The sequence below is a fragment of the Macrotis lagotis genome, chromosome X, assembly GCF_037893015.1.
Source record: "Macrotis lagotis isolate mMagLag1 chromosome X, bilby.v1.9.chrom.fasta, whole genome shotgun sequence".
NCBI classification, from domain to species: domain Eukaryota; kingdom Metazoa; phylum Chordata; class Mammalia; order Peramelemorphia; family Peramelidae; genus Macrotis; species Macrotis lagotis.
The window spans coordinates 623,722,977-623,867,155 of record NC_133666.1 but is presented as its reverse complement, the minus strand read 5'-3'; the positions used below and the strand labels follow the sequence as shown (position 1 = coordinate 623,867,155).

General features: G+C 38.0%; 3 protein-coding genes and 1 gene segment (V, D, J or C); all 4 read left to right on the top strand.

The window, feature by feature from the left end:
* The first annotated feature begins 27,668 nt into the window (after positions 1 to 27,668).
* Positions 27,669 to 35,491, top strand: LOC141500220 (immunoglobulin heavy variable 3-23-like). The segment is given in 2 exon segments: positions 27,669 to 27,970; positions 28,212 to 35,491. Coding segments are annotated over 2 exon segments (432 nt in total).
* Positions 35,492 to 61,879: 26,388 nt separating this feature from the next.
* Positions 61,880 to 74,481, top strand: LOC141499454 (immunoglobulin alpha-2 heavy chain-like). The gene is made up of 6 exons (XM_074202162.1): positions 61,880 to 61,922; positions 63,898 to 63,945; positions 64,560 to 64,913; positions 65,506 to 65,769; positions 66,075 to 66,119; positions 70,741 to 74,481. The coding sequence occupies exons 1-6, from the start codon at positions 61,880 to 61,882 to the stop codon at positions 70,755 to 70,757; spliced, it is 771 nt and encodes a 256-aa protein (XP_074058263.1). The 3' UTR covers positions 70,758 to 74,481.
* Positions 71,080 to 111,675, top strand: LOC141499453 (uncharacterized). The gene is made up of 9 exons (XM_074202161.1): positions 71,080 to 71,123; positions 74,057 to 74,185; positions 74,417 to 74,782; positions 92,507 to 92,535; positions 104,297 to 104,344; positions 104,981 to 105,334; positions 105,985 to 106,248; positions 106,637 to 106,690; positions 110,348 to 111,675. The coding sequence occupies exons 1-9, from the start codon at positions 71,080 to 71,082 to the stop codon at positions 110,467 to 110,469; spliced, it is 1,410 nt and encodes a 469-aa protein (XP_074058262.1). The 3' UTR covers positions 110,470 to 111,675.
* A 10,475-nt stretch (positions 111,676 to 122,150) lies between these two features.
* LOC141500219 (uncharacterized) overlaps positions 122,151 to 144,179 on the top strand; it is a 75,648-nt gene continuing 53,619 nt past the window's right edge. The window contains 2 exon segments of the mRNA XM_074203208.1: positions 122,151 to 122,604; positions 122,857 to 123,223. Coding sequence (XP_074059309.1) covers positions 122,535 to 122,604; positions 122,857 to 123,223 — 437 coding nt within the window. The 5' untranslated portion in view covers positions 122,151 to 122,534.

The following is a 144,179-nucleotide window of genomic DNA, read 5'->3' as shown; positions in this document are numbered from 1 at the left end:
GAGTCACTAGTGAAAATTGGGTGACAGGTGGACAACAAAAGTGATGAGAAGTCCTGAAAAGCATTTCACAAGCTCTGTAACCAAGGGTACTAGTCCTCCCTGAACATCCCATACCTTGAACTTAGGTAGTAGCTGTGTGATTACAGAGGAATAGACAGATGTGAGAGATGTGTAGGTAGAAAAGACAAGATTCCAAAAAATGATGATTAGAATAAGGAGTCTAGCTGAAAAATCTCATCTCTTTTTATGCCTACCATAAATCATCCTCTGGGTCTCTCTAACAGATCTCTAGCAATGATGTGAATTCCCCTGATTCACTGATTTGATTCTGAGTAAACTCCTTCCTCTTGTCAAGTACTTGGAACAGATCAAGTCAAGAACATTCTATTAAGTTTGTCCATGATCTTTCCTGATGTTTCTCAGATTTATTAAGGAGTGAACAAACCTTACCCTGAGTCTGCCTTAATGCCACCAATTCCAATGGCCTTTCAGTTTGTATAGGAATATAGGGGATGCTCAAATTCTGCATAGAATGCTTTCTAGAACAAGATGGAGCCCTGGTGAAACATAGTTACTTTACATGGATTTAAAGGACTATGGGAAGATTTGTGTATCTTAGTAATGAACTACTGCAGCATGAAGTGAGCAGAAATGAGAAAGCTATGCATACAGTGGTTACAATAATTTAAATGAAAAGATAAGTAAAAATGAAGTCAAGCCCTTTGCAATTATAATAAATAATGCTGACTGGAGAACATGTGAAGAAACATACCTCCATCCTTTCCTTGGATAGAAATGGAGAATATTGTCAGGACTAATAGATGTGATCATCATGTCAGGTGCTTTTCTTTGTTACAAAGGAGCAGTAGTACAACTAGAAGTTACTGTGATATAAAAACAAAATCATTAATAAAACTTAGAGAGATAAATTCATTCAAAATGATGAATGAACATTCTTTTATGCTTCTTCTGGAAGAATGCTTCCAAAATTCACAATCCCTCTTGCTTACTATTCTTTAATCTCTTCCTACTTATTAACTCTTGCTCTGAGACCCATAAAAAGCCCTTATATCACTATCCTAAAAGATTTCTCTTCATTTTACCAATTCCTCAAACTAATCATGCTTATCTCTTTTCCCATTCCCAGCCAACCTCTTTGAAAAAATTATGTATATTCTGTGGGGGTCCAGCCTCCACGGGGTTCTTGGAACCTGACGGGAGGGATAGAGTTGGTGAATTGAGTTGAGTCAACAAGTGGGTATAGGCAGGAGCAGTGTGACTGACTGTCAGCTGCTTGGATTTATTTTTATAGTCTCAGAATCATGTGTGTTTCAAGCAAGCAAGCTGAGATCATTTCCTTGGTTACAAAAGTGTACAATTTTCGTCAACAATCATATAGTTCATATGGTTACAAGTTTTAATCATGTGATTACAAGTTTAAGTAATAAATATATAGTTAATTAATTTCTTATCCCTACTCAGACCATGATGACCTTAACCTGTCTGTTACCTTATTTATTACTACATTGTATAATTGTTAATTCATTTAAAGTTATTAATTAAGCAATTCTTTTAATGGAAAGTTTTTTTATATTTTTTGTGTAGGTAATGTTTTTCGATACACTTCCTTAACAGTCTGTAGTGAGGGTCTTTATGCTTGTCCACCCGTCCGTTAACTCTTACAATAACCAATTTTTCTTTCTGGCCTTGTTGGTAGAAGCCACAGTTTCTGTGACTTTTTTTTAATTCTTTCCCATGAAACTAAGGCTGCTGGAGTTCACATATCGGTCACCTGTACTAACTATTTTCTCACCATCTTTTTCATATATTCCTGTGTATGGTAAGGGGGGGAAAACTACTAATTTCCCTGGAATTCTATCTGACCCATCTTGTATCTGTTTTCCCTGTATATATTCTGACATCTCCTTGGAATTCCCAGTGTTGGGTTTTCCAGAGATTTCATGATGTTGAAGCCTTTTGTATGCCTCAGGGAGAGGCAGTCCTGTTAAATTTGGACAGAGTTTACAATCTGTTTTATTCAAGGAATTTTTCTGAAATCTTTCCTTTATAGTCATTCCAGTATTAGGGTGAGTAAATATTGTAATCAATAATAAACCTATAAATATTGGTATGCATGAAATCCCTATATATATTGAAGAAGGAAATGTTGTTCCATCAGGCAGTGTGACTGCCTTGAGTCTTCTTGCTGCAACTGTGTCAAACATCTTAAGAGACCCTGGCTCCCAACAATATTCATTGCCTCAATTTGCTTCACTTCTATTCACTTTGCAACTCTTTGAAATATGTTTTCTAGGATCTGCATGAACTGATGCTGAGCAACATGAGCAGAACCAGAAAAACATTTACACCATAACAGCAACATCGGGTTGATCATCAATCTTAATGGACTTACTCATTTCATCAGTGAAACAATCAGGGACAATTTTAGGGTATCTGTGATGGAGAATACCATCTGTAGCCAAAGAAAGAATTGTGGAGTTTAAATAGAGACCAAGGATTATTACCCTTAATTTATAAAAAAGTGATGTTATTATGTCATTTTGCTGTCTCTTATATTTTATTTTTTCCTTAAGGATATGATTTCTCTCTCAACACATTCAATTTTGATCAATGTATAGCATGGAAACAATATAAAGACTATCAGACTGCCTTCTGTGTGCGGTGGGGGAGGGAAGCAAGATTAGGAGAAAAGTGATAGAATTTAAAAAAAAATAAATATGGCTTCCAATATCCTCACACTTAAACTGATATTCCCCTCTTCAAAGTTACATATGATCTTTTAATTTCTAAATCCAATGACCTCTCAATATTCATCTTGGTTGACTTCTAAGTGGCATCTTACAACCCCCATTGGTGACAACCCTCTTCTCCTGGACATTCTATTCTCCATGGATATTTATGATACTACTCTCTTGACTCTTTCTTCATTTTGAGCATTCCTCTATTCTCTTGAAGGAATGTCATTTTTTTTCTTCAAACCGTTAGCATTAATATCCCTTTAAGACTGTGCTGGACTCCATTCTTTTCCATTTCTTTTTTATTTCTTCTTTTTTAAATTTTCATCCATTTGTACTTGCATATTTCCAAGTTACAAAATTTCCTTCCACTCTTCATTTCCTCCTCCCCTCAGTAGGGAACAGTCAGTTTGTAACATGTTGCAAACATATTTTGTTAAATGTATTTACAAATTAGTCATTTTGGGCATGAGGAATTAGGATTAAGAGAAAGAGATACATAAGAAACAACTTTTTATAAAGTGTTAAGCAGATTCGGAAGGGGTGTTTTTTTTCTGTGTGCTTTGTTTTGTTTTGTTTTTCTTCCTCGGGTTGGGGATAATATAGTCCATATCCAGTATAATATAGTTGTCCTAGCTCTCTGGACTGTTGAGAGGAGTTACTTCCATCAAGGTTGTTCACATCATAATGTTGATGTCCCATAAGTCATTCCATGCTTCTCTAGAGTTCAACCATTTATGGTTTCTTATAGAACAATAATATTCCATAGTATTTATATACCATAACTTGTTTAGCCATTCCCCAATTGATGGGCATCCTTTCAATTTCCAATTCTATGCCACTACAAAAAGAACTGCTATGAATATTTTGGAACATGTAGAACTTTCCCCATGTTTTACAATTTCTTCTGGATATAGTCCTAGAATTGGAATTGCTGGGTTGAAGGGTATGAATAGTTTTATTGCTCTTTGAGCATAGTTCCATATTTCTCTCCAGAAAGGTTGGATTCATTTACAATTCCACCAGCAATGCATCAATGCATCTTCCTTTTTTCTCATCTGGGCCAATCTAATAGGTGTGAGATTATTCCTTATTGTTGGTTTAATTTGCATTTTTCTAATTAATAGTGATTTGAAACATTTTTTATATGATTAGATATAGCTTGAATTTCTTCATTTCAAATCTGTCTGTTCATATCCTTTGACCATTCATTAATTGGGGAATGGCTAAACAAGTTATGGTATAAATTTGATGCAATTATATATATATATATATGTATATATATATATATATATGTATATATTAGAAATGAGATCTTTAACAGAACTCCTAGTTGTGAAGATTGTTTCACAGCTTTCTGCTTGTCTTCTAATTTTGGCAGCATTGATTTTATTTGTGTAAAACTTTTGTAATTTAATATAGTCAAAATCATTCATTTTTGCAGTTTATAATGTGCTCTAATTCTTGTTTGGTTATAAACTTATCCCTTTTCCATAGATCAGATAGATAGAGTATTTTTTGGTCTATTAATTTATCTATGGTATCACTCTTTATGTCTAAATCCTGTCCCCATTTTGACCTTATTTTGGTATAGGATGTGAGATGTGAATCTATGCCTAATTTTTGCTATACTATTTTTCCAGTTTTCCCAACAATTTTTGTCAAATAGTGAGTTCTTATCCCAGAGGCTGATGTCTTTGGGTTTGTCAAATAGTAGAGTGCTTGTAGTCCTTTACTGCAGTTTCTTTTGAACCTTTCCTAATCCACTGATCCATTATTCTATTTCTTAACCAGTACCAGGCAGTTTTGATGGCTGCTGCTTTATAGTATAGCTTTAGATCTGGTAGAACTAGGCCACCTTCCTTTTCAATTTTTTTCATCAGTTCCCTTGCTATTCTTGCCCTTTGTTGTTCCAGATGAATTTTGTTACTATTTTTTTCTAGCTCAGTAAAGTAGTTATTTGGTAGTTTGATTGGTATGGCACTGAATAAGCAATTTAACTTGGGTAGAATTTTCATTTTATTGTATTAGTTTGACCTAACAATGAGCATTTGACATTTTTTCAATTATTTAGACCTGACTTTATTTAGGTGAGGAGAGCTTTTTAATTGTGTTCATACGGGGGGCAGAGCCAAGATGGCAACAAGAAGGGATCGAGTCTTAGGAGCTCTCTGATAAAACTCATCAGCTAAGGACTCTAACTAAACTTTCGAGAGACAGAACCCACAAAGGGACCCAGTGAGGCAGTTCTCCTACTCAAGGTAACCTGGAAAAGAGCAGAAAGGCTCTGCTTCCCGGGATTGGAGAGGCAGCTGCTAGAGGGGTGGCCCGCCAGAGCCAAAGAACTTCAGCCTCCCGGAGGCAGCCCCAGGGCGCTGGGAGTCTCAGCTCACAGCAGTGGGGGAATCTCCTGAGCTGCACCCCGGGGAGCACCGGGCACAAAGTGAGGGAACAGCGGGGGACCTCTGCCAGAGCGAGCACGTGGAGCCCAGCCCTCCGGGCACACAGCGAGCAGCATGGTCTTTCTGCAGCTCAGACCCGGAAACAGAAGCGGGCAGAGTGGGTAAGCAGGAGCCCCCAGGGCATGAGCCCATTGAGCTGAGGGAGGGGAGTGAAGAGAAACTGATAGCTCGTCCTCTGCCCCTGGAACAGGACTCTGGGGCTCTGACCACATTCAGATCCTGATCGCAGTCTAGGCCCCCCCATAGAACAGCAGCCCCCCCCCCCCCCCCCCGCCTGAGCCCCGTGGCAGAGGGAGGTGCTTATGGCCATTCACAGACCAGGAGGGAGGACAGAGCCTCACACACTGAAATCCTTGTGGGAGTGTCCCAAAAGCTCAGGAAGCACCCCAAAAAACAGGCCCAGACTGGGAAAATGAGCAAGCAGAGAAACAAAAGGAAGACTATTGAGAAATATTTTGTGAATGAGCCCAAGAAGGATCAAAATACTCAGTCTGAAGATGAGGAAGCACAAACTCCTGCATCTAAAGACTCCGAGAAAAACAGAAATTGGGCTCAGGCTATGACAGAGCTCAAAAAAGACTTTGAAAATCAAATGAGGGAGTTGGAAGAAAAACTGGGAAAAGAAAGGAGAGAGATGCAGGAAAAACATGAAAATGAAGTCAGCAGCTTAGTCAAGGAAATCCAAAAAAATGCTGAAGAAAATAGCATGCTAAACACCAGCTTAGATCAAATGGATAAAACAGTTCAAAAAGTTATTGAGGGACTTCTGGCCAAGATGGTGGAGAGAAGACAGGCACAGTTCTAAAGTCTCCTTATCTCTTCCCCATCTATCACATGAAACAAACCTCTTAAAAGAATTCTGAACCAGGAAACCCAGAAAGAAAAGCCAGGAGAGGAAAATCTACCTCAGGATTTGTCTCCCGCAGCAGCCTTGGCTGAGTACCGACAGGTGAGTCTGGGCTCCGAGGGAAGATCAGATCAGCCTGGGATCAGCCAGATTAGCAGCTGAATTGGAACCAGGAGTATGAGGGCCCAAGAGCCGGACCTGCTGGATCAGCGGTAGGGCTGTACGAAGGGGGCTTGGGTCTGTGGGGAAGCAGAGGCGCTGGTGTTGGTGCTGTCCCCCTGGAGCTTGGGGAAGGGGCTGCGGGGAGAGGTCTGGTGCAGGAGAGCTGCGGACAGCAACCCTGGGCTCCTCAGGTCTGAGAAACTCGGAGTCCATGCCTCCATTGCACAGAGGCCTCCTCCCAAACAAATGCAAACTAATTCTGCCTCAGGCCCAGGTGTGTGAGCAGAAGAACCAGCCCAGCTGAGGAATGACCTCAGGCCAGGGTAAAGCCCACCATTGATTGAAGGCAAAAGAATTCAATAGTTCCAACTCCTCTCTTTGGGCAGAGGGAGAAGGCCTCCCAACCAAGGTCACAGACACTCCAGAGAGGGCAACCAGCACCTCCTACTGGCCAGCCAGAGAAACTGCAATCAGTAGAGCCTTTAGCGATCTCAAGCACAGGTGAACCAGCCCCCCCCCCCACCAACTCAAGGTCTTAGCATAATGAAGAAAGGTCAGCGGAAAGGTGGATCCATAGAAAAATTCCTGGAAGGGAAAGACTCCAACTCAGAGAGACCTGGAACCTCTGAGGAGAATACAATCTAGTCTCCAGCACAGAAAGACTTCCTTGAAGAAATAAGGAAGGAGCTTAACAATTTGGGAGAGACAATTAATACCTTGCAACAAGAAAAAAAAACTTTAGAAAGTACAATTGGACAAACACAAAAGGAGAATAAATCTCTCAGATCCTCAAATGAGCAAATGCAAAAAAGAAATTAATTCTCTCAAAAACCTCAATTGGTCAAATGGAAAGCTCTTTCAAAAGTAGAATGGATCAATTGGAAAAGGAGTTGCAAAAGGTTAATGAAGAAAACTCCTCCCCCCAAAAAAGAACGGAGTCTACAGAAACTAATGACTCCATTAGACAGCAAGAGTCAGTTAAACAAAATCAAAACATAGAAAAAATAGAAGCAAATGTAAAATACCTCATCAACAAAACTACTGACCTTGAGAATAGATCGAGGAGGGGAAACCTGAAAATTATAGGACTTCCTGAAAACATTGTTGAGAAAAAAAGCCTGGATTTAATATTACAGGATCTAGTGATGGAAAACTGACCTGATATCATGGAATCAGAGGGCAAAGTAGTTATTGAAAGAGTACATTGATCCCCACCAGAAAAAGATCCTAAAATGAAAACACCAAGGAATGTTGTGGCCAAACTGCAGAACTATCAGATAAAAGAGAAAATCCAGCAAGCAGCCAGAAAGAAGCAATTTAAATATCAAGGAGCCACAGTAAGGATCACGCAGGACCTGGCTGCATCAACTTTAAGGGATCAAAGGGCCTGGAATGAGATATTTCGAAGAGCATGGGAGCTTGGAATGCAGCCAAGAATCTACTTTCCTGCAAAACTGAGCCTTCTCTCCCAGGGAAAAAGATGGACATTTAATGAAATGGAAGAGTTCCAAAAATTTCTGATGAAAAGACTAAACAGAAGCTAAACAGAAAATTTGGATATCAAACAGGAGGTTCAAGAGACACATGAAAAGGTAAAAAAAGGGGGGGGGGCACTAAAAGGAAAAAAATGCAATCCAGTAAGTTGAAACTGGCTATATTCCAGCATGTGCGGGGGGAAGAGACTCTCATAAATCCTGAGAAATGTAACTCTAACAGAGAGAATACACCTAGCCAGAAATGATGGACATCCATGACCTATCCACGAGACTGCTATCTAATGGGATGTAACTGGCTTTAACCCCACTTGGGAGAAAGACTCTAATAACTCTCAGGAATTTTGACTCTATCCAATAGAATATACTGAACTAGAAGGGACAGACACTCAGAATTTTCTATGACTTAGATAGAGAGATCTAAAAAAATCCCTGAAAAGGGGGACAGGAAAGAGACGGAGGAGGGAGGGGATTGAATGGGACAAATTTCATTACACTAAGAGGTACAAAAAACCTATGGTAATAGAAGGGAAGAAGGGAGCAGAGGAGAAACACCTGAATCTTCTTCTCATCAGACTTGGCTTAAAGTCAACCTACACATACTCAGTTAACTTATAAAACATCTAACCTTTCAAGTATTAAAAGGGGAAAAGGGGAGGGGGATGGAGAAAGGGAAGGGGAGTGGGGGAAATAAGGGGAAATAACAAAAGGAAGGGAAGGGAAAAGGGAAAAAGGGAAAGGGGAACGAAAGGGGAGGGTGTGATACAGGAGGACAAACATACTGAAGGGGGTGGTATTCAAAACCAAAATACTGGGGAATATGGATAAAAGGGGGGGGAAAGGGGGGAAAATACAAATAGAGGGAAGATAGCACAGAGGGCAATAAAGAATTAGTAATCATAACCTTGAATGTGAATGGGATGAACTCTCCCTTCAAACGTAAGCAAATAGCAGAGTGGATTAAAAACCAGAATCCTACAATATGCTGCTTACAAGAAACTCATTTGAAACAGAGAGATACATATAGAGTAAAGGTAAAAGGTTGGAGCAAAATATATTTTGCTTCAGCTGAAGTAAAAAAAGCAGGGGTAGCAATCCTTATCTCAGACAAAGCAGCAGCAAAAATAGATAACGTTAAAAGAGATAAGGAAGGCAACTTTATCTTCCTAAAAGGTACCATAGACAATAAAGTCATTTCAATATTGAATGTATATGCACCCAGTGGGACAGCACCCAAATTCTTAGAGGAGAAGCTGAAAGAATTACAGGAAGACATAGACAGCAAAACTCTACTAGTAGGAGACCTCAACCTCCTGCTATCAGATCTAGATAAATCAAATCATAAAACAAACAAGAAAAAGTTAGGGAGGTAAATAGATTGTTAGAAAAATTAGATATGGTAGACTTATGGAGGAAACTGAATGGGGATAGAAAGGAATATACCTTTTTCTCAGAAGTACATGGAACTTATACAAAAATTGACCATGTACTAGGACATAAAAACCTAATGATCAACTGCAGAAAGGCAGAAATAGTGAATACATCTTTCTCAGATCACAATGCAATAAAAGTCATATGCAATACTGGGCCAAGGAGATATAGACCCAGAGCAAATTGGAAACTGAATAATCTCATTTTAAAAAATGAGTGGGCCAAAAACAAATTATAGAAAGAATTAACCATTTTATCTTAGATAATGATAATAATGAAACAACATACCAAAACCTATGGGATTCATTCAAAACAACTCTCAGGGGATATATTGTAGCTCTAAATGCTTATATGAATAAACTGGAGAAAGAGGAAATCAATGAACTAAACATGCAACTAAAAAAATTAGAGAAAGAACAAATCCAAAATCCCCAAATACCAAATTAGAAATTTTAAAAATTAAAGGAGAAATTAATAAAATCGAAAGCAAAAAACTATTGAATTAATAAATAAAACCAAAAGTTGGTATTATGAAAAAACCAATAAAATTGATAAACCTCTGGTCAATTTGATTAAAAAAAGAAAGAAGAAAACCAAATTGCTAGTATTATAAATGAAAAAGGTGAACTCACCACAAATGAGGAGGAAATTAAAGTAATAATTCAAAATTATTTTGCCCAACTCTATGCCAATAAATTTGATAATCTAAGTGAAATGGATGAGTATTTACAAAAATATAAGTTGCCTAGGTTAAATGAAGAAGAGATTAAAGACCTAAACAAGCCTATTTCAGAAAAAGAAATTCAACAAGCCATTATTGAACTCCCTAAAAAAAATCTCCAGGGCCTTATGGATTCACAAGTGAATTCTACCAAACATTTAAGAAACAATTGGTTCCAATCCTATATAAAATCTTTGGAAAAAGAGAGAAAGATGGAACTCTGCCTAACTATTTCTATGAGACCAACATGGTACTGTTACCTAAACCAGGAAGAGTTAAAACAGAGAAAGAAAATTATAGACCTATTTCCCTGATGAATATAGATGCAAAAATCCTAAATAAAATCTTAGCAAAATGACTACAACAAGTCTTCACTAGGATAATACATTATGATCAAGTAGGATTTATTCCAGGAATGCAGGGTTGGTTCAATATTAGGAAAACTGTTAGTATACTCAATTATATCAACAACAAACCTATCAGAAATCATATGATCATATCAATAGATGCTGAATAAGCTTTTGACAAAATACAGCAGCCATTCCTATTAAAAACACTAGAGAGTGTAGGAATAAATGGACTGTTCATTAAAATAATTAGCAGTATCTATCTGAAACCATCAACAAGCATTATATTCAATGGGGAGAGGCTAGAGGCATTCCCAATAAGAGCAGGGGTCAAACAAGGGTGCCCATTATCACCACTACTATTCAATATTGTATTAGAAATGTTAGCATCAGCAATTAGAGAAGAAAAAGAAATTGAAGGAATTAGAATTGGGAAGGAAGAGACAAAACTCTCACTCTTTGCAGATGACATGATGGTCTACCTAGAGAATCCCAAGAAATCATCTAAAAAACTACTGGAAACAATTATCAATTTTAGCAAAGTTGCAGGTTATAAAATGAACCCCCATAAATCCTCAACTTTTCTATATATGTTTAGCAAGAAACAGCAGGAAGAGCTAGAAAGAGAAATCCCATTCAAAGTAACCTCAGACAGTGTAAAATTTTTGGGAGTCTATTTGCCAAGACAGACTCAGAATCTTTTTGAAAACAATGATAAAACACTTCTCACACAAATTAAATCAGATTTAAATAACTGGGGAAATATCAACTGCTCATGGATAGGGAGAGATAATATAATAAAAATGATAATTCTCCCAAAACTAAACTATCTGTTTAGTGCCCTACCAATCAAAATTCCAAAAAATTACTTTAATGAGTTAGAAAAAATTGTAAGTAAATTCATATGGAGAAATAAAAAGTCAAGAATTGCCAGGACCTTAATGAAAAAAATGCAAACGAAGGTGGCTTAGCACTACCTGATCTAAAATTATATTATAAAGCATCAGTCATCAAAACTGTTTGATATTGGCTAAGAAATAGAGGGGTGGACCAGTGTAATAGACTAGGTGTAAAAGCAGGAGAGGAGTATAGTAATCTGCTGTTTGATAAATCCAAAGAGTCCAGCCATTGGGATAAAAACTCCCTCTTTGATAAAAACTGCTTGGATAATTGGAAGTTAGTATGGAAGAAACTTAGATTAGACCAACACCTCACACCCTTTACCATGATAAGATCCAAATGGTTACAGGACATAGACATAAAAAACAATACTATAAGCAAATTAGAAGATCAAGGACTAGTCTACCTGTCAGATCTATGGAAAGGGGAACAGTTTATGACTAAGGAAGGGTTGGAGAACATCACTAAAAACCAATTAGATGATTTTGATTACATTAAATTAAAAAGCTTTTGCACAGATAAAACCAATGTAATCAAGATCAAAAGAAATGTAGTAAATTGGGAAACAATCTTTACAATTAATGATTCTGACAAAGGACTGATTTCCAAAATATACAGAGAACTGAGTCATATTTTTAAAACAAAAAGCCATTCCCCAATTGACAAATGGTCAAAGGATATGCAAAGGCAATTTACAGATGAGGAGATCAAAGCAATCCATAGTCATATGAAAAAAATGCTCTAAATCATTAATTATTAGAGAAATGCAAATTAAAGCTTCTCTGAGGTACCACCTTACATCTCTCAGATTGGCCAGTATGACCAGGAAGGATTATGATCATTGTTGGAAGGGATGTGGGAAATCTGGGACACTATTACACTGTTGGTGGAGCTGTGAACTCATCCAACCCTTCTGGAGAGCTATTTGGAACTATGCCCAAAGGGCAACAAAAATGTGCATACCCTTTGACCCAGCAATACCACTACTGGGTCTATGCCCTGAAGAGATGAGGAAAAAGGGTAAAAACATTACTTGTACAAAAATGTTTCTAGCAACCCTGTTTGTGGTGGCAAAGAATTGGAAATCCAATAAATGTCCTTCAATTGGGGAATGGCTTAGCAAACTGTGGTATATGTATGTCATGGAACACTATTGTTCTATTAGAAAACAGAAGGGATGGGATTTCAGGGAAACCTGGAGGGATTTGCATGAACTGATGCTGAGTGAGATGAGCAGAACCAGAAAAACACTGTACACCCTAACAGCAACATGGGAGTGATGTTCAACCTTGAAGGACTTGCTCATTCCATCAGTGCAACAATTGAGAACAGTTTTGGGCTGTCTACAAAGGAGAGTGCCATCTGTATCCAGATAAGGAGCTGTGGAGTTTGAACAAAGTACAAGGACTATTCCCTTTAATTTGGAAAAAAAACCAGGTATCTTATTTTCTGATCTGGTTACCTCTGAGAATTCTGTTCTCTTTAAGGATATAATTTCTCTCTCATCACACCCAATTTGGATCAAGGTACAACATGGAAACAAAGTAAAGACTGACAGAGTGCTATCTGTGGGGTGGGGGTGGGGAGAGGTAAGCAAGATTGGGAGAAAATTGTAAAACTCAAATAATATCTTTAATAAAAAAAGAAAGAAAAATAAAAAAAAGTTATTGAGGAGAAGAATGCTTTAAAAAGCAAAATTGGCCAGATGGAAAAAGAGATAAGAAAACTCTCTGAGGAGAACAAATCCTTCAGACAAAGAATAGAATTCAGGGAGGTTGATGAATTTACCAGAAATTAGGAATCAATACTTCAAAAGAAAAAAAATGAAAAATTAGAAGAAAATGTGAAATATCTCATTGAAAAAACAACTGATATGGAAAACAGACTTAGGAAAGATAATTTAAAAATTATTGGAATACCTGAAAGTCATGATCAGGAAAAGAGCCTTGACATCATTTTCAAAGAATTACTACAGGAAAATTGCCCTAATATTCTAGAAGCAGAGGACAAAATAGAAATGGAGAGAATCCACCGATCCCCCAGAGAACAAGATCCCAAAAAACCAACCCCTAAGAATATTATAGCCAAGTTCCAGAACTCCCAAGTCAAAGAGAAAATATTACAAGCAGCCAGGACACAGTTCAAATATCATGGAGCTACAATCAGGATCACACAGGACTTAGCAGCAGCTACATTGGAAGCTCGTAGGGCTTGGAATACAATATACTGGAAGGCAAAAGTGCTTAGAATGCAGCCAAGAATGAACTACCCAGCAAGGCTGAATGTCCTCTTCCAGGGAAAAAGATGGACTTTCAATGAACCAGGGGAATTTCAAATGTTCCTTTTGGAATGGCCAGAGCTGAACAGAAGGTTTGATCTTCAGATACAGGACTGAGGTGAAGCATGGAGATTGGAGGGGAGGGGAGAAATATGAGGGACTTAATGATGATGAACTGCATGTATTCCTGCATAGAAAAATGGCACTGATAATACTCATATGCACCTTCTCAGTTAATAGAGCAGGTAGAGAGAGCTTTTATAGTTGAAGCACAGGAGAAAGCTGAATTCGAAGATAAAATATGGTGTAAAAATGGAGTCAATAGAAAAAAAGGGAAATGGAATGGGAGAAAGAAAAAGGAGAGGGGGAATAGTCCAAGATATTTCACATAATAAGATTTTTTTTTATTACAATGAGCTATTGCAATGATATGGAAGGTGGAGGGAAGGGGGAATGAGGGAACCTTTGCTCTCATCAGAGAGGGCTAGGAGAGGAAACAGAATATATACTCAATGGGGTATAGACATCTGGAGTAAGAAGGAGGGGGGAGCAGGGGGAAGGGGTGGGGATGTGAATAAAGGAGGAGAGGATGGACCATGGTAGGAGAGTGGTCAGATATAACACATTTTCTTTCTTACTTCTTGCAAGGGGCTGGGATTAGAAGGCCTGCCCAGGACCATAGGGCCAGGTGGATTCTGGGCCTAAGGGGTGGTATGGGGTCTCAGGGCTTCTTGGCCCCAGGACCAGGGAACTGTCTGCTGTGCCACTCAGTGACCCTACAGCAGAGTCAGAGTGAAAGGAGAGAGAAAATATAATACATGGTAGTGGAGAAATAAGAAAGGAGGGAGTTGTGATCAGCAATGGCAACAGTGGAAAAATATGGAAGTAACTTTTGTGATGGACTTATTATAAAGAATGAGATCCACCCAGGACAGAGTTGTTGGTGTTGGAAGAAAGACTCAAGCACAGTTTTTGTTATTATTATTTGGGGGAGGATGCAGAACAAGTGGGGCTGGATGGCCTGCCTGGGGCCACATAGCAGGGTGATCTTTGGGTGTCTGGGGCTGGATTTGGACCCAGGTGCTCCTAGCTCAAGGGCCAATGCTCTGTCTGCCACCCAGCCATCCCTACTATCATTACTATTTTATTTTATTTTGGGTCTTTTTTTCTTCTTTTTGGTTTTTGCAGGGCAGTGGGGATTGGGTGGCTTGCATGTCACATGGCTGGGTGATGGTTGGGTTTACGAGGCTGGATATGGGCTTGGGTGCTCGTGGCTCCAGGGCTGGTGCTTCATCCATTGTGCCACCTGGCCATACCTACAATTATTAGTATTATTTTTTTTAATTTAAATTTTTTCTCTCCCCTTTACTTTTTTCTCCCAAGCAAGTCTATCTATATTCATGGGGGAGGAGGGGTATTTTGTTTACTTGTAAACAAGAATATTTTATTAATGTAAAAAAACCTTTGTACAAAATGAGAATAAAAATAAATTTAAATTTAATTGTGTTCATACAGTTTCTGGGTTTGTCTTGGGAGGTAGATTCCCAATTATTTAATATTATCTACAGTTATTTTAAGTTGAATTTCTCTTTCTAGTTCTTGCTCTTGGGCTTTGTCGTTCATTTATAGAAATGATGATGATTTATGTGCGCTTATTTTATATCCTGCTAACTTTGCTGAATTTGTTAATTGTTTCAAGGAGTTTTTTAGATGATTTTCTCGGGTGCTCTAGGTATACCATCATATCATCTTCAAAGAGTGAAAGTTTTGCTTCCTCATTGGCAATTCTGATTCCTTCAATTTTTTCTTCTTCTTTTATTGCTGCTGCTAGCATTTCCAATACTATATTGAATAGTAATAGTGATAATGGGCATCCTTGTTTCACCCCTGAATTTATTGGAAATAAAGTTTATTACCATTAAATATAATATTTGCTGATGTTTTAGATAGTAGTTATTATTTTAAGGAAGACTTCATTTACCCCTAAACTTTCTAGTGTTTTTAATAGGAATGGATATATTTTATGAAAGGCTTTTTCAGCATCTATTGAGATAATCATATGATTTCTGTTGGTTTTACTATTGATATGTTTAATTATGTTGAGTGCTTTCCTAATGTCTCCCCATGAGACACTTGTGTCTAGTGCTGTGCTGAATGGTTGGGATTAGGGATGGCTGGTACTGCTGGAAGTAATGGGGTCTGGAGTTTATTGGTTCTAAACTGAGGTCCTAGTGGTGGTATTTGGAATAGACTAAGAACAATGGATTATTTCTTCATTTCCTCAGGGAGACACAGAAGCACAGGGAAGTTTAGTTGCTGAAGGTTGCTTAATTGCCTGGGGCTATCCTGAAGCTCATGGTAAGGACCCAGCTCTGCTAGCTACCTGCTTTCTTAGGCACTCATTGGATTGGCAAACTATTGTTGGTATTTACCTGTTTCCTGGGAACTATACTTAAGCACATGGAGTTTGGTCACTTTAAGATTGCCTCTTTGCCAATACATACTGAAGTATGTATTGATTCTCAGAGCTGGAGTCTGCTCATTCCTGTGGCTATGTGGAGGCACATAAGGGGTCCTGGTGTTTTGTTTTGTTTTTCATTATATAAAGCATAATCAATTCCTCTACACTCCTTTATTTTTCCTCTATATGTCTTACATTTTAAAAATGTTTCTTGTACACAACATATTGTCAGATTCTGATTTTTACCCATTCTGCTATCCATTTCCATTACATGTGTAAGTTCATCTCCCATTCAACATTACTATTTCTAGTTTTATATTTCCCTCCATCTGGGGCGGCTAGGTGGTGCAGTGGATAGAGCACCATCCTGGAGTTCAGCTCCAGCCTCAGACAGTTAATAATTACCTAGCTCTATAATATTGGGCAAGTTACTCTTAAACTTCATTGCCTTAAATAAATTTAAAAAATTTCCCTCCATCCTATTTTTCTTCATGGTTTTTCCTTCTGTCTTTTTACCCTATTCCTCCTCAAAAGTCTCATTTCCTTTTGACCACTGACACTTTCTAATACTCCCACTCTTTTAATAATCCTCCCTTATCATTGCCCCTTACTCTTCTATTTCTTTGCAAGTTAAGATTTTTTATAATATGTATTTGTTGTTTCTTCTTAATTCAGTTCTGATGAAAATTAGTTTCCCATACTGCCTACACTGTACTCCATCCTCCTCTTCACTATAGAAATTCTTCCATTCATATGTCTTTGGCATGAGATAATTTGGTCCAGTTTCTTTCTCTATTCAATTTTAATTTGGGGGATCATTCCAATATAGTAAACTCCAACCTAAGCCCTCTGTGTATATTATTTCTAACTACCCTAGGAATGGTAACATTCTTTAGATATTTTTCCCATGTAAGTTAATGAACAGTTTAATCTTATTAAGGATTTTATGTTTACTCTTTCATATTTATCTTCTTATATTTCTCCTATACTTATAAGAACATCCAGATTTCTCTTCATTTCTGGTCTTTTCCTTCAAAATGCCTGAAAGTCCTTTAATTAACTATATTTCCATTTTTTTCCCTTGCAGGATTACACTCAGCTTTGCTAGGCAGGTTATTCTTGATTGCAAACTCAGCTCCTTTGCTCTTTGGAATATAATTTTCCAAGCCCAGTGATCTTTTAATATAGAAGCTACTAAATATTGTGCTATCCTGACTGAATTTCCACAATATTTGAATTGTTTCTTTCTAATTGCTTGTAATATTTTTTCCTTGATCTGGGAGCTTTGAAAGTTAGCTATAATCTTCCTGTGAGTTTACATTTTGTGAACTCTTCATTAACTTTCTCTTGCCCAACTCCAATTATTAAGGAGTTATTTCTGTGCCTCAGTTTCATTATCTGTAATACAATAATAATAGTAGCACCTACCTCCCAAGATAGTGAGAATAAAATGAGATAATTTTTGTAAAGTGGTTTACAAACCTTAAAATGATATATAAATTCAAGCTATTAACCTAATCTATACTTTGAAGACTGTATAAAAAACATCAGGATAATCTTTGCCCTTCTTTGGTTCTATTATACTTCTTCCAGTCTCCATGGTTTTTTCAAATATCAATGACAATAGCTCAGTAACCACATCTTCCAGTTCTTTCAGTACCTGAATGTGTAGTTCATCTGGGTGGCAACTTGAAGATTTCATTTGGGTTCCTCATAGGATTGAAATTGCCTTTCATTGATGTGTCTAGTTTATCCTTGGCCCTGGGTGCAAATATAGATGATAACTGCTGCTGTCCATGGGACACTGCTAGGACTTCAATGACAAATCTAACACTCTAAAGTTCACAAAGTTGTCCTGTAGTCAAGAGAGTTAGGAAGAAGACAGATAGAAGAAGACTCCCTGAACAGAGTCCTCTCTGAGGCTTGGCTAGACTACTTTTTCCTTTAGTATGCCAGCTGCTTGAAATGTTTTTGCTGAATTACACAAAATTTTGCTATTTTATACAAAATTCCATAGAAATATATATATATATATATATATATATATGCATATATATATATATATATATATATATATATACATGCACACACACAAAATAATTTTGAGGGAAACAGTAGCAAGTTGGGGATAATAGAAAAGGCCTCAAATAGGCAATGGCACTTGAGATGAAATTAAAGGGATGAAGGGAATTTAAGAGGGGAGGGAAGAAAGCACATTCTGATCTTGTGCAAAGGTTCTCAGAAAGAAGATTATTACACTTGAGGAAAAATTTCATTTAAACATGAAACTGCATAAACTTTATGTTTAGAAAGGTAGACAGATTGGAGGGATCTAAATTCTATGATGTAGAATTTGTATTCTATAGACAGTAAGGAGCTCAAGAAGCTTCTTGAGCAAAGGAATCAATTGGTAAATCCTAATCCAGTGATTATTTTGTCAGCTGTTGGAGGTATAATTGGACAGGGGAGAACCTGGAGGTAGCAAGACCAGTGAAACTTATAATGGTCCAGGTGAAGGGTAATGAGGGCCTAAACCAAGGTTGCAGCTAGGAAAATGAAGAGAAAAGGACAGATTTGAAAAATATTGTTGTTTAGGGGGCTTCTTTAGTTTTTTTTTTTTTTTGCAAGGCAAATGGAGTTAAGTGGCTTGCCTGAGGCCACACAGCTAGGTAATTATTAAGTGTCTGAGACCAGATTTGAACCCAGGTACTCCTGACTCCAAGGCTGGTGCTTTATTCACTATGCCACCTAGCCGCCCCTGATATTATTGTTTAGATAGAATCAAGATTTGGTAACTAATTTGATGTAAGGGGTGAGAAAGAATGAAGATATAGAAATGGATTGAAGTATAAAGTAGGGGAGATGAGAGAAAAGTCCACAACTTTCTTAGGAAGAAGTAAAGTGAATATAATGTAAGCTCCAGGAGGACAGGGGCATTTTTTTGCCTTTCTTTGTATCCCTAATGATTAGTATAATGCCTGATATATTGTAAGCACTTAATAAATGCTTCATGACTGACAGATCATCTACTGAAAGAAGGGATTCTTGGAATAGCATAGAGGGAAGGATGAAATAGGTATCAAATTTAGTTTTTTTGATGAATTGTTATTCTTTGTTATAAAGAAGAGAGTTCATTGATGGTGTTGAGATAGAATACAAAAAGAAAAGGTATGAATATAATTTAAAATTACCCATTATTTTTCTTCTTCAATTTAATCATTGGTTAATAAGTGGAATTTAAAAATTTATATGTAGTTTATTAATTTTTCTAATATTATTGTTGTTTAATTCTAATTTTATGTCATGATCTGAAAATATACTATGTTTAATTTCTGCCTTTTGGGGTGAAAATGAGCTGTTCTAGGTACTGAGGATAAAGAAAATAACAAAAAATAAATGATCTTTGCCCTCAAGGAGCTTGAATTCTACTTGGAGTGTGAGGGACAGCATTAAAGGTCTTATACTGGGATGGGCCCTGTCCCCCAGGTCTGTAGCCAAAGTTTTTGGTCTTGGTTGCATGGGCTGCTATATCTGTGAAAACCACCAAGTGGCAGTCAAAGCTTGTTGTATCTGTTTACAAATTAATCTACAATTACAAACTGGCTGCTATGGTGCCAGACATTATACTAAGCTTTTGGGGAAAAAAGAAAAAAAAAACCCCAAAAATAACTGATTTCAAGGAAAGTCAAAAGACTGAAAAAAGAAGGAAAATATAAGATAACTCAGCAAAAACAACTGATCTGGAAAACAGATTGAGAAGAAAGTATCTAAATGCCCTGATTAAAAAAAAGAGCCTAGATCCAAGAAATCTTAAATCAAAATAAATTCAAATTTCTTTCAATCAGAGGATAAAATGAAATAGAATCATTGTTCACTTCTTGTAAGAAATCCCCAAATAAAAATTCCCAAGAAAATCATAGCCAAAATTTGATTTCCAGGTCAAAGAAAATTTTGCAAGTATCCAGAAAGAATTCAAGTTTCAAGGAGTCACAGTTAAACTCATACATAATTTAACCACAAATGTAAAGGAATAGAGAACAAAGGCAAACATTATCGGCTTTTAACCAAGAATAATTTACCAGGGCTGGCTAGGTAGTGCAGTGGATAGAGGACTGGCCCTGCAGTCAGGCAGGAGTACCAAATCTGGCCTCAGACACTTAATAATTACCTAGCCGTGTGGCCTTGAGTGAGGCACTTAATCCCATTACCTTGCAAAAAAAAAAGAATTAAAATGAAATTAAATTTAAATTTAAATTAAATTTTAAAAAAATTAAACTTACCAGCAAAACTTGGTATAATGCTGCAGGGAGAGGGGAGGAAGACCACTAATGAAATAGAAGTATTTCAAGAATTCTTTTTTTTTTTAATTAAATTTTTTTTTTGCAAGGCAATGGGGTTAAGTGGCTTGCCCAAGGCCACACGGCTAGGTAATTATTAAGTATCTGAGACCAGATTTGAACCCAGGTACTCCTGACACCAGGGCCGGTGCTTTATCTACTACGCCACCTAGCTGCCCCTTCCAAGAATTCTTTGATGAAAAAACCTTGAAATTCAAAATAAAACATAAAGCATTAACAGGAAACATAAAAAGATAACAATGAATGAATAATGAAGAGGACTAGAAAAGGATTAAACTGCTCTATGAAGCCTTTCATCATCTGGAGTTATAGAGAAAGTTTAATTAAACAAGGCCTGGGAATGATTTTGTTACGAGTTGATGATTTTAAGAGAAGAATAGAAGTAGAGGCGGAAGAGGAATATGCTATAGGGGTAGAGAAGGAAGAGAAAATTAGGTCATATAATCAGGATTTATAAATTAAGATCTATACAAACAAGGATAAGGAGAGAAAAGAGAGAGAAAAGGGAAGCTGGCGCTTAAATTCCACTTTCATCTTATTTATTTATTTTAGATTTTTCAAGGCAGTGGGGTTAAGTGGCTTGCCCAAGGCCACACGGATAGGTAATTATTAAGTGTCTGAGGTCGGATTTGAACCCAGGTACTCCTGACTCCAAGGCTGGTGCTCTATTCACTGCACCACCCAGCTGCCCCATTCACTGCATCACCTAGCCGCCCCAATCCCACTTTCATCTGAACTGGACAAAGGAAGAAGAATACACACACACACACACACACACACACACACACACACACACACAGTTGCGTACAAAGATATATTTTGCTCAAAATGGAAGTAGGAAGGAAGAAAGAAAAGAGGAAAGGTAGATTAGAAGAAAGGTTAGTATTAAGCAAAAAATAGTCTAACTAAGGAAGCACAAAAAATTTTGTGCCTTTTTTTTGACATATCAAAGATTGAGAATCTGAGGAGGTGCTGACCATAAACTGGAGAAAGACTAGACAAGTTTTAATATATAAATATAATAAGATATTTTTGTGCTATAAGTAATGGAGACACTGGCCCTGGAGTCAGAAGTACCTGAGTTCAAATCTGACCTCAGACACTTAATAATTACCTAGCTGTGTGGCCTTGGGCAAGCCACTTAACCCCATTTGCCTTGCAAAATCCTAAAAAAAAATAAAATGGAGAGGGTTTCAGAGAAATCAGAGACTTGTATGAACAATTGATATAATTAATATAATATAAAGACAGTTTTGCCAGATAGCTTTCCAACTTTCTCAGCAAAAGGAAGTTTATTTAGCCACAGCATGGAAAGTTTCTCAACAAGTCTACAAAATTAATTCACTTCAATATAGCTTCCCTGACTCTAGGTTGATTATGTTGTTAAATCCTGAGGAAGAACAATTCCTGCTTCTCAGTGGGCTTACTTTTGTAATTAGGCTACCAGGAAGTTGTGTCAACAGTAGTAATATTAGTCTCTAGTCAAAAAAGGTGTGGAGGATGACTGCATGAATTTCTTTTTTTTTTTTTTTTTTGGCAAGGCAATGGGGTTAAGTGACTTGCCCAAGATCACATAATTAGTATCTGATGTTGGATTTGAACTCAGGTCCTTCTGACTCCAGGGTCAGTGATCTATCCTCTGCAGTACCTAGCTGCCCCACCTATCTTAACTTTACTGTATAATACTATTCTCTCTCTCTCTCTCTCTCTCTCTCTCTGTCATTCAAGTGAAAGCAGAATAATGGACTCCTGGAGGCCTAGACATTGTGCAGGCATTGGAGACTTGGTGTGAGACATTCAGTGATGAGAGAGAAGTGTCCTGCTCTGCCCACCCAACAACTTTCCAGTTCCCTCTTGTCGATCTTCTCTCCATCCATGCTCAGGTACTCTGTTTCTGTTGCCAACCCCAGAGTGTGGCCTATCCTTTCCTGTCTATGTCTATCTAGTCCTAAGTAATCTTCCTTTTGGTTCTGGCCAACCCCACATGTGGCTAACCCTGTCCTCATGTTTCTTCTCTTGCTTTCACATTACATAAAAATCCCTTTACATTGATAAATTTACATAAAGTGGGAACTGTCTGTATTAAGCTCCTATTCTACATTCTAACTAGGTGGCATAGTAGATAAATGTGGGGCCTAGAGCCAAGAAGACTCATCTTCTTAGCTATGTGACCCTGGACAAAGCACTTAACCCTGAATGCCTCATTTCTTCATCTATAACATGAACTGGAGAAAGAAATGGCAAACCATTCCCATATCTTCTCTCCTCCACCCCAGAACCCTGAAACTCAAATGGAGTCACTGAGAGTCAGACACAACTGAAACAACTCAACAACAAAATGCATTAGGAACTCTAGGTGCAGAAAATGCAAATATTAAAGAGTAAGATAGTTCCTACCTGCCCTAAAGGAGTTTACCTTCTATTAGGTGTATAGTATATGGAACTCTGGGCAATCTATGTAATATTTTTTGAACCTAGTTTCCTCATTTTTAAAATGAGAGAGTTGAATAAGAAGACCCCTATGGTCTCTTTCAGTCTAAATCTATGATCCTATCAACCTGTGGTCTTTGAATAGGCACACTAAACTATATCAACCCTGGAAAGGAGGGCTACAGAATCATGACTTTAGGTGGTGAGTGGTCAGAAGCAGGATTAATATCTAGTTTTTCTGATGCCTTATCCATTATATGTGAATTATGGCAGAGAACATTAAATCTTTGAATACAAATAAGAAGGGCCACAACACACAAAAGGGGCCTGAAAAACAGAAAGTGTGACCAGAGTACCCTTTACATCATGTTCCTTGGGGCTGCAAAAAAGAAAGTTAGATGGAGAGTTTAGATCCTGTTCTCTCTAAAGGAAAGCTTTGGAAGTTCCATACTTCAGCCCTCCAATCAGAGGGAAGAGGAGACTGGGGGTATGGGAAGGTATCTTGATATTCCTCATACCTTCATATACTCCTCTTTTCTATTCTTTTAGTCTCTGCTGAGAGAGGTTTCATATTTTATACTGTTTTAAAATAGTCTTAAGTTCATAACTGAATGTAGCATTGCTGTTGGACAGGAACTACCTCTGATCTGAGATACTGGGTTCCAAAGGCTGCTTCTCACACTAAGGCATTGATGCTGAATGGGCTACAAAACTGGATTTGGGCTTTACTTTTAGACTTCTGTCTCTGGTCTCTTTTATTTACAATGAAAATATAAATGGTAAGGTAAAGAACTGAGGTCCATATGCATGGGTCATACATAGGTCTCAGATAGGAAAGGACTGAAGCATCTACTTTACACTATTATATCTCTTTTCTCTTTGGAAGGCCATTAGAAAGGAAGAAGTCAAACTGAGAGAAGAGACAGATTATGGTCAAACAATACCTTCTAAGTTCACTCTATCCAGTTATGTAGGTAATAAGCATGCTCCTCCACCAAATGGTTAGCTTAATGAAACTAATTACCCCCAGCCACCCCCTTTTTCTTTTAGGAGATCTCTAGTTTCACAAAAATTTTCAATAGTGGTTTATGTCTTTGCTTAAGTTATCTCTAGATTTAGTACCTGATCTGGTAAAAAGCCAAGGCCAACTCTACTTCCTTTCTTCTGCCCTCAACTTCTCTTCTGCACTTTTGGGTGGGGTTGTTAGTTCTGCTTGGCCTCACCTTTGTTCAACTGGGTTTCTGCACTAACCTCCTCCAATGGCTAGGCATGACTTGCCAGCAATCTTTGAGGTTCAGAGAGCTAGATACTCATCTTAGAACAAGGTGCTCAGAATTCTGGTATGTCTGGGTCTGGGTTGCACTTTCACTAGTCTCAGCTACTTTTTAGGGCTACAAAGAGGTTTTTTTTTTTTTTTTGGTGGATTTACAACTCCCCTGGGGATTTCTTATGTGAACCTTTATTTTTGATGCCTCTGAATAGAAAGCTATCACCAATAATTTTTTTCTTAAAGTTTTAAAATGTTATTTTACATACTAATCTATGCCTTCCCTCCTCCCTTTCTTTCTCCCTACAATTCTGTATGCTAGTTGTGTAGCCCAGGTACCTCTGTATACTGCACATAGTGCATGTGGCAGACCCATTGGGCAGCATTTCTGTCAATTATTGTTGACTTCACTGGAAAATTAAAATAGACTACAAGTGTCTCTGGCTCTTCTCTGATAAGTACTATTGTGAAACTGTAGTCTTGTTTGCTTGCACCAGGGTTGGATATAAGAGGGGCCCCCTTTCCTATTGCCCAGGAGCTATTGGCTTTTTGTGTACTTTTGAGTGGAAGAAGTCACTTACTGTAGTTTCTCATTGAGTTCCTTGTTCATCATTTGGTCTGGTATGAAATTGAAGTGTGTGTATGTGTGTGTGTGTGTGTAATAAATATAGAGGGGAGATAGGCAACCTGTCTTCATTCAAGCAGCCCTATTGAACAGAAGTTTATCATCCATTACATTTGCATTATCTTCATTGCTTCTACTTAAACCAACGCCAGTGGACATTTACTCAATCTCAAGATAGTTTTGAGGTTCATGGTTTACCAGTTTTTATTTCTAAAGTTCTCTTGTGAGCATTATGCAGCCATACATATACTGAAAAGTCTTAAAAGTCTTAAATATGAAGCAGGAACTTATAACTCCTACTATATGCTTCCAAGGGGATGAAATGTAAAACAGTAAGTCATGAAACATTTTTCCTCAGCTCTTTAGAGTACAAACCAGTCTTGCAAGGTTCATCTCTTACAGTGAAGCAGTCTAGAAGATAGGCATATCCCTCTGTTGGAGATCATCTCCAAGAAGAATGTAGTTGCAGGTACCTCCTACAACTTCTAGTCAACTCCAACTGAAGGAAAGGATCAAGTGCTCCTACTCTTGCAAACTGATAAGGTTGCCTCTAAGGCTGGAAATATCAATCAGATAATCAATGTTTGATTGCCTATGTTAGGAGAAAGATAAAAACAGAAGAAGAAGCCAGAGGTAAAAGACCCAGACTAAAATGGTCAACATATATTCAAAGCCCCCATAACTTACGGAAATTGGAGGGTAAAGAGGTAGAGAAGAGGAAGGAGAGAATTCCAGTGATAACCAAAGAAAATTCCTGGAGTGTGAAGATGGAATATCACTAGATCATAAAATACATGGGTGGGGGCATGTAAAGTGTAAGGATTAGAAAAGTAGGGTTTATCTTAAGTTATGAAAGGCTTTGAATATCAAACAGAAGAGTCAATATTTGATTTTGGAGGTGACAGGATGCCACTGAAGTCTATTGATTAGGGAAGATGACTGATCAGATCTGTGTTTTAAGAAGATCACTTTGACAACTGAATGAAGGATAGACTGGAGTGGAAAGGTCTTGTGGCAGGGAGACACACCAGCAGGCTTCTTCAGTAGTTCAGGCATGAGGTGATGAGGACCTATATCAAGGAAGTGGCAACATAAGAGGAGAGAAGAGCACATAAACAAGAGATATTATGAAGTCAGAGTAAGGAGGAAGAAAGGTGTCACATAAACCCTAATTAGAAACTTCTGGTTGAAGTGTCATTTTTTTTTGTTTTTTGTAATGCACTGGGGTTAAGTGACTTACCTAACATTACATGGCTAGGTAATTATTGAGTGTCTGAAACCAGATTTGAACCCAGGTCCTCCTGAATCCAGGGCCAGTGCTCTATCCACTGTGCCACCTAGCTGCCCCATAAGTGTTATTTATTAAGAAGTTTTCTGCATTACATGTGTCATATCTATCTATATTTATGCATCTACATGTATATCTATCTCCATATATCTATCTCCATATATATATATATATATATATATATATATATATATATATATATGTAAAACTGATGCAGAATAAAGTGTACATAACCAGGAGAATAATTTATATAATGACATTATGGTAAAAACAATTTTGAGGGAATTAGCTTAATGATGAATAAGAATTCCAAAGGATTAATAATAAAGTAAGCTATCCACCTCCTGCTGGAGAGATAAATGACTCAAAGAGTGAAGAATGAGACAAATTTCTCATTCAAAGGGATAGGAAGATAGGAGTAGGGATTGGAGATCATATTTTCTTTTGTGAAACTGAAAATCAGATCTACTTTGTCAAAATGAGTACTTATTAATATCCCTTTTCTTTTCATTGTGTTTTTTGGTTTGTTGGTTTTGAGGGGTTGCAAGGGAGTGGGAAGAGAATCACATAATAATAACTCCTTTATTTAGAATTTATATTTCATTTTCCCTTGGGTAGGTCTCTATACTTGGATCAGGCTCTGGAGCAATTTCCATTGGTTTATTTTCTCAGCTGGACTCCAGTAATCCAATTACCAATGCTTTGCTCTGAATACGTGGCCTTGCTCTGAAAAGTTCTTAAGCAAAATTGATAAGTTCTCCTTACAGAGGAATTGTGTCATGGGTAAAATGAAACTCAATGAACATGAGCAGCAGTATTTGCTGGCTGTGGAATTCATACTCTGCAGCAGCTTTTCTCTGTTGTCATTCTGGAGAGTTGGGTAGCTGCATAGAACTTGACCAAACACCTCATGGAAATGTTGTGATGAGATGTTTTATAGGACATAATTGATGATGGAGCTGAAGGTATCTTCAAAGAGGACAGTCACATATATCCTGAAGTAGAACAGACCAGTCTTCCTGTGTTATGCTGTAGACACCAGTCTTTGAATCTGCTTTAGTATTCAGCATATTGCAGGAGTCACAGTTATCAGTCCTGAGTATATAAAGGGGAAGAGAGCGAGAGCGAGAGCGAGAGAGAGAGAGAGAGAGAGAGAGAGAGAGAGACAGAGAGACAGAGAGACAGAGACAGAGACAGAGAGACAGAGACAGAGAGAGAGAGACAGAGACAGAAACAGAGACATATAGATACAGACAGATAGACAGAGAGAAACACATAGAGACATACATTCAGAGAGACTGAGATACACACAGAGACTGACAGAGAGACAGAGAAAGAGAGAAGGGCATGTAAAAAATATCATAAAATAGTGTCTCTTAGTTCTGTGCTTACCAGTTTGGAAATGATATCAATATTTCTTTGTTCTGTTTGACAGTTTTTTGGGTTTTTTTGCCACTAGAAAAAAGAAATTAATGTTGTTTCAAGATCAGTGTAGTTGACTATATTAAAAAAGACTCATTAAATAGATAAGTGTCTTTTTTTAAATGATCCCAATAGAACTTCTTTGTTCCTGTTTTGTTTCATGATTTCTACTTGAGATTTTTGACTTTTTGTTCCTCCAGATGAATCTCATTTTTATTTTGTCACTTTAAAATGATACTTTCACAGTTTAATTGATTCAATACTGAAGATGCAAATTAGGTATAGGTAGACTCTCCAGACTTACCCGCTAAGACTTGTAGATGTTGATTTGTGCCTTGAACATCCCCCAACTATAGAAAGGATGCTCCAGATTCTATGATGGTAAGTGAAGGAAGTTATTCAAATACCACTGGAACTGAGAATCAGCCACACAATCACAAGTTATGTTATGTTGGGGCAAGTTCCTTCTCTCCAAACTCACTTGTCTTCCTCTCATGCTCCTCCCCAAGGTGGGGGGATGGGCTACTTTTTAAAAGACTGCCCTGTCTGGGTGGAATTCATGTCCATGCAGACATAATCAGCCCTGAATCAGAGCTACTTGGATCTAACTATACCTCTTGAAACTTATTCCACACCTGCTATGGCCTGCAAAATGTTTACCAGGAGCCTTAATACTCTTTCCAGGGCCTACCTTTTTGGACTACTGGTCTGTAATTTCTCAGGTATCTCTGTCCTCATTCCTTTCCTTCCCTCTTCCTGGATTTGTGTGTATGACCTTCAATTAGTTTCCAGATATTTCTGTTCCTCTCTGTTCCCATTTTTCCTTATCTAATGGATTGAGCAGCCTGGATATGAGACCCAGTCTTTCATTAGCTTTCTGGTATCTTTGTCCTAGTCCTTCATCTTTCCTTTCCAAAGGGTTCAGTGTGGGGTTGACCTTCTCCTTCTGTGTGTCCTCTGCAGGGTCCTGGACCCAGGTGCAGCTGGTGGAGACAGGAGGCAAAATGATTTATGAGGGTCAGAACTTGACCCTGACCTGTAAAGCCTCAGGACTCCGCTTTAAGGATTTTTCCTTTTCGTGGCACTGGAGACCAGCTGGACGCTCCAGAGAGTTTGTGGCCAGTATCACTGCTGCGGCAGGTGAAAAGCAGGTCTATGGGAAAGGCATTCGGAATAGAGCCTTCATTTTCAGAAACAATGAGGCCAGCACTGTCTCACTGACTCTGCACAATCTGCAGAAGGAGGACTCAGGCATTTACTATTGTGCAAGACTCACCATATGGAAGCCCAGGCTGACCCTGACACAAAACTGAGACAGAACCAGTCTTGCCCAACAGCTGTGAATCTGCTGATCTGACCAGGCAACTATTGCCTAACCTATGAACCCAGGCATGGGAAACCTCTTAGAAACAAACCTACTGCGTGTGTGTGTGTGTGTGTGTGTGTGTGTGTGTGTGTGTGTGTGTGTGTCTGTGTGTCTGTGTGTCTGTGTGTGTGTGTGTCTGTGTTTATAGATTGGGGCAGAGACCAACTGTGGTCATTTGTCTTTCAAGTAGGAAAAAAACTTCTCTCCACCACTTTCTTCTTTACCACCTTTCCATATCCCTAGTGGCTTTGTTCTCATTTGATGCCCTCTCATCTATCAATCTCAGGGTGAATGCCAGGTTGATTAGTCTTGACCAAAATGACTTCTACAGAGGAAGTTCCTTTGCCTTTTCCAAGGGTTTACAAATTCATTTCATAATGTGCTGAATTAGTGACAGGTTCCTTGTTTCTGAAGAATCTACCATAGTTAGACTCTATGAGGAGCTTGGAAGGTAGCATAGTGGATAGAATGTCAGGCCTGAAGTCAGGAAGACTACTATTCCTGAATTCAAATCTGGAGGGCTCAGATACTTACTACCTGTGTGACTCTGGGGAAGTCACTTAATCCTGTTTGCCTCAGTTCCTTGTTTGTAAAATGACCCAAATTGGGTCTCAGAGTCAAAAACAAATAGGAAGCCAGTGAACCAGGAAGGCAATTTGTTTTATTAAAGATTTTGTTTATTTTGAGTTTTACATTTCCCCCCCCCAATCTTACTTCCCTCCCCCATCCCCCCACAGAAATCAATTTTTCAGTCTTTACTTTGTTTCCATGTTGTACATTGATCTGAACTGAGTGTGATGAGAGAGAAATCATATCCTTAAGGAAGAAACAAAAAGTATAAGACATAACAAGATCAGATAATAAGATTATCTGGGTTTTTTTTTTCTAAATTAAAGGAAATAGTCCTTGAACTTTGTTCAAACTCCACAGTTCTTTATCTGGATACAGATGGTATTCTCCATTGCAGACAGCCCAAAATTGTCCCTGATTGTTGTACTGATGGAATGAGCAAGTCCATCAAGGTTGATCATTGCCCCATGTTGCTGTTAGGGTGTACAGTGTTTTTCTGGTTCTGCTCATCTTGCTCAGCATCAGTTCATGCAAATGCCTCCAGGCTTCCCTGACTTCCTGTCCCTCCTGGTTTCCTAATAGAACAATAGTGTTCCATGATACAGATAGACCACAGTTTGCTAAGCCATTCCCCAAATGAAGGACATTTATTTGATTTCCAATTCTTTGCCACCACAAACAGGGCTGCTATGAATATTTTTGTACAAGTAATGTTTTTACTATTTTCATCATCTCTTCAGGGTATAGACCCAGTAGTGGTATTGCAGGATCAAAGGGTATGCACATTTTGTTGCCCTTTGGATGTAGTCAGGAAGGCAAATTTGCAATACATTCATCTCATTGGATTTGTAACATGAGCTAGTTGTGAATTCTAGCACAATCATTTTCAAGTATCAATTTTAAAGAGAATTTGCAAAGAGAATATGCAAAACTTCTAGATATTTAAGGTAGTCTTAAATTCTCTTGGCCTGGGGTGTTAAGCATTTGCTTAACCCTCTCAATGTTAATTATAGGGGGCCTCAGAGAACATTAGAGATCCCTTTTCTAGGAGCCATGAGAAAGCTCATGTGCTTAATGTAAATACAGTATAGAAATCAAACATGCTTCTAGTTAGCTTACTAGTTTCTGAAATTTTAATAAGAATAAGTCAGGGACCAGACCTACCTGAATGAGTACAGTTAGGGACCTGACCTTCAGTTTTCACTAGCTTTCAAGAAGGATGCCTCTGTCCTTCAGTATTTCAACTATAACAAAGAATGTAGGGAATTAAGATTGGTCACATTCTTCTAGGAAGAGTATTGGTTACCTAAAAGTTCCTAGGGAGGAAATATCTCAGAGTTCCAATTCAGAGCACAAGGTGGTTACCAATAATCAGGTAACTTCATTGACCTTATAAGCCTTGATGAATCAGAGATGTGAAAGTGTAATAGGCATAGACTGGGGGAAGGAAGAGTAAGGGAAGATTTGGTGCTCAATGAAAAGCAACTAAGAGACCAAAAGATTGGCTCTGTGTGTATGTATGAATATATATGTATTCATGGAGACATTAAAAATATTGGGGCAGCATGCTAAAGTTTTACTAGAATTATGTTTATAATATTCATCCAGGGAAGAAGATTATCAATCAGTCAGCTTATTCAACATCTACTATGTTCCAGGTACAGTGCCGAGTACTAGAGATATAAAAACAGACAAAACCCTTCCTTCAAGTAGTTCATAGTCTAAAGAGGATGAAAACAATATACATAAACTAGCTATATGCAGGATAAATAGGAAATAAAAGAAGGAATGCATTAGAATTAAGAGGCATTGGAAGAGGCTTTCTGTAAAAGAGGGGATTTAGGTTGGGACTTAAAAGAAGTCAGGGGAGCCAGCAGCTGGAAATGATGAAGGACATCCTTCTAGGCACAGGGGAACAGTCAGAGAAAATACTTGAAGCCAAAAGAGGGAGTCTCTTACTCAAAGAGAACCAAGGAGGCCAGTGGATTGAAGAGCATCATTCCTGTGCATCTCTTTTAGAACCTGAGTATTGTGTTCATGAACTTTTGCATCCTCTCTAAAGAGTTTGTGCAGTTGCAGTAGGCTAAATATTCTCTCTAGGTACCCATAATGTATAGAACCTGTACACCAGCTGCATGGATCTCTGGTATCATTTTCAAGCAATCTTTGAATCCTCTTTAATGATGTGGATGAAGTTTTAAGTTATACTTTTTGAATGGGTGATAGAAGGCCAGTGCGAATTTTAATTGCTTATTAGCTTATAGGGCTATGCTGTGGAAAACAATGTAGAAGAACATGAAAGAAGCCATTGAACTGTTCATATGCTTTGGCAGTGTCTCACTAATAGCCACATACCCCCAAAGGGGTCTATGACAAAAAGAAAGATCCTGTACAAAGCAAAATATTCCTAGTAGCACTCTTTTTGGCAACCAAAAAAGAACATCCATTCAAAAATGGAATGGATTGTTCTTTTTTTGCAAGGCAAGGACGCACAACTAGGTAATTATTAAGTATCTGAGGTCGGAGTTGAACTTAGTTCTTCCTGGCTCCAGGTTCAGTACTTTCTCCACTGTACTATCTGCTGCCTTTTCAGTTGTTGTTATGTATCTCACTATCATCATGCTCTACATTTCAGCCCCTTTGTCTCATGGGCTTTGTATATTGTAGAGAGTGTGCCTGGGATCTATATAGGGAAAACTATGTGAGAACTGTTCATACTATATCATCTTACTATTCACCTTTGGTAAAAGCTAATATCTTTCTTGCCCAAAATTCTTGAGAAAGCCATATATATAAAGTAGCTTCACTTTTTCTCCTTTCATATGCTTGCAAATCCTCTATAATCAGGCTTCTGATATCATCCAGCTAAAACTGCTCTTTCTAAAATTAGCAGTGATCTCTTAATTGCCAAATTTAGTCATTCTTTCTTAGGCTTCATCTTTTATTTATTTATTTTTTATTTTTTGCAAGGCAATGGGGTTAAGTAGCTTGCCCAAGGCCACACAGCTAAGTAATTATCAAGTGTCTCCCAGGTACTCCTGACTCCAGGGCTGGTGCTCTATGCACTGTGCCACCTAGCTGCCCCTGGCTTCATCCTTCTTGACCTGCTGGCAGTCTTTGATACCTCTCTTCATATTTCTTCCCCTCTATATTTTTACTCTTTTCTGAGTCTTCCCCTACTTGTCTCATCACTCTTTTTTCAGTCTACTTTGCTGAATCTTCATCCAGGTTGTACCCTCTAACTGTGAGTCTGTTCTGGTCTCTCTTCTTCCTGTTGTCATCTTATTTGGTGATCTTATCTCATAGATTCAATTATTATATCTATGAGAATGACTCCCAGAGCTGTATATGCAGTTTTGACCTCTCCTGGGCTCTAGTCCCATATCACCAACTGCCTTTTGCATGTCTCAACCTGGAAGTCTTATAAGGAATCTCAAACTCGATATATTCAAGGCAGAATTCATTATCCTTTCCCCTAAAACCTTCCTTCTTTCTTTATTTAGTATTTTATTTTTCCCAATTAAATATAAAAAACAATTTTAAACATCCTTTTTAAAAAATTTGAGTCCCAAATACTCTCCTTATATCCTCCTCATTGAGAAGACAAGCAATTTGATATAAGTTCTACATATGCAAAAATGCAAAATATTTCCATATTAGTCATACTGTAAAAGAACAGAGACCAAAAAACCCCAAGAAAAATAGGACTTTTTGAAAAGTATGCTTTAAACTACATTTGGACTCCACCAGTTCTTTCTTTGGAGATGAATAGCATTTTTCTTTGTATATCTTTTGGAATTTTTTTGAATCATTATATTACTGAAAACAGCCAAGTCTATTCATAGTTGATCCATTATACAATATGTGCTGTTACTGTGTACATTATTCTCCTGGTTCTGCTCACTTCACTTTGCAGCAGTTCATAAAAGTCTTTCTAGGTTTTTCCTTTCCTCTTTTTAACTTCCCTAATACTGTTGAAGGCACCATCCATATCTTAACCACTCAATTTGACAATCTTAGTGTCCTTCACTCATAATCACCCCCCCATCCAATCTCATCCAAATCTTATTTTTACATTCACAACATATCTTGCATTTACCTCCTTCTCTCTATTAACACTGTAACTGCCCTGATACAGGCCCTCAAGCCTGGACTTATGTTATAACCTTCTGGTTCATGTTCTTGTCTTGTCTCTCCTCAAATTCCAGTTCATCTTTCACTTGGCTGCCAAAATTCACAAAGTTCTATGTTGCTTTTTTGCTTAGTGAGTTCTAGAAATTCTCTATTAGTTTTAGAATGAAATAAGAAATTGTTTGCTTGACATGTAAAGTCCTTCCCAGCTTGAACTCTCCCTATCTTGCATTCACTGAGATCTAGTCCCCTCCTGATGACACAGTTTTCCTGTCCCCAGCATTGCCTTCACTTTTACTTATTCCATAGATCCCCTAGTTGAGGTGAGGGACATTGCCACTTTCAATCTGTCCCTCTACTACCATCAATCAGCGAGTTCTCCTTTTTGAAGTTCACTCTACTAATACACTTCAGGGTCCTGTCAATCATCTGAGAACAACTTCCACAGACCCTACCACACCTAGGGTTTAAGGTAAGGCATGTATCACTGTGTAGACTAAGTTCAAGCTCACAATGATGAAACCTCAGGAACACCTGGGGCAGAAACCAGTCAGTCACTCGGTTGGAGTGGGGTGAGGAGAATATGTATAGGAAGCACACCTATATTTCACTTCTACTTAGACACACCCTAGGTACTTTCTTCTCCTATTGAATCAGGTCGTAGAGTTGATGGAACTTTCTTGACTATGGGTTCATTATCCCTGGCCTGAGATCATTTGATCCAAACAGTAATGTTGCCTAGAAATGACCTTGAGGCCTGGCTATGGTGGTTCTCTTACTAAACTTAAATGGCTATTGTTAGGTACAATTGAGGGTAGCTAATCAGAGGGATCCTAGTTCTTTCATGTTTGCTAGAATGGCAAGCAGGGGAGAAATTAGACTTTGTTTTAAACCTTGACCTAGAAGGCAGAACTGGGAGTGATGAGGGATAGTTTTAGGCAGGAAGGTTTGGGTTTCATGTGGGGAAGAACTTTTTAAATTATTAGAATTGTCTCAAAGTGGAATGGAATGGCTTGAGAGGGAATGAAGAATCCCTTACCCCTAGAAGTTTTAAAGCAGACTGGAGATGTTTAAGGAGATTCCTATTTAGTGACATTTTCCATGTTTCTTCCTCATTCCTTCTTCTTTCTTTCTACTTCCTCCACCCTACTCTCACAGTTAATTAGAATCTGCCTTGATCATTCTAATAATCTCCTTCTACTAGATCCTGCTGCATTTCCTCTTCAGTCACATTTTGCCTTTACTCCAATGCTAGATTAAACTTCCTTGTGAAAGGATATGCAAAGGCAAATTACAGATGAGGAGATCAAAGCAATCTATAGTCATATGAAAAATTGCTCTAAATCATTACTTATTAGAGAAATGCAAATTAAAGCTTCTCTGAGGTACCATCTCACACCTCTCAGACTGGCCAATATGACCAGAAAGGATAATGATCATTGTTGGCAGGGTTGTGGGAAATCTGGGACACTATTACATTGTTGGTGGAGCTGTGAACTCATCCAACCTTTCTGGAGAGAAATTTGGAACTATGCCCAAAGGTTAACAAAATATGCATACCCTTTGATCCAGCAATGCCACTACTGGGTCTATACCCTGAAGAGATGATGAAAAAGGGTAAAAACATGTACAAAACTTGTACAAAAACTTGTACAAAAATATTTGTAGCAGCCCTGTTTGTGGTGGCAAAGAATTGGAAATTAAGTAAATGTCCTTCAATTGGGGAATGGCTTAGCAAACTGTGGTATATGTATGTCATGGAACACTATTGTTCTATTAGAAACCAGGAGGGATGGGAATTCAGGGAAGCCTGGAAGAATTTGCATGAACTGATGATGAGTGAGATGAACAGAACCAGAAAAACACTGTACACCCTAACAGCAACATGGGGTGATGACCAACCTCCATCAGTGCAACAATTAGGGACAATTTTGGGCTGTCTGCAATGGAGAATACCATCTATATACAGAGAAACAACTGTGGAGTTTGAACAAAGACCAAGGAGTATTACCTTAAATTTAGGAAAAAAACCTGTCATCTTATTATCTGATCCTGCTATCTCTTATACTTTATGTTTCTTCCTTAAGGATGTGATTTCTCTCTCTTCAAACTCAATTTGGATCAATGTATACTATAGAAACAATGTAAAAGACTGACAAATTGCCTTCCTTGTGGGGTGGGGGGAGGGAGGTAAGATTAGGGGGAAAATTTTAAAACTCAAAATAAATAAAATCTTTATAAAAAAACTTCCTTGTGAGTGAGTCATATATTAAAAACTTACTGGTTCTGCTCACTTCACTTTGCAGCAGTTCATAAAAGTCTTTCTAGGTTTTTCCTTTCCTTTGCTTAGTGAGTTCTAGAAATTGTCTATTAGTTTCAGAATGAAATAAGAAAGGCACAAGGAAACCCTAGGCAAAGAAAGGCTTTAAAAAAAGTCCTTGCTCTTAGAGCTTCATACCTTGGTATTACCACTCACTTGGATTATTATAGGAGTCACACCTCAGATCTTGCTCCCATGTTATGTAAATTCAAAATAATTTCCCAGGGAGTACAAGGAGGACACTAGCAACTAGGGGAATCATTATCTTTAACAAAGAGGCATATTTTCTCAGAGGTAATGATCTTCTAAGACATCAAATCCCTGTAAATTTTATCCCTTGAAAGATCTCTATCTCCAATTACAGAATATATCTCTTCCCTCATAGAATTATTGATTGAAGAATATATTTCTTCTCTCATGGAATTAATCTTCAGTAGGATCCCCCCCATCAATAAATTGAGATTTCCATAGATGCCCTTCCTTTCCAGAAGGGACCTGATCCCAGAGTTTCAGTAATGGGCCGTGATTTGTACAAAGAAGGGATACTGGAAGAAGTCTGCAACTAAATGTGAACTGAGCTCTCTGTGATATATGCTTTGATACAGTTAGGTGCTATAATGGAGAGAGTACTTGATTTAGAGTGAGGAAGACCTGAGTTAAAATTTTGCCTCAGATACAAACTAGCTGTGTTACCTTGAGTTAGTCATTTGACCTCTATTTACTTCAATTTTCTTATATGTAAAAATGATATAATAGCGCCTACTTCCCAGTTCTGTTGTGAGGCTCAAATGAGACATGTTAACCACAATTTCCCTTTGACAAAAATGAAACAACAAAATTAGTTTTATAAATGCAGTTTAATTCTTTAGGTTCTTACCAAAACCCATGGGTATCCTTACAAACGCCAACAACAACAGAAAATTTTTGGGACAATTTATACAGAATGAACACAGAATCATACAACTTTTGGTGGCTAACCAATCGGGTTATATATTTGTCATTAATTACTTTGATGATTATCTAAACTCATTCAGAGGTCTGTTTCTTGTCAAACTGGTAAGATCTGATTTTTCTCCAGGACTACTGTTTCTTCTAACCAAAGAGTCAACCTGAGTAGTTCTCCTGTCTTCCCAGGGTGACTCTCCATCTATTACACAACTTGAAAGCCATTCTTTGAGATGAACATTTGAAAAGGTCTGCACATAGAAAACATTTTCCATTAGATCTATCAAAAGGACAGACCCTGTGTGTTTGTGTGTGTGTAAGGGGGAGGGGCAGAGATAAACATCTTGAGCCCTACAGTCCTCAGTTAAAGGAAACAGAACATTATAATTTTTTTGAATTGGAACCATAGAGATCAAGAAATGTTAATAAACTATTAAAGGATATTAGATTAGACAGACAATATTTGTAAAGTGCTTTCCCAACATTTAAATGCTATATTTGTTAGCTATTGGGGTAGGGGTAGTATGTTTCATTATATTTGACAATGGGGACAGAAAGAAATCAATAAACAAATTGTTCCAGAGTCTTACCTTCTGAAGGGACTATAAAGGTCAGCTGCTACGGATAAAGGCCAGTGAAGAAGAGGAGTAGACCTCAGGGAATTGAATCCTCATTATCTTAGGGGAGGGAGACATTCTACAAATTGTAAGGAAGGTTCCCTGATCCTTCATCTGAGATGCCCAGAATTGTATGGGAAAGAATAAGAGGGACTAAAAGTAAATTATTAGAGATTGGATCCCAAACTATAGAAGTGATTTGTCAAAGGTTTTCTGACCTCTCTAATCTGCCCCATATTGGGCTCTCTATTATCCCTTTTTTCACTGTTCATCATAATTTTGGAAAGAGGGCTGCACAAGACAATTCACACTCTCATGGCAGAACTCAGTTGTATGTACTAATTCCCCTCTCCCCTTCTTTCCAGTTCTATGGAAATCCAAACCACAGAAATTTTCTTGGAATTCTATAGCAATGTGGCAACATTTTTGTGTTGCAACTGAACTAGATCAGAGAATGGAGGAATAATGACAATAAGGCAGGCCACATGTATGCAGCTATGTGGCATTCTACTAAGTCTTAGGGAAAGAGCACAATATCCAGCTGGAGCCAGTTCCCCTTGAAGTTATTTGGGGCACAGACCACAGCTAGTGAACTATGAATTGCCAAACATGGGAGAATTCTAAGACACTTTGAGATCCAGAACCCAGGGACACTGCAATTAAAGGAGATGAAGTCAGAAAGTGAGCAATAGAGGAATAAAAGGAGAAAAAAAACTAAAATTATCAAAGATCTCACTAGCAAGAAAATTCAATTAAGTAAATAGATAAAGCATCAGAGAAGATATTAATACCAAAAGGGAACTGGACTCTGGATCAAGTAAAAGAGTTTAGTCATCTATTAATAAATATGGAAAGGCAAAGAAAAGCCAAGCAAAATCTGAAGAGGCAAAGAACCTTATGAAATCCCCAAAGAGCATAGAACAACAGTGAGACATTCCTCAATGGTTGAAAACAGAAATAAGAATTGTGAACAAAGAATTTATGATCTGCACAGAAAAAGTAATTAGCAGAATAGAAAAACTTGAATTCATAGTGGCAAATCTAACCAATGGAAAAAAGAGAGAATAAATGAATGGAAACACAAATACAAGGAAGTGAAGGATAAACCAGAAGAAGAGAAGCAAAAAGTAATAACATGAAGAGGGAGCATATTTCCATATAAGCAAAGCACATTCCTCTGAAAGACTGGATGTACAGAGACAATTTAAGGATTAAGGATATTGAACTGCCAAAAGAATATGACAAAAAATTTAAATATAATAATGCAAGAAATAATAAAAGAAAATTGATCAAAATCTTCTCTGTAAAGAATGTTAAATCCTTTGAAATATGATATTTGATCTTTACAACAATGCTGAGAGATAGGTGTTTTTATTATCTCCATTTTATAGTTGAGGAAATTGAGACAAAAAGAGGTGTTGGAGCTTTCTCTGGGTTACACAGCTAATAAATGAACAAATCATATTTCTTAAATTCCAGGCCCAGAACTCTATTCCACTGTACCACCTAGGTTCCATGGAAAAGAAAGTGTCAAATGAAAGAATCTACATATTGCCTCCAGTAAAAAACAAAACAAAAACAAAAACAAAACAACCAAACCACACCCTTATAGTTCAAATTGTATGACATATAAATTTTGCAATTCAACTGACAAACTGTTGTTTGTTAATTGTTCAAAGATCAGGAAAAAATACCTTCAAATATAAAAGAAAGGAAATTCAAATAACATATCTATTCCTCACCCTTTAGAAACTGCAAGAGGGAATAGAATAATGTGTTCTGAAGAGCAATCGAGCTCAGAAAGCAGCCCAAGATAACCTACTTTTCAAATCTAAGTTTAACTATGAAAGTGGAAAAAAAGAGATTAGTATTCACCAAAAAGGCCTTTGAAAGGTCTTTTTTTAAAAAATTTTTATTAAAGATATTATTTGAGTTTTACAGTTTTCCCCCAATCTTGCTTCCCTCCCCCACCCCCACCCCACAGATAGCACTCCTCAGTCTTTACTTTGTTTCCATGTTGTACCTTGATCCAAATTGGGTGTGTTGAGAGAGAAATCATATCCTTAAAGAGAACAGAATTCTCAGAGGTAACCAGATCAAACCATAAGACATCTGGGTTTTTTTTCCGAATTAAAGGGAATAGTCCTTGTACTTTGTTCAAACTCCACAGCTCCTTATCTGGATACAGATGGTACTCTCCTTTGCAGACAGCCAAAAATTGTTCCCAATTGTTGAGCTGATGGAATGAGCGAGTCCTTCAAGGTTGAACATCACTCCCATGTTGCTGTTAGGATGTACAGTGTTTTTCTGGTTCTGCTCATCTCACTCAGCATCAGTTCATGCAAATCCCTCCAGGTTTCCCTGAAATCCTGTCCCTCCTGATTTCTAATAGAACAATAGTATTCCATGACATACATATACCACAGTTTGCTAAACCATTCCCCAATTGAAGGGCATTTACTGGATTTCCAATTCTTTGCCACCACAAACAGGGCTGCTAGAAATATTTTTGTACAAGTAATGTTTTTACCCTTTTTCCTCATCTCTTCAGGGTATAGACCCAGTAGTGGTATTGCTGGGTCAAAGGGTATGCACATTTTTGTTGCCCTTTGGGCATAGTTCCAAATAGCTCTCCAGAAGGGTTGGATGAGTTCACAGCTCCACCAACAGTGTAATAGTGTCCCAGATTTCCCACATCCCTTCCAACAATGATCATTATCCTTCCTGGTCATACTGGCCAATCTGAGAGGTGTGAGGTGGTACCTCAGAGAAGCTTTAATTTGCATTTCTCTAATAATTAATGATTTAGAGCATTTTTTCATATGGCTATGGATAGCTTTGATCTCCTCATCTGTAAATTGCCTTTGCATATCCTTTGACCATTTGTCAATTGGGGAATGGCTTTTTGTTTTAAAAATATGACTCAGTTCTCTGTATATTTTAGAAATGAGTCCTTTGTCAGAATCATTAGTTGTAAAGATTGTTTGCCAATTTACTACTTTTCTTTTGATTTTGATTACATTGGTTTTACCTGTGCAAAAAGAAAGGTCTTTTTTTTTAAGGCTTTTTTTGGCAAGGCAAATGGGGTTAAGTGGCTTGCCCAAGGCCACACAGCTAGGTAATTATTAAGTGTCTGAGACCAGATTTGAACCCAGGTACTCCTGACTCCGGGGCCGGTGCTTTGTCCACTGCGCCACCTAGCTGCCCCGAAAGGTCTTTTTAGAAAGAAAACTAGACCTGAATTTTTTTTTTTTTTTGCTTTTCAAGGACCCCAAATAATAGAAATAGAAGAAGAATAAATAAACAACAGCCAAAAACAACAAATAAGAACAGAGAAATTATTGAATTTTTAAAAAAATGTATATAGGGAAACAAATGTTAAAACATAAATCAAATAGAAGTGATCGTAAAGAAATAGGCCTAAAACTAAACCTCCATCCTATTTATAGATTAATCAGTGGTTTTTGTGGGACTAGATTACAGAATGGGGATGGAGGGAGGAGGGAGGAGGAAAAATAGAGGAAACTATGCACTGTATCCTAATCAAGTTAAAGGCTAATAATGAAGGGAATATAACTCCTCCACTCTCAAGAAGAAAAGAAGCCTACAGGTGAATGGGAGGAGGAGGTAAATGGAGGAACTGAAAATAAGGGAAGTAATGTTGAAAATCTTGTTTCAATGGTGGAAGAGTGTACTACTGATGAAAGTTCCTATGGGAAAAGAGAGATAGTTTATGAAGGGAGATGGAGACCTTACAATGGTTATGATCTACAGAGATTTGATGCTGAGAGATCTCATATCCTATATTAAGAGAGGGAAATAAGATATCCTGGTGGCAATTGGCATTCAGAAGAATCAACAAATCACTCAATCAACAAGCTATTAAGCATGCCTGATACTGTGCTAAAAGATAGATACATAAAGAGACAAAAAACACTCCCAGATCTCAAGAAGTTTACAATCTAATCAAGGAGACAATATACAAACAAATATATAGAAATGTAAGGATTGTAGGGTGTCAGTCTTCACTGGGTGTGGAGGGGAGCCCTTAGGGAATCCATTACAAAGGGGGAATGGCCCAGCCAGTCACAAGACTGGGAGAGTTTTCCTAATCCCATTCCAGAGATAGCAAACCCCAAAACTGTTCTTCTAGAGATCTTGACCTAATGCAACTGAGTTTGCCCAATTAGGTAACTGAATATTAACCCACACATCCCCTGTGACAATTGGGGTTCATTAGCATATCATGAATTGTATGATGTGGGGGGAACATATTAGGAGCATGTCATGGAATGGGTAGACCTCTTAGATTGTAACTCAAACTCTGAGAGCCTATAAACATCCAAGAGGGAGGGGAAACAGTTTCTGAAGACCATAAATTACCTGAAGTTCCAAGACTAATTTGTGCCTCATGCCTAGGTGAGGTACTTGTACCTTGTAAGGTGTATCTTGCAAGGTTCATGAATAAAATGTACAATTTTCTCTCACTCTAACAGGTTTTTTCTTTTCATTCATTTATAACAAGAAATAATGCTAATATACCTATAAGTAGGAAACAATTAGCAAAGGGAAGGCACTAGAATTAAGGGGAGGGGCAGGGAAAACTTTCAGTAAAAGATGGGATTTTTACTTTAAGTCAGAGAAGTCAGTAATTAGAGTAGAGAAGGGAGAACATTCTAGGCATAGGAGAATAACTAGAGGGACAGCTAGGTGACACAGTGGATAGAGCACTGGCCCTGGAGTCAGGAGTACCTGAGTTAAAATCCAGTCTCAGACATTTACTACTTCTGTGACCCTAGGGAAATCATTTAACCCTGTTTGCCTCAGTTTCTTCACGGCAAAACATATCAGTATCCTTGCCAAGAAAACCCCCAAAAAGGTGATGAAAAGAAATAAGCATAAATAATAATTAATTTTAACATTAAAGATCAAAATATTGAAAATTTAGATGAGATGGCAGGGGATATATATATATATCTCACATCTCTGGCAAGAGGAAACAATATTGATCAAGCAAAGGAGAGGCAATTACAAAGGACAAAACAAATATGATTACATGAAAATGAAAGCCTTCTTTATAAAGAAAATTAATACACCTAATTCAAGAAGGAAGTGGTCAAATGGGGAAAAAATCTTTTTATCAGATTTTTTGATAAGGGTTTGGTATCCAAGATAAATAATCAAGATATTGAATATCAACCAATAAATGATTTCAAACAATAAACAATTATTAATCACTTTCCATGTTCAAGGCCATGAAATAAGCATTTGGGGACACAAAAAGGGATGGATAGATAATCTCTGCTCTCAAGGAGTTTATAATCTACTATATACCATATACAAATATGTACAAGTCAGATTCTATGCAGGATGAAAAGGAAATTTTTAAGCAAGGCAAAGCAATGGAATTTAGAGGGGTTAAGGAAAGTTTTCTATAAAAAGTGATATTTTAATTGGACTTAAAGGGATCCAGGGAGTCCAATGGTTGGAGTGGAGTTGGGAGATTGATTCAGGCATAAAGGACAACCAGAGAAAATGCCTAGAGATGTGAGATGGAGTATTTTGTGGAACAGTCAAAAGTCAATGACACTGGAAAGAATAAATGTTGGTAGGGGAGGCTAGGTGGCACAGTAGATAAAGCACCGGCCCTGGAGTCAGGAGTACCTGGGTTCAAATCCAGTCTCAGACACTTAATAATTACCTAGACACGTGGCTTTGGGCAATCCACTTAACCCCATTTGCCTTGCAAAAAAAACCAAACCTAAAAATAAAAAAGAATAAATGTTGGAAAGTAAGGTATAAGAAGACTGAAAAGGTAGAAAGGGGTAGGTTGTACAGGGCTTTGAATGAATTTTATATTTGATCCTGGATGTAATAGAAAGTCACTGAGTTTACTGAGTTGAAGGGTGGTGGTGGCCTGATCAGACATAGATAGCTAAACATTGTTTCTTGGTAGATAAGTGAACAAAAGATATTGGTTGGTTGTTGTCTTTCATTCTTGAAGAGGAGTAAAATGACATCATTATGTTAGAGTCAAGTTACTGGGCTTGACTTTGGCTGAATATTCTACCACAGATTGGACACAAATAGGTCATGTAATCATTTGAGGTGGTTTCTCTGAATTTGCATGTCTTTCATTTCTTTTGAGTTACTTTAATTCTGCTTTGCTCATAGAACACAGCATCTTCTCTGATGAGGTCTGCCATGATGGACAGTCCTATACCAGTATCTCCTATGCCACATATGCCATCAATTCCCAAATTCTTAAGAGAGATCTTGAGAGTAGCTTTATATTGCTTTTTCTGACCACTATATGAGCATTTGCCCTATGTGAGATCTCCATAAAATAGTCTTTTTGGCAAGCATGTAATGTACCCAGTCCATTGGAGTTGAACACTACCATAGAGTTTGAATGCTTGGCAGTTTGTTTCAAGAAAAGGCCTCAGTGTCTTGCATTTCATCCTGCCACCTGAACAGCAGACTCTTCATAAAACAAGTGATTCAGTTTCCAATTTCACAAGCATACAATGAGGTCAGCACAATAGCTCTAGCGCTTTTGTTTGGTCATCAGTCTTTCTCCCACACTTTCCTTCAGAGACTCCCAGATATTGAACTAGTTCTGGCAATGTATAAATCAACCTCATTATCAATGTGTATATTCCTGGAAAGTCTACTGCCAAGGTAAATGAACTGATCTACATTAAAAAATTCATTTGCTGTAATTTCCATATCTGGATGTTATGGTGCTGGCTGAAGGAGCACCTGAGTTTTCTTGATGCTCATTGTTAGGCCAAATTTAGCACAAGCAGGAGAGAATTGATTCACTTTTTTGTTGCATCTCCACTTCAGAGGCTGCACTGAGTGCACAACTATCTGTAAACAGAAGATCATGTACCAACACTTTGGTCTTGTCTTGTAACCTTTTCAAGAAGAAGAATTTACCATCAAGGCAGGAGCTGACTTTGATGCTATGTTTGTGATTACTGAAGGATTTTGTCAAGAGGGGTGAAAATATCATGCTAAAAAACACAGGAGCAAGCGTACAACCTTGTTTCACTCCATTGGTGATGGGAAAAGCATTAGAGCATCATCTATTACCCAGGTCCTAGGCAACATGCCATCATGAAATTTACATTTAAAGCTGTTTAACTTTTCTGGGCAACCAAACTTTGACTTAATTTTCCATAAATCCTCAAGACTGATGGTATCAAAAGCCTTGGTCAGCTCTACAAATGTGGTATACAGACTTTGTTCCATTTTTGGCATTTTTCCTGCAGTTATTGAATAGCAAATGCCATATTGACCATTGCTTGATCTTTTCTAAAGTCATACTGGTTTCAAGGAGATGACCATTTTTCAGGTAAAAGATTAGTCTATTAAGGAGGACTCTGGTAAGAATCTTTCCAGTGATGACTAAGAGACAATTGTCACAGGGCAATCTATCTCTTTTCCTTTACAAAGATGAACAATGGAGTTATCCTTTAACTCCTGGGGGATAATCTCCTCATGCCACATAACCTGAAAAATTAGTCATCTTTTGTATGAGCAATGGCCCCCCTGCTTTGTAAATCTTAGCAGAAATAGGATCAGCACCAGAAGCTTTGCCACATGAAAGGGATTTAATGGCATTCAAAACCTCTTCTTCAATTGGAGCTCTTATTTGATTGTGATATTTGGTTCTTTGACAGTTCTTCCTTTGTCTTCCCATAAGGGATAGAAGGGATTTTTTAATTCCTTTCCTCACTCCTTGTCTTAGTGAGCTTGAGATTGGATCTCAAAGCCTAAGCTGGCTTTTCTTCTTAGTTATTTATTTTTCAAGCACAAAGGTTAGCAATCCTAAAATATGGACTTTTCAGGGGTGGTGCCCTTGGAGTTCAGGAGTTCTTGGTTTCACAGTCAGGGTCAGCTGTCCTGCAGTAGGTGCTCATTGAAGCTCTTACAGTGCTTCTCAGAGGAGATGACCACAGATAAATGGATGAACATAAACCATGTTTTGATTTTCCAGAAGATAGGGACTTCAGAGAATTGTTTGAATAGTGTAGAGCTGAAGTCTAAAAGAATTGTCTGTTCATCAGTTTAACAAGGAATTACATGTATCAGTGAGTTCAAACATCCAGGAGAGTATCATAGGATTCATAGTTAACGGTTTCATGTCTTTACCAATGAATATCCATAGGTCTTTTTTTTGAGGGGGGATATTTTCTTTTTTCTTTTAATTTTAATTTTCCCAATTATATAGTTTTCTACATTCAATTTCTACAAGATTTTGAGTTCAGCATTTTTCTCCCTCCCTCTCCTCCCTCCCCTCCCTGCCATGGCAGGGTAAGTAATCTTATATAGGTTATATATGTACAATCGTGTTAAGCATATGAAAGAAGAATCAAACAAAAGGGAAAAAGTGAGCAGGAAAAAGTATACAACAAATTTTTGAAAAGTGAAAATATTATTCTTTGGTATGTGATTAGATACCATAGTTCTTTTTCTGAATATAGATGACATTTTCCATCACAAGTCTTTAAGTTATCTTTGATCACTGTACTGATGAGAAGAGCTAAGTCTATCATAATTGGTTATCACATAATGTTGCTGTTAAGGTGTTCAATGATCTCCTGGTTCTCCTGATGTCACTCAGCATCAGCTCATGTAAATCTTTCCATGGTTTTTTGAAATCTGCCTGCTTCATGAATCTTTTTTTTTAATATGAATCTTTTTTTTAATCTTTTAAGCATTTTTTTGTGATGGAGGAAATAAATATAATTCCTACCTGATTTATCTCATACATTGAATACTTTTCTAGAAGGGAACCTGTTAATATCTTTTGAGAAGATATGGGCCAAATCTAAGATTTATGTAATGATTGTCCCCAGAATTCTGCCACTGGTTGAGATGTAATATGTTGGAAACGAGAAAATGCCTGACTTTATTCTCCATTGACTAAGCTTCCCCAGGACTGAACCTTATCCTCCTGAATGCAGGACTGGGACTAGTGGGAGATAATTTCCAGCCCCTCATTCATCAATTCTGTTGCACAAAGTAATATCCTGAAGGACAATAACAGCTGGTGGTTGAGTTAGGGAGAATCAGAATAAACTTCCTGGAGGAAGTGATACTTGAACTGAACTTTTTTTTAATTTAAATTTATTTTTTATTAAAGATATTATTTGAGTTGTACATTTTTCCCCCAATCTTGCTTCCCTCCCCCCCCCCCCCCCCACAGAATACACTCCGTCAGTCTTTACTTTGTTTCCATGTTGTACCTTGATCCAAATTGGGTGTGTTGAGAGAGAAATCATATCCTTAAAGAGAACAGAATTCTCAGAGGTAACAAGATCAGACAATAAGGTATCTTTTTTTTTTTTTTCCAAATTAAAGGGAATAGTCCTTGTACTTTGTTCAAACTCCACAGCTCCTTATCTGGATGCAGATGGCACTCTCCTTTGCAGACAGCCCCAAATTGTTCCCAATTGTTGCACTGATGGAATGAGCAAGTCCTTCAAGGTTGAACATCACTCCCATGTTGCTGTTAGGGTATACAGTATTTTTCTGGTTCTGCTCATCTCACTCAGCATCAGTTCATGCAAATCCGTCCAGGTTTCCCTGAAATCCCATCCCTCCTGGTTTCTAATAGAACAATAGTGTTCCATGACATACATATACCAGAGTTGGCTAAGCCATTCCCCAATTGAAGGACATTTACTAGATTTCCAATTCTTTGCCACCACAAACAGGGCTGCTATAAACATTTTTGTACAAGTAATGTTTTTACCCTTTTTCTCATCTCTTCAGGGTATAGATCCAGTAGTGGTATTGCTGGGTCAAAGGGTATGTACATTTTTGTTGCCCTTTGGGCATTGTTCCAAATAGCTCTCCAGAAGGGTTGGATGAGTTCACAGATCCACCAACAGTGTAATAGTGTCCCAGATTTCCCACATCCCTTCCAACAATGATCATTAATCCTTCCTGGTCATACTGGCCAATCTGAGAGGTGTGAGGTGGTACCTCAGGGAAGCTTTAATTTGCATTTCTCTAATAATTAATGATTTAGAGCATTTTTTCATATGGCTATGGATTACTTTGATCTCCTCATCTGTAAATTGCCTTTGCATATCCTTTGACCATTTGTCAACTGGGGAATGGCTTTTTGTTTTAAAAATATGACTCAGTTCTCTGTATATTTTAGAAATGAGTCCTTTGTCAGAATCATTAGTTGTAAAGATCATTTCCCAATTTACTACATTTCTTTTGATCTTGGTTACATTGGTTTTATCTGTGCAAAAGCTTTTTAATTTAATGTAATTGAAATCATCTAATTGGTTTTTGGTGATGTTCTCCAACTCTTCCTTAGTCATAAACTGTTCCCCTTTCCATAGATCTGACAGGTAGACTAGTCCTTGATCTTCTAATTTGCTTATAGTATTGTTTTTTATGTCTATGTCCTGTAACCATTTGGATCTTATCATGGTAAAGGGTGTGAGGTGTTGGTCTAATCTAAGTTTCTTCCATACTAACCTCCAATTTTCCCAGCAATTTTTATCAAAGAGGGAGTTTTTATCCCAATGGCCAGACTCTTTGGGTTTATCAAACAGCAGATTACTATAATCCTCTCCTGCTTTTACACCTCGTCTATTCCATTGGTCCACCACTCTATTAGCCAATACCAAACAGTTTTGATGACTGATGCTTTATAATATAATTTTAGATCTGGTAGGGCTAAGCCACCTTCTTTTTCACTTTTTTTCATTAAGCTCCTGGCAATTCTTGACTTTTTATTTCTCCATATGAATTTACTTACAATTTTTTTCTAACTTGTTAAAGTAATTTTTTGGATTGAACTGAACTTTGAAGGAAGCTAGAGATTCTATGAGGGAGCATTGCAAGCATAGCAGACAAACTAGCGGCACAGAGATGGTTAATTGAATGTTGTGTACGTTCAATGCAAGAAGGTCAATTTGATTGTATAGGAAGGAGATTATATGAAATAGACATGGAATGGTGGACTGGAATCAGATCATGAAGTGTTTCATATGCCAGAGGAATTTGTGTTTATCCTATAAGCAAAAGAAAACTATTGAATTTTCTTCTTGAGTAGAGGAGTGATATGATTAGAACTGTATTTAAAGGCTAAAGCCTTGGCAACTGTATGAAAGAAGGATGATAGGATGATATGGGAGATGATTTGGAAAGAAGAGAAACTAGACACAGGAAGGCCAATAAGGAGTCTATTTAAAACACTTCAGGTGAGATGTGATGAGGACCTGAAATGGGGTTTTGGAATTATGAGCAGAGAGAGAAGAGGATAGATGTAAATGATTAAGGAGTTTGAATTGACAAGACTTGGCAACATTCCACTAAACTATGCTATCTCTAATGATGATAGTATTCAAGAGATTTAATTTGGTTGGGAAGGTGGGAGATGTGGAATAGCAATTGAATTGGGTGGAAGGGAAAAGTGAAAAGCTTCCCCCACCCCAACCCAGTATTGTGGAAACCTACACTTCTTTGTAGGGGCAGAGAACAGGAGAAAGGGGAGAAAGTCTGAAGATTTGGAAGGCAGAAGGGAGGGTAAGAGTGAAATTTGGGGATTTAAGATACCCAGGACTTTTTTATTATAAAACTTCTGAATTTCCCTTAATCACAATGGTCCAACTTGACTGGAAAAGGTCCATAGTAGGAGATTATGGTTATATAATTAGGCTGTATTTCAGTCCTTATTTGGGCATAGAATCTGGGCACAGCCAGTTACATCTTATTTATACCTGATGATACTTACTTAAGTCCCAGACTTGTCATGATACTGGCTTTGTTCTCTGCTACTATAACTATTCAGATTAGGGGGCAAACCATGTAGTGAGACAGTCAGACATTGTATTGTTTGTGGATATGAGATAGACAGGATAGGAGCTTGTGGTTAGAACTTGCTTGCAGGACAAGGGAGGCCAGTGGACAGGTAGACATGGAGCATACCAGACCAGAGGGAGAGTCAGAGTAGGAACTTGGGAAACTGATAAGGAAACCTGGGCTATGCAAATTGGAATATGTGTGAACTTGACCTTGCAGCCTTCCACTGACAAGTCTGTACATTAAAAAGATATAAATCTCTTCCAGCTTTCTCAGCATTCCTTTGGTCTTTATGAATAAAGGACCTAGCAAAGCAGATACCAGGTAACAGAAAGAGAAAAACCTCCAGTTTCTACCTTAAAATTAATATACCTGGCAGGATTTGTCTGAGGCTAAAACCTTTTGGACTTGTACCATGCATGATTGATTTGATTGGATTTGATTCACAAGTAGTGTCATGAACAGGATTGGTGTTTGACTTACATTGACTAACAAGAAACAAATGATTTTTTATCAGAGACACTTCAGTGGAAGAATAGTAGAAGGGCTTTCTCTACAAGTGAAGTGGTTTATATGTTCTAAAGGTGAAACACAGGTGTCCCTTCTAAACTCTTCCCTCCTCTACCTAAGGATCCCACATCAATGGACTACAAAACACTGATTAGCACTGAGAGGAGAGTAAAGAAAGAACAGAGTTGAGGAGGACAGGGTTTTAGTTAGAACATCAATCATGGTGTAACTGGGATACACAATGTTGTATCTGAGGGAGATCATGCTACAAAAACCCTGATGAAGAGGTGAAGCTGGGGAGTGTGAGGCTAATTGGATACCCACTCACTCAAGGATGGTTGACCACTGGAAAGGTGGGTTGTAAGAGGGAATTAGAATCCGTTCCTTCCAAAGTAAAGTAATAAAAATACTGGTAAAGTATTCCCATCAAGTACTCTTTGAGAAAGCCAAATTGGTGGACACACTAGCTACCTTGAGATTGATGACTCCTGGCTGAAAATTTTGATCCTTCCATTTGTTGAATTGATAAAAACAATAGAGTGGCTTGCTATATTCTCCAAGGGCATGTATTGAGGCTCTGATATGGAATCTTCTAAGACTTGTGAAACCAACAACTAATCTACATTCTTGGAGACATTTGTGGGGACAACTGATAGAAATGAGAGATACCTAGAATGTATTGCTAATAATGATAGCTAGTTGGGGTGGCTAGGTGGCATAGTGGATAAAGCACCAGCCCTGGAGTCAGGAGTACCTGGGTTCAAATCTGGTCTCAGACACTTAATAATTACCTAGCTGTGTGGCCTTGGGCAAGCCACTTAACTCTGTTTGCTTTGCAAAAACTTAAAAAAAATAATAATAATAGCTAGCATTTATATAGTGTCTACTATGTTTCAACTTTTATGCTAAACATTTAACAAATATGATCTTAATCCTCATAATAACCTGGAAGGCAAGTGCTATTATTATTATCTCTATTTTACAATTGAGGAAATTGAGGCAAATAGAGGTTGAATGACTTGCCTTGAGTCACACAGCTAATAAATGTCTGAGGTCAAATTTTTTGCTCAGGCCTTCCTGACTCCTGGGTTATTACTCTATCCACAGTACCACCTAAGCTACTAAATAATGTAAAGTGAATATTTTTGATGTGGGTGCTTTCATTACTTCAGTTGATAGAAGGCAGGGTTCTTTAGAAGATAAAGAGGATTTGTGAAGTGAACAGATGGTTAAAAGAAAGTGCCTAAGAATGGGATCTGGAATTGTGTATTGTGAGAAAATATATACAGATATATTTTTCATAAGTGTGCATATGTGTCTATATACACACACACACATACAAACATATATGTTCACAAATATGTATTTGTGTGCATAAGCTAAGCCCTAATGCCCATTGACAGGTAACTCTCCTTTCTCTAGTGGGGATCAATGCCCCACACTTGTGAAAAGGACAAGGTAGAATTAGGGAGTTGGTGAGAGCAGGAGAGAAAAGAGATTAACTTTCTTTTTTGTACCAGAATTTCTTCTTTAAATCTCTTCTATCTCTTTAGATTCTTCAGGTTTTGAAGTTACTTGAAGCACTTCTGGCTTCTAGCTCCATGCAACAAGATGGTTTATTAGAGGGGGGAAAAAAACTGTGGGAAGAAGCAGAAATGAGAGGAGTTTGTAGTCTCCATCATGTCCCTATCTCCAGCTTACTTCATGAGAGCCTTACATTTCATCCACCACTCAATAGTCAAATTGACCTTCAAATACAGATCTGACCAACCTTCTTCTCTTCCATTCAATCAACTCTAGGGACTATCTGTTGCCCAAGCTTAAGATATAATCCTCTGTTTGACTTTTAAAGCTCAAGCAGTTAGCAGCTCCTATCCAAAATTCAGCTATTACCAGAAGCCAGTTTGAGAATCAAGTAACAAGGATTTGTCTTATTGCAAGGAACCAGACCATTGGAAGAAACAATGCAAAATTTTGAAGAGCAACAACAACAAAAAAGAAATTAAAAAGTCCTTCCCCACAACCTTTATGAGTTTTTAAAACCACTCTTTCTGTTGCTCTTGGAAAGAATCATTTTCATCTAATGTCCTGCCTGGCTCCTGTGTGGTACCCAACCCCCACACCCTGTTATCTTTCATTCCTCCTTCTGCCACCTTATATACTGTGATTGATGTATGCAGTGTCTGTTTTTCCATTCCTGTTCATCCAAGTAGTCTATGTCTTTTTACTTTTACATGGGAAGGACAATCTTGATTTTAAAACTGGCTTTGGAATAAGATGAGGCTATAACTTTTTCAACTCAATTGTTTATTTGGAAATTAAATAGTCTTATGTCTCTGTTCTTATTGACCAACTTTCCTCTCTGGTCTCTCTTTTCAAATTAGTCTTGAACTATTGCCCCTCATCTACAAGTCTTTAATAACATTATCCCTGAACTGAGATTTTGGGGTTACTTTGTTTTACATGGGGAATGTAATAGAAAATATAAACCTGTTGCAAGAGTATCTGTGTTGTAGAGTTCTGGCAAAATCCTTGCAGTAAATGGGGGTGTGATTCTGTAAATATAATTGTCAAGCTTGCTTCAACTATTTATAAATTAAGGTTAAGGTATACAAATTAGTCAGGGCCATTCAAATGAACTATCTATGTAGGATTATTTAACATTGTGATAAAAATGTGTAAAAGGGGGCGGCTAGGTGGCTAGTGGATAAAGCACCAGCCCTGGAGTCAGGAGTACCTGGGTTCAAATCTGGTCTCAGACACTTAATAATTACCTAGCTGTGTGGCCTTGGGCAAGCCACTTAATCCTGTTTGTCTTGCAAAAGCCTTAAAAAAAAAGAAACAAAAAAAAATAAAAATGTGTAAAAGTCCCTTTCTGTGAAAAAAATTTTCATCTGTAAGTTAATTCATTGTAATATTAATCTGATATTGATAACAGTTGTGTCTAACTTTGATAAATGAAATCAGGGACAAGGATCCTTGTATGCTTTCTTTGTGTTGCTGCTTTGATCTAAATTTGCTGCCATTCCATGGCCTAAGTAAAAGTTGGAGTAATAATTTTGAAATTATAATGTATAAGATTAAATTCCAAAAGAATTCTCTTTTGAGAATGATGATCATATTTGAGTAGAAGTAAATTTATAAAGTAACATATATAAAGTCATAAGGCTAAAATTAAGAAAACTTTGATGCTGTTTTGACTTTTCTAAGAAATAAGCTTTGAGGATGAAAACGTGTTTAGTGAAATACAATAATTTATGCCCTACTTGGAAATCTGATTGTTGTTATGGCTATTTTGTTTGAAATTAGTTTCTAATTGTTTAAAGGGATTCTAAAAGCTATGACCTATATTTATGTCTATTTTTAAACATGGGTAATAACTAAACAGTCTATTATAAAAACTGTTTTTGTAAAACATGTTTCAAGAGGCAACTGGGGATTACTGATTTTTTAAAATTGAATTGTGAGGTTCTTCTGTTATATTATTTTTGCCATTGAAAGATTATAATCTCCATGTAGTATATTCTGATTCTTTAGACTATAGGAAATTGCTATTGAAGATATCATGAGACTGAAAATTGGCTTCCTGAGTCTGAAATCCAGGCTTAAAGAAAATTTGGGTTGGAACAGTGACTATGAAACCAGCAACCCTATGGGTTCATGGATATTTGTGGGTGATAGGTTCATTGAGAAAGGTTGGGGAAGCAATTGTTCAACAAGTTCTGAGATTAGACTTTTCTAACTCATTTCTTAAATATGACCTTTGGAAATGTCTCACCTGACAGATTTAAAATCTGGCTCAAGGAATTTGGTCATCCACCTTTCCTGGAAACTGATATTTAAATGAAAAAGGATAACTGTTCTTTCTTAATGTCTTTGGTACTTGTGGTATATTCCTGTAAATGTGCTTGCAACTATCTAATTCTAATAGCAAGATAGGCTAAACTTGGTATTTGTTGTCAGCTACACGCTCCTCTGAGAATTAAGATCCTTTAGCTTTTCAAAATGCTAAGGGGAGATTTGAGCAAGTCAATTAAAATATATACAAAGAAGGATGACCTGTAGTCTAAAATTTTTTTCATTTTTCATTTCTTTCTTTTTTTGATTCTTTTAAACATGGGCAAAAGGTTAAAACTGATTTATAAATCAACTACCAGATACACATTGTTCCAAAAATGATTGTTCTTATGGAACTTATTTTGATAGTGGAACAGCATCTTCCAAATGGGAGAAATAAAATAGTGCCAAGTACTTTAAAATGAGTCTTTTGAGACTGGACTGCGAAGTTAATTTAGTTTAAAAATTTTTTTATTTGTAGACCAATGTCTCTGTGTGACAAATGGTAAATCAAAGAGGTTCTAAAATCATAGGTTTTAATCTAAAATTTGGAATTGAGACATTTCTTTTATCAGAAAGGAATACAAGTAACCTGACTGTACTTGGAAAAAGTCTGGTCATTGAAAGACTCTGGAGATACAAAAGACATCAGATGTATCCAGAAGAAAGAAGAAATGGACCAAAAATTTATATTATTTACTTTCTCCTACTTGGGCTTCTTGATTGTGTGGGTTATTCAGTCAAAGGGGACTGGTCTTTGTAACTTGCCCTTGACTCTGTAAATGCATCCTCCATCCTTATGTTCCCCACTTATGGATGGACCTTATGTATGTTGCTTGATCATTTTTCTAGCAGCCCTAGATCTCCTACTAGTTTCTGCTCCAGTAGACTCTTCATATTTTTCTTTAGTTGATCTACAACTGATGTAATGACATCATCTTTAATCAATGTGGGGGAAAATGTCAAAGTATGTTAATTACTATAAGTTTTAAAAATTTTTTTATTTATTTAAGGCAATGGGGTTAAGTGACTTGCCCAAGGTCACACAGCTAGGTAATTAATGAGTGTCTGAGGTCAGATTTGAACTCAGGTCCTCCTGACTCCAGTGCTCTATCCACTGTACCATCTAGCTGCCCTAAAGTAAGTTTTTTACAACTATTCCTGATCAAAGGTGGATGTTTCTTACCTATGGTGAGGAATGGAATGTGACCTCCTCAGACTTTGAAAGGAATACTTGTCCTGCCCTACTTAATCCAGAAAAGAATTGCATCCTTTATAGTTTGAAAAGAGTATTTGCCCAGCCCTCCTTGTACTTAGACACACACACACACACACACAAAAGAAATGTTATCTCCCTCAGGCAGAATAGCATTGAAGGATGGTTCTCTTTGATATCAAATAATAGAATGGTCTCTAGGCAAGTCTAAGGGTTTGTCAATTTTATTATATATATATTCTGTTCCCCTCCCCTTGTTACTGTACAAATTTTCTGATCTTTTTTAATTTGGGGTGGTCATTATTTAACAGTAGTGGTAAATCCCAGAGAATAAAACTTCATGTCTAATCCATTTTTATATTGCTATTGTTATGTTTATTTTAACTCTTTTTTTTAAGGTTCTTATAGTTTTTGTCCTTTATTTTCAAAGAAGACCATACATCAGAGAGGTGATACTGTGACAAGCACATGAATTGGATTTGAATGAGGGGGTGCTGTGCCAAGTCACCAGCCTTACTTTCTCCTCCAGAATCATCTGGGTCCAATGACCAGGTATGAATCAGGATGACTGGAAATGGCCCTGGATACAAGGCAATCAGGGTTAAGTGACTTGCCCAAGATCACACAGCTAGTAAGTGGCAAGTGCCTGAGGCTGGACTCAAACTCCAAAGCCAGTGCTCTATCCACTGCACCACCAAATTATAGTGTAAGCAACTGTGGCTGATCAGACCAATACAAGCTTGGAATGCTCTACCACAGGTTGGGCACAAATAGTTTATGTGAACATGTAGGTTGCTTACTCTAAATTTATGTATGTTATGTTTCCTTTGAGTTCTTCCATTTATATTTCCTTGAGTTATTTCCTCATAGAGTACAGCACCCTCACTGATGAGGACATGCCATACTGGGCAGTCCTTGTGCCAGTGTCTCCCATGATGAACAATTAATTCTAAAGTTCTTGAGACTTTCAAGGTGGCCTGATATTTTTATGGAGGAAAACAAAAGACTACTTTTCTCTATCTCTGAGAGAGCAGGTTCATTCTTTTTTGTTTTTTGTTTTTTTTTAGATTTTTGCAAGGCAAATGGAGTTAAGTGGCTTGCCCAAGGCCACCCAGCTAGGTAATTATTAAATGTCTGAGACTGGATTTGAACCCAGGTATTCCTGACTCCAAGGCCGGTGCTTTATCCACTACGCCACCTAGCTGCCCCAGGTTCATTCTTTTTTTTAATTTGTTTTACCTTTTTCTTTTCTTTTTTTAATTTTTTTAAATTTATTTTTATTCTCATTTTGTACAAATGTTTTTTATATTAATAAAATATTCTTGTTTACAAGTAAACAAAATACCCCTCCCCCATGAATATAGATAGACTTGCTTGGGCGAAAAAAGTAAAGGGGAGAGAAAAAAAATTTAAATTAAAAAAAATAATAGTAATAATTGTAGGTATGGCCAGGTGGCGCAATGGACGAAGCACCAGCCCTGGAGCCATGAGAGCCCGATTTCATATCCAGCCTCGGAAACCCAACAATCACCCAGCCATGTGATATGCAAGCCACCCGATCCCCACTTCCCTGCAAAAACCAAAAAGAAGGAAAAAAAAAGACCCAAAATAAAATAAAATAGTAATAATAGTAGGGATGGCTGGGTGGTGGACAGAGCATTGGCCCTTGAGCTAGGAGCACCCGGGTCCAAATCTGGCCCCAGACACCCAAAGATCACCCTGCTATGTGGTCCCAGGCAGGCCACCCAGCCCCACTTGCCCTGCACCCTCCCCCAAATAATAATAACAAAAAATGTGCTTCAGTCTTTGTTCCAAAACCAACAACTCTGTCCCCGGTGGATCTCATTCTTTATGATAAATCCATCACAAAAGTTACTTCCATATTTTTCCAACGTTGCCATTGCTGATCTCAACTCTCTCCTTTCTTATTTCTCCACTACCATGTTCTATATTTTCTCTCTCCTTTCACTCTGACTCTGCTGTAGGGTCACTGAGTGGCACAGCAGACAGATCCCTGGTACTGGGGTCAAGAAGCCTGAGCCTCCATACCACCCCTTAGGCCCAGAATCCACCTGGCCCTATGGTCCTGGGCAGGCCATCCAATCCCAGCCCCTTGCAAGAAGTAAAAAAGAAAATGTGTTATATCTGACCACTCTCCTACCATGGTCCATCCTCTCCTCCTTTATTCACATCCCCACCCCTTCCCCCTGCTCCCCCCTCCTTCTTACTCCAGATGTCTATACCCCATTGAGTATATATGCTGTTTCCTCTCCTAGCCATCTCTGATGAGAGCCCCTTGCCTCCCCCCTTCCATATCATTGCAATAGCTCATTGTAATAAAAAAAATCTTATTATGTGAAATATCTTGGACTATTCCCCCTCTCCTTTTTCTTTCTCCCATTCCATTTCCCTTTTTTTCTATTGACTCCATTTTTACACCATATTTTATCTTCAAATTCAGCTTTCTCCTGTGCTTCAATTATAAAAGCTCCCTCTACCTGCCCTATTAACTGAGAAGGTTCATATGAATATTATCAGTATCATTTTTCTATACATGCAGTTCAGCCTCATTAAGTCCCTCATATTTTCCCCCTCTCCTCCAATCTCCATGCTTCACCTTAGTCCTGTATCTGAAGATCAAACCTTCTGTTCAGCTCTGGCCATTCCAAAAGGAACATTTGAAATTCCCCTGGTTCATTGAAAGTCCATCTTTTTCCCTGGAAGAGGACATTCAGCCTTGCTGGGTAGTTCATTTTTGGCTGCATTCTAAGCTCTTTTGCCTTCTGGTATATTGCATTCCAAGCCCTAGGAGCTTCCAATGTAGTTGCTGCTAAGTCCTGTGTGATCCTGACTGCACCTCCATGATATTTGAACTGTGTCCTTCTGGCTGCTTGTAATATTTTCTCTTTGACTTGGGAGTTCTGGAACTTGGCTATAATATTCCTGGGGGTTGGTTTTTTGGGATCTCTTTCTCTGGGGGATCGGTGGATTCTCTCCATTTCTATTTTGCCCTCTGCTTCTAGAATATCAGGGCAATTTTCCTGTAGTAATTCTTTGAAAATGATGTCAAGACTCTTTTCCTGATCATGACTTTCAGGTATTTCAATAATTTTCAAATTATCTTTCCTAAGTCTGTTTTCCATATCAGTTGTTTTTTCAATGAGATATTTCACATTTTCCTTCTAATTTTTCATTTTTTTGGTTTTGAAGTATTGATTCCTGATTTCTGGTAAATTCATCAATCTCCCTGAATCCTATTCTTTGTCTGAAGGATTTGTTCTCCTCAGAGAGGTTTCTTATCTCTTTTTCCATCTGGCCAATTTTGCTTTTTAAGGCATTCTTCTCCTCAATACCTTTTTGAACTGTTTTATCCATTTGACCTAAGCTGTTTTTTAGCATGCTATTTTCTTCAGCATTTTTTTGGATTTCCTTGACTAAGCTGCTGACTTCATTTTCATGTTTTTCCTGCATCTCTCTCCTTTCTTTTTCCAGTTTTTCTTCCAACTCCCTCATTTGATTTTCAAAGTCTTTTTTGAGCTCCGTCATAGACTGAACCCAATTTCTGTTTTTCTTGGAGTCTTTAGATGCAGGACCTTGTGCTTCCTCATCTTCAAACTGAGTATTTTGATCCTTCTTGGGCTCATTTGCAAAATATTTCTCAATAGTCTTCCTCTTATTTCTCTGCTTGCTCATTTTCCCAGCCTGGTCCTGGTTTTGGGGTGCTTCCTGAGCTTTTGAGACACTCCCACAAGGGTCTCAGTATGTGAGGCTCTGTCCTCCCTCCTGGTCTGTGAATGATCATAAGAGCCCCCCTCTGCCACGGGGCTGAGGTGGGGGTGCCCTGTTGTTCTATGGGGGGCCTAGACTGCGATCAGGATCTGAATGTGGTCAGAGCCCCAGAGTCCTGTTCCAGAGGCAGAGGACAGAGCTGGGCAGTCTCTCTCTTCACTCCACTCCCTCAGCTCAATAGGCTTATGCCCTGGGGGCTCCTGCTTACCAGCTCTGCCCACTTTGGTTTCCGGGTCTGGGCTGCAGAAAGACCAAGCTGCTGGCTGTGTGTCCTGAGGGCTGGGCTCCACGTGCTCCCTCTGGCAGAGGTCCCCCGCTGTTCCCCCACTTTGTGCTGGGTGCTCCCTGTGGTGCAGCTCAGGAGACTCCCCCACTGCTGGGAGCAGCTCCCAGTGCCCTGGGGCTGCCTCCGGGAGGCTGAAGTTCTTTGGCTCTGGCGGGCCACCCCTCTGGCGGGCTGCCCCTCCGACCCCAGGGAGCAGAGCCTTTCTGTTCTTTTCTAGGTTACCTTGAGTAGGAGAACTGCCTCTCTGGGTCCCTTTGTGGGTTCTGTCTCTCGCAAGTTTAGTTAGAGTCTTTAACTTATGAGTTTTATTAGAGAGCTCCTAAGACTGGATCCCTTCTTGTCACCATCTTGGCTCCGCCCCCTGTTTTACCTTTTTCAAAATTTATTTTCTCTTCTTCCTGCATCTTTCTCTGGTTTCAGGCCAGCTCTGAATGAAAGGGGTCGGTTACCCATTTCATATATAAACTTACATTTAAATTCATAGAGATGTAATTTTTCACTTACTGTTCTATTTTGGGACTTGTACTGATTTGTCAACCATATCTTAGTGTTATAAATGGCTCCTAATTATAAATATTTAGTCCAGAATAATTAAAATAACTATTTATTAATTAACTTTCTGTAAAGAAGGACCAATTTCCCTACTGGAAAAAGGCCATGAATTGCAACAATGTCTAGTCTTATATGTAGTTTGAAAGGCTTGGTCTTCCCTATCATGGTCAGGGTTATAATCTAAATGATACCCTCACCCCATACCATTCTCTAATAATGTTTTCCTCACCCTGGTCATTATACTAATGAACACAGGAAACTGTATAGTATTATAGACCTTATATCTAGACTAACAATCTCCTCTTACATTCTGTGGAAGCCAAACATCCTACATTCCTCACACTAGGAAGCTCATTATTGTGATAATCTTATCATGTAATATCTCATCATTGCATCACTACCTTCTGCCCCCTCTGATTATAAGGTAGGGCCATATACTCCAAGTTTCCATTTAAAGAAAAAATTCAACTCAGATATCTCCTCATCATCACTATTTTGGGACTTCTCTGAGAGACTTGTTCTTCATGTGCCTGTGTCAGGTATTTCTTCCTGATGGCCATCCCTTTCTTTTCCTCCTCTTTTCAGTTTTCTTTTGTATGTTTTCTTCCCCCATTAGAGTGTTAGCTCCTTGAGGGCAGGGACTGTTTTTTTTTTTAATATTGGTTTAACAAAATGTCTGGCATGTAGTAGTCATTTAATAAATGTTTATCGATTGATTAGTTGATGAAGTCTGATGTTTTCCCAAAGCAGTTTGCTAGGCTTTTATTAGCTGAAAATGTTGGCTATAATTAAAGATCTGTCAGCATGACTTTATCATGGAGAGGTTGTAATCAATATAACAGCATACTGGAGCTGAAAGAGTGTCTCTTAAGAGATGAGCTCAAAAGTTGGTAGCAGGGAGCAAAACTGAGAAGAAATGACAGGTTCAACAGCTACCACAAGGTGTTTGGTAACAAACCTTTGGAAGAGCAAAGCAAAAAGAGATGTGATGAGACCAGTGAGAATTCTTTTGAGAATAAGAACCATTGTCCAATTCATAAATGGTAAAAGGATAAGCAGTTTTCAAAGGAAGATATCTAATAATTATATAAAAAAATGCTTCAGATCACTACTAATTAGTTGCAAATTAAAGCAACTGAGAGGTTTCACTTTATACTCATCAGAATATCAAAGTTGGCATTTCAAGTTATTTATTATGAAATCAGATTTTTCACTCTTCTTTGGTTTTAATATTGAACTGTGATTTCAATAGTGTGAGGTCATCCCAGGATGCAAACTTCTTCCGCTAATGAAGGCTAACAATACTACACTTGTTGTTTAGTTGAGTTTAGTTAACTACTTTAGTTGATTTAGTTACTTGTTTTTAAACTAAGAGGTTTAGTTACTTGCTCATGGTCACACACTACTTGTCAAGGTAAGATAAGATTGCTGCTTAGATTATCTGAATCAGAAACCAAACCTCTACCTAAGTGTAACAAACTTATCTTTTTTTTTTCCTATCATAGGCACCCCAAACTCAGCATATCCAGACTCTTATTTCCCTCCAAACATCCCTTCTCCAGATTTTCTAATTTTTGTTTAGGACATCAGCATACTTTCTAATCACAAGATTCTCATCCTTGACTTTTCTCTTTTCCTCAACCCTTATATCTAATCAGTTATCAAGTTGCTTATTCTATGTCCATCTCTCATTTCCATTCTCTTTCTTCCATTGACAACCTCCATCTAAAATCAGGCCTTATCACCTTTAGACTATTGGAAAAGTCTTGTAATTGGTCTCTATCCCTCCTCTTTCTATTTTATGGTCCATCCATCATTCAACTATCAAGTTGATATTCTTAAAACATAGATCAGATGCTGTCATTGCTATCCCTCTCTCCTAAAATACACTCAAAAATATCTTCCATGTAAGGAATTGATTCAAATGCATAAGTAAAAAGTAATTACCCAAATGAAAAATCATCAAGGGACAGTTTTCAAAGGACAAAATTCAAGCTATCAATAGCCATATTAAAAAAATTGCTTCAGCTCACTAATTAAAGAAGTTAATAATTAGAGAAATGTAAATTAAAGAATTCTGAATTTATACCACACACAAATCAGATCAGTAAAGATGATCAAAAAAATGAAAATGACAAATTAGACCTTATTAGAGAGGCTTTGGAAAAACAGGCATGCTAAATGCACTGTTGGTGGAGCTATGAATTAATTAGTCCAGAGATTACAAGTTACAACTATTTCCAAAAGCTTACTAAGTCGTTTATATTCTTTGATTCACAATAACACTTCTAAGTCTATATCTTAAAAATCTTAAAGAAAGAAGAAAAGAATATATACATACAAAACCATAGCAGCTCTTTTTTTAAAAAAAATAGGGACACAGAATTGGAAACTTAGGGAGTGCCCATGAATTAGAGAATGACTGAAAAAAAATAATGGTGTATAAATATAATGGAATACTATTGTGCTACTAGAAATGAGAAAGGAACAGTTTCAGAGGATATCAGGAAGACATATGAGTTGTGTAGAATGAAATGAGTGGAACCAAAAGTCAACAAACATTTATTAAATACTTTACTATGTACCAGAAGCTGTGCAAGGTATTAAGAATATAAATTCAAGCAAAAAAGACATTCTTTCCCCTCAGGGAACTTATGGGAGAAGATGAGGTAGGCAACTATAAAAGAAAACTAAAAGGTATGTATGTGAATGTGTGTCTCTCTGTCTCTGTGTGTATCTGTGTGTATATGTACAGGGAAGGGATGGAATGAATTCCCAAGGTGAAGAAGAACAGGAAGATAATGGAAAATACTTAAGAGGGTCAAGAGTAAAACTGAGAAAGAAATGAAGATAGAGATGGTCTGGACACTGAGATTGGGGGAGGAACTGCTCAATCAGAGAAAGGGTCTCCAAGGACACAGGTGAGAAGGTGAGAAGGGTGAGAAGGTCGTGGGTAAAGTGAGCTTCCAGTGTAAAGAGGACAAAGAAGAGAATGATTTAAGCAATAACAGTGACATTGTAAAGACAGCCAACTTTGAAAGACTTAAGAATTACAATGAAAGAAGACTGATGATAAGGAATGTCACCTATCTCTTGGCAGAGAGTTGATGGACTCAGAGGGCAGAATGAGACTTTTTCTTTTTGGTAAATGGCCAATGTAGGGATTTGTTTTATTTGACTGTGCCTTTTTGTTACAGGTTTTGTTTTTATTTTATTACATATTATAATATTTAAATATATTATTTATTATATTATATATTATATTGCATATATAATATGTTATATATAAGGAAGGCAAGGTAGGAGGGAAAGAAAATAGATTAATTTAAAAAACTGTATTGAGAAATCCCATTTGATCAATTCTCTTGGCTCTGTCAATATTTACTTTCCCCCTTAAACCATGTTTCACTGAACACGTAAAGAACATAGCTTATGACAAGGAATATCATTGTTACTGAGGTCCCACTACAACCAAATCTCTTTGAGAAATAGCACTATCAGATATGTCAGAGAAGAACTTCTACAACTTTTTATAATTGATCAGCTCAAGTCTCATGAAACATTTCAGGAGAATTTATCAGCTCAAAAATTCCCAAACTTCCTGGGAGAATTGGTAACCTCAAATAACACCAATAGGATCACTAATATAAATATTCCTCAAGGATCTAGAAAGATTGCTCTACCAGCTGAGGTTCAAAGACATAGCTGGGTGCTCTTTGGGGGCACTACAGTTGGATTTCAGGGACCCCAAATCCTACTCCTGACTATTACTTGGTTTGCCACAAGATACTAGGATGTATCCTTCTGTATTTCCCTTCCCTTTATGCATCCTTCATTGATGATTCCATATAGGTAGGCAGTTAGATGGTACAATGAATAGAGTGCAGGTTATGGAGTCAAGAAGACCTGAGTCCAAATCCTGCTTTAAGCTCTTACTAACTGTGCAATTTAACCTTTTTGGACTCAGTTACCTCAACTGTAAAATGGGATTAATAATAAACTTCTTGCTAAGATTGTCCTGAGAATGAAATGAAATATTTGTAAAGTGCTCTGCAAGCACTTTATATTAATAATTAGTCATTAATTGATTATTATTACTTTATCATATCCCAGAGATAGAACATTCTCTCTCTCACTGTTGAATTGGTAAGGTGCAAAGAACAGGAATTCAGGTAGACATTCCTAGAATCAAGTGGAGAGCTGTTCTAATTTATAGCAAAGACTCATTCTTTCACAATGTCTGACTTGTTGGGGCATCTAGGTGGCACAGTGCATAGAGTACTGGCTCTATTGGAGTCAGATGCTGGAGTCTGACCTCAGACACTTAATAATTGCCTGACTGTATGACCTTGGGCAAATCACTTAACCCTGTTGCCTTGCAAAAAACTTAAGTCTGACTTGCTTATAATAAGTCTTTTCAAGAGGATGATCTTAGAAAAGCTTTTGAGACTTAGTTAGATCTGGCTTTGGTCAGAATCCCCTATGGAATTCCCCATTTTTTAAGGGTCTGATGAGCTTCTTGAGTACCCATAAATCTGACCCTATATGTCCTTGTCACTAATTTCCTTTATTCTTCCCCTCCCCCTACTCTAGCCCACTTCCTGCCATCTCCTGGTTCCCTCCCTACCACCCAAGACTGAAGAGTTTAGGTTCCTTCTTGTGTCACAGTGAGATACGTGGGATGACTTTGGGCCAGGAACAGCAGTGAAGGTGCTTTCATGTAAGTTTCCATATTCCCAGTCATATGTGTAGAGGGGTGGGGGGAACTGCTCAAGGGAATCTCACTCATTGAAACTTCAGAGGGCAATTAACTAGGCTGTTACTTTTGGGATGATCCCCTTGGTGGCAGGGTTGTGGGGGAAACCTGAAACTAGGCTGATAGTTCCAGTCATTTTGTGCTCAACTCATTAAGTGGACCAGTTCCCATCTTCAGCCTTTTCCCCTAATACCCCCTTTCTCTGAGAATTGTCCAGTTCTACAAACACAAAGGTCCTGGAATTTATTACCCTCATGATACTCTTCCAATCCTGAGGATCTCTGAGACTCTGGGAGACCAAAAGAACATCCCTACTCCTACCCCTCAAATCCAGGATCTTTGACCCTCTGGGATTTCCTAAATCTTGCCACTTTTCAAGTGTGACCTTTTTTTGAAGAGCTGGGAGCCATGTAAATGACTAAAGAGAAATGGATCCTAAACTAGATATCTAAAGTTGAATGGGAGGATTTGTCCAGGGAAGAGTGAGGTTCAAGAGGTTTAAGGAATCAAGATCCATTTCTAGGGAGCAGAATGGTTAAATTGCCCCTAGTTACTCCTATAATTTCTTCTCTGTGCAGCGGAAAACATTGGGTTGAAAGAGTTAGGAGGAGGACTCTATTCACACAACCGGACTCTAAACCTCAAGTGCCAAACCTCTGGCTTCCAATTCAAGACAAGTATATTAGGTTGGTACCTTTGGGATTCTGGACATGCTCCTCAGTGGCTGTCCAGTCTTGACAATACCTCTGCAGAAACCAATGAAAGTCGCATCATCTCCTCCAGGGAAGACAATGAAAGTCAGATTTCCCTTCAGATTAAGCATCTGGGCCTTGGGGACTCTGGCAATTATCACTGTGCAAAGAGAGTGGGTGACAGAAGTGACACGGACAAACTGGTCTTTGGTCCTGGGACAGCTGTGACAGTAGAATTGGGTGAGTGCCTCATGTGTCTTAACCCTAAGGAATAGGCTATGTTAAGTCTGGGTACCCAATGGGCTATGCTAAGTCCATGCTGGTGCCCAGGTCAGAAACAGGTTCCCCCTTTTCTCGGACTTCTCTTTCCACTGCAGTGGGTTGTGTAACCGTATAGAACTAGTAAACCAACTCTGAATAGTTATTCTGGAGGTGGATTGTAGTAAGTCACTGAAGGAATTTGAGTCACATCCCAATAAGGTCCATGGACTCAAAATAGCCACATGTGAAATCTTAAGACCCCTGTCAGTCCCAGTGACAGAAGATAAAAAGGATTTGTGGTCTGGGATCAGCACAGCATGTAAACTGGGACATCAAAGCCAAGCTGAGGCAAGGGCTTGGGTCTGGTTGTCACAATTATTTGATCTCATAAGTTTTTACTCTACACAAGGGGACAGACCAGGGCTGATAAGGGGCCAGGAAGTGGCTGAGGGTTGTTTTTCACAGTTATTTGGTCACATACGTGCCATCTCACAACCGAGTCTGTGGTGCAGGCTTGTATGATACCTTTTATGGGCCAGCTGAATGACACAAAGCTATGGTTTGATTTTAGGTCTTCAGACCCTCCTGTCACCCAGTGTATTCCTGGTGAGGAGTCAGGATGTTGTGGCCTGCCTGGTCAATGATTTCTATCCCAAGGAGCTCCAAGTGTACCTGGCCTCCCCTTGGACCTCAGTCTCAGACCAGTCCCTTGTTGTGGTTCCCACAGTCCATGGCACCTATAGTGCTGTCCATATTGGCAGGGTTGGTGAGAATAACCCAGTAACCTGTTCAGTGCAGCAGCACCTTAGGAATACCTCTGTATCCCACCAGCCAGGTATGCCTGGGAAAAGGGATGGTACAAGAAGAGATATCTGGTGACTTCTGGATTACTGAGGGATAGAAGCAGGGAGAAGGGAGGAGTACTGTAGAGTGAGGAGGGGTCCCTATTAGTCCTGGACTGGACAAGGAGTTCTCGGGTAGAAAATTTCATTACAGACGAGTGTTTCCTTATTGAGAGAGGGGAATCCATAACTTAGAGATGGGGATTCTAGATTAGATAATGGGGGGAACCTGGCTAATGAGGAGACCTGGGCTCACTGGACTTCAAGACTGTGTCTGATACTTTCATTCTGCCTTCAGATTCTATGAAGCTGGAAATATCCAATCCTGATGAGGAGTTCTCAGGTGAGTTAAAGGCAAAAGGTGAAAAGGCAGAAATAATGAAATTAATCCTGAACAATTTGATCAGAAGTGAGACTATCCAACCCAGTCTGACAATCTCTGTGTCACCCAATGTGATAATGTGATATCACAGGGTTCCTCATGACCCTAGCCCAGCACAGAGAACATGGTACAAATTGTAGGGCACAGTTTGAGTAATGGCTTAGAGACTGTAGGGAGTGATGACCCAGACCTTCAGACTGTGTGAAGATCCAAAATTCAAGGAACATGCCAGCCCAAAGCTCAGAGTGGAGAAAAGCTGATTCCTAGCCTCACTGGTCTTTTTAGCTACTCTGGTAACCCTATATCTACCCTGCACCAAATGACCCCTTGATGTTTCCCTGCCATATTGGTTCTTTGATCCTCCCCCATTCTTGAACTATAGGTCTTCAGCATATGTGATCCCTACCTTTTCCCTTCTCTTTCCTAGTCCTGGGATGCTAAATTTCAATGAAGAAAATCAGCAAATGTGTACCTGTGCCATTAGTATTATTTCTTCCTACCTTCTCCAGGACCATGCTTTATGGGTTATCCTCCCCTTTTTCTCACTTATCTTCAAGGTCTCCTTCAGTATTGCCTCATTTCTTCTGGTTATAAGCAAACACAAGTCTTCCTCATGCTCTTTTCCTTTATTGTCCATCTAGCTTCCATCCCATCTCTCTTCTCCTCTTTTTTTTTAGTTTTTTTTTTTTTTTTTTTGCAATGCAATGGGGTTAAGTGGCTTGCCCAAGGCCACACAGCTAGGTAATTATTAAGTGTCTGAGACCGGATTGAACCCAGGTACTCCTGACTCCAAGGCCGGTGCTTTATCCACTACGCCACCTAGCCACTCCCTTCTCCTCTTTTCTTAACAAATTTTATCAGAAGTAATCTGGAGTGCCTTCACTAACTCACCACTCATTATCTCCTCCAACTTGGACTTCTGGCTTCCAGTTCTGATCCCTCTACTCCAGGCCTGTTCTAAGTAACTTCCTTACCCACCAAATCCAGTAGCCCTTTTCAGTCTTCATTCTCCTTGACTTTTGTGAAGCTTTGATACAGTTTATTACCTTTAATTGAATGCCCTCTCCTCTACTGTCCTATCATTCTGTTCCTCCTTTCTAACATTTGTCCTTATTCATTCATTCTTCCACTAATTATCATGATAACTCAGGTCCTTATTACCACCCTTCATGACCATTGTGATATTTTCATTGGTCTTCCCATCTCTACTCTCTCTTCTACTTTAACTCAATCATCCAAATAATTTTTCTTCTTAGTCTATTACTTCTTCACCCCAAAATCTTCAGTGGTTGTTTTCTCCAAGATAATGTTCAAAATCATTTTTTGTTTGGTCCAGTGTTCATGGTTATCCACCATCTGATACTACCTTTACTAATTCTAATTTCTATGTGCACTATGCTCTAGCCAAATTAGTCCCAAATGCTCCACTGATCACACCATATATCTATCCACTTCTTTGCATTTTCTCAAGTTGTTGCCTATAGGACCAATAACTGCTCAGCATCTTCCCTTTTTCTTGCTGAATTCTTAACTTAAATTTTTTTTAAGGCAATGGGGTTAATGTGACTTACCCAAAGTCACATAGCTAGGCAATTATTAAGTGTCTGAGGTTGGATTTGAACTCCTGACTCCAGGGCTGGTGCTTTATCCACTGCACCACCTAGTTGCTCCCTTTACTTAACTTTTTGTTAAAAAAAATTCTATTCAAATGCTACTTCAGCATAACCCTTGCTTGATTTCCTTGTGTGGTAATGAATTTCTCCCTATGAACTCACACAGTACCTTTCTAATGTACTGGTCAAGTTAAAAAATAAATTATAGTTATCTCTTTTAGTGACTTAGATACCCTTCAAGATTAAAAGTTCTCTAAAGGATCTCTTAGAGAAATATTTTTTCTCCCCTATTGCTTAATGTAGCTCTTTTAAAAAATAGTTTTTAAAAATTTTTATTTATTTTAAGGCAATGAGGTTAAGAGTCACTTACTCAAAGTCACACAGCTAGGCAATCATTAAGTGTCTGAGGTTGGATTTGACTTCAGGACTAGTGCTCTATACACTGTGCCACCTAGCTGCCCCCCTTAATGTAATTCTTGAGTTAAAGTTTAGGAAATTTTTTTAGTTTAATGAGTCAATGAAGAATCTGAGGGCAGGGGTGGCTAGGTGGTACAGTGGATAAAGCACCAGCCCTGGAGTCAGGAGTACCTGGGTTCAAATCCGGTCAGACACTTAATAATTACCTAGCTGTGGGGCCTTGGGCAAGCCACTTAACCCTATTTGCCTTGCAAAAACCTAAAAAAAAGAATCTGAGGGCCTCTGATAATTTAAGGATTGAGAAATATAACAACCCAAATTTTAGATTGTTAAGACAGTCTAGAGCTCAAGGTACATGGTTTATTGTTTCAAATTTTCTAGAGCAAAAGAGTAGGTTATGTCCAAGACTGAATGGGGGAATAATGTGATTAGAGCATGATTTACCATAGTTCAGATTTGACAAAAATTCAGAGATCAGTGTGTTGATAGCTTAGAAGTAAAGGTATATAAGAATACAGTTCTCAGAGCATGTAACATATTAGGGAAAAATGTGTCTGGGATCCCAATGTGTAATTTTCCATTCTCTAAAGGCAACCAACAATGAAGATTTGCTTTGCTTGGTCCTATCATCAACTCTTCATTAGCCAAGATGATTAATGATGAAGCAAATAGGAATAATATTTCTGTTGCTTTTGTAGGCCCAGAGAATACGTGGATTAATTAAAAAAGCATTTGTCTTTCTATGATCAAAACACTGGGAATAAAAGTAGAAAAATGGAGAGAGTTTGTGTTCTCAAGGAATTCACATTCTAATAGATAGAGATGGGAGGTTTCAGCTGAAAATCAGTTGACTAGATACCTGATACTCAAGGAGCTGTGGCAAAACAAATGGCAATGCATCTTTAATGTTCTGGTGCTGTACTATTTGACAGTAATAGGGACTCTGGTGTCAAGAACTTTCTCTTCTGGATCTTCTATAGCTGTAACTGCTTAAGGAACTAAGGGCTGCAGCACTTGCCCAGTTGGTCAGTAGTTAGCGGTGGTGGTTGAGGTGGTGACAGTGATTCAAATTACCTGTCACATCTGCCTTCTCTCCCTCAGGATGCCCTACTGCTTCAGCTGGGCTAACTTATCTGCATTTTAGATGTGATAGCTGGCCTCTTCTCCAAAAGTCTTGTTTTCCTAACTGAAGGCTCCAGTGGCTAGGCTAGAAACAAGACCAGTGATATGAAAGGTCCTACCATTCCTAGAGTCTTTGGTCTTATCTGTTATTGTTGGCACCTGGTTTCACACCTGGTGGTGTGAAAGGTGGCAATCTCCATCTGCACAGGGATTAGTCCCTTAAATGATGGTATTAGGGGCAGGGTTGAAAGCAAGATTAGGGGTGACACACTATTCCCAGGGTTTTGGGGATTAGGGTACTGGGATGATTTTCATCAGGATTGAAGTGGAAGTGGTGGCCCATATGGTGGTGTATTTTGACCTGATGTATTTTGACCTATTGTCTTGTCTTTGATCCTTACTTTTGTCTTTTAAAGTAGAATTCAAGCGGAGGAATAAACTACTTCTTGGTGTGCTGAGTCTGAGACTGCTATTTATGAAGACTGTAGCCATTAATGTTCTGTTCACAGTGATAGCTTTGATCTTCTGAGGTGATTGTTTAACCTCACTCTTTCCTCTCCTACAGTTGGACTTCTCTTTTTTATCCCATTAAGTCTTCTCTTCTGTTCTTATCCTTTGTAGATCTGTGGATAAATTTCAGGAGGTATATGTATTTATTTTAAAAAATATTTTGCTAATTACAGTCCACTATAAGTGATTTCCTCTGTAATCCTAATTATTTTATGTTATGTATTTAAAATATTGTTCTGACAATGGATCCTAGGTTTTACCAAACTGTCAATTGGGTTTATGATACAAAAATGTTAAGAACCCTTGTAGCAAGTTGTACATAATAAATCTGTAGTTGTATGTAGTTTCTTTCCTCTCCCCCCTTTCACCTTGTTATAAAATGCTTATTTTATTTCTTAAGTTCAGAATAAAAAAAAATCAACACTGTCTTGGACTCTTCTTTGCTTCCCCTGACCTGCTTCCCTTTATGTTCCAATAACATCTTCCATACCCTGGGATTTCTACTAGTCTCCTTTGCTTTTTTTTCTGACCTCTCAAACTTTGTTTTGTTAAAATTTTCCTACCCCCACCTGCCATTCTCTATCATCTCTCATCCTTTATTTTGCTCTTGTATTTTTTATCCCTTTGGTTTCCTTCTGTTCTCAAGGTCTTTTAGGGGACTTATGTTGAACAGACTGACTGACCCAAAAGGCAAGTAGATAATTTTGACTTCTGATTTCCTGACCATTATCTTTTTTTTCTTTTTTCTTTTTGCAAGGCAATGGGGTTAAGTGGCTTGCCCAAGGCCACACAACTAGGTAATTATTAAATGTCTGAGGCCGGATTTGAACTCAGGTACTCCTGAAACCAGGGCTGGTGCTCTATCCACTGTGCCCCCTAACCGTTTCCTGACCATTATCTTCCAACTTCTGTTTTTCCAGAAAAATCCTTGGAATAAAGTCTTGGGAGTCAACACTTTGTCCTTGATAATACCCTTGGAAATTCCAGAATGATCTCAATGACTTCAGTTGCATTTATTTCCCCAGCTATAGAATAACTAATTCTGGGTCTATGCTCTCTATGATCTGTTCCCCAGATCCCTGTTCTGAAATAAAGATGGAAGAGCCTCATCTGCTCTCCTTTGGATTTGTTTGGGGGTGGGGGAGGTGGAGGTTGAGGACTGGCCAATAACAGCCAGCACTACCTGGGTCCCTATAGTTTGGATAGTTGTGACAGCAACTCATCCTTCTCCCTTCCTAACTGAGGCTTATTTAGGGGGCATGCATCAGATAGCAACCTCATATTCATGGGAGCCTGATCATGGGTACAGATAAAGTCCATGAACTAACAAGAACTAATCTGTGGAATGGGTGTGTAGGAACAATTGTTTCACCCCTGTTGCCATGTGGGTTTTTCCTTAAAAGGTATTGAAATCATTCTTGAAACTTAATTGGCTAAAGGGACTAAATGATCAAGCTATTGAAATCACTTCCTGATTATCTGAGAACAAAACAGTCACCCACATAGAGTTCTAGGAATGATTCCTTGTTGTTTGACTATAGTAGGTTACTTAATCAGAGGAGTTTCCTTCACCAGAATCAGTAAAGAATGTTCTCAATGAAAATCCTTACTGAATATTTTTATTTTGCTAAGGTCAAGTAAATTTTTTGATATCATATAAATTTAAGTCCCCAAGAATAAAGGTCAGGATTGAAATAGAGAGTAAGACTGTGAGTTATACTGAATTTCTTGAAAAAGGGAGATCTGGACATGGGTTGAGAATAGCCACCAGGATTTGTATAGGGTGATATATCTGGTTGAAGTGAATCTCAAAGGAGAAGCTTTTGAGTGATGGTATAAGCTGGAGAGTCTAAAAATGTCACTGAGATGAAAGAAGCATTCCTTCTCCCTCTCTGTCCCTTCTCTTTGTCTTGGTGAAGGTGCTTTTACTATTGGAGAAAGTGGTCTCTGATGCTGTATCTTCTGTGGAAAGAGAAGGATTGAGATATAGGTTACCAGGATTGCAAGTAGTTAGAAGCCTGAGAAGTACAGATCTAATATAAAGGGTGATAGTTAAAATATGAATTTCATTTCATAAGTCTTTCCCACAGAAGCTATAGTTACTGTTAGTTACTATAGTTTTGTTAGAATGGAATATTTAGAACTTAACACTTGAGGGTGGCAGTATTTGAGAAATTGAGAAAAGAGAATTAATGGAGTTGCTTTGGGGAAAACTCCTCAGAGGACAGAGGGAGAGAGCATGAGAAAAAATATTTTTCTTGAAGGAATTGTCTTAAATGTTATATGAAAAATATTAGAAATAAAATTTAATGAGGAGTTAAGATTGTTAAGCATGATGGATTGAAAGACCTGAAGATGCTGCTTTCCTTTTATGTCTGGAAAGATGCTGGAGAAGAGAGAGAAAAAGAAGATGAAGAAACATTTTCTGATGGAGTGATTTAAACCTTTATCTTGTTAAGAAGATGAAGAAAATTCTTGATAAGAGATGTTGCTTTGGTATCTAGAGTAAACTGAATGATGGAATTGTGTTTCCAGAAGTATGAAGAAGTCATTTGCAGTTATAGTGATGGTCAAAGGTGACTCTGTGACCATTTTTGGAGCTAAAAAAATGTAGTCATTTATTTCTTTATGTCAACATTGATTACAATGTTAATAAATGGAATAGCCAGTATATTTATTTAATCCTAGGAGAACAGCTATATAATTAAGTATATAATAATTAATTAATGAGAGATATGGTACAACTCAGTGATTAATGAAGAAATACCCAACCATACCCCTGGATTATCTGAGAATTTGTGATGATGAAGCTAATGAGATTAGGTGGCCAATAATCCCTTACTATAAATAGAACAGGGTTCCATATATCAGTCAATCAACAAACATTTATTAAGCTACTCTGTCCCAGATATTGTGTTAAGCATTGAGGATATGGAGTCAAAAGAGAAACAATCTGAGTCTTTAGAGAGTTTATAATTAAATGAGGGAGAAAGCATGCATATTTATCAATGTAGAAAAAACACACACAAAGCAGTTAAATACATCTGTCCAAGTCCTTCATACTAACCTTGTGTTCAAGAGGAAGAGATGCAATAACCTGGAATTCAACCTAGTTGAATGCCCCAACCAAGAGTGATTACCATGGAATTAATTTGTTTGACTCTGGGTCAATTTTAAAGGATAATTTGGAAAACATGAGTATCATTCTTAGGAAATATGCATATCACACAGAAAATTAGGAGGGATAATTAACATCCTGATGATAGGATCCCCAAAAGATCTCAATAGATTAAATGAAAAATGTAAAATACATTTTAATAGGACATACAAAAGTCCTAGACAAAAGGATTAAAAATGATAAATTGTTCAAATATGAGATGGAAGAGATAGATGTGGTCAGAGAACAACTTAAACCAAAAAAGTCTAGTGGTTTTTAGAAGACCAAAGCTCAATAGGGTTCAATAGAGTGATCACCCATCAAAGTTGTATTGAAAGAGGGTCAGTTTCCACCAACAAAAAAAGGGAGACAGTTTTCAAAGAACAGACATTTATTTAATCCTCCTCTTGTCACCCTTCTCTCTTCCCAGACAATAAGGGGAAAAAACCTCCCAACAATCTTGTAACTAATATGCATAGTTAAAGCAAGTTCCCACATGGGTCACATCCAAAAAATATGACCTCTTCTGTGCCTGAGGTCATCACTTTTCTATCAGGTGGGTAGCATGTTTCATTATGGGCCATACTTTCCTAATCAGTTCCATTGATTGACTTTTCTACTTGTTAATCATAACCAAAAAGTGTTTTTTTAAAATGATTATTGCCTTTGAATATGGGTTGAAATCTGATCCTGTTATGGCCCCCTAATTCTTATTTTTATTTCATGATTTCCCTTGAGATTCTTACCATTTTCTTTCTTCAAATGACTTTTGCTCATAGTTTGCTTAATTCTCCAAATTAAAGCGAGAAATTAGATTAGGTAGTTTTAACTCCTCAATAGTGGTAAACTCTGTGTGCCTCAGCCCTGAACAGCTCCATACTTTGAGAAGGGTGAGCCAGGATCTGCAATGACAGTTGTGAGAGGCTGGGAGTAAGCCCTAAAGCTGGAGTTATGCTGTGGCCTCCTTCAACTCACTTTTTTCTTCCCCTCTTGCTAGCCCCACTCCTTACCTCATTGAAGAGGATGGGTAGACGCTACTGCTTTCAGTCTTCTTAGAAATGATCAACCTTGGGTTACAGCTGCGTAGACCTCACTGCATCTCCTGGAACCTTTTCCTTACTCTACGAGAGTAGGCAGGATGTTAATCACGCTCCCCAACACTCTCGCCAAGATTTATCTTTTGAAATTACTTCTCTTCATTCTACCAGGTATTTCTGTCCTTATCCTCCTCTTTTCCTCTTTCTGGACCTCTGGTGTGGAGCTAAGTTTCTAATTAGTGCCCAGATAGTTCTTTTTCCTTTTGTTTTTCTTTCTTCCCTAGTGATATTGGTATGCAGCTTAGGCTCTCCCTTCTCTCAGTTGTGTTCCTCTGCTGGACATCCTGTTCCTAGGGATCTCTGTCCTGGTCTGGCAATTTTCCTCCTAAGTTGACTCAATAGAGAATTGACCTTACCCTTCTATTTATCCTTTGCAGGATTCTGGGCCCAAGTGCGGCTGGTAGAGAAAGGTGGTAAAATGATCTATGAAGGTCAGTCTGTGACCCTGAGCTGTACAGCTTCAGGGCTCCAGTTTAAGAACTTTGCCATGTCTTGGCACCGGAGTTCTGGCATTCAAGACTCAAAGGAGTTTGTGGCTAGCATCACTGCTGGAAGAGGCAGCACCAAGGAGTACAGAGAGGAACTGAAAGGGAGAATTTTCATTTTCAGGAAAAATGAGGACAATATAGTCTCATTGATCTTGCGCCAGGTGCAGAAGAAGGACTCTGGCATCTACTATTGTGCTAGCCTCACCATGATGGAGCCAAAGTAGAGGCAATCACATAAACCTACTAGACTGGGACTGAAACTGAGTCTATAGTTACCTGCTGCTTTACCCAACCAGTTAACTCACATGAAGGATCTTGGGATCTTGTACCAGTCCTCCTAGTAGTGCATGTGCTTTTGAGAGAGATGGGAGAGAGAGAGAGAGAGAGAGAGAGAGAGAGAGAGAGAGAGAGAGAGAGAGACAGAGAGAGAGACAGAGACAGACAGACAGAGACAGAGACAGACAGGGAGACAGAGAGACAGACAGACAGACAGAGGGAGACAGAGACAGAGAGAGACAGAGACACACACACATACACACAGACAGAGACAGAGAGACAGAGACAGAGACGGAGAGGGAGAGGGAGAGGGAGAGGGAGAGATAGAGGGGATATTGGGTGAGAGACAGGTTGTATTCTATGTCTTATAAGAAGAAAAAGTTCTCTTCCAACTTTTACTGACTTTTCATACTTTCAGTCACTTTAGTTATTACCTTGAACTTATTTCATGTCTTGCTCATCTACCATCACCATCCTAAAGGTGAGTGGAAGGAGGAGACCTTTGCCAAAGCAAGGTTCTGAGAGCCAAATACTGACAACCTGGGGTAAATAATTCTACATTCAGCTTGGATACAGACCTAAATCCTGTCCTGATTCAAAGATTTCTCCTCTACTCCATTTTTTAGTCTAGCCCTGCAACTGGCAGAGGAACAAGCCCAGGCCCTGCTCTACTGGAGTTATATAAAAAAGCAGAACTGAAATCTAGTAAAGAGAAGAAATTTATTTGGTGTTATAGATCCAGTAAGGGGCAGACTGGCCTCTCTAAATTGCTACTGAATGTCCTGAGTAGTGGCCCCATGTTGGGTCAATAATTCCTCCCTCCCCACCAACTCCAACCCATATAGGTTAGTATATTACTATTTGCTGGTCTACATGACCTCAGGGAAGTTTTGACCCACTAAATAATGGGTCTCTGTCTCTGTCTCTCTGTCTCTCTCTCTCTCTCCCTTTCACCCTGACATACCCTGAGGGAGGAGGGGATATCCTGTTACTTACATCACTAAGTTTCTTTACTACTCTTTCTACTCAGGATCATGAGCAGCTCCACAGACCAGCAAGTTGTACAAAACTCACTCAGGGAGTACACAAAGCAACAAATATGAGGAGCTCACTCTCAGACCTGGAAGGAGGGACACTCAGGGTCATCTGTTCCCTGCAACTGTGTGGTTCTAGTGCACTTAAATCCCATTTGGATCCTATTCTCTTACCTCCCAAAGACTCCCCATTCTGTGTTCTTATGTGAAGGCTCAGTCTCATGGGTAACTTTTGGCAGCTATATAATATGTGAAAGAGAGTCCTTATTGGGTAATTCACTTGGGAAAAGATATATTAACACTCAACATAATATATTAATATCAATAGCATAACATATCAATAGCAAAATGACTAGAAATCATATGATTATCTCAATAGATGCTGAAGAAACTTTTGATAAAACACAATATCCATTCCTATTAAAAACCACTAGAAAGTTTTGGAATAAATGGAGTTTTCCTTGAAATAATAAAGAGTATCTATCTAAAACCATCAATAAATATTATATGTAATGGGAATAAACATGGAGCATTTCCAATAGAATCAGGGGTGAAACAAGGATGCTTATTATCACCATTACTATTCAATATAGTATTAGAAATTCTAACTGCAGCAATTAGAGAAAAAAAATTGAAGGAATTAGAATTGGCAATGAGGAAGCAAAGCTTTCACTCTCTGCAGATGATATGATGGTATATTTAGAGAACCTGAGAAAATCATCTAAAAAAACCTCTTTAACAAATTCAGCAAAGTAGCAGGATATAAAATAAACCCACATAAATCACCAGCATTTCTAGATATGAACAACAAAGCCCATGAGCAAGAGATAGAATGATAAATTCCATTTAAAATCACTGTAGAATAATTGGGAATCTACCTCCTCAAGACAAACCCAGAAACTGTATGAACACAATTATAAAGCACTTCTCATCCAAGTATAATCAGATCTAAAAAATTGGAAAAATGTCAATTGCTCATGGTTAGGTCAAGCTAATATAATAAAAATGACAATTCTACCCAAATTAAATTACTTATTCAGTGCCATATCAATCAAACTCCCAAATAACTGTTTTAGCAAGCTAGAAAAAACAGTAACAAAATTCATCTGGAGTAACAAAAGGTCAAGAATAGCATGGGAACTGATGAAAAAAAAGTAAAGCTCTACCATATCTAAAATTGTACTATAAAACTTCAGTCATCAAAGCTGCCTGGTACTGGTTAAGAAATAGAGTAATGAATCAGTGGATTATGATAGGTTAAAAAGAAGCTGCAATTAGTGACTATAACAATCTACTGCTTGACAGACCCAAAGACATAAGTTTCTGGGATCAGAACTCATTATTTCCCAACAAAAATTGTTGGGAAAAGTGTAAAATAGTTTGGTAAAAACTAGGCATGGACCCACATCTCACACCCTATACCAAAATAAAGTCAAAATGAGTACTGAATTTAGACATACAGGGGACAAATTTATGACCAGACAAGAATTAGGGTACATTATAAATGGCAAAATGATTCTGATTATATTAAATTAAAAAGTTTTTGCACTAATAAAATCAATGCTGCCAAAATGAGAAGAAAAGCAGAAAGCTTGGAAACAATCTTCACAACTAGGAGTTCTGATAAAGGTTCCATTTCTAAAATATGTAGAGAATTGCATCAAATTTATAAGGTCACAAGTCATTTCCCAGTTGATGAATGGTTAAAGGATATGAATAGACAGTTTTCAAATGCAGAAATTAAACCTATATATAATCATATGAAAAAATGTTCCAAATCATTATTAGAAAAATGCAAATTAAAACAACTATGAGGTATCACCTTATACCTCTCAAATTGACCAAGATAAGAAAAAGGGAAAATGATTAATGTTGGAGAGATTGGGGGAGGATTGGATCATTAATATATTTGATAGAGTTGTGAATAGATCCAACCATTCTGGAGAGCAATATGGAACTATGCCCAAAGAGCAATAAAGATATTCATTCCCTTTTGATCCAGCAAAAATCATAAAAAATGGGAAAAAGTTCCATGTGTTCCAAAATATTCATAGGAGCTCTTTCTGTAGTGGCAAAGAATTGGAAATCTAGGGGACACCCATCATTTGGGGAATGGCTAAAAATGTTATGATGCATGGATACTATGGAATATTATTGTTCTATAAGAAATAATAAATGGTCACACTCTAGAGAGGCATGGAATGACTTACAGAAACCATGAATGGTTGGATGAATTATAGGAATTGATGCTGAACAAATGGAGAACATTCTGCATATTAACTACATTATGAAATGATCAACCTTGATGGAAGCAGTTCTCTCTCATCAGTTCAGAGAGCTAGGACAATTGCAGTAGACCAGCTATGGACAATGTCATCCCCATCTAGGGGAAGAAAAACAAAACAAAACAAAAAAAAGCAAAAAAACCCCCAACCTTTAAGAATCTGGTTAACACTATAAAAATTATTGCTTATACATTTCTTTCCATTAATCCTAATTCCTCATACCAAAATGACTAATCTGTAAACATGTTTATAAAAAATATGTATGTACAATGTTAGCCTGACTGTTCACTGCTGAGGGACTGGGGTGGGAAGGGAGGGTGGAAAGAAATTTTGTAACTTAAAAATATACATATGCATGTGGATGAATGTTAAAAAAATAAAATAGATGAACTTTAAAATAAAAGGAAAAGTTAGATTAATGAAGAAAGATTGTAGTAGGAGGGTGTCAAAATAAGGGAGTTGTAAACAAAGAATGGAACGTACTCATTCTGCTCAGTCCTCAGACTAAAAAATTACTAAACCCAAGTATAATAAACCTCTGCCAAATTGAAAGAAAATGAGTGTGATTTTATTGCTTTCAGAAACAATGCTGGTCATTGTGGTTCCCTTAAATTTGATTGTCTTTAGGGCTATGTTTATTTATATCATTGTAGTTATTAGATATATTTTTTGATCTGCTTTCTTCATTCTGTAAGAATTCATATAATTTTTATGAGTTTTATGAATTCTTCATATTCATTTTCCTTGTGATACAATAGTATTTCAGTGCATTCATATAACATTTGTTCAGTCATTTTCAATTCAATAGGTATGTTTTTTGTCTCCAGCTTTTTTACTACTTCTAAAATAGAATTTCTTTGAATATTTTGTCATGGATGGGACTATTCTACCCTTGAATTCTTATAGTAGAGTGTCAGAAGTGAATCTGTTTGATGAAAACAACTTTTCCTGCTTGATTTCCCTACTAGGATTTATTTAAACAATTCACATCTCTATGGGAGTGAATTATTCTTTTTATCTTCTCGTGGCCTCTTCAACATGAACTATTTCTATCCCTATTTATTTTTTCAAATTTTGTGTGTGTAAAAGTGATACTTTAGAGTTCTTTTAATTTGAATTTATTGTATTAATTGGAATATTTTAATATGGTTGTTTATTATTAGACTTATGAATGCTCACTAATTCTCTAGATTTTGAACATTAGATTTTTATCCAAAAAATTTGATAAAATATTTTTTCAATTCATACCTTCTTCCCTTTTCTTAGATAAGTCAGTATGATATAAACAGACAAATGACATACAAAATGATATACATAGACATTGAAATCAGGGACTGGTAATAGAGGAAGTTTACAAAAGTGTGGCATACCATTTTACATTTGTAGGACCAGTTCTAATAAGTGATCAGGATCTCCTGCCCACTTTCCAATATTTATCAACAAATGTTTCCTAAATGAATATTTCTATGGTCATCATTACTTCCTTACCATTATAAGATGAAAACAAAATCCAATATACATATAACTCATTTCTGTAGTGAAATTTGTTGAAGGATAAAAGTTATTACGGAGGATTACAGACCATTGGATTTCAAGTAACTAGAGTCAGTGCTTCTGAACCACCTAAGATTTTCTTTCAGGTCTATAGAGTTTCTTTGGGTCAAGCATCAGGCTTCTTTTTAGTGTTGTTGCTGTTGAATCATTCAGTTACGTTTGACTCTTTGCCATGCTATGGACTTGTCCATGGGCTTTTCTTAGCAAAGATACTGGGATGCTTTCTCATTTTCTTTTCTACAGTGTTTCCATTCTACAGATGAGGAAATGAGATGAAAAGCTTTTCTTAGATGAGCATTGCAAAAGAAAGGAAAAAATTTGGGAAAGACAATAAAATCTTTCCAGAATTCCATAGTATCCATGAAAATAGAACATCTGGGCTCTTTTTTAGTTATGGTGTTCTGAGAATTTAATTTTTCCTAATTCTTTTCTCCTTGATCTCCATTTCTCCATGATAAATGACAAAAGCTGTAAAGACCTAATAGAAATAAAAGAGATTAAGAAGAAGTATCAAGAATATTACAGAAAAAAGATCTTAACATCAACAATAACCGTGACTGATATTGGGATTACTGATCAAGAATTAAAGTCAAGTGAATCTTTTTTTTTTTTTTTAGGTTTTTTGCAAGGTAAATGGGGTTAAGTGGCTTGCCCAAGGCCACACAGCTAGGTAATTATTAAGTGTTTGAGGTCAGATTTGAACTCAGGGCCAGTGCTCTATTCACTGTGCCACCTAGCCGCCCCGTCAAGTGAATCTTAAGAAGCATTGCCAACAATAAGGCTAGTGGAAATGATGGAATTCCAACTGGGCTTTGTAAACCTAAAAGATGATGCTATAAAGGTGCAGACCTCAATGTACCAGAAAATTTGTAAAACTCAGTATAGGAAAAGATCAGTTTATGTCCCAGTTTTAAACAATAACAATGCCAAAGCATATTTAAATGATCAAACAATTGAGTTCAATTCATATGCCAACAAGGTTATGCTTGAGATTTTGCAAGCTAGGTTGAGAATCACCAGAAGTGCAAGTTGATTTTTGAAGAGATAGAAGAAGTAGAAACCAAATTGTCTACATTTTCTGGATTATAGAGAAAGCAAGGGAGTTCCAGAAAGACAATTACATTTTATTCATTGACTACACAAAACCTTTGACTGGGTGAATCACAGCCAAATGTGACAAGTCCTCAAAAATACGGGAGTGCCAAATTTCCTCACTTTTCTCCTGAGGAACCTGTATGAAGTGCAACAACAAAGAGTTGGAACTGAATATGGAACAACTGATTGATTGAAGATTGGAAAAGGAGTAAGACAAGGTTGTATATTGTAACCTTTTTCATTTAACTTATATTCAGAGTACATAATGTGAAATACAAGACTGGACAAACCAGAATTAAAGTTAATTCCGATATGCAGATGATACCACTCTAATGGCATAAAGTGAAGAAGAATCAGAAGTCTTTTGATGAGAGCAAAAGGGAAGGGTGTAATAGCTGACTTGAAATTTAACATAAAAAAAGACCCAAGATTATGGCCAGTGATCCCATCAGTTCCTGGCAAATAGAGGGAGAAGAAATGGAAAAAAATGCCATATTTTTATATTCACGGGTTCAAAGATCACTGTAGACAACAACTACAGCCCTGAAATGAAAAGATGCTTGTTCCTTGGAAGGAAAGCTATGGTAAATTTGAACATACAAAAAACAGAGGCACCATCTTGCCCACAAAGGTTCATATAATCAAAGTTATGTTTTTTTTTTAATTTTTTTTCCCAGTATGACTGTGCGAGTTGGATTACAAGGAGAGCTTAGTACTACAGAACTGATGCTTTTGAATTGCAGTGCTGGAGAAGACTCTTGAGAGTCTGTTAGTCAGCAACAAAAATTAATCCAGACTATTCATGGGAAGGTCAAATATTGAAACTGAAGCTTAAATACTTTGTCTACATAATGAGATGAGAGGACTCCTTGAAGAAAACCAAGATGCTGAGAAAGATTGAAGGCAAAAGGAGAAGGGGACAGCAGAGGATGAGAAGGATGGGTAGTATAACAAGAATAAACATGAGTTTGGACAGACTTCAAGAGAGAGTGGAAGACAGAAGGCCTGACATTCAATGGCTCGTTGGGGTCACAAAGAGTTAGACAGGACTGAATGACTGAACAATCATGACAAAAGAGTTTTGTTTTGCTTGGGACTAATCTCCTCCTTAATCTACCCACTCTTTGATTCTTTCCCTTCTCTTTTCCTCTTTCTGTACTATTTTTCCTGTTGGTGAAATGGATTTTTGTATTCAACTCTCTTTAGACATTTATAGATTCTTCCATTCTTTGATCAATTCAGATGAGAACAAACTTATATAGAGAGATTTACTTATATCTTTGATTATGTGAGATTCATTTTCCTAACCTCCTCTTTCACTCTCCCATTAGCATATCCCTCTTTCCCTTTCTAATTTTTTCTTAAATAGAATTTTAAGATTCTACTCCCAGGCCTTGTCAAATTGGAATTCCTGTACTAACACTGATAATGAAAGGGTTTGGAGGGGACATATTTCATTTCCCCATATTTGAAAGTAAGCAGTTTACCCTTATTTATTCCTTTATAATTCCTTTTTTACTTTTTTTTCCTGTTCCTCAAACCTGTGTTTGAATTTCAAGGTTTCTCCCAACTCCAGTCTTTTCCTCAGGAATATTAGGAAATCTTTTGGTTCATTAATGATGCCCTTTAATATTACTCTCAGTTTAGTTATTGTTATCCTTTTTTTTAGGTTTTTGCAAGGCAAATGGGGTTAAGTGGCTTGCCCAAGGCCACACAGCTAGGTAATTATTAAGTGTCTGAGGCTGGATTTGAACTCAGGTACTCCTGACTCCAGGGTCAGTGCTCTATTCCCTGCACCACCTAGCTGCCCCATTATTGTTATTCTTGACTGAAAGTCTCTCTCTCTCTCTCTATTTGTGTGTATGTGTGTGTGTGTGTGTGTGTGTGTGTGTGTGTGTATTTGCCTTCTGGAATTTTATATTTCAAGTTTTTTCCTCCTTATATTAGTAACTACTAAAATCATATATCAGCCTTACTATGGCTCCTTAATACTTGAATTCTTTCTTTCTGGATACTTACAATATTTTTATTTGACCTGAAAAGTCTAGATTTTGGCTATGGTATTCCTGGTCATTTTCACTTTAGAGTTTCTTTTAGGAAGTGACCACTGTATTCTTTCCATTTCCATTCTATCCTCTGAAGCTAAAAGATGTCTGCAGTTTTTTTGAGGTTACTAAAAATAGAATGTCTAGGCTCTTTTTTTTTTAGTTATGGTGTTCTGAGAATTTAATTTTTCCTAATTCTTTTCTCCTTGATCTTTTTGCTATATCAGCTATTTTTGCTGTGAGATACCTTACATTTTACTCCATTTTTTTCAGTTTTTTGAGTTTGTTTTAAAATTTCTTGTTGCTTCATGAAGACATTGGATTCTATTTTGTTCATTCTAATTTTCAGAGTTAATTCCTTTGGCAAGATTTATCACCTTTTGAGCCGTGCTGTTGTTTCTCTTTCTTTTTCTTTCTCTCATAGCTCTCATTTGTTTTCCAATTTTTTCCTTAGCACTCTAATCCTATTAAAGACATTTCTACCCTCCTTTAAAAAAACCCCAAAACTATTGCTTCATCTTTATCCTAGTATTTCATATAGAGCATATAGTAGATGTTTATTAATTTTTTATTGACTAACTGGCTCACTCCTCCTCACTTCAGTCCAAATTGTGGGAGAAATTCATTTCTTCCTGACTGGGAAGATTTCTCCTTGAGACATTAAGTAACAAATTCTAGAGGTATGCACAAGCTATTTTCTGGAGATTCCCAACTCTAGTGTGTGTTGTAAAGTATCTTTATGGTATGCTATAACCTTCTTTGTTATAACATGAATAAGGAGGGATAATCAAGGTTGTAAAAACTATCTACTATCAAACAGGGAGATTGTTACTTCTTTATTTAATTTTTTAATTTTTTTGGTATCACATTTCTCAATCTATCCCCTCCATCTCTCCTACCCAGTGAATCATCTTTGTAACAAAAATTTTAAAAGAAAGTGAACAAAAAATCCCCCTAAATCTAGCAAAACAAACTAGAGACTGTCAAAGACTGAATTTTTCAATTGTGGAGAAAGTATGACTACTATATATCTTGACTATATCCAGAGGCAAATGATCATCTCTGGGGCTGTGAGATAAGCTCTCACCCTATAGTTTTGTTTCTCTGAACTTTCAGTCTTCCTCTTGGCTGATGTATTGGAGCACCTAGCTACTGGAGTTCTTCTTGTGGACATGCCTATAATTGTGCTGTTTAGATGTAAAGTGCAGGTCTGGAACTTGAAAAGTTCAGACCAGAAGTGCAGGGATCAAACTGTACCCTAGATCAGATTAGTTAGGTCCTCCTGAAAATTTGCAACTCCCTGACCTGAATCATTCCTGACTAACTAAGAAGAACAAAGAATTTAATACCCCTAAAATGCAACAGGACCTCAGATAAAAAAAACAAACAGACTTGGTAATTCTCTGGAAGTATACACAGTTTGGCCACAATACAGTAGTCCAGAGTTCAGAAGGGAAGCTGGAAGAATGAATGAATAGACAAACAGACCAAAAGGACACCCATGAAACCAGGAAATTCTAAGACACACTCCAAAACATTTACAAAAAATCTTTCAAAGAAAAATTCTCAGAAAAAATTAATCGAGTTTTTTTAGAGTTTAAAATGATATAAATAAAATGAGAGTGGTAGAGAAGAGAATTGGGAAAGGAATGAGATATTTGAAGGGAAGAGCTGGAAGAATATTTATTAATAGAATGTAAATAGGACAGAAATTTTCTCAAGTAACAAAAATCACCAATACATGTAGTTATCCTCCTATTTATATTATAAAGGGAAGTGTATTTTCTTAATTTCTTTACAAGGACAAGTTTGGTCATTATAATTATGTAGTATCCAACTTCCTTTATTTCTTTTTTAATTGATATTTTATTTTTCCAATTACATGTTATTAAAGTTTTCCAACATTCATCCATATGAATATGAATATTTTTAAGTTACATAATTTCCTTCTACCCTCCCTTCCCACTCCTCTCCCCTCAGTGGTGAACAGGCTGGTGAATATTGTGTTTAACGTGTTTACAGATTAGTCATTTTCTGTATGAGGAATTAAGATTTAGGGAAAAGAAAGAAAAACATAAGATAGGAAGGAAATACATAAGAGAAAATTTTAAAAGTGAATGTAGTGTTCACTCATGTTTTTGTTTCATTTTGTTTTGTTTTCTTTTTCCTCTGGATGGGTATAGCATTGTCCATTGCTAGTTTCCTAGGCCAACATCTTTTTTTTCCCCTTTTTTCTTTCCTCTGACACTTATATTGCTGTAGTTATCATGTATCTTGTTTTCTGGTTCTCCTTATTTCACCCTGCAGTAGTTCATATCATTCAATCCTTCTTTCATCTTTATAGTCCTCATTTCATATAATCCCTTATAATTAGCTAAGTCATTTCTCAACCTATTTCTAGTTCTTCAGCATTTCAAAAAAGTGTTTCTATTTTTGGAGTCTATGGGACCTTTTTTTGGTCAATAAAGATTCATTAAATGTCTGCTTAATAAAGTGAGGGTGTGTGGTGTCCAAATATGAAAAATAAAGACAATTTTTATTCTCAAGGAGCTTGTATCTTAAGGGGGGAAAGAAAACTAAGAAGCTGAGGCAAGGAAGAGGGAAGGTACCTAGCATGCCAGTATAATGGAAAAGTCAAAGAAATCCAAAATGAGTGATGCTGAATGAGAAATGGGATTTTTTCTTTGCCTTTGACTTCCTTACAATATATGCATAGCAGTGACGTCTCTGGTTCCAAAGACATGAAGATTTGTCGTTTTTGCTGTTGCAGTTGCTATTTGGTCTTCAGTCATGTCTGACTCTCTTTGATCCTATTTGAGATTTTCTTGACAAAGATCCTGGAATGGTGTGTCATTTCCTTCTCCAGCTCATTTTAGGGATGAAAAAACTGAGGCAAACAGGGTTAAATGACTTGGCAAAGGGTTACACAGTTAGTAGGGTGTCTGAAGTAAGACTTGAACTTAGGAAAGTGAGTCTTTCTGACTCCAGGCCTGGCACTCTATCCATTGTGTCACCTACTTTTCATCTCCCTGCTCCCCCTCTCCCCCTGCCCCTACCCCTCTGGCCTCCATGAACATTTTAGTCATTAAAAATACCAAAACATTATTCCAACTCACTTTCCAGTATGGTTGGATGATTCATAGCTCCACCAACAGTTTCTTAGTGTGCTTGCCATTTAGAAATCATTAACTCTTTTTAAGTCTTGTCACCTTTGCTAGTTTTCTGTGTGAGGAATAAAACCTCAGAGTTATTTGATTTTTATGTCTGTTAGTAGTACTTTGAAGCCTTCTTTCATATTATTATTAGTAGCTTGTCAATAGATGAATTGCTGGATCTATGTATCCTTTGAAAGGACCTAGGCATCTTCAGTTATGGGCTTCTATTTTTCCCAAAAGGGACTTGCTTGTCCTCTTTGAAGTCTATACATCCTCTGTATGGACCTGAGCATTCTTTGTGGGGATCTAGTATTTATTGTGAGGGGACTATGCTTCATTTAGAATGTTAGATATATTCTCTACAGTGTTTATGCATCTACTCTGAAGACCTGTGCACCCTTTGTAAGGGTCTCTATTTATTTCCAGGTCAGTATATGTTCTGTTTAGCCTGTGGGGCTTGCGTGTCTTCAGAATTCATTATTTTTTATTTTATTTTTGCAAGATGATGGGGTTAAGTGATTTGCCCAAGGTCACACAGCTAGGGGCTAGATTTGAACTTAGGTCCTTCTGACTCCAGGGCCAGTGCTCTATCTGCTGCACCTGCATGTCTTCAGTAACTACTTCTGAAGACTCTACAGGTGCCTCTGAAGCTTTTAGTACATCCCCTTGGTTCTGTCACTACTGGGGTTTAGGGTGAGCTATTTCTCACTGTGCTGATATCAGTGGAAGCCACAGTGACACAACCCTAGAAACAACTGGGGCAAAACTAGCCAGCCTGATGGAGGGGGTAAAAAGTGTGTGTTTGTGTGTGTGTGTGTGTGTGTGTGTGTGTGTGTGTGTGTGTACATGGATATGAGTGAGTGATCCCTGTCCTTCATTATGACTTGGACCTGAGCCCTTTCTGATCCTTTGTCCAAGTCACAAGATTGGTGGGACCTTCTTGACTTTAGGTTCATTATCTCAAACCTCAGACATCTGGGCTAGACTTGAGGGGATGATATTGCAACTGGAGGAGGGGGGTTTTTGAGCATGTCCTAGGGAACTTCGGTGAATAATGTCAGTCATGAGTTGTTAACTAGGGCATTCTTGAGTCTAACTCCCAGATGGTATTTTCCATCGCAGATATCCCAAAGTTGTGCCTGATTGTTGCACTGATGGAATGAGCAAATCCATTAAGGTTGATCATCATCCCCATGTTGCTGTTAGGTTGCACAATATTTTTCTGGTTCGACTCATCTCACTCAGCATAAGTTCATGCAAGTCCTTCCAGGCTTCCCTGAATTCCTATCCCTCTTTGTTTCTAATAGAACAATAGTGTTCCATGACATACATATACCACAGTTTGTTAAGCCATTCCTCAATTGAAGGACTTAATTTCCAATTCTTTGCCACCACAAACAGAGTTGGCTATGATTTTTTTTGTACAAGTGATGTTTTTACCCTTTTTCATAATCTCTTCAGGGGATATACCCAGTAGTGGTATTTCTGGATCAAAGGGTATGCACATTTTTTTTGCCCTTTGGGTGGGCATATTTCCAAATTGCTCTCCAGAAAGGTTGGATGAGTTCACAGATCCACCAACAATGCATTAATGTCCCAGAGTTCTCACATCCCTTCCAACATTGATCATTGTTCTTTATGGTCATAATGGCCAGTCTGAGAGGTGTGAGGTGGTACCTCAGAGATGCTTTAATTTACATTTCTCTAATAAGTAATTATTTAGAGCAATTTTTCATATGACTATGGAATCGCTTTGATTTCCTCAATCTGTGCATATCTTTTGACCACATAATCTCTCTTGAGAAGTGAGGAAGGAAAGAAGCATCACAGGATCATTTCCTTTGTTCTAGCTGCAGGGATGAAAAATCTCAAATGAGGTTTGGAATTTTTTCCCCAGAAAAGTCCACAAAAATGATATGCATATGTGTGTGTGGAAGCCTCAATCCTTCCTTCCCTTCTCCCTCATTGCATGGACTGAATAAAGAGAGAGTAGTTCATGTAAATTGCTCATTACATTAGGTTTACATGCTTCAAATTCAAACACCATACCTAGTATTCAAGTCTTTCCACAATCCAGTGAAACTTGACATCAATGATTATTTCCTCTCAATCCCAGTAATTCTGAATTCTAGCTGTTGTTGTAATCTATTCTCTGTTCCCCCTATGACTTCCTTATTCCAGTCTCCCTCAGTCCTTCCCTCACATCATCCCACTCTAAAGTACTCTCTAAAATGCCTGCTCTATAAGTAACAAACTAGCTTTTATCTTTATCCTTTCCCTTTCTCATTCCTTCCATCTTCTTGTACTCACTGAGACCTGGCTCCTTTCTGATGACATAACCTCCTTGCCTACACTTCTTTATTTTTTTGTATTTCCACTCATGCTTTGGAACTCTGATTGTAACTATTGTTATTCTACTTCTCCCTTTGTCTTGTAATTCCAAACCAGTTCTTCATTCTCACCCTAACCTTCAATCTTTCAATTCCTCCATTCTTTAACCAGACTATAACTTCTGGATTGACTATATTCTGTTCTCTTCTTCACCTGATTTCTTAGGGAACCAATTCAATTTCTCACTGTCCTCTTTCAAGTCGCTTGCTCCCTTATCCTATTGAAGATCTTGTTCCTATGCTGTTGAACAGTTACAGAAAACTGTGAAACTGTTACCTGGGTTCACTGCAAATTTATATTTCATATTCTTAATTGAATCCTCACTGTTGCAAGGAAATCCTTTTATATTTTCTTATATTCCTCTCTTCACAATAGTTTCTCCAAACTTTTCCAACCCTCCTAAAATCTCCCATAGCTCCTCACTCTATCATCCTCTCAACTGAGAACCTTATGTTTCACTAAAAAGTCAAGGCCATCTGTAGAGATCTCTCTCTCTTCTCCTATTTATCAGTAAGCAATCCCTCTTTAATGACTGATTTTCTACTGCTTGCAAATATGACCATATCTTTCCTATCTTCAAAGATCTCTCACTTTATCTCATTTCATCCGTAATAGCTATTGTCCTATCACTCTTCCCTTTTGTGGCTATATTCCTTGAGAAGACCACCTACAATTAGTGCCTCTACTTCCTTTCCTCTCCCTCTCTTCTGATATTTTAGCTGTCTGACTTTTGACCTCATCATTCAACAGAAACTGTTTTCTCCAAAGTTATCAATGATCCCTTAATTTTCAAATCTAATGACTTTTTCTCACTTCTCATCTTTCTTGACTTTTCTGTAGTCTTTGGTCCTGTTGATGACTCTTTTCTCCTTGGCACTTCCTTCTCTCTAGGTTTTCATGACAATGCTCTTTACTGGTTCACCTATCTACCTGACCATTCATCAATCTTTACTGAATCTTTTTTTTTTTTTTAGATTTTTCAAGGCAATGGTGTTAAGTGGCTTGCCCAAGGCCACACGTCTAGGTAATTTCTAAGTGTCTGAGGTCGGATTTGAACCCAGGTACTCCTGACTCCAAGGTGCTCTATATACTGCACCACCTAGTCACCCCTCTTTGCTGAATCTTTATGCAGGTCATGCCTAATAGGTTCCATTTCTCAATCTTGGCTATATATATATATGCTCTTTTTTAAAGCAAAGCAGATAAAATATCAAACTTGGATGCAGAAACTCAGAAAGAGTTTAATTCAAATTCTGCCTTAGACACTTAGCAGTTGTGTGATCCTAAGCAAATCACTTAACTTCTCTGTCTTAGCTTCCTATCTGTATAATAGGGATAATTTTAGCACTTACCTCTCAGAGTTGTTATAAAGATTAAATGTGTTAACAAATATAAACTATTTTGCAAATTTTATTGTTACTTCCCTTGAATATAGTTATCTCTATTCAATTGATTTTCATATCTATTTGTCTATCTCTAGCTTCCCTCCTTTCCTGTAGTCTTGAATTTGCAATTGCCTATTGGAAATCTCCTACTGAATGTCCTGTAGTCTTCTCAAACTCAATATATCCAAAACAGAACTCATCAATCCCCCCCCCCCCTCCAGTCTTCCCTTTTTCTAAATTCTCTTTTTGTGTTGAGAGTATCATCATCCTTCTAGTCCCCCAGGTTCAAAACTTAGTTGTCATCCTTGAGCCATCATTTCTTTCTCTCCTCCATATCCAATCAGCTGCAAAGTTTTGCCATTTCAAAATTTATAACAACTTTTATACACTATACCCTTTCTCCTTTGACACTTGTACAGGCCCTCATCACATCATACCTGAACTATTGGTTGGTTTGCTTATCTCAAATCTCTCCCCATTCCTATCTATACCCCACTCAGCTGTCAAATTGATCTTACAAAAGTGTAGGTCTGATCATATCACTCCCTTATTCAACGAACTCCATTAATTCCTCATTACTTCTAGGAACAAAGGCAAAGTCTTCCAGTGACTTTTAAGGCCTTCATTACCTGGCCTTTCCCTACCTTTCCAGTGCTCTTATGCCCTATTTCCCTCCATATATTCTGCAATCCAGTGACCCTTACCTCCTTGTTATTCCTGGAACAAGACATTCCATCTCCAAGACAATTTTCACTTACTGTTTCCCTTGCCTGGAACATTCTCCTTATCTCTATTTTCTTGCTTCACTGAAGTCTCAGTTAAATTCTACCTTTCTTACTTCTCCTTAACCTTAATGCCTTCCTCCTGAGACCATCCTCAATGTAGCTTGTATTTATCTTGATCCATACATAATCATTTATATATTGCTGTCTCCCCCATTTAGAATGTAAATTGCTTGAGGGCAGGGGCTATCTTTTGCCTTTTTTTTTTTTAATCCCCAGTGTCTAGTATAGTGCCTGGCACAAAGTTGGCACTTCAGAAATATTTCTGGATTAACTGATTTATCATGACTCCCTTCCATGATCTCTATGCTTCAGTCAAAATTACAAGTCTTTTGTTGATTGCTGTGCAGCTGAGAAAGGCAATCCCATTTTGGAAAGCTTTGTGGCTACTGTGATGAGATTAGCTCCATCTTTTCTTCTAGCCACATGAATTCTCTGCTCTGGGTAGAAAAGAAATACTGCTTCTCAGGGGATCAGTAGAATTTTTTTCAAGTAAAATACTTTGATCAATCAATTTTTCCTTTAGAAGTTTACATTCTATTGGAAGACTCTCCCCAGACTAAAAAATGTGAACTATTAATCCCAATCACTTGATAGGTGTACCAGCTACTTGAGTCCTTTGGCCAGTAGAGGACCCTTCTCAGCTTGCATTGAATGAGATGGGAGGCAGAGATGGTAAAGCACTCCAAATTTTATTAGGGTCACACAGAAGTTTATATGCTAGTCTACTTCTGTACTCAGGGACAACTTCTGCTACCAGTTTAAGCACCAATCATATTAAAGATTACACATTGGTTAGATCATTACACATTGGTTAAACAGTTACACATTCTTATGCATACTTCATTGCTCTAGCTATAATGCGATTCTTGATCAATGTCAGGAGATACAAAGGACCTGGGTCAAGCTGATCTTATGGAAAAGCAAAGGGGTTTGGGTCATGCTGGTCTCCTGAGAAACCGGGGCCAGTATGTTTGCAAAACAAGAAGCCAAGAGGGTCTTTAAACCATTACCTTTGACATTTCACAACTGTGGTCCTGAAGGATCCCTAACAATCACTTACTTTCTTAGCTGCCCGTTCTGATTTTTTAAAGTAATTTACAAAGAAATTCTTATTAATGAGGTTATGGAGTCACTATCCTTAGGGTCACCATTAGTCATTGTCTCGTGGAGCGTTAGGGACCTTTGAAAATATATTTTGACTATTATTTTTTTTTGCCAGTTCAGTGATCTAGTATTACTTTGTTCTTAAGAAGCATCTAGTGGGTGGCTAGGTGGCACAGTGGATAGAGCACCAGCCTTGGAGTCAGGAGGACCTGGTTCAAATCCGACCTCAGACACTTAATAATTACCTAGCCGTGTGGCCTTGGGCAAGCCACTTAACCCCCATTGCCTTGAAACATCTAAAAAAAAAAGAAGCATCTAGTGCCTTAACTTTAAATAATGTGTCTGTTATGATACTGTTATGTCATAGCTTGGAAATTTTCTGTTGGAAGTTCCTGTTTTGTATCTGAAATTTGTTAATATAAGAGTTCCTAGGGAAATTTTTATCTCTGGTCCTACTGATTGTTGCCAATTGCATTCCATTTTCCTCTGGGAAGAATCACACTCTGACCCAGGAAGGCAGGTGGGGAAAGAAAATACAGATTTATTAAAAGAAGTTACAACACAAAAAGAAAGTGATAGGAAAGATAGGAAAGTAGAGATTAAGGAAAGGCAGTGGATTGCTAATTGATCTTGGCAGGTCAGCTGCCAGGCTCAGCAGAAGTCTGGAAAGGTAAAAGAGTGAGCCTCTCCCAAAATCTCCTTAAATTCCCCCTCAGGGTCCATAGGAAGGGGTGGTGACCTGGGAGTGGCCCAAGTCCCACATTGGAGATTTTGCCTTTTGGGGAGGAGGTCTCTTATGGGTGGTCTTAGATGTGTTTCCAGTGCCTGCCTACAGGGCTATGGCTGCTCTGACCCAAAGAGAATGCAATCTAGATCAGATTGAAGGTCAGGCCTTCAGGCCATGGCCTAAATTAGAATGATAAAGAAAGAAGATTCCCTTAGCAATGCAAACAAAAGATTTATAAAATTTGTTTCCAACTGATCTCAATACTCCCTATGTCCATGGTTCCCTTCATCAAAACCACAAATCTGTCACGCACAGCTTGTTATTCCTTCCAAACATACCCTTAGAGATGGTTATTATTAGACACAAATAGGTGTATATATATATATATGTGTGTGTGTGTGTGTGTATACATATATTGTATATATAATGTGTAAAATTATTCTGTGCATACTTTTTCTATTTGTCAGTTCTCTGCAGATAGTATCTTTCTTCATATATCCTTTATTTTTTAATTTCTTTATTCATAATAGTTAAAATGATTTGATAGTTCAAAGTTATTTTTTGGGGGGACATTTGCAAGGCAATGGGATTAGGTGACTTGCTCAAGGTCACACAACTAGATAATTATTAAGTGTCTGAGGTCAAATTTGAACTCAGGTCCTCCAGGGCCAGTGCTTTATCCACTGCACCACCTAGCTGCCTCCAAAATCATTCTTAAAACAATATTTTGATGCTATTCATCATTTCATGCAAGTCTTTGGATCACTGAGCTCATTATTTCTTATAGCAAAGGAATATTACATCACAATTACACTCCACAATTTGTTTTACAATTCCCCTAAATTAATGGGGATTCCTGCAGTTTCCAGTTCTTTGCCACCACCAAAGATCTGCTATAAACATTTCATCCCCATTCAAAGTTATAATTACTATTTATGAATTTCCTTCCATCTTATTTTTGCTATTTTCTTTCTTACCTTCTCTTTTTATCCTTGTTATCTTCTCCTTACCCCTTCCTGACACCCATCTCAATCCATGTACCACTCTAAAAGTTCCTCATCTTTTTCCCACCCTGCCAAATCCCTATCTACAAATTCCACTAAAAATCCCTCCCCTACTCTGTCCCCTAGTTTTCTCACTTCTCTACATTTTCAGAAGATTTCTATTTCTTCCAGAAGTATTTGTTATTTCCTCTTCAAGACAGATGAGCATAAGGTTCCAACATTACCAGCCTTCCAAATCCACTTGCTTCTTCTGTATTGGTTCTTCCTTTTGATGAAGGAGAAATATTAGAGAAATATTTGTCTAGCCTTTCTTTTAATATTGTAATATTAAGGAACTATTTTCTGTTTGTCTGGCATTTTTTATGGGCCTTTGATTTCCTCTCCCTAGTCCAGTCTAACCTACTTCTCAAACGTAAATTCACTAAGATAATAGGTAACAACCTCAACTCCACTCCCTTATCCCTCTTCCAACCGAATGGCTCTTAGCTTTCCAAGGTGTATGTCTGACTGCAGTCATGCATGTACAGATGGGTCACTCCTTGATCCCCTCCCCGCAACTCCTCCTTGCATAGGAGCTGGACTAGGATTTCTATAAATGCTCGGGTCACCATCTTCTCCAGGTTGGATACATGTTGATCTAAGTTCAATAACTGCCTCTTGGCTATTTCTCTTTTCTCCCTCTTAACTGTCCTTGATGTTCTCACCATCCCAGGTTGTAGCTATTTCTTCTTTGTTCAACTTCACTAATTACACTGGAATTCACTGTCTTGCTGCTTCTCCAAAGAACCTAACCTGTGAAATTTTTTTTTTTAAGGTTTTTGCAAGGTAAATGGGGTTAAGTGGCTTGCCCAAGGCCACAGAGCTAGGTAATTATTAAGTGTCTGAGGCCAGATTTGAACCCAGGTACTCCTGACTCCAGGGTTGGTGCTTTATCCACTGGGCCACCCAGCTGCCCCTACCTGTGAACTTTCTGTAGTAACCTGTGAACTTTTACAATAATCTTTGAATTAAAATTTAAGCCTTTTCTTACCCTCCTGAGTCAGAGAGCTTGGTGATTTCTTTACCCATAAGGGACCCATTTTGATCTTTAATCTTCTTCCCCAAATGATTTTCCCAGCATCACTTTCAGGACCATTTTGTAGTATAATTGCTCCCTTTTACCTTTTTTCTAATTTTATTTTTAAGAATTGTCTCATCATTAGCAACAGCCTCAATCTTTCTTTCAAACTACTTTAATAATGATAGTTTTATGAATACTGATAACATTTTCACATATACAATAAGTAAACAGTAACCTTAATGAATGCCTTATAATTAATCTTTGATGTTTTTCTTATATTTCTTCTGAATCTTTTATATTTAATTTTCCATTGAGTTCTAGTCTTTTTGTTACAAATATCTGAAAGTTTTTAAGTCAGCAAATGACTATTTTTTTCCATTCAGTCTTCTATTTAACTTTTCTGGGTAAATTATTCTTTGCTCTTTGAAATATAATATTCCAAGACCTATATTCTTTTAAGAGTAGAAATTGCTAGATCTTGTAAAATCCAGACTGAATTTCTACAGCATTTAAATTGTTTTTCTCATAGCTTGCAATATTTTTTCCTTAACTTAGGAGTTTTGAAACTTTTTTTCCTGGAATCTTTTTCTGGTAGTAAAGGGTAAAATTTTTCAATTTCTACTTTGCCCTATTGTTTTAGAACTTCATGGCTATCTATTTTCCTCAATAATTACTTATAATATTGCTTCTTCAGAAACACTCCAGATCTGACAGCTATGAGAAGAGAGGAGCCCATGTCAGAGACCTGGTGAGTCCTATTGGACTGATGTTCTGGAAGGAGATTTGTGCTAGTGTCTGCTCTCCTTCTTTCCTCAGATATTTTATCAAATCAGTTCCAGTCACACACCTGTGCACCCTCTTTTTTTTTTTATACTCCTTTTTCTGAATTGCAGATATAAGTAATTTGGTAATTTCTGGAGTTGTTTGTACTCTAGAAAATAAGCAGAAAGAGGTATTGGAGATGGCTACACGTGAATGAGTCTTTATAGGATTGGACATTTCCTTTAATTTTTGCTGTTTTTAATGAACTATATGAATATTTTATTCTAACTATTTGAGTCCAGTGGACATCAAGACTTCATCCAGTCTTCAGTGGATGAATAGGTAGTTTTTTTAATTAATCAATTTATTTTCATTTCCTAATCTTCTTCCTCCCTCCACCTTTCTCTTACCCATTGAGAAGGCAAGTGATGTAATACTCATTATATATATGAATTCATGCAAAACATATTTCTGCATTAGTCATGTTCTGAGTGTGTGGGCAAACTATAAAAAAAAGGAAAAATATGTTTCAATCTAGTCTATCAGTTCCTTATTAATGTGAATGGATAAGATTTTTCTTTTTGAATCCTTTGGAGTTCTAGTAGATTATTGTATTTATCAGTTACCAAGTCTTTCACAAATGATTACTTCTACATTATTGCTATTACTGATACTTTTTTGGTCTAGTTCTGCTTTCTATACTTAGTATCAGCTCATCTAAGTCTTACTCATATAAGAAAATCATCCTTTTCATCATTTTCTAATAGCACAACAGTATTTCATCATATTCACATACCATAACTTGTTTAGCCAATTCTCAATTCATGAGTATCCCTTTAGTTTCCAATCCTCTGTCAACACAGAAAGAGCTGTTGTAATATGACCAGTGCAGATACTTCAGCCCTTTAGGAAGGTTACCCCAGAGAGACTGAAAAGACCATTTGAGTGATGGCTCAGGCAGAGTAAAACTTGATGGGACAACTCAAATATAACACTCTGTAATTGATATTATGACTCACTGTCTTTTATATAGGCTTAAGAGAGACAAAATTCAAGTCATATTACCTGGGAGGGAGGAAAAAGATTTGCCGTGTCAAATGAAATGGAATAAATGAATAAAATGAATAAATGCAATGAATGAAATCAAATGAATGAATAGAATGGATGAATGAATGAAAAATAGGAAGGACAAAAGGTACACTTAGAAAAATGGGGAAATGATTATCAAGGAATGAATGTTTCCCAGAGTCTATAGACTGGAGAGCAAATATTAAGGGGAGAGTGAACAAATCTCTAGAATAAGGGTCCAGGCTAAATAATCTACATAAAGTAGAAACATGTACAAGACTACTAAAGGATCCCTACAGTGAGATTCCATGCTAAGATGTTTTTTGTGCCAGTGTAGAGATGGAGGGATTTTTTAGGGATTGATTTATATGTCCATGTGGTCTGTCATTTCTAGTTTGTTCTGCATAAAGAAATAACTATGGTCCCAGGTTAAGCCACCTAGGAGAAAGAAGGGAGCTTAGAGGGAACCCAGAGATTCACATAGTACTCTATTAGCCAAAAGTGACTGCTGTATTTCCTGGAGCATTGAGATGATAGAAGACTTTCTGAGACTGATATAAGTGAAGAAACTGATATAAGTGAAGAAACTTCAGAACAGACAGTAGGAAATCTGGAAAATTATAACCTTCTGTTTTAAAAAATTTCTCTGTCACTCCTGGAGTCACTCCTGACTCCAGGGCTGGTGCTTTATCCACCACGCCACCTAGCCTCCCCTAGATATATAAAATTAAGAAAGGCCAAGGTCACCAACTGTATCTTGACCTTTGCCTTGCTACTGGACTTTGATGCCCCTGGAGGAGAGAGTTCAGCTGATGACTTTGCGCCACTCATATGCAATTCATGCACAAGACATTACCCTTGTGATGTCACTAGTCCTCTTTGAAAACAAAGGACAAAGAACAACAACAATTTATTCATAATATTTTATAATTCTACCGCAAATTAGCCTGCAATTTGAACTCACTCTAACTCAAGAGAAATCTCCAAATATTGTTTCTACCTCATTTGCCATTAAGGCTCTTTCTTTTTTCCCAACTTCACCAGATGACAAATGGAAAACATGCTCACATTACAGTTCAGAATACCATTACTGCAAGAAATAATATTTTAAAATACTCAGTATTAAAACTCTCAAGGCATTGATTCAAGTTAAACATTAGCTATCTTAAATCTCAACAGCAACTGCTGCCCCTTTTAAGGGATGGGTTCATCACTTCACTATTTTTAAGGGAACTACCACACCCTTGAGGACTTGGTAGCTGACCACTTGCCCTGTGTACTGAACAGTATGATTTTAACTCCTCCCTTCTCCACTCCTTGTCTTCAACACCTATAGTCAGATAAACACTTCTCTATTATTTAGGAATAATAAGTTGCTTGTGCTCGCCAGTGACAATCTCAAGGTTTCACCATAGATCAAAGGTTCATAAAACCCCATTCTTCAGGGTTCTGGGGAGAGTGAATTGAAAGCAGAAGGACCTGGGAGGGGCAAGATTTTGGTGAAACCCTTGATCACAGAAAGGTATAGATTACACATTTGTGTATCCCTTAGGAAGGAATAATTTCACCAGTTGCTCTTCCAACAATTCTAGCTCCTATGGTTCTATATCCCCTGAAATCACATTTCCATCTCCCCATCCCTGATATGTCTCAGGTGAAGTTCTTTGTTTTAGTCAAACACTGGGTCACCACTGCCATCAGTTTCTAGGATGATTCATGGCTGTCCAGGAAAATTGTATGTGTGTGTGTGTGTGTGTGTGTGTGTGTGCCCATGCCACATACATATTGTGGAGATGGGGAAGAGCAAGAAAGGGGAGGAGGGAGAAGGGGGAGAAGAGAGGTAGAGAGAGAAAGAGTAAAGAACGAGAAAGAAAGAAAGAAAAAAGAAAGCGGAGAGAGAAGAGAGACAAAGACAGAGTGTTTCAAACAAAATATTCAAACCAAAAAAATCCCAGAGAATGAGGTAAGTATTTTTCTTTTAAAGATACTTAGGTTCCTGTGAGGCCACTTGTGCATAGTGGGGCACTCTTCCTCCCATGATCAAAGGCTCATGAAACCCATGCTTCAAGACTGTGGGCCAGAAGAGAGGAAAGAGTAGAAGGAGTTGGGAGAAGGAAGGTTTTAGTGGGGTCCTTGATCAACGTGGAAGGTATAGACTACACAGTAGTGCATCCCTTGGGGCTCTTACTACAAAAACTATTTAGAGAAGGAGCCTTGGAGCTAAATTGGGTCAGCAGAGACTGCCTAGGCAGGGTGGAGTATTCTCATTACAGAGAATTCTTATCTATTCATCAGTAAAAGAAAGATCTTAGATTCCAGACTCTGAGTCCTTTGAACTTTTCCTTGGTCATGCCTCTGGCAATCACCAGCTCATTTCCATAAACACAACTCTAATCCACACTTTCATTATCTTAACTCACCTTGTAATCTGTCCAGCAACAACCCTTCCTAGATATCCCATCCAACTAAACCTTCTCCTCCACTACTCTGATAACATCCTTCACTTTTTCAGAATCTTTTATTGGCTTCCCATAGCTTCAAGATCAATTTTAAACTCCTTTAAGGCTCCAGTAACCTTCTAGCCCAAAGCTACATTTTCAATCTTATCTCATTGGCAACCAAAATTCCAAAGATTTTGAGATCACACCATAAAAGAAGTGATCGAAGAAATTGTTTGAGTTTTGTCTCCAGGATCAAATATAAAATTTTCTTCAGCATTCAAAGCAAGACTTGAACCCAGAGCTTCCTGACTTTGGGAGTAGCATTCTATTCATTTGATCATATTGACTGCTCAAAATGAATCCATAGTGATTTTGTGAGGAGCAGTACTAACAATTAGAAGAATCAGATCTCTTGTAGGAGATAGCAGTTGAGTTGATCCTTGAAGGGAATCAGGAAATCCAGGAGATGAAGAAAGCATTCCAGGTATGGGAAAAACTAAGCAAAGATAAACAGAAGATAGAAGATAGAAGATCATGTGCAGGGGTGGAAAAGCAAGGAAGAATATGAGGGGAATTGTATGTGTACAACCTGGAAAGGCAGTTTGGAGTAAGTCCTTGTGAAGGACTTTAAATATCAAACTGAGAAGTTTATATTTTATCATAATGGCACTGGAGAGTTTCTGAAACTTCTGGAACAGATTAGTGATGCAGTTAGACTCAAACTTTAGGAGTGTCAATTTGAGAACTATGAAGATAGGATGAATTGATGTGGAGAAAAACTGGAGAGAGACTCTAATTCAGAGGCTCTGGGGTTACTGAGGGATCAGGGAATACATGTGTTCAGACAATGTCTGTCAATGGAGGGAACATACTTTGTAACCTCAACACGAGGTTACAGCAATCTGCATTAGGTCCGTAGTATACACAAAATAAAGTTTAGAATTCTTAGAATTGCAAGGGATATCAGGGTCTATGTAGTTTAAACCATACCCAAGAGGTATCTTACAAAATGCTAAACAGTCATTCAACATGCATCAACAATGTGCTAGTAGCTGCGCTATGAGTTGGGAATACAAAGTAAGGCAAGAATCACTTCCTCCTTTCAAGGAGGAGAGACAATAAGAAAATAAATATTTACAAGCAAGATATTGTATAAGAAAATGAAATTCTTATATGAGTAAGTTCACTCGAGCCTGTATGAGAACGTGTCCTTCCCCCCCCGGAACATGTCCTATGTGATTTGACCATGTTCTTAGAGTCCCAGGAACTAGCCATTCCTTGGAACACAAACAGTACTGAAAAGAACTGGCTATTCTCACAGTACTGACCTTAATTATGTTGTGTCTTGCGGCCCCATGACATCTTCCTAATGTCATAACACTGACTTCCTATGTTCATGATAAGAATTCTGGGATCCTTTCCAATTGAATTTGGCAAAAAACCTTTGTTCTCCCCTAATAAATATCCTGAGACTCCAATCATTTATTATGAAGATGATGATGAAGAAGAAGAAGCAGAAGAAAAGGAATCCCACCCATGGAGAAGACATTCTGCCTGGTGCTCCCCTGAATTGGTGATGTTTTCTCTCCCATTCGGGACTCTCCTGAATTGGTGATGTTTTCTTTGTCTTTCTCTTCTACTTTTGTTATAGTATTAATAATCCTTTCATATATATATATATATATATATCTTATTTGCTGTATTGAATATTATTGTAAGCAATCTATTCCTTGCATTATTAAAATACTTTCAGTTTCAACTGCCTGAGAGCAGGAATGAATCTGACCCTCATTAAAGTCGCAATACAGATATAGACAGAATAAATTAGAGATAATCACAGAGAGATTACACTAAGATTAAGGGAGAGAGGAAAAGATTTCTTGTAGAAGCTTAGATATAAACTGGGATCTGAAGGAAGGCAGGAGAGTGAGAGTTCCAGACACTGAGGACAAGTAATGATAATGTCTGGAGTTGGGAGTGTCTTGTATGAGGAATAAGGACACCAGAGTCACTGGAATGTGGGGGAAGAGTAGGGTGTAAGAAGACTGGAAAGATAAAAAGGGACCAGATCATCCAATAATTGCTCAATGATTCTAAGTAGGAAAAGCCTATTTGAAAGAGCCCATTCTACTTTTGTATAATTCTGATTGTCAGGATGGGTTAAGGAAGACTGCCTCAGCTACTTCTGTATGTCTCTAGATAAGTCACTTAACCTCTCTTAGTCTCAGTTTCTTCCTCTATAAAAATAGAGCATGATACCTCTTTTGTTGTGAGGATGAAATGACATTATGTATGTAAAGTGCATCACCAACCCTACAATGAGATATAAACTCTAGTTATTATTATTATTATTACTGTGAAATTTTTCTTGATATCAGTCTAATTTGTCTCTGAAATCCCCCTTTGCTTCTACTTTCTGGAGCCACACAAAACAAATCTAATTCTTTTTTTCATATGATAGCTTTCCAATAGTTGAGCAAAATTATTTTGACCCCCTTGAGTTTTCTCTTCTTCCAGATTAAGCATTCCCAGTTCCTTCAGTCATGCTTTAAATAGCAAGAGTTCAAGGTTTTTCATCATCCTGGGTGCCCTCCTCTGGACCTGATCCAATTTATCAACGTCCATTTTAAACTGGAGTGCCCAAACTGAAGGCAAAAAATCCCAATAGAGTCTGACAAGGTTAAAGTTCAAAAGTACTATTATCTCCTTATTCTTAGAATTCCTGATATACTAAATGTTGACCAAAATCATGTAAACTTTTTGTTTGCTCCATCACTGGTGACTCCTTTTTTAAAAAAAAATGTATTCTAGTTTTTCCAATTACACGTGGAGATAGTTTTCAACATTCATTTTGGTAAAAATTATCCCCTCCTCTTTCTTTCCCTCCCTCCCCAAAAAACTAAGTGATCTGATATAGGTTATATATACACAATCAAGTTACTCATATTCCCAATTTCAGCCATGCTTTGAAAGAAGACTGAGAATAAAAGGGAAAAATCATGAGGAAAAAATAAACAAAAAACAATTAAAAAAAGTGAAAATAGTATGCTTTGATCTGCATTCAGACTCCATAGTTCTTTCTCTGAATGTGGATGGTATTTCCCATCATAAGTTTTGAAATTGTCTTTGATCACCGTATGGTTGAGAAAAGTTAAGTTTATCATAGTCAATCATCATGCAATGTTGCTGTTACTATGTACAATGTTCTCTTGCTTCTGCACACTTCACTCAATATCAGTCCATGTAAATCTTTCCCAGTTTCTCTGAAATATGTCTGCTCATCATTTCTCATGGAACAACAATATTCCATTACATTCATATAATTTATTCAGTCATATCTCAATTCATGAGCATCAATCACCTCAATTTCCAATTCTTTGCCACACAAAAAAGAACTTCTATTAATATTTTTGTACATATAGGTCTTTTCCCCCTTTTTTATGATCTCTTTGAGATACAGACTTAGTGATAACTTCTGATTGCTAATAAGCTTACAATTCACTTGAGCCTCCTGATCTTTTCAGATTAGCTTTTGTCCAACAATACCTCTCCTTTCTCTTTTGAAGCTGATTTTTTTTGGAGGGAGGGTACCCAAGCATAAGACTTTACATTAATCCTTGTGGAATTTTATCTTCTTAGTTTTAACCCAATTCTCTAATCTGTCAAAACCTTATTGACTTCTAACTATCATCTGCTGTATTAGCTGTTAGTGAGGCCTTTATTTAAATGTAGTATATAAACTCTGGCTCACTCTCTGAGAATCCAGTAGGCTATACCTCCTACTCTGGGTTCTGGGGCAACTGTAAACATTTTAGTCTGGTGTGTGTGTGTGTGTGTGTGTGTGTGTGTTTGTGTGTGTGTGTGTGTGTGTGTGTGTGTGTGTGTGTGTGTGTGTATATTGTCAGTGGATTGAATTGCCTCTAAATGTATCCCCCTCCTCCCTACTATTAGGTACCACAACTAGCATCTCAGTTCCATTTAACACATCTATGAGTTTTTAAGAAGAGACGTTTTTTACTGGAGCTATTAAAAGAAAAAAACATACACCTCTTTATTCAATTTTTATGTAATGTTGGTCTTGATGAGACCATATTCAGATGCAACCTATGTCAGCAATCACTGACCTGTTCCAAAAAGGACACTCCCAAAGATTATTTCTTGCAACTCTGGACATGGTGCAAAACCCAGATAAGAATACCAGTGAGGTAGAGAGTACTCTGGATCTTGTGAAGCTCACTTGATAGGAAGTCATATTTCTTTATCTAAAATGGGAAAAGAACAAGTGCAGAGGCCAAGAACCAAGGCAAGGGTCACATGGTCCCAGTGGGAAATCTTCAAATATCCTCCCTTCTGTCTCTTGGTAGACATGGTGAGTGAAGTTAACAACATCTCTCAAGAGAAGAGAGAAGAGAAGGAGGCACGGATACTAGGCTAAAGGTGACAGCTTTCTGTCTAGACAACCAGTGGACAAAGGATCCTCCTAGCCACATGATTAGCAGATCAGAAGCAGTTACAGAATGTCTATGCATGATCCATAGTCTCTCCAAAGTACTTCCTGGAACAAAGTTCTCTAACCTCCTCCAGATGGGGAATTTCCTTCAATGGAGTACACCAGTGGTCTTGTCAATGTTCCAGTTTCCTGTTTCACAAATAATTAATGAAAATATTAAGCCGCACAAAGGGTCACAGATACCTGGGACTCTCTACTGGAGACCTACTGCCACATTGACATGGAACTATCAATAACTACTGTGAGTCCAACCATCTAGCTAACTCTGAATCCATCTAACCCTCTTATCATCCGGTCTACATCTCTTTATTTTCCCCACAAGAATAGTATAAGATACTTTGTCAAAAAGTCTTGTTAAAAATCTAGGTAAACTGTATCTGTATCTGTAGCAGGTTACCATGGTCACCACCATGAAGTTGCCTGGTGTGACCAGATCTAGATGAGGCTGTGTTGACTTTTTGTAATCACCTTTTCCTTTTCCAAGTTGTACCCAGTCATTACTTTAACTCAATCTTTCAGAGTTAGACTGAGAAATGAAAAATGTATCGTCATCCCAGGAATTGTCTCAATAGTCATTCTGAAGTTTGACAAAGACCAGCTTTCCCCAGTGGGGAATACTAACTTCCTGGAATACTAACAAGGAAAGGACCCTGGAGGGATCTCTGAACCTCCTTAGACCTACTCTTGACCAGAACCCAATATGTAAATCACCACTTATATATACATACATACATACATATATATTACTGTAAATCACCAGTTCTATGATTTTTTTGACATAGGAAATTCTCAGAGGAAATTCTCCTGATGGATGCAACTTAGTCTCAGAAAATTTCCTAGGACAATGAAGAGTTATGACTTTCCCATGATGATACAGTCTGTTAATGGTAGAGTCAGACTTAAATTCAGGTCTCCTAATTCCTTTACTTTACTGGGGCTTCATGAACTTGGTATGTTCCCATGAGCCTGACTCCAACCTACTTCCTGCCACCTCATGTTCCTCCGGCCCTTCCTAAGATGAATGGTTTTGGTTCTTTCCTGTGACACAGTGAGCTCAATGGGAAAACTTTGGTCCTGGAACAGAAGTGACTGTACTCTCACGTAAGTTTTCATATTTCCAACAGGGGTGGGGGAAGATGGGCATTGGACCATTCCAAAGCTACAGGATTGAGGGAGGAATCTTGGACTGGACTGATGACCTCAGTCATCCTTTATCCAAACCTGTGTGATTATGTGGCTCATTTCCCACAGTCAGTCCTATCTCTTAATGCTAGGATATCCCAAACTCATCACTCCAGGAACCTCCAAACCTAGCCACTCCCCAAATCTTTGAATCCCAAACCTAAGAACCCAAAGGCATCTAATTATCCCCCTCCTGATTTTAGGCACTTGCAAACTCCCAAAATTCCCTAAACCTGAGAAATTGTTGCACTCAGGGAATTCCCTGCCCCAATCCTAGAAACAACTCTAATCTGGGGAACCCCCTGAAACCTTGTCAATGATGATGCTTGCCCTTTCCTGTAACCATGGGATTCACATCTTCCATTTCTTTTTCTATTATATATTTAAAGAGAATTGGTCCCTGACTTTGGTATCTAAAGTCCTGGAGGAGGGGTAAAGGGTCTAGGGCAGAATAGCATTTAGGAGATTCAAGGACTCAAGATCTTCACTTTTAAGAGGAGAGATGGATTATTTGTCCCTACTTACTCTGCTCCCATCACCTTTTTTCCTCTGTAGGAGATGAGACACTGCTGAAAGAGTCAGGGGGAGGTCAGCACCTCTCTGGAAGCATCCTGAACCTCAAGTGTCAAGTATCTGGCTTTCAGTTTAATATAAGCCGATTAGGTTGGTACCTTTGGACCCCTGGACATCCCCCATTGTGGCTGACCAACTTTGAGAGCAATTTTTCAGAAGCCAGAGAGGACCGCATCACTTCTAGTAGGGAAGATAACAGCAGTCAGATTTTTCTCCATATTATGGACCTTAGCTTTGGAGACTCGGGCTACTATCATTGTACAAGAAGGGTGGGTGATGGAAGTGATACAGACAAGATGGTCTTTGGTTCTGGGACAAATGTGACTGTGGAACCTGGTGAGTATGGTCTCTGTCTCTGTTTTAGAGAAATAGACCTTGGTCTGGTCCTAGGTCACATATTGCTGGTGTCCAGACTAGAATTTCTCAGACCCTTCTCTCTACCACAGAGTGCTGGGTGAACATCCACTCTGGATAGGAATTTCTGGGCATGGATTGTGTTAGGCAATTGAAGGATTTGAGATCCCAGTGTAATAAGACTAATGGATAAATCCAGTGAATTATCAACCCCAAGGGAAGCCAGAAATGGGGGGAAGTTGGAAGACAGAAAAGGGACTGTGGTCTGGGGTGCAGCAACAGGATGTGAGCTGGGGGGGTGTCAGAGCCAGTCTTGGTCTGGGGCCAGGGAGCTGGGGCTGAGGTCTAGTTTTCAGTTATTTGATCACATGAATTCACCTCCCACACATGGGGTTCAGGTGACAGAGGGATGGGAAACAAGGTTGATGTTTTTTTTCACAGTTACTTGGTTTCATGCATTTGCTTCCCACACGGGGGCCAGGTCTGGGCTGGGTGGGGCAGGAAGTGGGTGAGGTTTTCTAGTTACTGTTATTTGGTCACATTTGCCTTCCCACTTTTGCATCTGGGTTGCTGGCTGCTAGGGTGCTCTGTAGTGACCAGATGAGTGACAGGAAATCATGGCTTGATTGCAGGACCTCGTGCCCATCTGTCACCCAGTGTTTTCCTGGTGAGGAGTCAGGATGCTGTGGCCTGCTTGGTCAGTGACTTCTATCCCAAGGAACTCCATATGTCCCTGGTATCACCTAAAGCCTCATTCTCAACTCAGTCCCTTACTTTGGCTCCTGTAGCCCATGGCACCTACAGTGCCATTCAGATAGGCAGGATTGGTGAGAATGATTCAGTAACCTGCTCAGTGCAGCACCTTGGGAAAGAGATCCTTGTGTCCTACCATCCAGGTATGAGCAGTTCTTGACTGGGTATGGGGGGTGGTGGTACCAAGAAGGGGCATCTTAAACTTTGGAAGTGTTTCCTGGATCATTGAGAGAAAGAAACAGAGATTGGATGATAAATTGAGGGAAAAGAAGAGGAAGTCCTTGATTAGGGAATACAGGGTCTAGACTGGAGCTAGATTTTGAGCAGAAAGAGCTATTACAGACCAGTGTTTCCTGACTGGGGGGGGGTGGAGAAAGGAATCCATAAATAGGAAATGAGATTGCTAGGATAGATGAGGGAAGAAAGTGGCTCATGAAGGGTGTCCTGACCTAGAGAGGGAAGTCCTGGGCTAGGAAAGAAAGTCCTCAACTCACTCCAAGGCTGTGGCTGATTATATATTTCTGTCTTGAGATACTGGGATCACTCCTCAGCTGGAACCATCCTGCCATGACCAGGAACTCACAGGTGGGTGAAAGGTGAAAGGGAAGAGATAATGAGATTGACTTTAAGCAACTTGATCAGAAGGGAAACAATTCAACCAGTCTGATAGCTTCATGTCTTCCACTCTGATAATATGATTCTCTGGGGTTCCTTATGGCCATAGCCATCACAGAGCATGATACCAGCAGCCTGGGTATATATGATGGTTCAAGGCTCAAGAATATATTCAATGGGGTGGCTAGGTGGCGCAGTGGACAGAGCACTGGCCCTGGAGTCAGGGGTATCTGAGTTCAAATCAGTCCTCAGATACTTAATAATTACCTAGCTGTGTGGCCTTGGGCAAGCCACTTAACCCCATTGCCTTGCAAAAACTAAAAAAAAAAAAAAAAAAAAAAAAAAAAAGAGTATATTCAGGAGGACTCAGTGTGAATAATGGCTCAGATTTGTAGAGTGATAACCTAGTCTGGGGCAGAGATCTTATAAAGCCTGCAAAATCATTTGGTCTGACATTGCCACTGTTTGACCAAATATAGCAGGTTAATTTTCAAGTTGTTAATTTTGTATAACCTGCAAATGATGTTTTTTTTTTATTTTTATTTTTTTAGATTTTTCAAGGCAATGGGGCTAAGTGGCTTGCCCAAGGCCGGGCGGCTAAGTAATTAGTGTCTGAGGTTGGATTTGAACCCAGGTACTCCTGACTCCAAGGCCTGTGCTCTATTCACTGCTCCACCTAGCCGCACCCCCCCCCCAAAATATCCAAATGGACCTTGGTAGATAAAAGGTTTCCCACCACTGGCCTAGACCTTCAGGGTCATAAAGATCCAAAATTCAGGGAATATCCTAGTCCAGGATCATATTGGGGAATAGCCCCTTTTTATTCTTGACCTTCTCAGCTGCTCTTTATGCCTAAGTAGCTCCTTTTTTTTTTTTAATTTTTGCAAGGCAAATGGGGTTAAGTGGCTTGCCCAAGGCCACACAGCTAGGTAATTATTAAGTGTCTGAGGTCGGATTTGAACTCAGGTACTCCTGACTCCAAGGCCAGTGCTTTATCCACTATGCCACCTAGCCACCCCAGGTCTCACCTTTTTCATTCTCTGCTCCTCCTGTTGGGAGTCTTAGTGGAGGAAATCTCAAAACTGCATTAATTTTATTCATTATGCAATAGTACCTTAGCAGGATTTTGGCTCTGAAATTATATTTATTCAATAGTTTTTTCCTCAACAGAGTAGATAGAGAGTGGAATTTCAAGTTAGGAAAACCTGGACTTAAATCCTACTTCTAATATATATATCTCCACCCTTAAGCACATTATTACTCTAGGCTACTCTTTAATATAATAATTTACAACTGCATTGGTGGATGGATTTACACTCAGAATTTCCCTCTAATAGTAAAATAAATCCTGTCCTCATCACTATCTTTATTTCCTATAGAAACAGTTTCAAACTTACTCTTCTCCTCTACCCCCCTTATCAACGCACATCTCCCAGAGCTTTGGAAGACTTCTTAGCATTCTATTTCCTTAAGGAGCCTGAGGCCCTCCTATGTGAGCAATCTCCTTCTTGGTTCTCCATCTCATGCTCATGCTGAGAGTCACACATGACTGAAATGACTGAACAACAACACAGTAAATGTTAGAGGCTGGATTCCAACCTGTGTTAGCTCTTCATTACAGAAAACTCAGTTTGGTGTTTGTTGAGAATAAGTTTGATTGGTGAAAAACTTGGGGCAGGGAGGCCCAAATTGACTCTATTCTTTCTATTTCATCACTCTGTGAGGCATCTCTGGTGCTATCTCTTACATTGAGTCATCACCTTCTGCTTCCTCCAGAGCCTTGTCCAGCTCCAGTGCCTTTTACTCCCAGTTTCTTTCCTCTGATGTCATACTTAGGTCTTCCCAAACTCCTTTACCTTAATTATCCACCTCCTTCTTCTTCTCTTTGCTCTTAGAATTCTAGTTTTCCATCACTAACTCTCTAGTCACTTTCTCCCCAAGCCCTTTCCTATTTGTCTTTCACACTCTTCTCAATATAGTGAGTTTTCTCAGTGACTTTATAACCAACAAATCCAGAGATCTCTTTCAGTCTCTATTCTCCTTTGATCTATCTGCAACTTTTTGCACAGATTACCTATGACTGAATACTTTCTATTCCACTGTCCTCCAAAGATGTTATATTATCTTTATTTTTCATTTCCCTTTCTAATTGAGTTTCCTCTCTCTTCCTCTCTGGACCCTCTTTAGTGTAGATAAACCTTAAGGGTCAGTCCTGGACTTTCTTCTCTTCTCTTGACTCTTTCCTTTGTCAATCTCATTCACTGTCCTAGCTCCACTACCGAGTCTGCTGCTGACTCATAATTTGTAGCTCCAGGCCTTTACCTCTCTTATGACTCTCCAAACCACAGCTGTAAACATCTTCAGAACATATCTATCCGGTAGCTCACTGATCCCTCAAATTTAACATCTAAAATGAAGCTTATGTGCTTTCCCCCTATTTTTGATAACTTTCCCCCTTGTTCTGCTGCTATTCAGTTTACTCTTCCTTTGATGTATCCTTGGGGTGACTGTTGATTTTTCAACTCTCTTCAGTCTTACTTTAATTAGTCACTGAGTCCCAAGTCATGCCAATTCTGTTTCTACAACATCTTTTACTTCTGTATTATGTCTTGAATCTTATTGTCATCTTATTAGTAAAGGCCCTAATCATCATGTTCCTGGACTATTGAGATATTTCCCTGATATATCTTCCCACCTTCCCACTATCTATCCATTGTCTATCAGTCCCACCTCTCTATCTAAAGATATGTAAATATATACATATAAAATCAAACTCTGCTGTTTTGCATTCAAGGTCTTTCACCATCTAATGCCATTCTGGTCTCATGTTACTCTCCTCCATATACTCTAAGTTCTCATTAGTCTAGCCTGCTCCTGACCCACTGAACATACCACATATCTGTTCCCTCTTTTACATTTCCTCAATTTTTTCCATATGTTTTCAATAACCTCTCAATGTCCAGACCCCTTTGGATTGTTGAATTCTTACTCAATCTTTTAAGTCAAATTTAATTCTCCCTAGAAGCTCCTATTCCAAAAGAATCTCCCCCTCTGACTTCACAAAGCAGTTTGTTTTGCATTTCTCTAATGTACTTGTATAATATTGTATATTATAGTTATATATGTGTGTGCCTTAGGCCCCTACTGAACTGTCAGCTTTGTAAAAGATACTATATATCATTAGAACATTATATCTCTCTCAGCACCTAATATGGTACATTTTGAATGAATGTAAGTTCAACAAAGAGATGAGTGAAATCTTGAAGAAATGAAAAAAGCCAGAGTTCAAAACATATCATGTTTTCCTAGGGGTTGAGAAGACAAAGCCATATTTTGGAGTATGTGACTTTCTCAAGCTCAGGGTTTGCAATAACCCAAGAATTGGAATGTCTGATTACCTAGGAAAAGGGTTCAGTGACTCATTTTCAATGTTTGTGTTAGCCCAGGACAAAAGGTTGGAATAACCAAGTATTTGATAGCTTCAGCTCAGAGTGTGTGATAGCTCATTGCTCAGAGTCTGTGATATCATAGGACTCAGTACCTGGAAAAAGTCATTGTTTAGGGTATCATTTTCCTTGCACTCAGATTCTGAGATGTCTCATTGTTCAGTATATTTCTCTCTTGTAGCAGGGATACCAGGACCTGAGCAAGGGAACAAAGTGCTCCTTGGACTGCTGGGTTTGAGACTGCTGCTGCTGAAGATCATGGCTGTCAACATCCTATTTACCATTATGGTTTTGATCTTTTGATCTTCCTCCCATCCCATGAAATTATCCAGTTAATCCTTGTTTATTATCTGCTCCCTCATATTTCCAACCATCTTTCCTCCCTAACCCTCATCCATACTCAGTGTCTTTTTTCTCAGTTTCTTCTCTGTCCCTTCATCTGCCCCCCACCTTTATATCACAATTTCATGCCTATTCCCTATGACATTTCATAGTATCATTTTTGCCTTCATCTCTTAGATTCTTCTTTATTTTCCAAGTCTCTTCTCTTGACTATTTTGCCTTCTGTTCCTATGTCCCTTCTGTGAGTGGAAAAGGGAAATGAAGGAAATATACTGTCTTCAGATGAGTTTGACCTTTGACAACCTGCTTCTTGATTACCAACATTTGCTTCTCCAGCAACCTAGGAAACACAGTTCTGAGAGCTACCATCTGGAACTTACCAGGACAATTTGAGACCCAGAATAAACCTAGTGTCCCCAATTGCACTCATTTCTCTATCTCCTGAAATAGTCTGAGGATTCTTTTTTTTGGATGTAAGGATATGGAAGTGAGAGTTGAAGTGAGTTGGGGCAGATATTCACAACCTAAGTTCCCCATGTTTCCATAGCTTGAGTAACAGCAACAATTCTCACTACTACCTTTTTCCTATATGAGGTATATATTTTGGGGGTACACACAAGTTTGAAACTTCTGGTTCATGGTCATGGAATTATGACCATGTGGGCTGGGTTGGAGCCAGAAGGGGTTAAAATAAGCCTCATCATCTTCCAGTGTCTACTTTCTCCTACCTTTCTTATAGTTGAGGAAGGAATCATATGGGGGTGGGTATTAATTTCCATCAGGATGGAGGTGGGTCAAATGTAGGGAGGGACTTCCTGGTGTAAGAGCTCCTTGAACCCCAAGTGTGATCTATATCCTATCCTTCTCCCCAATGCTATTCCTGAGGTCAGGATTATGAGGATAGTTTAGGATACAAACTGAATGTAATCCGAGTTCTCTGCACCCTGAAAGATCAAATGCTAGTGTTGTATGAACCATTGTCTCTCTAGTAACAGAAGAAATGGAAGGAGATTCCAGGGAATACAAATTGCTAGATAGAATCCAGGAAGCCTCAGGGATACAGGTGGGGGAGAAACCCAAGTAGGAGACAAAGATAGATGGCCAAGAATGGGAATGGACAGGACAATCACTCAGACTGTGGGAGAAAAGAACAAGGAAATGACTATTGGCAGGGGGAGGGGATGCTGAAGTTGGGGGGGGGATGCTGAAGTGGGGGGGGGGATGGTGGAGTTGATCTTAGCCTTAGATGCTGACACTTTCTTAGAAGGAAAGAAACAAGCATTTTATTAGTGATTGCTATCTGCCAGGAATCATATCAACCTCTGGAGATACAAATATAAGCAAAGAATGACAGTGCCTGCTCTCTAGGAGTGTACATTCTTTCTTTTTTTTTATGATAAGGGAATGGGGTAAAATGACTTGTCTAAGGTCATCCAGGTAGGTAACTATTAAGTGTATGAGGCAAGATTTGAATTCAGGTCCTCCTGATTCCAGAGCTGGTATTCTATCCATTGCACCACCTAGCTGCTCCAAGAGTGTACATTTTAAAGGGATAATACACAAAAGGGAGCTAATGGAGTGAAAGGGAAAGGGTGAAGACATTCAAGGACATGGTTTTGAAGTACAGAAGCCAAGAACAGAGCTGAAAGAAGAATAAAGGCCAACCTGAGTCTTTTCACAAAATAGAGACTTCAGAATGAATTTACCAGTGGAAAAAGAGGGTGAACCTCACAGAGGCAGAGTCCAGGTTGAAAAGACAACAGGCACATTAGGATGTTTTAGAGTAAGGAGCTCAGGTGCTAAAAGAAGTTCCACAATGTTTTAAAGACCAGAAACTATAAACAGATTCCTTGTCTCAAATGTGAGAACAACAACAACAATAATAGAAACTCACATATGAACGAAGAAAAATGCAACTTATTGAGATGATGTCAAAGGAATCTGAATCACAAAATGGCCCACCATATTCCCTGAACTCCCATGAAATAAATCAATCATCTGAGGCTCATGAGGAGCGAAACCAGCCAAACTCTGGTCTGGGTATCAACTTACTATGATGAAGTCATAATGAAGGTGCCATGCTGCCTCAATGGGTGTGAGGCACTAGAAGTGATGAGGGTGAGGAATGAGATGCTGTGGACCTGGACATGCCAGCACCTTCCTTGTTTGTCCTTTCTCCCAGTGAAATGAGTCTACTTCCCTTCCCCCCTCCTCTTCCTATGCCATTCATTCATAAGTCAGTGCATTAAAGGTTTTTTTCTCTAGATACCAGACCCATATAAGCTGAGGTCCACAACCCATTCTCCATCAACCTCAGTTCCTCCTGTGTACCTTCCCTACCCATCCCTGCTTGTGGTGAAAAAATAATGGTCTTCTCCTGATAACTGGAGCTTGTGGCAGCTCAGATGTGATTAGGTAGTTAGACAGTGATCAGGAGGCAGCTTCCTAAAAGGAATACTGACCTGGTCTAGGCCTTTGGTCAAGCTGATAGGGAAGGGCTTCCCATAGAGCATATAATTAAGGGCCACTCTCGTTCAGTTTCTCTTGTCTGAAGGAATAATAATATTCATAAAATGATAGTCATAACAATTAAAATCATATTTTATAACAATATAGCATAACCACATATGTATCATAATGTATAATTGTTATATATTGATTAATAATTACATAATTAATAATAATTATAATTTGCATAGCACCTATATGCCAGACACTCTGCTGCTGAGCACTTTACAAATATTATAATTGAGAGGTGTTATTGAAGAAACTGAGGCAATCAGTTGTCAAGTGATTTGTCCAGGGTTATCCAAGATCTGAGGTCAGATCAGAGCTCCAGATTTTGTACTCTCTGGATTGCACCATTTGATTGTCTTAAGTCTTGTATTCTCTGTTTCTTCTGGGGTCTGGAAAATTCTTCATCCTGGTACTGCTAATTGAGAATGATATCCTTGGCATCTCCTTACAGGAAACACTTACTTTCATACTCAGGCTCCAAAGGTTTTAGCTATGTCAGGTAAGAACCCTGCTGGAAACAATTGTCAGAGTTGGTCGAATCATGTAAATGTCCAAGGGGGAGGTTCAGAAAAAGTAGGAGTCAGGAGGACATGACCTGAACCCTCCAAAGTGGTTCAATATGACCCCCTATTATCTATTCCCACAAGAACTATGGGACCTGTGAGATAAATCCTATCTTGGGATTGGGAAGGATGCCCCATAGAGCTTGAAGACATGAGACAGATGAATTCATAAAAATAGGAACCAAATGGAGACAGACTGTCCCCTTGTTACTATTATTGTAATAAAAAAGCAAGAGAAAAAAGTCTGTCTTTTGCTAGGATATAAAGGAGGAAAGAGCAACAGGAGTCTATTCTGGACTGACTGTGAACTGGGAGACACATGCTTTCCCCCAATCTCTCCAGAAACTGGATCTTTTAGAATTGAGTTTGGAAAACCATAAAACACAGAAGATCAGATTGACATACAGTGTGAGGTGGGTGGGCAGCCAGACAATGGCAGGGCCCCTTGGAATCTCCAATCTAATCGATATTCTGCTGCCAAAGTGATTTTCATGAAATGCATGTCTGACTTTGACCTTCCCACCTCCCAATTCAATAAACCCGGTGAATCCCTATAACTTCTAAGATCAAATATAAAATTAGATATGAAAAATAATTGTAAAATAATATATTTGATATTATGCAAAAAAATGAGAAATGCTCCTTTTCATATTTAAGGCCTTTTGCAACCTAACCCCTTTCTGTCTTCCCAGTCAAAAACCTTTTCTTCCCTAAATATATTTCAAGATCCAGAGACAATGGTCTTCACATACTCCACCCTACTTTTGTGCTACTAGCTGGGCCTCCTTTAAGACTCATTTCAAATCTGCAAGAGGTCTTTTTTTGCCCTCCCCCAACCCCTCCCTCTACAGAAAATGCCTTCTTTATGAAATTGCCTTTCATTTACATGGTATGTAATAAAGTTGTTTTCCTGTTCTCTTCTCTGTTAGAATGTGAACTACTTGAGGACTGTGTTTTGGTCTTTCCCTGTGACCTTTATTCTTAGGACATAGTCAATGCTTAATAAAAGTTTTTTCACTGACTGAATGGAAACTGCATTGGAGGACTGAGTATTTATTCCCTTTTATAGTTTAAGTACAGACCTTTTTTGGGGGGGCAAAGCAATAGGGTTAAGTGACTTACCTAAGGTCACACAGCTAGGGAAGTATTGAGGTTGGAGTTGAATTCAGGTCCTCCTGATTGCAGGGCTCATGCTCTATTCACTGTGCCATCTAGTTGCCCTGAGTACAAATCTTTTATGACTCCTTTTCCTAATTTCCTAATTTCCTTTTGCTAATCTAGTCTGCTAGATGGGGTAGGTAACCCCCCAAATCAGTGCAATATTCCTCCAAGGAACTATGTGAGTTTCAAAGCACATTACTTCAGTGATCTTGGGAGATGCTTCTGGAATGGCTTCTTTGGCTATTGGACAAAGGTGCTTGTCAAGGTAATCTTCTTGATAGTGAGTTGAAGCACCTGACCACTAATTCCCTGAAGCCATTGTAGGTTCAACTAACCTCAGCAAGGAAATGTCATTCTGTTTCAGTGGGTAGACAGGTCAGTGCAGGTACAATGCCTTCCAAAGGGGAACTTTTCCTGGGGAATCTAAAACAAGTGAATGAACTGATGTGGGCTGCCCTCCCAACAGAATTTCTGAAAACAACCCAACTATGCCAGGTGACCTTCTGGTTTGACAAAAATGATCTAGAACTACCTCCCTAGGGACTCCATCCACCTCTACTCGTGGCCATCTCTGAGGAAATATAGGACCTGGTGCTCTTGCACCTAAGGAAATTAACTTGGGCTGATTTAGGGTATCAGGCCTTAAAGATGGTATAATCACTGGTTAAAGGACCATCTGTCAAGCCAAGAGTGAGAGATCCTGTCCTGTGGGAGCTATGGATTTGTCTATTAAAACTTGAGGCTCCTTTGGAACAGCTAGGAGGAGTAGTGGCAACTCCCTGAATTCAACTTGGAGTTATCAAGTGGAATAAATGAGAAAATATTTCTAAACTTTCCTGGCACATAGGAGGCTCTTAATAAATGATGGTTGCCTTCCTTTCTAAGGCAGAAATGGATGACAAGACATTCAGCACCTTGGTGTGGGCAGAAGGAGAGGGGGTCAAGTGCCCCTACTTCCCCCCCCCATACACTTTTATCCAGACATTAAGAGTTTGAGGAAAGACTATGGCCCATAGTTCAGGGGACAATGTACCCCAATTTGGTCCATCCTTGGCCCTATCATTCCTTTCAGGAAGTCTCATGGAGGGTGGTGGTACATAGAATAGGCATAGAAAACAAATGTCCCCTTGACAATTGAATACAGGACCATAAATTGGAATTATCCAGAGAGATCTAATCCAAGCTATGAGCAAAGTGGTTAGTGGAGTGGAATAGGACTCCTGTACAACTAGAAAGGTTTGGAGGAGCCATAGCCGGAATTCAAATTTTGGTTGCAAACTGGCTATTTATTTGAGCCCTGGTAATGGTGGCCTATCATCCTTAATTGAGTATATTGTCATCTTCATCTTTATCCTCAACATCTAGTGATTTAAGACTTGCAAAGCTTTGTAAAATATTTTGAAAGTTATATTTACTTTATTACTTCATATATTACTTCCCATATATTATTTCATATGATTCCTGCAGAAACCCCATGAGGTAAGTTCTGTTTCTTTTCCCATTTTTCAGATGAGGAAATAGACTGAGGAAGGTCAAGTGACTTGCCCAGGATCACACACTTAGTATGAATCTAAGGCAGATTTAGAACTCAAGTTTTATTAGTTCTAAGTTTAACATCCTAAACCCTGTATCTCCTAGAAGTAAGACAATTTAAATAACCAGGAGACTTTGTTAGGGTGTTAGGTATTAAATGCCAGGTGGTCCTAGAAAGTAGATCTTAGGGAAAGATCAATACTAAGCAACTTCAGAATCAAAAAGGAAATCTCCACATCAACTGATGAGATGAAACAAACTGGAATCCTGATATAGCTGTCCTTTAACAACCTGCTAGGGAAGGTAGATAGGAGCTGTAGCAAGGTAGTGCCCAAACTTTCTGGGATGCTGGAGCAATCTCTAGCTTGACATGGTCTACCACAAATTTTTAGAGAATGATAGGAGGTCGTTGATCTAGCTAATGTGTTCTTGTTCTTTTGGGGACATTACTGCACTAAGGGAAGAACTATATCTGAAATAACTGTATGAGTTGCTCTATCTGTATAAATCACTAGGTGGCACTCTAGTATTGAAAAACATCCGCTCCTTTTCATTAACATATGGACCAGTTGCAGTGTCTCTACCAACCTTTCCCTCCTAGACCTTCCCAGATTTGTATTGAACTTATAGATATGCATGAATTTCCATCATTTTCATAATTCATAACTCATTTTTACCACATCTTATCTGGTTCTTGTTCTATCTTTCAATCCTTAGAATGAACCCAGTAGGACTATTTAATCTACATCTAGGTTAAATATGCTTATTAAAACAAATAGAAAGTGATAAGAAAAAGAGACTGTAAAAGACCCCAGCAGAATTCCATGCCCCACTTCTCTGTTCTGCCTTTTTACTCTGTTTCTCTCCATTACCAGATATAATCAAGCTAAAGGACTCCTATGATAGGTGATTTCCTAGCTCACTACATTCACCTCCCTCCATCTCCTGATCTTGTAATCTCCTCAAACTCCTTGTCCCATCTAGGTGAAACCACAGCTTGATGATGATATGAATTAGTTGGTTTTCTTCTGGCCATCAATATGACCCCTAACAGCTTATATTATTGGAAGTATGAGAGAATAAAGGCCTCAAAGAGAGAGAGAGAGAGAGAGAGAGAGAGAGAGAGAGAGAGAGAGAGAGAGATGCCTCACTGGATTCTCACTGGAACTTGAGATCTTTTTAGACCATACAAGAAAGGTTCTTTAAGTTAGCTTTCCTTGTGGGCTATTCAGATCCACACTTCTGTGTCTCTTTGTGGTCTAACAATTCAGATAGCATAGAGGAAACATGTCAGATCTTTATAGTGGATAACTGTTGTAGCATGTGCTTTATTAGCATAGTAAGTGGCCTAAAAGGTATGAGAATATGTGCTCACTATGCACGTTCAATGGATAGTTGTCCAGTTTGGTTAGAATTCAGTGTAAGAGTAGGGGGGTACTATAAGGTGGGTCAGGAAGAAGGGGGCAAGGATCTTGATCATGAAGGATCTTGAAGTCATTGAATATTTTTGAATGGAGGGTGACATGACTGGATCTGTGTCCTATGACAATGATAAGAAGGGTGCATTAGAAGAAAGGTGGAAAGACTATTGCAACAGTCTTAGCCATTGGGAATAAGGGCCTAAATTAGTATGTTGACAGTATGAGTGGAACATAAGAAAGGGATATGAGAGATATTGTACAGATGAATTTGACAGCATCTGGTAAATATTTAAATATGAAAAATGAAGGAGAGGTAGGAGACAATGATACCCCCAAAGTTACAAACTTAGGAGACAATGAATTTTGCTGTTAAAATAAACAGATTCAGAAGAAAAATAAATGAATTTAATTTTTAATTTAAGGAAGATATCAGGTACACTGGTATATAGATGGAAAGGAGAGATGTGGGTGGGGTTGTGAAGATCTGTTAAGAAGGTTATTTCAATAGTCTATGAATGTAGCAATGATGATTTAATTAAATTCAGTTCAGCAAATTGGCACTAAAAACATTTTTGGGCACTGGAATGTGCAATTTCTTAAATACTTACTATGCAATGTACTGTGATAGGCAGACAAAAAAGATTAAAAAATCTCACAAACCACGAAGAGTTTCTATTCTATTGAATTAGTACTAAGTTGATGGAAATGGAACTAGAAAATGGGGCATAGAGTTATAGAGGTAGAACTCACAGAATTTTGCAAATGATAGAATTTCAGTAGGTCAAAGATAACACTAAAGTATTAAACATGAGACACTACATGAATGTGGTACTATAGACCACTGGGGATATTATTATAATAGCAAGGTCAAAAAGGATAAGGCATGTATATAGCAGTATAGAAATGTGAGTCACTCTTATTCTGAAAGGGAGAAGAGGAGACAGCAAAAGAACCTCTGGCATTGCCCCACTTATAGAATCAGGAAGGAATCTGCAAAGAAAGTGGAAGAGCAGTAGGTGGACAAACATGTGATTTCCTTGAAACCAAAGGAAGAGAGACTATCTAGAAGAAAGAAGTACTCAAGAGGTGAGCAATAAGTGGCTAAAACTCTGGAACAGAGAGACTTGAACAAAAGGTCACTTAATTTGGCAATTAGCAAGTTTTGGTGGTCTTAGAAAGAGAGAAGTTTCAGCAGAATGATGGAAAAGAGAAGCCAAATTAAGGAACTGATGAGAGAGAATTGGTGGTAAGGGCATGGGAAAATCAAGTGTAAAAACTTTTCCAAAAAATTTGGAGATGAAGAGAGACGGGACAATACAGAATAGGGCAGAAGAGTCAAAGGAATATTTTGGGGGGATCTGAGAGATTTGAACATTTTTATGTTCTGGTGAGAAAGAGTCAATAGAAAGAGACTGAAGATGCATGAAAAAGAGCAAAGGGATGATTCCTGAAGCAAGAACTGGAAAGACTAGAGGAAGCTGGGGGCAGCTAGGTGGCGTAGTAGATAGTGCACTGCCTTAGAGTCAGGAGGACTTGAGTTCAAATATGGCCTCAGATACCTTAAATAAATAACATTTTTTTTAAAAGGTGGGAAGAAATGGACTCAAAGGCATAGATAGAGGGATTGTTAGTTTTTCTTGAGAAGTTTACTTCCTTTGTCCCTAGAAGGAAGGAAGAGAGTAATTGATGAATCCGAAAAATGTCAGAGTAGAAGAATTAATGGCACTCTAGTCAATCATTCAATCAATTTTTAAATAGCTAGTTATTTCTAAATAACAAGAATTTATGAAGCTATTATTTACCTCTTTAGTGTGAAACTTATTGGTCATTTAAAAATCGGAATCTTTTCCATCATAATCACTATTCATGTATCTGCAACAGCAGCTACAGGATAAGGCCATATCCTTTTCAGTCTAATGATGAATAAGCATTAATTAAGCACCTACCATGTGCCAGGCAGTTTTCTAGATACTGGGCACATAATATCAAATTGTCCTTTATTCTAGAATTCTATGGGGGTAGAAGGTGGGAAGCAAAATTTACAATATGTTCATAAATGTAGCTTAAAAACAAAGTAAATTAATTTTTTTGGGATAGTGGCCTCAATCTTTTTCATGAAGTAGGAAATTAAATAATTTGCTCTAAGTGAGGGAGGTGGGCTTGAAGTTCAGGCATGAGGAGAGGTAAAAAGTTTTGGAACGGTTATGAGTGATGAAATCAAAGAATGATTAGAGAAGATTATGAACTGCCAGGTGGGGGATTTGTTCATATGTGGTTTTTTTTTTGGTCAAGATATAAAATTTCCCTTGCAGAGGGAACTTTTGTGAGTTCTTTACAATGTATGTGACCTGCAACAATGCAGGTCTCCAATTGTTGTGTAACTTAGAGAATGTTCCTAGACACTGACAGTCATGTTACCATATTTTAGAGACAGGACTAGGACAGTGAAGTCTGTTTGCTATCCATTTTCTTGACAGCATCATCATTCTCTTCAAACCTTAGTTCTAATAGTTAAGAACTCTTTCTTTGAGTAGAGTTAAAATTTGCCTCTCTCCAATGCTCACTGATGGATTTTTGACCTGCCCCCCGGGGCTAATTCAATTAAACAAATATTACCAAGTCTCTGTTATTTTCACAGGACTGTGCTGAGCAGATGAAAATCCAACAGTTTGACTCTCTCAGTGGTCATATTCTATCTGGGGAGACAATGTTATCAAAGATCAAAGTAGTAAAATAGAGAAAGTAGGACAAAGGAAAGAAATGGCAAATAACCAGCTTTTTGTCCACTATTACAAGGCCTCTCAGTTGAGGTTTTGCACTATACAGTTGGAGTTGTGAAACCAGTTGAAAAATTCAGTTGAATTTTTTTTTTGGTGACTTTCTCCAACAATAATTAATAACTCTGGAGTAGAAGAGAAATCAGGGATGGAGAGATCCTCAAGGAGAAGTAAAAGCAGGTTGGGAACAATAGAACTTTCCCAAGGGAACTGGGAAGGATTGGGTTTTAAATTCCAAGAGGACTTACTTTCATATCTTATATATATATCAGTGTCTAGCCCAAAAGTAGGCACATTAAAAATATTTATTGGAAAGAAAGTGGCTCAATTCATTAACATGATTTGCTCTACTCCACCCTTTCCCATTCCTTATCTCATCCACTCCAATAGGGCCAGAGGCAGGTACAGTGGCTAGAGTGTTGGGTCTGGGTTTGGGTCAGGATTGAGAAGACCTGAACTCAAATCTAGTCTTAGACACTTTCTAGCTGTGTGACTTTAGACAAGTAAATCACTTAACCTCTTCCTACCTCAGTTTCTGTATCTCTAAAATGAGATCAACAGTTCAAGTTTATGAATACAAAAGGAAATAATTGGTGTATTAAAGTGTATACTTGAAAACCTTAGTGCTATGTAAAATAGTAGCCAATATTATGAACACTTTACCTGGTTTATGTTTAGAATAATCATTCTTCCTTAACCACTTTATCTCATTTACTCCAGACTGGTGACTCTGCATGAACTCTACTTACAGAATCCCCTCATTCCATTGACAGTTCCCTGGATAATCCATCCTACATTCTACTGAAATCTGTAAACTTAATTATCCCATCTCATTAACTCATAACAGCCCCTCCTCTATCTAGCCCTTCTACTTTTTTGTTTTCATTCCATCCCATCCACTACTCTACCACATGCACTTGTTAGCCTTGACTTTCTGTCATGTCTACCCATTCTCATTTAATCTTCCCCGTTCATTCTGCTTCAATTTCAATGCCTCTTCCTCTTAAATATGTCTCCTCCATAAAATGTATTTTATTGGACATCATTTAGCTTCATTGTGCCCCGGTTTCCTTATGAATGGGGTTAAATTAGATGGTCTCCAGGGTTCCTTTTAGCTCTAGTAATAGCAACAATAATAGACATTTATATAGTGTTTTATGGATTTTAAAGTGCTTTATGAATATTTTCTCATTTGATCTTCACATTAGTTCTTTTGGGAAATAAATCCTGTTATTATCCTTCCTTTAGGAAACTGAAGCAGAAAGAAGGTAAGTGACATCTTTGGAGTCACAAAACTGGTAAGGACCTGAGACTGGATTTGAAGTCTTGACTATAGGTCCAAAGTCCTACCCATTGTATCAGCTGGCTGCTGAGTTCCTGAGTCTAGCATTGTGAACCATTCCAGTTCACAGTTCACTCTGACTGCCCCAACTGGCAATCCTCTCATCTTCCTTTGATTTTCTCCATAGGCTGGACATTTCATCTGACCCAAGTACCAGAGAATTTTGTCCTGGACCCCTGTTACGGCTGCTGAAGAACTGGTGCTCAAGAATCTGATTTCCTCAGGTTCTTGGAATATAGAGAAAGAGAGATTACTGGGTTGGGGGCAAAGTAAGGACATCTAAGGAAAGAAAGGTCAGACCTACCTTATACTTTGTGCTGAGTTGGAATGTATAGCTACTGTGTTCACCTCAAAATGCTGATCTATGTGCCAAGCCCCCCAGTACTTTAGGATATTTGCTGCAGATTCTGTATCAAAACTAAGGGTGATTTTTTTTTTTGAACCAGTAAGACTAGAAATTAGCCCTAGCAAAGAAAAAAATAGCCCTATTATCAGAGTTATTTTGTGCCAACTCCCTTCTCCAGGTTAGGCTTGCATCTGTCTGTCTCATGCCCCTCCCCTTCCTACCCACCCCAGGGTGGAGGATGGGTAGTCTCCACTGCTTTCAGCTGCCTTTTTAAAAACACTTCCTTCTGGGCAGAACCCCTATATATGCAGATATTATCAGCTCTGGACCACAATTGCAGACCAGGCCCTGGCCAGGCTCAGCAGCATGCCTGCCAGGACCCTCACCACTCTTGCCAGAATTTACCTCCTGGGGATGCTCCTCTCCATTCTCCCAGGTATCTGTCCTGTCCATACTGCTGCTTTCCTCTTCCTCACCATCTGCATGTGGCTGCAATTTTATTTAATCTTTAGATTCCTCTATCTCTATTTCCTCCATTTTCTCTTTTCCTGGTGGTAGGGGCCATGAAGCTTAGCCTCTCCTTCCAGTTGCTTGGTCTCCTTTCCCTGGAAATTGGATTGGAATCTCTAATTAGCATCTAGGTGTCTCTGCCAGGGTCTCTAAGCTCTCCTTGGTTTGTCCTTTGCAGGTTCCTGGGCTCAAGTGCAAATCATGGAGATGGGGGGCAAGGTGACTTATGAGGGCCAGTCTGTGACCCTGACCTGCAGGGCCTCCGGCTTTAACTTCAGAACTTTCGCCATGTCTTGGCACTGGGATTCAGCTGAGAGCCCCAGGGAGCTCGTGGCCAGCATCAGCCCCCAAACTGGCAGTGACAAAGAGTACAGCTCCCGAGTTAAGGGCAGGGCTTCCATCTCCAGGAACAATGAGGCCCAAACTGTCTCCCTGAAATTGAACCAGCTTCGAAAGGAGGACTCTGGCAAATACTACTGTGCTAAAAATCACTCTGCTGGGGCCCAGGCTGAGGCTTTGACAAAAACCTGGAATTAGAGTTCCAGATGCTGCTACTGTGGTGTGTGTGTGTGTGTGTGTGTGTCCACACTTCCTGTGGGCTCAGGTCCTCAGTGCTGACTACTGGGAAAACAATCAGAGATTGGGAACAGGTAGAATTCACCAGAACTTCTGCTGTGAGAACACATCCTTTCTTCCATGTATCTGACCTTGGGATTGGTTCAATTTGAAAATAAGCAGGAGAAGTGACGCAGGCTCCATTCTGGGGGACCTCGCATCTGGTGAGGCAAAAGAACTAATTCTTTCCTCCCAGAGAGGGGCTTAAAATCATAACTTAAAAGAACCTGGAAAAAATTGATTTGTTCCTGCCTTCAAAAAGCCTTTGTCATATCATACCCTGTGAGGTGATACCTATATAAAATATATGCCCATTTTACAGATGAGAAAACTGGGTCATAGGAGGGAAGAGATCTGTCTGGAATTACCAACTTAAGTAGTAGACTCAAGTCTGCTCCTGAATCTCCAGCCTGAAGGCCTCTGCTCCTTCCACCTAGTCTCTTAAAGCAGCTCTAGACAAGGGCTTGGAAGATCTCAGGAATCCTCCTTTTCAAGTTCTGTCAAACTCTAATTTGGATCTGGGAGAAGGAAAATCTCCAAAATAAAAACAAAGGTCAAAGGGAATCACTGAAGCTACTTGAAGAGGGATGTGAATTGGTCAGCCTTGTGTTTTAGGAAGTATAGTTTGCCAGCTGGGTAGAGGAAAGATTGTTTTGTTTTGTTTTTTTAGAAGCATAATTTTTTCACTTTATTTTTCTTGGTTTTTTTTTGCAACATGATGAATATGGAAAGATGCTTTGCATTATTTCACATGTATAATTGATATATTTATTTATTTTTTATTTTAATTTTTAAAAATTTAATTAATTTATTTATAAAATATTCTTGTTTAAGAGTAAACATAATACCCCTTCATCCACAAAAATATAAAATCTCAGGGCAGCTAGGTGACACAGTGGCTAGAGTACCGGCCCTAGAGTCAGAAGGACCTAAGTTCAAATACAACCTCAGACACTTAATTGCCTAGCTATGTGACCTTTTTTTAAAAAATTTATTTTTATTAAAGATATTATTTGAGTTTTACAATTTTCCCTCCAATCTTACTTTCCTCCGCCCCCCCCCCAACGGAAAGCAGTCTGTCAGTCTTTACTTTGTTTCCATGTTGTACATTGATCCAAATTGAGTGTGATGGGACAAAGAAGAGACAAAAAGTCTAAGAAATAACAAGATCTGGCAATAAGATATCTGTTTTTTTTTTTCTAAATTAAAGGGAATAGTCCTTGAACTTTGTTCAAACTCCATAGCTCCTTATCTGGATACAGATGGCACTCTCCTTTGCAGACAGCCCAAAATTGTTGCCGATTGTTGCACTGATGGAACGAGCAAGTCCTTCAAGGTTGAACATCACCCCCATGTTGCTGTTAGGGTGTACAGTGTTTTTCTGGTTCTGCTAATCTCACTTAGCATCAGTTCATGCAAATCCCTCCAGGCTTCCCTGAAATCCCGTTACCCTGAATTCTAATAGAACAATAGTGTTCCATGACATACATATACCACAGTTTGCTAAGCTATTCCCCAATTGAAGGACATTTACTTGATTTCCACTTATTTGCCACCACAAACAGGGCTGCTTTTTGTATATTTTGTACAAGTGATGTTTTTACACTTTTTTCATCATCTCTTCAGGATATAGACCCAGTAGTGGTATTGCTGGGTCAAAGGGTATGTGCATTTTTGTTGCCCTTTGGGTGTAGTTCCAAATACTAGCTATGTGACCTTGGTCAAATCACTTAACCCCATTGCCTTAAATAAATAAAAATAAAAAATATATTAAATCTCATGAGAAATAAAGTAAAAGAAAGAGAAAAAAATGTGTTTCAGTTTGTATTCTGATACCATCAGCTCTGTCTTGGTGGATCACATTCTTTATCATAAGTCCATCATAGAAGTTACTTCCATATTTTTCTACAGTTGCTGTTGCTGATTGTAATTTCCTCCATCTATTCCTCCCCACTATCGTCTATTATATTTTCTCTCTCCTTTCACTCTGTCCCTCTTCAAAAATGTGCTGTGGAGCAGCTGGGTAGTGCAGCATTCAGAGCACTGGCCCTGAGGCCAAGAGGTCCCAAGCCCACATCTCACCTCAGAGACCCAGCAACTACCTGGCCCCATGGTCCTAAATAGGCCACCCAATCCCACCACTTTGCAAAAAGTTAAAAAAGAAAATGTGTTATATCTGACTATCCTCTCCCATGATCTACACTCTCCTCTATCACCCACATCCCCCTTCCCCTCCCCCATCCTCCATTTTTCTTTTTCTTTTAGATGTCTATACGCTATTGTGTATGCATGCTTATTCCTCTCTGAGCTATTTCCCATGAGAATGAAGGCTCTCTCTCATCCCTCCTCACCTTCCCCCATTACATACCATTGCAAAGGCTACATAAAATATCTTTTATATGAAATATCTTAGTCTATTCTACCTCTCCTTTCTCTTACTCCCAGTATATTTTCCTTTTACCCATTGACTCCATTTTTGCCATATATTATTTCTTCAAATTCAGCTCTCTCCTGTGCCTCATCTATAAAAGCTCCTTCTATCTGTTCTATTAAATGAGAAGGTTTATATGAATATTGTCAGTGTCATCTTTCCATGCAGGAATATATGCAATTCAGCATCATTAAGCTCCTCATAATTTACCCTTTTCATCCACCCTCTATGTGCCTCACCTGAGTCCTGTACTTGAAGATCAAACGTTCTGTTCAGCTCTGGTTATTTCAACAGGAACATTTGAAATTTCCCTGTTTCACTGAAAGTCCATATTTCCCCTGGAAGAGGATGTTCAGTTTTGCTGGTGGTTGATTCTTGGTTGCATTCCAAGCTCTTTTGCCTTCTGGAATTTTATATTCTAAGCCCTATGAGCCCTTATTGTGGATGCTGCCAAATCCTGTGTAATCCTGACTGCAGCTACATGATATTTGAATTGTGTCCTTCTGGCTGCTTGTAATATTATCTCTTTAACTTGGGAGTTCTGGAACTTGGCTATAATATTCTTGGGGTTTTTTTGTATCTCTTTCTGGGGGATATCAGTGGATTCTCTCAATTTCTATTTTACCCTTGGCTTCTAGGATACCAGGGCAATTTTCTTGCAGAAATTCTTTAAAAATGAGGTCAAGGCTCTTTTACATGCCTTTCAGGTAGCCCAGTAGTCTTTAAACTATATTTTCTAGATCTCTTTTCCAGATCAGTTGGTTTTTCAATTAGATATCTCACATTTTCTTGTAGTTTTTCATTCCTTTGTGGTTAAATTATTGTGTCTTGATTTCTCATAAAGTCATCAGCTTCCTTTAGCTCTATTCTACAACTGAAGGATTTGTTTTCCTCAGAGAGCTTTCTTAACTTCTTTTCCATCTGGCCAATTCTACTTCTTTTTTTTTAAGGTTTTGCAAGGCAATGGAGTTAAGTGGCTTGCCCAAGGCCACACAGCTAGGTAATTATTAAGTGTCTGAGGCCAGATTTGAACTCAGGTACTCCTGATTCCAGGGCTGCTGCTCTATCTATTGCGCCACCTAGATGCCCCTAAGTCTGCTTTTTAAAGCATTCTTCTCTTCAGTAACTTTTGGGACTATTTTATTCATTTGACGTAAGCTTGTTTTTAACATGTTATTTTTTTTAGCATTTTTTTTTATTTCTTTGACTAAACTGCTGACTTCATTTTCATGTTGTTCCTGCATCTCTCTCATTACTTTTCCCAATTTCTTCTATCTCTCTTACTTGATTTTCAAAATCCTTTTTGAGCTCTGTCATAGCCTGAGTCCAACTTCTATATTTCTTGGAGTCTTTAACTGCAGAGGCTTGAGTATTTTGATTGAGTATTTTGAATATCTGAGTCTGTCTATGGTCAGGTTTCTTTTTTTTTTTTTCTGTTTACTCATTTCCCCAGCCTGTACCTGCACCCCTGCAAGGATCTCAGTATGTGAGGCTCTGACTGCTCTCCTGGTCTGTTGAATGACCACTAGCTCACCCCTCTGCCACAGGACTATGAGAAGGTCTCTGCTTTATGGGAGGACCAAACTGCGACCAGGGTCTGAATATGGTTAAATCTCCAGAGTCCTGTCTCAGGGACAGAGGACAGACCTCAGCAGTCTCCTTCTATTCCTTTACCTTCTGTGAACTGAGCACTTCTGGAGGAAAGACTGTTGAGAGGAGATCAGAAGCAGGTGGACAAATTATGAAGCTATGCTAATAGTTCAGTACTGAACTGGAATGATTGTAGCCTGCTTGCTTGCAGATTTTTCTTTTCAATCAGGGGAGACATATTGTCTGGTGAATCAATAAGACATAGTCATTGTTTAGCTATAGGGGATGAGGGAAAAGGAAAGGTCAAGGGTGACTGAGACAATTAGGTAACTTAATGAATAGAGTACTGCATTTGGCAGCTGGAAGATCTGAAATTCTGTATTTATTAGACACATTATTATTAGGTCACCTGTGTGACCCTAGGCAAGTCATTCAATGAAGTTCATAGTACCACCTGTCTCCAGGGATTGTTTTGAGGATCAATCAAGAAAATATTTGTAAAATGCTTTGTAAGACATAATATTGATACTATTATATACTAATAGCAATTATTATTGCCATTATCTCTATTGGATCTTTGCATCTTCTATTAATATATTAAAATGATACAGGGCTGGGTTAGTGTCCAGAGGACGTAGACTAGGAGAAGTCATGAAAACACAGGATACAAAGAATGCAAAAAAGGCTCTGTGCAGGGGCGGCTAGGTGGCATAGTGGATAAAGCACTGGCCTTGGAGTCAGGAGTACCTGGGTTCAAATCTGGTCTCAGACACTTAATAATTACCTAGTTGTGTGGCCTTGGGCAAGCCACTTAACCCCATTTGCCTTGCAAAAACCTAAACAAAAAGGCTCTGTGCTTAAAGAGCACACTTTCTAATGGGAAGACAACTATATACATAGAACCTATCATTGTCCATCCATCCATCCACCCTTCATGGGAAATAACCTCAGGGGAAAGGTACTAGTACCTAAGAATTTACAGCTCTCCAGCAGCTTGTATAAGGAAGCAAAATGATACTAGAATACTAATAATCCATTGGTTTAATAATAGCTAATATTTATATAGTTATAGACACTATGGTAAGCATAAAAATTATGATTTTTATCTTATCTGATTATCATAATTGTGGGAGGTAGATATTATTATTATCCCCATTTTACAGGAAAAGTGATTTGTCCAGCTAGTAAATCCAATCTTAGTCTGGATTTGAACTCAGTACTTGTGAACACAGCACTATCCACTGTGCCACCTAATTTTCAAGGTGTTGAGTTTGAATACCTAAGAAGCCATATCCCCAGATGGTATGTTTATCAGCTGCATAGAAAAATCTTTATGGAATTTCCAAGGGTGGAACAAAGATTGTGGCATGAAGCCAGGAAGTTCCTGGAGCTGTCCCTGAACTTTAAAATGAAGGCTCTAAACCAGGTCTTTGAAATCATTTGGGCTGGCCCATACCAAATTTGAAATTCAATAAATCCAGGAGTTTTTTAGGGCTGAATTAATTAAATGTTTGACAAAATTTAGCAGCTTAATTTTTAAATTGATAATTTTGTATGTACCACAAGTGATTTTATAAAGATCCAAATGGCCCTTGACAGAAAAAAAAGATCCTCCCCACCCCGATTCTAAACATACCTTAAAATGACAGAACCCACAAAAAACAGTGAAACAAGTTCTCAGCTCAAAATACCTCCATGGTATGGAACTATAGTAAAGGGCACACGGGTAAAAGGGAAATATACTCAGAATAGGTAGGAGAGCTAGAAAGCCATCAGGAGGTTCTTAGCCACAACACAGCTCAGGTCCAAACTCAGCAAGCTAGTGGTGTAGCAGACCGATAGTGAGAATCCCAACATCAGTTCAGAAGACAAAATTTGAATCCTGGGAATGCTGGCGGAACAGATTAGACTGGATTGAACTACTATAATGCAGGAAATAAAAGGCCATAGGGAAACAGTAAACCAGGGATAAGACCCCTGGTCTAAATACAAAAAACTTGGCACTGTGCCCCCTTTGCCCCAGGAGCTCAGCTATCAAAATGATCAACCCCCCCCCCCCAAAGCATTAACTATAAAAACTACTATTCTGATAGGGATGATAAAACCACCATCTCAGAAGGGGAAATCAATGCAAAATATGTACATGTGAAGCCTCAAAGGGGTTTTTAAATGGTTTTTAAATCCAGAATACTCTTAGAGGAGCTCAAAAAGGATTTTAAAAACCAAAGAAGAGATAATGAAGAAGAAAAATGGAGAAAAGAAATGAGAGTCATGGAGGAGAATTAGGAAAAATTGACTAAAGAAAATGATAAAAGTAAAAATGGCCAAATGGAAAAAGAAATCAACTCCTCTAAAAATAAAATTAATCAACTGGAAAAGTAAACACAAAGCTAACTGAAGAAAACAAAATGCTAAAAACTAGAATTGGACAAATGGAAACTAATGACTCAAGGAGCCATCAAATAAAATCATCAGACTGAAAAAAATAGAAGAAAGTGTAAAGTACCTCTTAGGAAAAACAACCGATCTGGAAAACAGATGTAGAAGAGATAATTTAGGTCTACCTGAAAGCCTTCATCAGAAAAAGAGTTTGGATAATATCATGCAGGAAATTATCCTAGGAAACTGTCTTGATATCCTAGATCAAGAAGATAATATAGCCTTTGAAAGAATCCATTGATCACCCCCAGAAAGAGATCCTAAAATAAAAATATCAATAAATATTGTAATCAAATTTCAAACCATTTAAATACTAAGGAATTATATAGGATTATGTAGGACTTGTCAGTTTCAACATTAAAGAATTGGAGGAACTGGCATGTGGTATTCAGGAGGGTGAAGGAGTTTGGATTAAAACCAGGAATCAAGTAGCTTACAAATTCAACATATTCTTTCAGGGGAAAAAAGTTGAATTTTCAATGAAATAGAGGACTTTCAAATTTATCTGATAAAAAGACCAGAATTGAATAGAAAATTTGATCTTCAAATACAGGCTTCAAGAGATATGTAAAAAGATGAATAGAAAGAAAAACATATTAATTAACAAGGCTAAATAGAAAGGCAATACCTATGAGTCTTGAGAATTTTATTTCTATTGGGACAGTTGAAAATAACATTAGACAAAGGGTATGGGCATAAACTGATCGTAATATGATGATTCACTTTAACTCTTTAAGATTACATTCATATTGGGACATTTTGAAGGAGGACATAGGGTATGGATATAATTTGATCATACTGTGATGGTACTCTAGCTACTTTCTATTGGGAAAGTTGAAAGGAGAATACTTGAGCAGAGGGTGTGAATACAAATTGATCATAAGATTATCATACTTATGACTTTTAATAATTGTACTTCTACAGGGGCAGCTAAGTAGTGCAGTACAATTGGTGCTGGAGTCAGGAATATCTGAGTTCAAATACAGCCTCAGACACTTAATAATTACCTAGCTGTGTGACCTTGGGCAAGCCACTTAAACCCACTGCCTTAAATTAAAAAAAAAAGAATTGTATTTCTATGTCCATTAATTGGGGAATGACTGAACAAATTGTGGTATATGCATGTTATGGAACACTATTGTTCTATTAGAAACCAGGTGGGATGGCAATTCAGAGAAACCTGGAGGGATTTGCATGAACTGATGCTGAGCAAGATGAGCAGAACCAGAAGAACATTGTACACCATAACAGCAACATGGGGTTGATGATCAATCTGAATGGATTTGCTCACTCCATCAGGGCAACAGTCAGGGACAGTTATGGGGTATCTGCGATGGAGAATACCATCTGTATCCAGAGAAAGAATTGTGGAGTTTAAATAAAGACCAAAGACTTTAATTTTTTTAAAAACCCTGTTATCTTATTATGTAATTTTGCTATCTCTTATAATTTTTTTCCTTAAGGATATGATTTCTTTCTCAACACATTCTATTTAGATCAATGTATAGCATGGAAACAATATAAAAACTAACAGATTGCCTTCTGTGGGGGATGGGGGGAGGGAAGGGAGATTAGGGGAAAAATTGTAAAATTCAAAAATAAATCAATAAAATTAAAAAAAAAGGACTGTATTTCTATCAGGATAGTTGAAAGGACAAGACAAGTGTGAATCAATTAGCACATTATTATGCTGGGAGATAAAAGGAGGAAGCATTAGAGGATAATTAATACCACTTGAAGAGCCATAAAAGACTATTATAGTAGAGGGAAAGAAGAGAAAGTGTAAACACTGAGTAAATCTTACTCCCAACAGATTTGACTTCAAGAGGGAATTGTATTCATTCCCATTTGGATTTAGAAATTTATCCAGTAGAAAGGAAAGTAGAAAGGAAAAGATGAAAGGACAATGTAAGGCAGACAGCAATCAGAAACAAAACAATGGTGGAGGAATAAGGGGGAAGGAGAAAGAAAAGTACAGATGGGGGAAGATAGGATGGAGGAAAATAAAAGTGATCCTATTTTGTTCTTTCCCATAATTCTCTCCCTCAACCCCCCCCCCCCCACTTAGTTCTAATTCTTCTTTCAGAACATGCCTAATATGGAAATATGTTAAATACTATTGTACATATGCAATCTATATCAGATCATTCATTGTCATTGAAAGGAGAGAATTGTAGAAAAATGCAGAACTCAAAAATTTGCAAAAGGGTGAATGTTGAAAACTATCTTTGCATATAATTGGAAAAAAAGAAAAACATTGAAAAACAACATGAACTGATATAAAGTGAAGTGAAGAGTGAACATTGTATACAGGAACAACAATATTATAAGATAATCTACTGTGAATAACTTATCTAGGTAAGGAACAAGTTAGAATTTTAACTCCTGGGAAAGAGAGAGATCCTTGTCCCTGAAAGTGTCCAATGAAAAGTAGTAGGTAACCCCATCCTAGGGAAACTGGAAAAAGTATTTTACTCTGATGGGGATGGGGGAATGGCTCTTTTCTCTAATTATTACATTAGCTGATGTATTGAGGGCACAGTACATAGACATTACCTGTAGATTAAGGCAGTTTTTAGGATCAGACATTCTATGCAGGAAGGCCTCAGTCATCATGACTGGCTCTCTTGAGCTCCTTTAATAATGTCTTTAATACCAGAGCCTCAAAGTCACATTCTGGGACTTGTAAAAAAAAATTATCAACAGACAATACAACAGCTTCTTGAAGGGCCTAATATCTGAGACACACACACCTGAAGATCCCAATCTTAAGATTTGGCAACCCAGAAATCCTTAAGGCCTCCTAGGGAGATGACATAAGTGGTTTAGAGTAAGCTGTGAATCACTGTGCAGATCAGTGGGATTACCACTATGATTTCTTCTCAGAATGCTTTGTTCAGAAAACCATTAACCTCAGCAACCATGGTGGATTATTGCTAGGGAGTTTTGTGCTTTCCTTATAAGGATCTATTTGTCTTCATTAAGGAATCAACATCATGGATGCTTGGGGACCACTTAATCCATGCTGTACTTGAGAAGGAATTTCCCCTGATCAAGGTGCCATCCACGCTTTGCTTGAAGGGAGTTCCGCATTTTCTGATATAACCCATTGTTCTTTTGGATAGTTCCAATATGGAGCTGAAATGGAAAGATGGAAGTTTTTAATCCATCAAGCCTAGTTGTTATCAATGGCTTGTTATTATTAATACTTAGTCCAGAGTGATTAAAATGTCTTTTATTGATATATCTTTGCAAAGGAGCACCACCCTTAAGGAAAGGGGCCTTGAGTCATGGGACAACATTGTGCAATTTGAAAGGCTTGTTCCTCCCCCTTCAATGCGAATCTTTGACCAGGGTCACAATCTTATTGATACATTCACCCTTGTACATTTTCCCAGTCCTGCTTGGTAACCTCCTTGAGCAGATGCAAAGGAGAAGAACACAGACCCTCTGTCAACACCTGACTAGTTGCAAAATTATTCCTTTAATCACCTTTCTTTTTGTTTCACTCTTCCCTTCCTTTAAACAGGTTGGCATTTTTCAGTTTTCACAAAGATCCTGCCTTTTGTAATGTATTATCCTCACAGACATCTGTGAGATTCTGGCAATATTGCTTCTGGCTTCTTGGGTTCATTTATTGCCTGTGAGGAATCACTATTAGATCCGGGAAAGCAGGTGTGGAAAGAAAAATAAAGACTTATTAAAAGAAGTTACAATACATAAGAAAATGATAGGAAATTTAAGAAGAGTTTAAAGAGTAGACCACGTGGATTGCTGATTAAACTGGTGGAGTCTGGAAGGTAAAAGAGATAGAGCAGCTTCCTTGATCTCCTTAAATTCTCCTTCAGAGTCCATGGGAGGGGGTGGTGACCTGGGAGTGACCCAAGTCCCTCACTGGAGATTTTGCCTTTTGGGGAGGGGTCTCTTTTGTGTGGTCTTGGATGTGCTTCCAGTGCTGTACTCCATGGCTGCCCCACCAGAAGACAATGCAATCCAAATCAAGTTGAAGGTCAGGCCCCCAGGTGTGATCTAAATTAGATGATAAAGGAAGAAGGAAAATTTCCTTAACAATGAAAACAAAAGATTTACAAAGTTTGTCTTCAACTGATCTCAACACTCCCTATGCCCATGTTTCTCTAAATCAGCAATATCCTCTTTCATTCTTATATCCTCTCTCATTTTTTTTTTTTTTTTTTTAGTTTTTGCAAGGCTATGGGTTAAGTGGCTTGCCACACAACTATGTAATTAAGTGTCTGAGGCCGAATTTGAACTCAGGTACTCCTGTATCCAGGGCCAGTGCTCTATCCACTGTACCACCTAGCCTCCCCATCCTCTCTCATTCTTGTGGAAACAATTCTTTCCCACACTAGTGTTGTTTCTTTGCACTGTTCCCAATATCCCCACTTTTATCTCTGTCCTTTGAGGCTGAACAGAATCAGGGCATTTTCTCCTTCCATGTGACAATCCTACAAATATTAGAAGATAGTTATCTGTTGTGTCCTCTGAATTCTCTGTTCCAGGTTAAAAACACTACTAGTTCCTTCATCATATCATCAAGTGTAGCATGACAAAAGTCAAGATGACTGATGATGGCCTAAGATGAGGTGGATGACCAAGAACTTTTTAAAGTAAGGTCTTTCTCCAGGTCTCAATTTGTTTAAGATAACAACCAAGCTATGATAAAGGTCTAGCTAAACATTGAGGCAAAAGTTGACTTAGTTTGCATTACAAAAGAATTCATCTGGAAGGGGAAAACCCTCAGAGTTTCTAGCCAGAACAAAAAGCAATTATTGTTTATATTCATTTAGAGGCATTAAAAGCCAAATAATAGGGAATAGAGGCTTGGGTTGTCACATGTTATTGGCAATTCAATGAAAGCCAAAATGATTTGGGTTTAAAGGCTTAGTCAACTAACACTGTTTGAATTTCAGTGATGTTTTTCAAAGCTATATTTCAAGAAATCATAAATTAAGACTATGCTAGACAAAGAGTTACTTATACTGGCTTTTTCAAATGATGTAATAAATAGGAAATTTTAAAAATCTAACTTTCAGACTACAAGATATCTTACAAAATGTAAGTGACTAAAATTATATTTTTCTGGACAGAGTACTCTCATATAAGGGTATTATTGATGTAAGGAGTTATGGACATGTATGGAGATGTAATTGGAAACAAATTTTGTAATCTTTTACAGTGTTAAATTCTATCTGAGTGGGGAATATGTAGCAGGAGAAATATAGAAGTATCTAAGTTTTATTTATTTTTTAAATTTTTATTTATTTAAGGAAATGGGGTTAAGAGTGACTTGCCCAAGGTTATACAGCTAGGCAATTATTAAATGTCTAAGGCTGGATTTGATCTCAGATCCTCCTTACTCTAGGGCTGGTGCTTTATCCACTGTGCCACCTGGCTGCACCCAGAAATATCTGTTTAGTAAGAAAAAGTTATCTGTGCCTATGATGTAAATTGACTTCTATTGTTCCATTGTTAAATATAACTTCCTAATCTCACTTCATTTCCTGCTCCTCTTCCCTGGTTTACAACCCCTTTACCTGATTTTAGTCACATAGAGAGGGAGGGATTTCCCCCTTTTCCCATAATTCTCCTGATGCTTCTATGCCCAGGTAATGGGTAAGACTAAAAGTCTGGTTTGGACTCCCTTCATGGCATGCAGACTTACTTGAGTCTCAGCCCAGTCAGCTCTGTCTCTGTCTCTCTCAAACCTTGCCTAGTCTTTTGTTATTCCTGTCCTGAAGGTGCTTGCTCTTCCTCCAGGAAAATTTTTTTTTATTTTACTTTTAGTTATTCATATATATATATATATATATTAATACATATTCCCTTCCATAAACATGTAATAATAAAGATCATTACAAACTCTTCCTTTACTAACAAAAGACCTTGTGAGATTGTTGACAATGTATTATCAATATCGATTTAACACCAAAACAAATCCCCATTACAAAATTTAGTATATTTCTTTCCCAAAAGAAATCAGTAAATATATTTTATAAGATTCAATATTCCCAAATTCTTTCACATACAATTTCTCCAAATTATATTTTCCTTCTTAATAACACATATAAATTCTCAAGACTTGTTATAGAACTTTTGAAGGTGACTAAATTAACTCTCATTTAGCTCTCAGATAGTTTCTTTTTTTTTTTTAACACAAGGTGGTGACCTTTTCATATCAAAAGCCTTCCTGCCTTTTTTTTCAAAGCCTCTTGAAGGCAGAAAGTCTACATTTACTAAACCTTAAAGTCTCAATTAATATAAGTTGAATAGAGCTGTAAACCAATATTAGGTTAACAAAAGCTTAGCTAACAGCTGAGATCATTTCAGACTTTGCAATTTGCAAAGTTTCAAATTATACAAATAATATAAGAGGATAAGCTCAGATTCCAGCTTCATTAATTACTTAATTTTAAATTAGACCTTTTTAAGCAATTAAATTCAAAACCTAAACTAAAAGCAGTAATATTTAACTCAGGTAACTATTTCAGATCCAAATTCTATACATAGAGACACAGACACAAATACAGAGACAACTTTTTCAAATTTCAGATTTCAAATTTACCAAAGTGAGATTTTTTTGGATACCCTCTCTGGCACCAAAAAATCTCAAAATTTAGAAACATTTTCTCACCTCTCCAGGCCAGTGGAAAGTTGTGAAAGTGTTCTATTGATGTTTAAATATATACGTATATATGCACAGACACACATATATTTATATTATAATTCTTTTTGAATGTATCAATTAAGACCAGTCAAAAAATAACTTTTAGAATCAATTAGAATTTCTTGAGGAACCTTATATATTCATTAAGATTTTGGAAATAGCCAATCGATAGTTAAAATTTGAATGCATTAAGTAACTTTATAAAGTTTAAATCCAGTTACTCTATTACATAGATATTAGTTATTAGCACAGGCTTACTTAAAAGATGAAATCTGAATTTCCTAGTTTCAGAAAAAGTTATCTTCTCTTTTTCCTTCTCTCTTCTTCTTTTAGTTAATTGACCACAAGGCTTCTCAGTCAAATGACCCATTTCCCCTTCCCCCTCCCAAGGGTAGGATTTTCTCAGCCCGGCTAATGTTTTAGGGAATGGGGCTTGGAATTGACAGAGCTTGTGAAGTCTAAAGTCATTTCCCCCCTCTTCCTCCCCAAACCAGGAAGAAGGCATGGGGATCCCCTATTTTAAACAATGGGGCCAAAATAAGTTTTGGGGGGATCTTACACTTCCTGCAGTGAAGCATGCATTCCATCTGAGACATGGGTTTGAATTTCTAAGCTCTGAAAAGGCAGACTTTTCCTTCTCCCTTCCCCCTCCCCCTGCAGAGATTGGGGGTGGCAGAGAATGAGAGAGCATTTCAAAGAGAAGGGGAGAGAGTTCCACCCAAAGATAATTTCCAGGAGGTCAGGTGCTTTGCTTTTGTCAAATCTAATTTCTTCCAAGGAGCTAGCACATAGCTGGGGGGGTGGGGGGTGGTGGTGGAATCTTTGGTACCAAATTTTCCCCATATTTTAATTCTACTAAATTTCTATTTGTGCAAATTGTATGTCAATTTGACAAACACCAAATGTTTTTCCTTAAAACCCTCATCTCCACAGTAGAGGTCCAAAACAAACTCAATACTTCCTTCTCTGGTCAGTCTGAACAATACAGGGCAGGCCCATGTAAGGGTGGCCAAACCAAATGAGATTAGCACCTGGTCATGTCTGAGCCAGGTCTCTGCTAATCTCTCCATATCAGCCTGCTACCCTTTCCCAGCAGGGTAAGCAGGGAATAACACACAGAAGGAAGCTAGAAATCCAATAATTTTCCTACTTTTCTAAAAATCTAGGATCTAAAAAGGGGTGTTCTCACCTAAGGTGCTCAATCCAGTTTCCCAAGTCTGGGCAGAGTATCCTGGCTGGCTTGCTAAAATGTAGCTACTGGCTTGTTTGAGTTTGATTGTGCCTGTGAAGAATCCCTATTAGACCCAGGAAAGCAAGTGTGGAAAGAAAATAAAATTTATTAAAAGAAGTCATAACACATAAGAAAATGATAGGTAAAGTTAAGAGTTTAAGGAAAAGCCACTGGGATTTGCCAGGTCAGCTGGCAGGGTGAGCTGGAGAGAGAGAGAGAGAGAGAGAGAGAGAGAGAGAGAGAGAGAGAGAGAGAGAGAGAGAGAGAGAGAGAGATCCTTCCTAGAATAGAAATGCCTTGATCCTTCCCAAAGTCTATGGATCTCTCCCATAGAAACTTGGACATTGAGATAGGGAGTGGAAAATACCACAGCCCCTCCTGAGATGCAGATTCATTAAGATGATGGGGAATTGTCTCAAACAATCTTTTCCACCTTTTCTCAACACACTCTATTCAGCATGTATGCACTACTTGTGTTACTTCCCTATATAAATCCAGCCTTTATAGATGGAAGATGCTATTCTTCCTGTCTAATTATCAACTGACAGTTATTTCTACCTCTATCCCTCTCCGTTATGGTCTATCTGCTCATTCCTCAAAGTATCAGTCACTTCCAATTACCTTTACTATAACTGCTTCTTCTCTCCTTTGACTTTTGCCTACCACAGCAATTCTTAAATAACCCTTTTGACCTTAAATTTCTTTTGGATCAGAGCTAGTCATCTTTACCCCCAAAATCTTTGGTGGGCTTAATTTTGCCTGGCATCAGTATGACCTTGAACAAATCACTTAATCTCTGTTTAACTTAATTTCCTCAACTAAAAATGTGAATAATAATAATACCTAGCTCCTAGGATTTTTGTGAGAATCAATTATCACTGTAGTTCACTTGGCACTGTGTCTGGTACACAGTAGGCATCATATAATATTAACTGCTACCACCTTGATCAACATCACCACCATCATCACCACCACCACCATCATCTAATTCAAGGCTTGCCATATGGTTACTTTCCCAGTCCTGGCTATTATAGCTCTCTTTGTTCATTATAAGATTGTTCTAATTTTTTTAGGTGCTATGTTGAACGTAGGAGTCTATTAAAGACTCCAAGATCTTTTTCTTTTCCAAGAATCTTTTGCTAGCCTCACTTACTCCATCTTACGCCACACTTACATTCCTGGGAAATTTATGGATTAAGTAGTAAATTCAAAAATCAATAATAGTAGCATAAATGTTGTGGCACAGAACAAGATCTTATTTCTAATATCTATCCCTGCCTGGAATTTACAATTCTGCTATGAAGTCAGTTTTTGGGGAACTCAAATGTAATATATTTATCCCATTTAAATTTCAGTGTATTAGATTTTGTTTAATAGTATGTTTTATCTTCTCTAGATCTTATTAAATCTGACTCAATCAGAATATTAGTTATTCTTCCCAGTTGTGTCATCCTCATCTATCCCTTCTGGGAGAGGAATAACCAGGATAACTACAGATCCAGCCCAGATCATCTTTCCATAAGTGTGGTAGAACCCAAGTCTTAGATCAAGTCCAAAATTAGGAAGTAGGCTGAAGGGCAAATAAAAAAAATAAACCCACTTTAAGAAGCTATTATGGTTCTAGGGATGTTTTAGCTATAAATACAGAAGAGGAGAAAGATTCCAAAACATCTACAAGCAATGACTTAGGGGAAAACAGCACGAGTACAAACTCAACTAGAATTCTAAGATGAGATGAAACAACTATTTTCTAAAAAGTTAATTTTCATTTTTAATAAATGTGATGATAGTGCTTAGGAAAAAAATAGCAAAATAAATGAGAGCTATGGAAAAAAAGAATAGGTAAAGTAATTAATAGTGATAGCTAGGAGGTGCAGTAGATAGAGAACCTGTCCTGGAGTCAGGAGGACCAGAGTTCAAATTTGACTTTAGATACTTAATAAATACCTAGCTGGTAAAATAATGACCTTGGGCAGGTTACTTAACCCCACTGTCTTGCAAAACCTAACAAAAAAAGTAATAACTTGGAAACAAGAGATACCAAACTTTACCCAAGTAACAAATTCCTTAAAAATTTGAATAGACTGTATAGAAGTCAAATTTATGCATGAAGCAACAAAAAACTTTGAAACACAGTGTAAAGGTTGAAAAAGTAGAAAAAAGTAAAGTAAAAACAACTGATCTAGAAAATAGATTGAAGAGAAAAAAAATTTAGGAATTAATGTGATGAAGGGTGCCTTAGAGGTAGGCACCTCTGGGGAGGGGACTAGCAAAGCCCTTTAGTGGTTTGTTCATCAGTGAAGAAATCATAAGGCTCTCTGACTAGGAGTATACGAAAAGTCTATAAATTTTAATTCACAGGTTACTGCAAAAAAAATTGCAAGTTAATTCACAGAGTTCTTTGAGGAGGCAGCAAGGTAAAGAAAGTTGAGTTTTGCTAGAGATAGTGAAGTTAAGAAAAGAAGAGACAGCAGCAACAGTCACCATGAGTATCATAGGGAGTTGGGGAAGAACATAAAGAAGAGTATAATTGCAAGGCTGCAGCAGGGCTAAGCACATGGCAGAGAACCCAGTTCATTGTTTGTATTGGGAAGAGTCAGGGGGAGGGACCAAAGAGTAACCAAACCTGCACATGACCCCATGGATCAGGCATACAACTTGGCAGGCTATGTGTTAGAAGGTTAAAGGAGGGATAGGGATGAAGAGGCTGAGATTGCTCCTATTATTTCAGCCGATTTACATTTTTTAAATTTTATTTAAGGCAATGGTGTTAAGTGACTTGTCCAAGGTCACACAGGCAATTATTAGGTGTCTGAGGCTGGATTTGAACTCAGGTGCTCCATCCACTGTGCCACTGAGCTTCCCCTGATTTACATTTCAGAAGAGGCTGAAAATGGGGAGGAAGTCTGAGGCCCACAGAAAATGCCAGATGAGTATAGGTTAATATTTCTGGAAATGCCAGTCAGATATTTTCCTAATATTTCTCCTTCAGCAATTGGACTATCGCAACACCATGACCAAAAAGAATTTAGACATCAGTAAAATTTCAAGAAATCTTACAATTCCCCAGAACTCTTAAAACCAGGGAACAAAGTGGAAATATAAAGTATCTATCAGTCACCACCTGAAAGAAACCATAAAGTGAAAACTCCTTCAAACATAATAGCTAAAATCCAGTTTTCATATTGAAAAATACCACAAGAATGTAGAAAGACAGAATTCAAATACCAAAGAAGCACAGTCAGGATTTCACATGATTTTGTAGTCTTTACTAAGGAGTGGATGATCAATAATATGATATTCCAGAAAACAAAGGATATTAGCTTAAAGCCAAGAATAGTTTGCCAAGTAAAACTGAATATTATTATAGAGTTAAAAAACTGAAACTTTAAATGAAATAGGAAATTCCCAATCATTTCTGTTGCAAAAAAGACTAGAGTTGAGTAGAAAAGTTGACAAATACAAGAGTAAAGAGAAGCATAAAAAGGTAAATATGAGTGAGAAATAACGAGAGATTAAACAAGGTTAAACTGTTTACATTATTTGATGGGGAGATGATACATGTAATCTCTCAGAACTTTATTGTTGCCAGGGTCATAGTGGGAGTCCTGTTAGTCAGTGTGATTTGGTTGTCATTGAAAGATCTCAAAAGAAAAATGAAAAGAGTGGAGAGGAGAATTGTACCAGGAGATGGGAAAGGGAGGGAGAGAAAAAATTGGGGGGAATTATCTCACATAAATTCCAAAGAGAATTTTATACAAGAGAAGGAAAGCATGCATATATGTGTGGAGGTGTGGGGGAGAGCTTACCAAATTTGAAACTCACTCTCATTTGACCTGGTTAAAGGAGGGAAGAATAGATATACTCACATAGTATAGTAATGCATTTTACCCAACAACAAAAAAGGAAAGAAAGAGATTAAAGGAAAAATGGAGAATAAGAGGAAGGTAGATTAAGGGAAGCATTAAGTCAAAAGCAAGGGGGCAGATATAAAAAGAAAAGTGTATACTTATATACATACATATGGGTATTATATGTATATGTATATGAAATATACAGTTAACAATCATAACCATGAATGTGATAGATGTCCTCAACTCCTCAAAAGAGGAGAGGATAATGAAGTAGCAACCAGAATCCAACATTATGTTGATTTTTTTTTGTTTTATTTAATTTTCTAGTTACATGCAAAGATCGTTTTCAACATTCATCTTTTTGAAAAATTTGCGTACCACATTTTCTTTCTTTTTATATTTGCAAGGCGAGTGGAGTTAAGTGGCTTGCCCAAGGCCACACAGCTAGGTAATTATTAAGTGTTTGAGACCAGATTTGAACCCAGGTACTCCTGACTCCAGGGCCAGTGCTTTATCCACTATGCCACCTAGCCACCCATACCACATTTTCCTACCACTCTCCCTTCACACCCCACTTCCCATGGCAATAAACAATCTGATTTAGGTTTTACATGTAAAATTGTTTTTAATATTTTTTACATTAGCCAAACTGTGAAAGGAGAACTGGAACTAAAAGGCAAGGAACCCCCCCCCCCAAAAAAAAATCAACCATGAGAAAGAAAAAAAACGCGAAAAAGTTAAAAAAATGAACATAGTATCCTTTCTTCTGCATTTAGATTCACAGTTTTTCCTCTGGTTGTGGATAGCATTTTCTATGACGTCTCTCAGGATTGTCCTTGATCACTGAACTGATGAGAGAAGTTGCATCAATCATAGTTGATCATTTCACAATATTGATATTAGTGTGTATAATGTTCTCCTGGTTCTGCTGGTCATACTCAGCATCAGATCATGCTAGTCTTTTCATGCTTTTCTGATGTCAGGCCTCTCATGATTTCTGACAGAACAATAGTTCTCTATAACATTTATATATAGCATGTTTTACCATTCTCCAATTAATAGGCTATCCCTCAATCTCTATTCTTTGCCATTACAAAAAGAACTTCTATAATATTTTTGTACTTGTGGGTGCTTTGTTCTTTTTTTTTATGATCTCTTTTGTATAGAGACTTGGTAGTGGTATTGCTGTATCAAAGGCTATGCACAGTTTGTCTTTTGGGTATAGTTCCAAATTGCTCTCCAGAATGACTGGATTAGTTTACAACCCCACCACCAGTGCATTAATGGTCCAGTTTTCCCACATGCTCTCCATCATTTTCCTTTTCTGTCATTTTTGCCAATCTGATTGATGTAAGGTGGAATCTCAGAGTTTTAAAATTTACATTTCTCCAATCAATAATGATTTGGAACTTTTTTGTGATTGTAGATAGTTTTAATTTCTTCATCTGAAAATTATCTGTGCATAATTGGAGAATGACATATGTTCTTATTTTTGTTTTTTTAAATTCATGCATTTGTTTATTTTCATATTACTACAATAGTCTTGTAAAAAACTAAACATAATCCCTCCTCCCCCCACAAAGACAGAGAAAGCTAAAGAGAAATAAAGAGAGAGAGAAAAAAAAAGTATATTTCAGTCAATGTTCAGTTACCATCAGTTCTGTCTCTGGGATGGATTGCATTCTTTATCATAAGTCTATGGGAGAAGTTGCTCCAATAATCCCCCCCCCCCCATAATTGCTATTTCCAGCTGTATTTCCCTCTATCTTATTCCTCCCCAATCCCATTTATTGATTTTTCTCTCTCCTTTCACCCTGTTCCTCCTCAAAATTGTATGTGACTACCCTCTCCTGTGAGCTTCCCTCTCTTCTATCACCTACACCTACACCTCCCCTCCCCTTACCCTGTCCCCTTTCTCCCATCCTTTTTCTCTCATTTTTTCCTCTAGGGTAATATAGATTTCTATACTCTATTGAGTGTGTATGTTATTTCCTCTCTTAGCCACTTCAGATGAAAATGAAGGCTCACTCATTCCTCCTCTTCCACTCAATTAGAAAAGTTTTTTTCTTGCCTCTTTTATATGAGATATCTTAGCCCATTCTACCTCTCCTTTCCTTTTCTCCCACTACATTTCTTTCTTGACCCTTGATTCTATCTTTAAAATATATTATACCTTCATATTCAACTCCTTCCTGTGTCTTGTCTAAATATACTCCTACTAACTCTCCTAATAATTGAGACAGTTCATATGAGCTAGAATACAAGCAGTTCAACATCATTAAACCCTCATCATTTGCCTTTCCTGTCCACACTCTCTATGCTTCACCTGAGTCCTGTACTTGAAGATCAAACTTTCTTTTCAGCTCTAGTTGTTTCAGCAAGAAAGTTTGAAAGACCACTACTTCATTGAATATCCATCTTTTCCCCTGAAAGAGGATATTCAGTTGTACTAGGTAGTTGATTTTTAGTTGTAATTTAAGCTCTTTTGCCTTCTGGAATATCATATCCAAAGTCCTATCTACCCTTAATATAGATGCTATCAAATCCTGTGTGATCCTGACTGTGGTGCCACAATATTTGAATTGTTTCTTTCTGGCTGCTTGTCATATTTTCTCTTTGACTTGGAAGGTCTAGAATTTGGCTATAATATTCCAGG

Coding starts and splice junctions, on each gene's coding strand:
- LOC141499453 (XM_074202161.1), top strand. CDS start 71,080: ATGCATCAGATAGCAACCTCATATTCATGGGAGCCTGATCATGG. Junction 74,783..92,506: donor CTCACCATGATGGAGCCAAA/GTAGAGGCAATC, acceptor GCCTGCCTACAG/GGCTATGGCTGCTCTGACCC. Junction 92,536..104,296: donor TGCTCTGACCCAAAGAGAAT/GCAATCTAGATC, acceptor TGACACAGTGAG/CTCAATGGGAAAACTTTGGT.
- LOC141499454 (XM_074202162.1), top strand. CDS start 61,880: ATGGGAGAAGATGAGGTAGGCAACTATAAAAGAAAACTAAAAG. Junction 64,914..65,505: donor AGCTGTGACAGTAGAATTGG/GTGAGTGCCTCA, acceptor GTTTGATTTTAG/GTCTTCAGACCCTCCTGTCA. Junction 65,770..66,074: donor CTCTGTATCCCACCAGCCAG/GTATGCCTGGGA, acceptor TTCTGCCTTCAG/ATTCTATGAAGCTGGAAATA.